The following is a 109,639-nucleotide window of genomic DNA, read 5'->3' as shown; positions in this document are numbered from 1 at the left end:
AGATGCTTGGAGTAAATGTGACTCGCCAGCTATATGGTCTTGCCTGAAGAGCTGGGATTGCAGAATTTTTTCAGTGGTCAATCTCCAGTTACTACTAAGGGATGGCATGAAAATGATGTACTGGAAACTGTGATCATCGGGGGGGGAGGGAAGGTAGACTTGGATCACGTTATGGTGACTCATGCTCCCTCTGGAACAGGCATGAAATCTACGTCCTGCACAGCTAAGACATAAAAGCCAGTACAGCACGAACAGATCACTTCTAAAACGATGTTAGAAGCAGTAAGATATCAACATTGTGTGATTTGCACTATAGCTGGTTTCTGGTTTTTGGCTTCGTGTTGTCACGTTTCCTCACCAGCAGTGAACAGAGAAGTTGAATTGGTCACCCTGTTTGCAAGGCAAAATGAATGAAGTTCACAATCCCTCAAAGGGCCTCAGGTTTGAAGCCTTCTTGGTCACAAAATCCTCTCATTCTAGGTAGTTGCATAGGAGTTATAACAGCGCCTGGTTCTCTGCAGCAGTAGTGGCATAAGAGCTGATGTCTGAAGACAACGCAGGAAATTGAAATCAGTGTTGTTATTGGTTATCTTTTCACGGAGAGCAAGAAGAAAGGAGTTGTTAAAGATGTACTGTTTTCCTATACATTTAACTTTTAACTAAGTAATTGGAGCCTAGGATGGCATGTGTTTGCATGCATGTATTTACTATGGATGGAATAGCTGCCAATGCTTGTCTCCCCTTGAAATCAATATTATGGCTCCCCTTGTCTTCAGGGGCAACAAAGGCCAAATCTGCAAATCCTATCTGATAATTATAAAAGAAACAAAGAATTGCAGTATGCAGTAAAACCTGATATGGCTGTGATTCAGGAAAGCACTCAGTGCTCTCTGTCAGGGAAGTAAATCATGTAGGAGCAAGGGACGTTCTCTGTTCCAGATGCCCCTCAGGAAAATCAAGCACAATTTTAATGGTGCAGGTTTATGTATGCCGTGCCTTCATGAAACTTTCCCATCTCTGAGCTGCTGTTTTTTAATCCCCCCAAATGTGCTTTTTCTTTCTTTTAATGTGTTGCAGTGTGCATTTATTTCCACAGCTGAGTACTGAAACCCCCAAGAAGGCAACAGCTGTTGTGAATGTCTAATCAGATTGCGCAGCTAATTAGCAGGTTAAAATGTGTGGTTTTGGGTGTTTTATTCCCTCTCCTTGTGATTTCAGTGACTGATGCTGTTAATGAACTCTTAATGAGGAAGGATGTTATATAAATGTTGGGTAAACAGAGTCATCTTTTATTTTCCAGGCAGAGCCCACAATTAATGTATACCACGCATAGAGTCATAGCTTCATTTAACTCATCTCAACTTGCCCACTCTACACTGAAATGAATATATCCTCCTTCTCATTTTGTGTCTTGTTGTGTGAAATGTACTATGCTGATCTAAAAGAGGCAAATTCTGTGGGTGTCCAGAGTTGTTGTCAGAGTCAGACAGTGCACGCTTGCAAGACATGCTTCCATGCAACGCCTTTGGTTTGAAGAAATGTGTAAAATGATCTCACTTATCCTTTCAAAAGTGGTTTCTAACCCATTTCCTTGCAAATAAGCCATTGAAAATGCAATCTTCCCATTAAAGCTGACAATCTATTACTCATTTATTTTTCCCATAGGGTCCCATTCTATTCATGGTGTGGTCACAAGTAATCAGGGAATAACTGTGCCATCTGTAAGAAATTTTTAAATTTGGTTGCAAAACATTACTTTTTAAAGTCATTACTCAGGATCACTTCTCAACATGAATTTTGAAAGCATAGTGATTTTTTTTTTCAAGAGCTTTCTCTTGAAAAAAAAAATGTGATTTTTAAATATAACAGTTATAAATATAATAATAATATAACCCATTGTTATAAATATAATGATGTTATATTTAAAAAGCAATAATCAGAGGTTGAAATCTTCTCAAAGCTTTTCTCTGATAACCTCTGCCAACCAGTGCTGGTGAGTAGGAAGAAGAATTTCAGAGGAAAAAAAAATATTGTATATTTTGAAAGCACAACCAAATGTTTAACAATTTGAAATGTAAATGAACCTAATGTCTTCAAGACTTTGCAGCCTTTAAGGAAATATATATTTATGGTAAATTCTCATCTTTTAGAAAATGGACATGTGTCATCAGCTATCTTACTTGTGGAAAATTCTTGTTGTATTGCGTGTAATGTCAACAGGCCTCCGAATACAAAGAATTATTTAGCTCCCATTTACTGGAGCCTTCTCAAAGGCTGCTTAAGCTTCTCTCTAAAGAAATAGCAGGGCCCTGCAAACCAGGAATCAGTCTCCCTATAGAAAATAATGACATTTGCTTAAAAACTCCCAGTGTTTCTGTAAATACTTAATATTCATTTCTCTTTTAGCTTTCTGTTTTCAGAGACTTTAGGGCTTTCATTTTCCATGCTTTGATGTGCAACTCTGAGGATATGAGTAATTTTCAAAAGGGAAGTGGAGTTTCTTCATTGACCACATGAATGCAAGAGCTGGACTTTTATGAAAGATAATCCAATAATATGAAACTAGTGATGGTGTGGCTAAGAAGACAGCTTTAGAGCATGAAAAGTACCAGAATGGACAGAGTGAAGGGAAGCTAAATAATTCCAAGCACTGGTATCACATCCCAACATTCATGTACTGCACCCAGAGTTCACCTTAATGGTTCCTCTTTCTTGCAGGCCCTAAGCAAATGTTTTCCTAAATGCGTCATTTTAAGCATGATTGGCTTGGCTCAGGTGCGTTGCTGGACAAAGATTTAGCTTATTTACATAAGGCAAGCCTATCTGTCAATTTCTATCCACTTATTCTCCTCAAAACTTTTCTTTTTATAGACTTTTAGATAAAAATTTAGTAGTTACGTATCCCGAACTCTATTGCTAAAGTTATAATTTCTTGAAGTATGCTCTTGGTCTGAAAATGCTGATTACATGTACTAACAAAGATACACATGCTTCTGACCAATGTGTAGGGGCCAGAGTTCTGGGTCAGAGAGGGAAAGAGCTTTTCTTTTCTTTTGGAAGCGATGTCCCCACTGTTGTCATTGCAAATGTTGGAACAGTTCCTCTGCGATGCAGTAGGTAAGCCTTGCCAGTCTGTTAGCTAAGTTGTTTAGCGTGGACTTTGGTTAACCTACATTTAAATTTAACTTTCTCTTGGAAAACCTAGCTGTTTGTTTTCTGTTGTTGCTACGTTTGTGGTTAATATCTTGACATCCACATTATAATAATGGATAAATACAGAATTGTATTAATATGGATTTTTGTTTGGCATCAGCAAGCTATATTACGACTCCGCCAACAGCTGAAGCAGCCAGATGTGTGTGTACGTGTGTGGTTTTTCAACCACATAGGCTTTTGCACAATAAATCCATTAGTGCTGATTGCTTCCCTTTCTCTAAAAGGCCCTGCTTTTTCACTTCATTTTGCTATCTCTAACTGTAATTCAGCAAATGGCCTTTAGTAAAAGCCTAAGAGAAGGACATGAGTGAATTATATAATTTAATGCATTAGTCACAAAATAGCAGATGGATTTGTTAAGGGTGAGTCACGGCTTTATTGCCTGCGTCTTCTAGATGTAAAATGGATCTTTGTGGCTTTTTTGCCTCTAACCTTATTTATTCTTTTTCTGTTCTGAATGCTAAATACCTGCTCTGTGTTATGGCTAGGACAACGCACTGTATGAAAGAGGCACCAGCTTTCTCTCTGGGTTCAGTATGCATTTTTAATTGCATCTGCTCATTTTACTACCTGTGAAACCTCACCGTTGGTTGCTTTTGTTTATTTTTCATCTTTTTTTTTTTTTCCCCAGCAAGTTGTACATACAGCTTCAACACCCATTATACTTAAAACACACAGGGTCTTGCTTGGCACTTTGCGCTGGGCGCGCAGGCCGCTGGCGGTGTGAGGGCAGGAAACGAGGGTGACACCTCCTGCCAGGGGCAGGCCACTCACACAGGGTGAGAGCTCTCTTGAAGGGATAATTTCAGTTTCCAAATTATTAATAGTTTTATGGTGGTGTCTCGCTTTGGGCTTGGCATGGAGCCCGCAGCTGAAAAGTCAAGCCTCTCTCACACCAGTTCTGCATGACCTCAGTGTACGGCAGCTGGAGGAAGAAGTGATTTCCCCGTGCCCCACACTGTGTTGTTTGTACGTTTACCCAAGTGTTTGTACATTTCTCAGCACCCAAAGTTGCACGTTGTGACTAAGCGGTTGCAACACCTGCCCACCACCAGAAGGAGAGGCCTTCCTTCCTCTCCGCATCTCTCCCTTGGCCCTGGTACCCCTTCTGCCTCTGGGACTTTCCCCAGGCCAGTGTGGCCCAGGGGCTTGGTGGCACAGGGCCAGGGGAGGAGGAAGGGAGAAAGAAGACTTTTGTGATAGGCTCCTTCTCAGGGAAGTTGTTGCAGTTTCATCTCAAGATCCCAGCCTGTTTACAGTCTCGCCAATTAAACCCTAAATCAAGAGACAAAGTAGCTTCTTTATAGGGTAGATCCAACAGATCCTTCAAGACCAGGTCTGTGAGTCAAGCTCTTACTCATTGCTGGGGACATGCCAAGGAGTCTGTTTTTAAGGCACTTACCTTCTGGGCAAGCAGTGCTATCAGAAATAATTGTAGTGATGCAGCTCCCTCTTCACAGCAAGCCAGCATTTGTTATGTTCCTGAACATAGCTGGCAGTGCCCTTTGATTAGAGGGCCAGGGCAAATTTCAGATTGTCTAAAGCTGCAGGAGCAGCCATGCAGCATGCTTTGCTTTTCCCAGATCCATCCCGCTGTTTTCTGTTCCTCTGTGTGCCTCTTCATAAGCATCCTTGCCTCCTATGCTTTGTCCTTTCAGAATTTTAACTTCTGAAATTACTCCTCAGCTAGTGGACCTTCTGTTGTCTTCACCATGGTGCTTTTACCTCAGGAAAACAGCCCATTCAGCTCCTGACAGGCCATTTCGCACCAGCCTGCCCCATGTACTGTTTGCCCACAGTTCATTTTCTACAGTAAAGGCTAGTGATTAACTACTTTCCTGCCTCTCCCTTGCCAGCAGCACATTGCAAGCTGGAGAAGCACAAACATAGTTCATAAAAACACCATGTAAAGCTCCTCATTCCTCACAGAATTTATGTCAGAGTACAAAAGAGCTGCCCAAGGCCTCTAGTAGTTTTGCATAAAGCAATGAGTTAAATATTTCTAGTTCATGTGTGCAAATGGAGAAGCATTTTCATAGTCTGCAGCTGATCACCCGCATCTTTGAACCGCAGAGCCTGTTTTACTGAAGGGAAGAATGTCGCCTCTTGTGCTCACATGCACTTCGAGGACTTTGTGAAGAGTGATCCTATTAATGGTTAACCAAGTTGGTGACAAGACTGGGAAAATTTTTAATGATATAATTAAAAGAGAGCACAATTAGAGCAATTTGTAAAGTGGAGTGTGATGCCACATGCGCGCACAGACAGATCCCAGGCAGGAGCAGGCAGGGTGCCACAAGCAGTGTGTGAGGCCTCCTGACCCACTGCACAAGTGACACAGGCAAGGCAGCATTGCTTGGAGTGACTCCTTCCAAAAATGGTGTTATGTGAGAACAAAATTCACTTTGGTTGTGGCAGGTTTGATTTCTTCCTTGCCTGCCCGCACTTGTGGTGGCAGTAACAGCATGTGCTAGAGAGCCCTGGACTCTGGGACACCTGGGTCTGCATGTGGCTGTGTTGACCAGACACTTTTGTTATGCAAACACTAAATCTATTGATGACAGACCAAGAAAAGAACTGGTTTGCACTAGGATGTGGCCCTATGGTGTGGTAATTATCTCCATTTCAGCCTCACCTCTGAAGAAGATGGCTGCTTTGGTTATGGTCACTGCGTAGGTGCTGGTGGCTGCATATTAACGCCCGCTTTGTCCTCTGCCTTTGCAGCAGTGAGGCGTTCAGCTTCTCAGAGCCAGCCACAGTGTGTGCTGTGTTTGTGCTAGCCTTGTGAGTGGCAGCAGTGTTTGTGCTAATATGGGTCCCATCTTGGCAGGCTTGAGGTCTGAGAGACCACTGAACCCCCGTGTGTGTCCTCTTCTGCAGGAGGGGAAGGGCAGCCGCTGGCTTCTGTCTCGGTGCTGGTCTGTGGGCTGCTGGCGGCCTGGTCCCCGGGAGCCTTCACATCTCCAGCCCAGGCAGCAGCTCGCCCCGGTGCTTTGGACTCCCAGGAGCCAGAGGCGCAAGCAGGTGAGCAATGGTCATCTCCTGCAGGGTCTTCTCCCTTTCCTGGAACAATTTGCTTGTTCTCCTCATATTGTAATCGTGGAGCATGACAGGCTAAAGGAAAGTAGTTCACACTTTCATTTTTTAAATACTTTCAGAGCCTTTTTTTTTTTTTTTTAAATTCTGAAGGAGGATCACTTGGCTTCCCAAGTACATTTTAAAAATAGCATGACTTCTGTGACGATCCTCCATCTACTGGATTTATATAAATAGCTTCAATAAAAAAATCATGAAAGGATTACTAATAACATGCAAATTGTCATCTTTAAGGGTATCCGTCTCTTCCTCTCTCTCGTATTATGAACTGCGGATTTGCTGGATAGCTTCCCTTTGCATTATGAAGACTCAATATTGTTGCTTGGCTTTCTGCCACTTTTCATTGCTTAACTCCTTTAGATAATTAGCAGCTCTTCTGTTTATTAAGTTTGTATCAGTTTAATAATGCACCTCCACTGGGTGCTGTTAAATCTATCTCCCTTGAGCTGTGCTCCTGCTTGGTGACTGGGTTCTCCTGTCTATGCAATTGCATTTAGGGGATGTGAAATCTCAAGCAACTCACCCTGAAGTGTAGCACACAGCCAGTGCTACAGCTTTCCACAGTGAAGGAGAAAGGAGTGTCCTAACCAGAGGCTGACCTGCCAGCCCACTTCTTCCATAGGTGAGCCCAGACCTGGTGGTGGCTCCTGTGCAGGTAGATGACTGTCCTGGCCACAGAACGTGCTGGAGGCTTTGCATGGCCCCAGAGACTTGCTGGCACCACAGCAAGTCCTGCTTAGAGAGCCCAAGCCCGAGAGACATGCACAGACATAAGCTCTTTGAGAAGAACTGACGTAAAAGTGCCAACCTTTTGGTAAGCTACTTGCATGTGAAGAGTATCAAAGTGACTAAAGGACATGATAGGAGTCCTGTGATGGCAGGACAGCACAGCATGGCGAATTATTTTTGCCTCATATTGTGCTCTGTTTGGTCTGTTAGTCTGATGATACTTAGTCTGTCATGAACACAGCTGCTATGGAAGTACGTATGTAAATATTCACTTAAATAAACACATCAGCTTTGATAAATGCACCTCTGCTCAATGAACCTGGCTGGCTAGCATAAATCAGTACAGATATTAAAAACAGGGACAATAAGTAGAACTTTTTCCTCTGTGTGTATAGTAGATGCCACTAAATTTATGACCTTTGCCCTGTTAGTAATCTCTATAGCATACACTAGCCATATAGGCTAACACATTGCCTGCACCATGGAGATGGAGAAAAGGAGGTTTTCATTAGGACATTTATTCTTGAAACTGAGAATTTAATCCTCAAACAAAACAGAGAAGGCCTTGGAATTAATCTGCAATGTTTCAGAGGCTGGAGCGCCGAGGACCTCTATTTATCTGCCACAGAAATGCCAAGGGCTGCATGGGTCATGGCCAGAGTTCACCATTACAAGTGATGGAGCAGCACTGAAATCTCTCAGCTTCCCTGGAAATTACCTGAAATGGAAAGTGCCAAATACTTTCCGAGAGTTACTTGACTCTCTGCAAGCTGAAGCTCTAACAGGTTGTCATTTATTTATCTTTCATTTGCATGCCAGCCACACTGCTGAATGGAGCCTGGTGCTTCTTTATACTAAAGCCTCTCTGAACCACTTCAGCATTAAGATCTGGTGACGACACCTCAGTCTGAATGAGGATGTGCCTGTGCAGTGTCTGTGAAGCTCAAGTTATTCTGAATCCCTCTGAAAGGCTGGGGCCAAACCAGCTGTAGTGGGTTTACGTGGCCACCTCTATGGCCCCCTGCTACCAAAACCTTGCCACGTAAACCCACTACACCAGCACATACTGCTCCTTTGCTGGGAGCTGTCAGGTAAAGGTACTGGCAGAAGTGACCAGCAAGAACTTACAAATAAAATCTGCTAAAGGGAGGAAAGAGGCAAAGGGAGCAAGCAGACCTTATTACCTACATACTGTAAATGGTCCCTGGCATTCTTCGGTTCCCTTTAGAACACTGAATCCTTCCACAAGAATGGATGTAAGGCTTATGATATCTGATACCACAAACTGGAAAGTTTGGAAACTGACTCTCAGGATCTGCGCTCACTGGAGCCTGGCTAATGCTTTGTGTCTTTGCTATGTTTACTTGATCTACAGTTCAAATTACAGCTCAGCAACTGACCACATAACATGATAAAAGAGAAGTTTGTCCCTACCTGACATGGCCTTTGTATCTGATGTGCCTCATATCTCTCCGGGTAAATTGGCTCAGCTTGACTTGAATGAAAACCAAAATAAATAATTTTCAAATCTTTTACCCATTCAAGATCTGTCTTCGCTTACACTGGATCTACTTCCGTTTTCCTTTCATTTTCTATGAACATTTGCCAAAAGTGTTTCTTTTTACTCAAATTTCAGGGAGTTTTTTTTCATACAGAGTTTTAGATAAACTCACTAGCAGGCAAGTGCGTAGCACAAAAAACGCATATGATTTAACCAATGAGTCACATGCAACAAGTAATGAATTATGGATGGTAGAACTCAAAAGAGAAGTCACAAGGCTTATGCAGCATTTAAATCCTGTTTACAACGCCAAATGAGGGCACTTTGATTCAGGTCCTTATATATTTGCTTACAAGCCGGATTCCCAGGAGCCAGACAGGGATGTCACCAGTTTCCCTCTGGCAGTTCCTGCTCTCTGTAACTCATTCTCCAGCCTACTAAAAAAAAGAAAAAGAAAAAAAAAAGAAAAAAAAGGAGACAAGGAGACACAAGAGACACAGAATCAATAAATGTCCTTTAGCTGAAGTGTGAAGAGCTGCCACTGGCCATCCAACATGCTGCATGTCACCAGAGCTGCCAGGTTTTGCTGCAGCTGCTGAAAGACAGCGCAGAGAACAAGATGGCTGCTGGTGACAGGGGAACTGAGTGCCTCCCCCAGGCCCTGCCATCCGTGGGGCTGAATGAGGCACACTGGAGGCTCCACTTAACGCTGTGTGTGTCTTGTGGTTAAGCAAGCAGCTTTACTTTCCAAAAGCTTCCGTTTGGTGTTTCTCATAATCATAACAAGTGTTAAAATCACACGTCTTAAATTTGTATGTGGGCACGAGCAGACGAAACACGCATCACACTTTGATTAGTTGCAGAAGGGTCGAGCCTGGAAAAAAATCTAGCAGTATGAGCTGTATCTCTGCATTGTCAGCTGAGCTGTATCCTTATGTGTATATAGCAGTCGGTCAAAATATGTCGTTGCTTGCACCTTCTGGCACAGTAATTTGTGTGATACTGATCTAATACAATCTTGCTCTTCAGGGTCATGCTGATCGACATCTGCTCTGCACCTAGCAGCCTCTGTGTCTCTGGCACCCGCAGCAGAGAGAGCTGCTGCAGGGATGGCATTTAAGCTAGAGCAGCTGGGGAAAGCCAGCTGACGCGCTTGCACGGGACCTGTGTCCCTGGTCACCTCCTCTACAGATCGACCAGCAAGACAAACTCTGCCATCCATTCATTCCTGTCCCTTCACTTCCAGCCACCTTCACTGCCTCTTCTTTCATTTGTTCTTCTCCTGTGGTTTGCCATCTTCAGCCTTTGTTTCCCACAGGCCTTCCTTTCCTGCCCCATGTAAAACTGTGATGTTCTCTTGCCTCCTCTCTCCCCCTCCTTTTTACCAGTGAATCTATGTGCAGTGCAAGGCCCTTGGAGCAAAGGCTGTTAGGAGTTTCTGCAATGCCACCACACAAAGGTCCCTTTCCAGTCTGAACCCTCTTTGTGTTGCTTAAACATCCCTGTATGTGGATGGCAGTGTCCTCCCTCCCATATGGAGGTAATAAATTTGTGATTTTGACTGTTGGAGACACTGTCTGAAGACCCAGCTGAAATCAGAGCTCACAGGTGTATGTATGAGAGCTGTTGGGTTATGAGCACCTTCTTCAAACAGCAGCCATTTCTGTGACAACTCCCTTGAGTCTTCATCCCCCTCCTTTTCCCACACCGCAGCTCTCCTGCAGCTCCACGCTCCTCCATGCTCTGCCTTCCTAGCCAGTGGAGCAAGAATCTCGTTGATTTCTTGCCCAAGATGGGTGATGGCCCCAGGCACGATCTCCTCATGCTTCTGGGTCTGGTGATGCAGCAGTGGCATGGGAGGAGCAGGGACGAGCCACCCTGTTTCTCGCCAGCGAGCAGAGCTGTCTCAGGCTGGTGGCCTCCTTCTGCTCGGGTTTATGAGGCTGTTGCCTCCCCTGCCCAGGGGCGAGGGAGCTGCCTGCCTCTTCCAGAAGCTCTGGCTGGCCCAGCCTGTTGGAGCACTGCTTTTGGGGCACTGTCTCCAGGCTTCTGGGGCAAGACTCAGGCTCAGGTGAGACTCCCCAGGCTTGCCTTGGGAGCCTGGTGTCAGCCAGTGCTGAAGCAATTTGGAGACTCTCCCAGGACTGAGCAGGTGCTGAGCAGCACAGTGAGGAGAAGAGAGGGGTCCTAATTTTCTTGATTATTATAGTCTTGCTAATGTGCTGGAGTTTGGGGGCCTTATGGCAAAGAATGTCTCCATGAGTGATTGTCCCAAAGGGCTAATGCTCATGTGGAAGAGGCAGAAGGACCCCTCGTTCCCTGAGACCATTCCCAGAGCATCCTCCAGTCCTTCTCAGGGGCAGTGCACAGGCTTGTTGTCCTTCCCCTGTAGGCAGATGCCTGGCTGTCAGCCACTTCCCCTCCCTCCATGCCAGATCAGTTTTTTCGAGGGGCCACTGGAACCTCCGCTCCTGACCAGCCAGCAACTGGAGGCAGCAGTCTTTTCCCCTTGTTGCCATGAGGGAAGCAGTGTGGGCCCTACGCCAGTCCTATACCCCTGCCATAGGGTTGATTTTTACGATTCCCACCCTCCTGGGGCAGTGTCTCCTCCCTGAGCGGCCCACGCAGCCTGCTGCAGGCCCTGCCTCGGGTGGCAGGCCGGACGGCTATCGAAGTGTGGGCTACCACAAACACCAGTGCAGAGTCAGGCCTGGCGCTGTTCAGAAAGGCAGGTGCTGCCGTATGTGAGCCGTGCTTTACTCGTGGCACTTGCTTTTATTCGCTTCACTATGTCACTCAGCCTCTGGCCTTCTTGGGTAGTTTAGGGAAACGAATGCTTCTGGTCAGTACCAGCCAGCTGAGCCCTTCTTATTTGGAGACAAATGTCATGCTGGAAAATGCATGGGTAGTTAGCTGACAGAAAGGAAACAAAGGCAAAGCATTTCTGTTATACAGGATGAGTTCTTGTTGTAAATAGTGCGATTATAATGAGCTTAAGCCTGATTCATTACCTCTGTTTAAAAAAATCACACACCTTCAGAGATAATGATCTTTAAATTTTAATTTGTTTCCTAAGTGACTTGGTTTGACCTGTTTTGCTAGAAATAGTAATCCCGCTCATGAATACCATCTGCCCATTCAAACCATTCATGTACCAAATAATATATTTGAGGCTGGAGCTTACAGCTTTAACTATCACATGATATACAGTCTCATGCCTCTTAATCAGAGCATCAAGTGATTTATTCAATGTGCTTTTTTATTTCCTGCCACAGCCTGCCTTCTCCGAAGTTTCCAACAGCTCGCGGCAGCCAGCACTCGCTCTCAGGGCTGGCTGCTTTCTGACGAACAGGGCTGTCACAGACTGAAGCCCTTTCTGCTTCAGCTTCTCGTGTTTGTTCCTGTAATATATTTGGGAACCATCTTTTTTGTATTTACATGACCATGACCTCAAAATGGCATCTAATAGGTGAGCCATGTGCCAATTGGTATGCCACTGGATGCTTATCCCAAGCAAGATAAGTTATTTACCTATATATATTATTTACTTGTATACATTATTTACTTATAACTAAGCGGTATTTATTTATATGTATAGAGTTTGCTCATTTAGTCAAATTTTCTGCTGGAAATGTAACTAGACCTAGATACCCCAGATTTGATCCAATCATGAGGTTTTAAATCTTTTTTTTTTTATATCACAGATGCTTCTGAGCTTTTGCAGGTCTGTTGAAAGAACAATTCAAAGACCTAGTCAAGGAACAATTAGACCAACAATTGAGGAATATTACAGGAAGTGTGAAAAGAAAATAATATTATAATTGAAATGTTTGTTTAGTATAGGAGAGTGTGCAGTGATCTATTCCCTATATTTCATATTGGTGATAGTTAAGCCTTATTCACAAGATTTGCCTTTTACGTGCAACTGCTGCTTGATGACAGGAGGGAATCCTGCATGGTAATGTATGGTTCAATATAGGTCTCTGAGCCAAACCTTGGAGGGCAATGGCTCTCAGGAAAACTGCAGCAAGGGCATAAAGGGAAGTTAGATCACTAACCTATATTCAGCCTTCTTCTAGGCATGAAGGATGGATAATGTCTAGGGAAGAGGACACAATGACACATTTCCATGGAGACATGTGTCCCCCTACACGTGGGAGGTCTTGGTTTGACTGATCAGATTAACAACAGGCAATGATAATTTACTGCGTTGTCTCCAAAGGGCTTTCTGGATAGATCCTGTGTACAAACAACATTTCCCCAGCGTTGATCACAACCTGGGCTGTCTTCATCATCCCTGACACTGATTTCTGTGGTAGAAGTGCACAGATGGTTCCACAGACCTGGAACATCTGGTCCACAGTGAAAGAATTACAGGCTTGCCCTTTCCCTCCAATCACTAACATACACATTTCTGCCTTTCATTTCTGCATTATAGGCCTTCCTTTTCAGACCAAAGTGGTTTGTTTGTGAAAACTTTGCTTGTAAAATCGAAGGCCTTGCCACATTAAAGATTTGTCTATGTGGGCAGAGATCTTGAAAGCTTTTTTTGCATCTTGAAAGTTCTTACAGTCCTGTAGGCTGAGGAAGAATGTCACCCTGTCTTTCCTAAGGTAAACAGAGACTAAAGCTACCAAGGAAAACTTTGAAAAACTGATCTCCTGAATTGCAGCCTACGACAACAATCATGACCATCCTTCCTCCTATCTTAGTAATAAAAGTAGAAAAAAAAGGAAAAAAGGAAAGAAATGAAGCAAAAATGTGCCTCTTTCACTGTAAATTGTTTAAATATTAAGTTTAAAGATGCAGGTTGTTTCTTGTGTTTCTTGTAGATCAGGGTGAAGATAAGGAATGGAATTTTCTTAGCATCTCCTTTCAGAATGGGTCTCTCCCTGAAGGTGCACACTTTGATTCTGGCCATTTTATAGAAATGACAGCCTGCATCTGTGACTGAGTTACACTGTGTTTCTATTACAGTCCTACAAGCAGAACTAAGAGCAGTTAAAGTATAAACAGGGTCAGGGGAGACTGCTGTGAGAGCAGTGGAGCACGCAGCAGAGGATACCTGTCCCGGCCTTTGTTGACTCTTCAGAGATGTTCTGCATTTATGTGTTTTAGGCAGAGTATTGCATTGGCACTGGAGAAGCAGAGCCCTCCGGGATGAGTCATTTGTGTATCCTGTGATTGTGGTTTTGTATATCAGCCTGCCAAGATAAAGATTAGTATTCTTGAAAGAAGGACCCAAAATTGTTGTATGTTGCAGCTGAATCAGCATCGGCTGTCTACGTTGGTATTATCTTCTATTTTTTGTAATCTTCCTCATCCATATCTTGGAGATTTTGTCTTAACATGAACAGACATCTAGCTTTCTCAAAGGGCCTAGTATTGCTGTGACTGGCCAGGACAATATTGGTGGTACAGAGGTGGCACTTTTTGTGACATCTGAAGCATGTGTTCCTAAATGTGTTCAGCATGAGGATGTGTTAAAGCAGCTGGTATGCAAAGTGCATGCCACAGGAGAGAGCCTCTGGTGTCCAATGCTGCCTTGTGAAAATCTGTATTCAAGAACTCACCTGTCAGGTCAGCACTACTGGGAGCAAAACTGACCTCACCTGTGCACAGCAAGCACTCAGATGCAAGCATCCTTCTTCTGTGTCCGCGGTGTTCATATCCATTCTGTTTATAGCTGTGGTGACTTGGACACCAGTTGCAGCTACTTGAAGCAGTAGCCTCGTTTTTTCAAACGGGAGCCAAGTTGTACAGCATGAGGTGACGGAGTACTGTTATACCTGCTGGGCTACTCCACTCAGTCCCCCAGTGCCAGCAACAGTTTTAAGTCATTTTCTCCACTGAAGGATGAAGGTGAATGATCAGCTTTCCTTCTCTGCTGGTCATGGACAGTTAAGAGACAGCTGAGGTGATGAGGTGTCTGTGACACCCCAGAACCATGTAGGGAGAGCCAGAGACTTGAAGATGGCTCCCCAAATTCATGATGTTGTTGTCAGATACCTTTGAATGGCAGTCTGGTGGGATGGATCCATGCTGTGCTTGAAGCAGGTCTTTGCAACCTCTTTTAGATACAGACTCTGATTATAAACTGTCGTTCCCTAGTCCCAAAATGAAGAATAGCAACTGCAGAAGTGCTGGATGAGGAGATGAGTGTATCTGTGCCCCTATGAGGAGCTTGGCACTGCTGCACCACAGCTCCACCAGTTTGACAAGAAGCACAGGAGTGAGGCCACCCTGAGACGTGTGCCAGGCACTTCTGTGACGTGTTGACACAGAGGTGAATGGTACACCAGAGTAGATGGATGAGCTCTTCAAGAAACCTCAATAGGAGCTTAAACTATCAGCTTAATCCCCCCCAGCAAACCCTAGAGAACCGTAACTGACACTGATCTGTGGTGATGCAGACATTACAGGGCTGTTGTGGAAAAGGCTAGGACATGAATATCGCATGACCGGACAAATTACATACCATAATGGTCTGTGTACTCTCTTTTCACTGAACTACACTGGAGTTATTGTTACTGTCTTAGCTGAGAGTCTTCCTGAACATATACAACAAAATTTGAGAAGTACTTATGACCACTTGTGTAATCATGCATAATTTTACTTGTGTTTTCAGCTAACTCTTACTAGGATGACTGGTTTTTGTGCTGAAGAAAATGGCCAAATTAATTTATATTTACTAATAATTGACATCTGATATCAAGTTTTCCTCAGAAGAGGAGCTGGAATGCATGAGCTAAGTAAAAGTTATTTAGAGCTATAATCATAGTAGCACCAAAAGTACAATGCCACAGTCAAGAAATCATTACAGAGAGGATCCAGCAGCTTGCCAGGTAGTGGTGACTGTATAATGTGATATTTGCAATGACTACATGTAAAGGCAAATATTAATGGACTCCTCTGATGAAAGATCAAGTTTATATTTCAGTCAAAGCATAGACTTACAAGCAGTGTAAACCAAAATCATCTGTAAGTGTAACGAATATACTTGTAGGAAACCCAAGCATTTTCAGTAATAAAGATAGCCAGTAAAATACCTAGTGCAATAACAACTGATGAGCTATGTGATATTTTATACCTCCTTAATGTTTTGGAAGATAGTCATAGCTTCATTCAAAATTAGCAATACGCACTTCTTCCCTTTTTTTCCCCTCCATTTGTTGTCAGCATAAAATAGTTTAAAAGCAACTCCTAAATACCATGGGCTATGAGGTATGCACAACCCTAAGCTGAGATAACAAGAACATCCTGCAACTAAAAAAGGAAAGAACAATCTTCTGTGCATCAGGAATAACAAAAGGCGTGGGAGTCATGATCATTATATTCAGCCATGCAGCCACTCACTAAGTACTAATCAATAGAGACAGATTTAGAAACCGATCTAAGTCATTTCCAGTAACAGAAGCAGAGGGCTCAGAAATGGCGTAGCAACAGGACTGTTCTGCCTGAAGGAAGCCATTTCCATCAATCCGACTCCATCGCCGTCAGCTGTGACACACACAGGCCATGTACATGGTGTCACTTCTGTGCTGAGTGTGTGCAGCATTTAGGCTTTTCTGTTCCCAAATTGCACGTACTTACAATCTGGTCCAAGCAGAAGTGTCTTGTTTAAAATTGTGATCATGTTAGGATTCATGTCTTATGTGGACGTGAGTCAGGAAGTGACAAACTGACTCTGTACAGAACGCAGGAAGACCTGAAAGCCTGATGCTCTTGTACTCTGCCAGAAGAGCATTTCCAGACCTTACGGTACTGCGGACCGCTGAACCTTCACCAGGTGGCTGTGCCAGTCTCCCAGGCTGTTGGGCACACACAGAGCGAGCAGGAGCTGAACACCACCCTGCCTTTGGCCTTCTGCACCCCTGCTCCTGTATCATCTCCCTCTGTGCATGACTTTCTCATGCCTTTTTATTGATTCTAAGCTTCCTCCTACTTAAACCTATCGAGGTCACTTTGCAGTTTTGGCCCTTAGGCTATAACAAAAGGGAAGGAGAGGTTTTTAAAGGGCTGGCTACTGCGACCGTAGGGACTCTGGTAGGGCACACAGATTAGGGGTTACAAAAGCCAAAGAAAAGTGGCACATGTAAACACATATCAACTTTGTGTTAATCATAAAAATCATTAAAATGCTCTACAAGACTATAGCTTGGAACCCATATGTCACACATAACCTGTAACAGGGAGTGTTTGTGTGCACAGCTTGTACTGTGATGGAGCACTGTCTGCGGCTAGAGCCTCCAGATGTTTAAAGCAGTATAAGCAATTGTCACTCAGCTCGAGCATGCACAACTTCACAGCACTGTTGCAGTTCACCAGAAAAAACAGGGAATCCTGAGGATGTTGTCATAGCATGGACTCTTTGCTGGTTATCACAAGACACTGTCTGAACATGCCTGCATGCTTTCAGGGCCTCTTTTGGGGAAGATGGAGGCATATACTCAAGTAGCTGGTTTGTAGTGTAAGTTTGCCCACAACATGTATACGTGTGTGGGTTCAAATTGAGCCTAGAAGAAACAAGGATGGGTTGCATCTAGCCTAACTTCAGTCACTTTAGGGCAGTTGCCTAGGCTCCTTCCATAGTTAGTAGAGGGAGAGGAGCGTTTTCAGGGGCCAGTTCATTCCATTAATGCTTCAAACCTCTTTTAGGATGGAATAATTTGTCTTTTGGTTCCTATCTGTCCCCACTGACCACACAGGAATGTTGTTTTAGATTGCGCATCTAATTTACAGGGGAATGAACTTAGATCAGACAAATCTCATGCCTAGGGATTACTGCAGATGTCGAATTTCTAAGAAAAACTCTAAAGAGCCATCAATTTTTTCATAAATGCTCAGGCATTATGACAGATTTGTCAGTCATTTTATGACAGGAAGATGCCACAGCACTAATGAAGGGATTATTTTAGGTTTCTATGTCAGACTCCAAATTCTGCTGTGGTATTTCATTGCCTCCTGTGCCAGGTTTTGTCTCCCTGAAACTGAGAAGAAGCTTTCTGTTGGTATAAGAACAAGAAGTACATTTATGCCTGGAGACTTTCCAAGAACTTTCCAAAATTGAGAAGTCAAATTAAATAGTGGTTACATTTCCAGCAACATTGCACTGATGATGAGTTTTATCCTCTTCCTTTATACAAACTGCTACAGACACAGAGAGTGCTTGAGTGCTTGAGTTCCCCCTCAGACAACCATATATTTGGAGTGACCTCTCTAAAACTAAGGTGATGTGGGCCTGCTGACTGTAGATGCAGAATCCAGCACCATACAACTGCACTTAGCCTGCACGGAGGTTATTCAGAGAATACTCGGTAAGGCTTGCTTTCATGGAGTGGCTTATGAGGCTGAAATCAAAAGGGATGGCGCTACCCTTTATCTTGCAGGTGTATGCCCCCCTCCTCCCTTGTGCTGGCACAATATTCGTGGCTATACCATCAAGCAAGTCAGCAAGCTGATCTGGTTGAAAACTTGCCCTAGAAAAGCAGCAGATTGTTTTTCAGCTGGGTCAGTGGGCTGATCCAGCCGGATGCAAGACCAGATGAGCACCAGCACTCCCTTCCCAGCACTCAGGTTCAGCACCCTGAGGTGTAGGTGTGACTGCAGGATGTAGAAAAATGAACTTAGCCAGCAAATATTAGTGGCAAATCCCAAGACCATATTGCACTGATGGAAGAACTCATAAGAGGTAATTCAGTGTATTGAGACCAATGGCTAAATTAGCCTGGTAATATGTGGCAGAGGAGCTCCAGGAAGCAGTTTAAAAGGCTGACTTTGTGACTTTGTGAGACAAACAAGCACTGCATGGGCACCTTTCAGCTGAGTGCTTGGGAAGGCACACAGGGAGTGAGGGATTGCTGCCCACCTCTGCGCTCCAGCGGCGCTTTTGGCACCTGGCAGCTGCCATCATGGTCACAGAGCAAGGTCAGAGCAATGTCTGTAAGAGGTCATGGCTCTGGGTCTCTTCCCCTTTAGCTGAAAATAGTACGCCAGTGTTAGCCACAAAAGAGTTGGTTGGTGCCTATGCAACTGTATGCACTCACACATAGATCAAGTAAATCTGGTGTTTTAGAACAAACATAATTTCTTTATTACGACTAGCAGAAGGGGATCCTGGCCTTGCTGTCCTTACAGATGTTACGGAAATGGAAATTCAAAAAGAGACATCTAAAATTACAGGCTCAGAGATGCAGCTGCAGATTTTGAGTTGCACGGTTTGATGACCCTTTTATTTTTTTAATGCTGTGATTAGAGAAATAGCATCAATTGGAAACCAGAAACTTTTATTTGAAAATCAGTTCAGATTTGCTCATTGAAAGCTTTTTGGCAAAACTAGACAGAGTTTTGAGTTCTTCAGACAGTCTTCTCAGTTCATGAATTTTGCCTTAAGGCTGAACTGTTCCCTTTTGATATGCCTGTATGCAATACTCAAGCGAACACAATAGAATGGCATATTGGAAAGCTTTTAGCCTCTTGCACCTCTTAGCACAATCTTTGTAGCTGTCTGCATTTTTTATTCATCCCCCCCATACCACTGATAGTAAAAGCCTGGATGTCTTTCTTTTCATCTTTCTTTGCTTTATTTATTATTATTATTATTATTATTTTGACCCAAACAAAAGCAAAACAAAGCAATCTCCAAATTCCAAATGTCTGCAGAAAAGGCTGCTTATGTGAAGCTGAAATGGAGCCAGAGCACAGCAGCAAGGAAGCTGTGATTTCATCCCGCAGAAACTCCAAGGCTTCACTGCAGCAGCTTGTGCAGATGCAGCATCACTCTGACTGGGTCCGTATCCAAAGCTAGCAGAGGAGTCCCCAGAAGGAGGATACCTGTGTAACTCTGTGCCACTGTCCCCTTGCTTTGTAGCTTCCAGCTTTCTGAGGAAACCAGGTATGCCCTGCAGGTTTTTAAATAGTTTTTATTCCCTGGAGTAATGCCTCATTTCCAAGGGAAGGGTGAACTGCATAGAGATGGGGAAGATCGATGACAGGAAGAGGTCACCAAGGAGGGCCATTCCCTTGTGCCTTGTGCCAGGGTGTCCTGTGGGACGAGGTACAGGAAAACCAGCCTGAGGGGAGGTGGATGGGGCGCTGCCATGGGTGGTTTCTGGAGAGGTTTGCAGCCTGGTAGTGGGGATCCTGAGAGGCTCCACATCTGGCATGAGGACCAAAGGGCCAGGAGTGAGTGAGTAGCAGCTGCTGCAAGTATTGTGGTGCTTGTCAGGGACTGGTCAGAAGTGGGAGTGATGTCTGTGCCTGGGGGGTTGTGTGCCAGCTCGTGTGTCAGGTCAGTGCTGAGGGGAGTGCTGGTGGGGAAGGTCTGGGGAGGTGTGTGTGGGGTGGGGAAACACTGAAGATCGTAGCAAACCCTTTTACACCAGCATGACTCCAGGGTGACTCTGCTGAAAGCAGTAAATGCTGACAAAACTGCAAACAGGATTTGGCCTTATCATCAGAGAATGAGAAGATTTGGCAGAGGGCCTGGAGGGGTGCTGGGAGCTAGTCTCTGGTTCCATAAATGCGTATGTTTCTAAAAAAGTCTGTGCCGGTTGCTGGATATGTGTCTGAAGCATTCCAATCGTGAATTACCTTTCATGTGGAAAAAAGAAACTGTTGCACTTCAGACAGCCACCCTGCTGAATTATTTAATGCAACTAAATACCTGCGGAGCTCCGCCGCGTTACAAAAACCTGCAAAACTGGCTCAATTCCTGGCCTCGAATCAATGTTATGTTCTCTTTCTGTAAGCTACTTTGTGGCATCAAATGAGTGACTTGGAGCAATTCTGGAGACATCTGGAGAAAGAACAGAAAACACAGGCAAGTGTGGAGGGGAATGGACACGTTCCTGTCAGGACAGCCCAGGCTGCTGCAGAGGCTGCTGCTGCCTGTGGGGAAGTGAGAGCATCTGAAGTTTAGCTTTGTGGCCTGCAGTGTCTGCAGGGCTAGTGTCTGTCCGAGAATGCTAATCTGGAGAAAGTGCCTCCTACAGAAAGGCAAAAAGGCACAAAGGCTGAGCGTTGTCGCAGGGGCTGCTTCAAGAGCCGTGTTTGTTCCAGGACAGACAAAGCGGGCCCTGTGTGCCGTTCACGCTGGCTCTAGTGCACCCCGTTGCTTTCCCTGCATCATCATTCTTCCTGCCAAATTCATCTCCTGTGCCAGAGCTGAAGGTGGTGTTAAGTACCAACAGAGAACCGTCTGTGTAAACAGTGAGCATCTACCTTTGCTGATTTTCCTCAGATTTCACCTCAGCTTTGCTGGCTCAGCTCAGGAGCTCATCCTTTGCCTGTTTATTTACTGTAGAATGGGGACTGGGCTGTAGACGTTGTTACTGACACATGACAATGTGTAACTGTATGAGGTGATGATCTGGTGTGGTTCATACATTTGGGAGCCAAGAGAAGGTGCAAATTAAAGCTCAAAGTGCTGTATATATGCATTCGTCCTATTATATTATTTGCATTTCTCATTTGGCTTCTCTCAGTCTTTGTAGTGTGAATTATTCTAACTTTAATCATTCCTACAGAAATTGATTTCAATCAGATTTTCTTATATCATTCAAACTCACCGCACTAAAGGCATTTTACTTCTAATTCAGCCTACAATGCGATTAGCAATTTCCCTCAAGTGTTTTAAAGTAAACTTTAAACTGGAGAAATTCCTTCCAAGTGGCAAAGCCAAGGCTGGTCAAACTAGACCCACTGATTCATAGAGCCTACACATAGGACAAATGTAGGGATCATGCAGTATGCTACAGCCAGGCTCTCTGGCTACCAGCTCATCTCTTCTGCAAACTGCAACTAGAACCACCAGTAAAGACACCATGATGTCAGCTTTGTGCTGGCCAGGAATTACTGCAGTGACGAGTCAGGCACCACTGGGAATCCAGCCCTGCTTGCAGCAGGCAAGCCTGAGCAACAAGAGAAGGCTTCCCAGAGCTTCTGTGCTTTCAGATCCTTTTGGAACCATTTAACCTCATTTATTTTTGTCTTTGTGCTCTACCCATTAAATAATATTTTTGTTTTCTCCCATTTCTATACCACTACAGTCAGCTATTAAAAAATGAAGAACTCAGGCATGAAGCACAACCAGCCTGGCTTTGTGTATCCTTGAATTTGCTCTACAGCTACCTCCTCCAACATTCATCTGGAAGTGCATCAACTCACAGACTGCTTCTCACAATATACACACTTTACAATATCAACAGTTAAACTCACGTGTTATTTTAATGAATCTCTCAGACCATTCATTGATTCCCCAAGTGCAAAACTACTTTACCATTTTTCTCACTCTTTCAGATTTTTTACAGTAGCATAGGAAAAAGTGGAGTATGGTGCTTCCTTGGGAAAACAGACCCATATTCATCCTCTGCACATCTGAGCTAAGATGTCCTTTCCAAAAACCTCTCTGATTTAAGATGGTGGTTTCAAGCCATCTCACATATTGTATGTATCAGTCCACAGTTTTTATTAGTGACTTTATTATACCATTAAAACACAGGTAAATTTTCCTAGACAAGTAAATAGGCATTAGAAAAGAAAGAGAGAGAGAATGTGACTGTGGAAATGGCCCACAAAATCTCAGCCTTACATTGCTTTTGTTTTCAGCTGAAACTTTGATGACAAGAGCAGACAGTGGCTTACAAAACATGTGGTGGGTACTTAGGATGTTCTGGAATAGGATAGCGGCCCATTGACCCCTAAAATTTTGGAACCACTGATTTAAATCCACTGCCTGTGAACATTAATACCGCATACTAAAGAATATGAGTACTAATGCTACCTGTGTGGGTATCAGCGGTGCAGGCTCATTCTGTTGTTCAAGGGAACAAGAGGAAAATGCCATTCATTGTCTTGTATCTTGCTTGTTTTCCATGTTAGTACCACCTGCATGTTTGCAGAGGAGGGAGAATTATAGCAGAATACTACAAGTTAGGAAGAATTCTGCTGAAAAACCTTACAGATTCAAGAGAGATTCAGATGATACTTGTAAAATAGAGGGAGTCAGCAGTGAATTAATGTTGATACAAAGAACTAGACTTGATTTAAAGTTATTGAGGCATGAACTGGGGTCATGTTACTCACTTTAATGGAGCTGCTGCAAATTTATATTGACGTACATGAATTCAGAATCAATTCCCTCGTGCATAGTATTTTATGGTAAAACTCCGATTTCAAACTGAACAGCAGGCATGCTGCCATATCAGCAGGAGCTTTAATTATTGTAATTAAAGATAATCCACATATCTGAAAGATAGGTCGCACTTTCAAGCATTCTAGAGAGAAGAACATTAATGTTCTGATAAAATCTTTAATTTCATTTACTTACCTTTCTCAATATATATTTTTTATTATTATTCCAAATAGTTTATAATCTTTTTATAGCATGTACATGAGAGCCGTTTCAGGGCATTTCCATATAGGCTATGACCATCTTCTTTTCCAAAGACTGCAATAGATGCCTGGCAAAAATCACTCAAGTATTCACATGTGGTGGCCACTTCTTATCTGAAAACTCACAGTTTCAGTAAAAGTTATCAGTCTGAAATGCTTCTATACTTGGAATACCAAAGTTGATATTCCAAGGGCGAGTTGATGTATTGTACTTCTGATCTGGCCATCTTCCTTTCCATTGCTGCTGCTTAAATTCTGCCATACATCACCACAATGACGAGTACAGGCCGCCTCGTTTCTCTGGTCTTGAGAAAACCAAAGACAACGCGCAACTCTGAGCATCCTGCTGGCTCTATACTGCACCTCCTGCCAGGGGAAGCTGGCCAGCAGCAGGGGGACCAGTGACAAGCCTTGAAGTAGTTACTGGTGGGCACGAGTTTCATGGCATGGCAGAAACCTCTGCCAGAGGAGAAACCGGCTGCTGCCAGCAGGGCGGAGGGACGCATAGGCATGGTCTTGCTTCAGCAGGATCTGAAAGACTGATAAAGCAGCGGTATCTCTGCTTTCTGGTAAACAGGAAGCTCTGGTTGAGAGGTAAAGAAGACTTCTCTTTCTTCCGGGCTGCAGGAAGCGCAGGGGCTTCACACAGACATTTGGGAGTTTGCGCCCAGAGAAGGGCACCCTCCTCCTCGTGCCCTGCACCGCTGGTGCCCTTCCCTGGGCGCAAACTCCCGGATGTCTGTGTGAAGCTGTCGCCTCGCGTACTACACTGTGGCAGGTGGGCCATGGGGCCTGGTGTCTGAAGCTTTCCCTGTGCATTGGGTAACCCCTTGTCAGCACCGTGACCTAAGCTTTACAGTACCAATTTGCTATTGTGGTAGCCAGCAGGCAACCAGAAAGCAAATGGAGCGCTAATATAAGTTGAAGCCGGGTAAAGTCCTCACCAGGAGCCGCGGCAGAGGTCGGGGAGCAGTGGGGCGATGCACCAGGGAGAGGCGTGAGGGGGGTGCGTTACAGTAAGGCCATCTGAGCACCCTGCGTGCCTTTGCCTGGTTTTGAGGCACAAGAAGGGCTTGTCAGACCCGGGCAGGCTTAGGGTAAGGGCACTTATGCACGGATATGTCGACATGTCAATATATAAAGCGTGCGCCTGTTAACACGGCCTGTGACGGATTGCTGCCCCTTGCAGACAGCTAATAAATGGCCCGGCCTTGCCAGTCGGCCTCCCGGGGAGGGTGCGCACAGCGCCGTGGTTACTTCACTGCACGCGGGGTTTATCTGCACAGGGTCTGAAAAGGAAAGGGGGGCTGGGGCCGGGCCAGGCCGAAAAGCACTCCGGGGGCGTGGCTTGTCGGGAGTGGGCGTGGCTTGTAGGGAGTGGGCGTGGCCCCGACCGCACGTCCCGCCCCGAGGGCTTCCCCCCCTCCCCTCCCCGCCGGTCACCCAGGCGGCGCCGCCGATTGGCTGCGGCTCGCGCGTGACACCGCCCCCCCGCCCCCCCAACCCTTCCCTCTTCCGCGCGCCGGTGGCGGCGGAGCGGGAGCGGCGGCGTCAGGTGGGGCGGGGCGGGGCGGGGCGGGCGTTGCCATGGCGACGGGGGCGGGCGGCGCGGTGGGGCCGGGCCGGGCCCTCCCGCCATGGGCTGCCGGGAGGCCGGCGGCGGGATAAGAGCGGCGCGGCCGGCCGGGCGTGCCGGCTCTGCCGGAGCAAGGAGCGGGTAAGGGCGGCGGCGGGCAGCGGGGCAGCGCCGCCTCGGCGTGCGGAGGGCTCGGCGGGCCCAGGCCCCGGCGCTCGGGACAGGCGGGTCCCTCCGGCGGCCGGTGCCTCGGCGCCGCTGGGCCCGGGAGGCGGAAGAGGCGGCGGCGGCGGCGCGGGCGGGGCCCTGCCCGCCGCGGGGCTCCCGGGAGGGGCCGGGCCGGGCCGCGCGAGAGGGGCGGGGCCAGCCCCGGGGCCCGGCGGCGGCGGTGGCTCCGCCCTCCCGGTGGCTCCGGGGGCGGCCGTTTAACGGCCCCCGCGCGCGCTGGATCTCCCCGGTCCTGCCCGGCGGGCCCCGGTAAGGGCAGCCGCGCCCCGCCGTGCCCCCTGCTCCCGGGCGCTGCGGTGTTGTTGTTGTGCCCGCTGTGGGCAGCGGCGGGGCTCCCGTGGTGCTCTGAGGTGGCGGATGGCGGGCCGGGATGGGATGGGATGGGATGCTCCTCTGGGGGAAAGTACCTCGGGATCGGGTAATGCCCGGTATCCCGGGATGAACCGAGAGCTGCCTCTTATCTGTACAGATAGCGGGGGCAGCAGGTGCTCCGCTGGAGCTGAGGGCAGAACCTCTTGTGTAAGAGGAGGCAGAGCGGCTGAAGGAGCTCAGGAGGAGCATCGTGTGGTGAGCTAGGAGCCGGGAGAGCATCTAGCGCGGTTATAAATGGAAACTGGCTAGAGGAGAAAATCTGGACGGGAGGCGTTTTTTCTGGTTGTGGTGCCACGTGAATCAGGAAGGCTTCTATGAAAGCATCTGGAGAAAGTCGGAGTCAGTGACGCAGCCTTGTGTTGCTAACAGAATCCTGCCGCTGCCTGCGGGCTGCTGGGGTAGCCTTTGGCATAAAAGCAGTGAGGAGGTCTGTTTTAGTCATGTGTATCGTGATCTTTTGATAGGCAGCAGGGGAGAGATGTCTGGAACATTTAACCCTTTCAGGAGGAAATATTGATAGTAGAGGTATGTCTGTTGACATATTCTGGTTGAGGTTGCTTGCTTGGACAGGAGACAATGTCTGCAAGGAGAGCTTATAATAGTGGGGCTGCAGGATGGTAAGGAGTCATCAAAGTCGTCATTTTTTTTTCTTTAACTGTAGGCTGACAGACCATCGCCAACAGTGCAAAGAATAAAGTATCCTCTTAGGTACCTTGGGAGACTTGCTGTTTGGTGCCTCTGAGAGTTTCTATTGGGCATTTAAAATACCAAGAGAAGGAAGAATGAGAAGGCTTTCATATATTGTTATAGCTGAGATCAACCTTTTCATATGGTGTTCTAATTCTGTTCTTTTTTTCTCATGTTTTAGACAGAGATTCTTGCAAGCTAGAAGTAAATAGCTTTCAATGCTGTACTTCCGAAACCAAGGTTAAAAGTAAATGAGACCTCAGGAAGTCAGTTGTCACTCAGTTCATAAGGCTGCATACGGATTTCTTCAGAGGAGCTTGTTTAATGTCACTCCTTCCTGTTCTCCCTCCACCATCAGTGTTACTTTACTCAGAGACCCCTTTTATCTTTAAAATGTTGAATTATTGTTGTAAGACTTTTCTGTTAGTTCAGCAACCATTTAATAAGGATTCTTAAATGCTTCCTTTTGCTTCTTTGTTTCTCTTAGACCTGTGTAGGCTTTTCCCGTGCCTCTGTATCAGTTTGTAGTGCTGTTCTAGACAGTAAGAAGAGACTTTAAGCACCTTGAACAGTAGCAGTGTTGGAAAGTAAAACACTTGATACCTAAACATTAGGAAAGGGAAACTGTACATTCTTAACACTCAGGAAAAGTATGTTGCTGCTTTTATTTAGCTTTCTTTGGAATTGAGCTCAAAGAGCACAAGCAAGCAGTATGAATTTTAACAGATGCTTCAGGCAGTTACCAGTTCTGATTTTTTTGTCAGTGATTTCTTTCATAGTCCATGATGCATCCTTATTAATGTACAACTGTACACCTTTGTAGCATGTGCAGAGACTTAGGACTCCTGTGTATTTGAAGAATTTTGCCATTGTCTCTTCAGTCTCTTCAAATAGGTAATATTGCACATAGAAGGAATTCTGAAGCAAAAAATGGTTCCTGTCTTCTGTGGGTAGAAGGGACCTGAGGGAAAACAGGGTGAAAAGATTATGTTGTAAGAGGATTTTGTTGCACCAGGAAGCACTTGCTGCTGAAAATGCTCTCACTTGCCTTCTGCAGACAAATTAAGGTTCATTGGAGTAAACAGCTGTCATCAGCCCTCACCAAGGTCTGTTTTATCCTTCTCCGACGAGGCATCAGGCTCCGTGGGCTTCCTCAGTGAAGAACTGCACCAGCTGCTGCCTGGGATGTCAGTACTGGATGTTGTTAATTTGGGTCATCTTTAAGGTGTTCCTTTTTAAAACAAAGCAAAAAAAGATTTGTGTTTTAAAAGGATTGTAATATGCAGGGAGAGAGGACTGTGTATATGCCTGTGGTTATGTTTTACCTCTTCCAGTTGGAGATGGTTGTGAGTGTCAGTCACTCTTGCACACAGTTATATGATGAAGAATAGATAGGATCAAGTAATTGAGTGGGTATCATCAGAGCTATCAGCTCCTGTGATACCACTGTTCTGAAGGAGATAAACCTGTTTTAAGTTGTGTCAAGATCAGGGAGAAGAATCTGTGGGCACTTTTCTGTTGTTGTGGTTCTGGTTCGCCTGAGCTGATCAAGCAGCTTGTTGCTGTGGGGGGATCTGCCTCCTGCCTTCTCCTTTTTTCTGGCGGCGGCTGACCTCTGCATGGCAATTTAACACAAAAATAAGCCAGCTGGAAGAAAACTTTTCTGCAAACCTGTGGAAATGGATTGCATCGAGAAACCGAGTGGGCCAGCAGCGTTGGTGGAAGAGGAAAGGAAGAATTGCTGGGAAGGAATAGCCATGCCTCACTAGCAGGGAGCTGCAGATGGGCTGAGCTGCTCCTCAGGAGGTGGGGACTCCCCCTTAGGCAGAGCAGGATATCTGCTTGAGTTTCTGAGGTTACTTGGGAGGAACCAATAAAGCACTGTGGTGTTTAGTAGACTGAGACTTTTTTTCCCTTCACTTCTCATTCAGATGCTGCATTTCAGCATGCCTTTCAGTGACATGTTGAAATTAGTTCATTAGTAATTGTCTTGCCTCCAGATAAAACAGTGTGCAGAAACAATGCTGGATGTGTGAAGGGGAAGGGGAAAGAGAAAAGCATGTCATGTATAGTCTTGGTGGAAGAGGTTTTTCTTGCTATAAACTGTCAGCTGTAATGGCTTATGCTTACAGCCTGGGGTCTGATTAAAATCCCATTTTTCTGGGAAGCTAGGCTTTTGGTACTAACTATTAGGGTAGAGTCATGGGTCTTGCTAGTGTGACTTGTAGAGTGCTGTGCTCTGCAGGTAGACAGCTTGAATCCAATGCTGAGGGTAAGTGCAAAGCAGAACAATTTAACACAATTAATCAGCTTACGTATGTTGAAGAAGGGGTAGGTATGTAATGCTGTAGTCCATGCAGTGGAGTCCTGGAATAGTACTATTTCTTGATACCTGCTGAAACAGCTATCACATTTTGGTTTCCTGCATATTGAAGTTACAGTAGGCCTTTCGAAGTCACCACTGCATATTTCATCTGTCATCTTCTGTGTCTGTGCTCTGCTTCTCAGACTTCTCAACCCTCTACCTCGCCATACATAGCTCACTACTGCCTGCTGCTACTGCGGGTGTGATTTTGCACGGGCCATGTGGTACGTAAGCACTGAAACTGTTGTCTTGTGCACTTCTGAACTTGTGTAGTTCTCTGCAGACTTCTGGGGCTTACCTCCTGCAGCTCTTGTTTGCACAGCACTTTGAGCCACATGGAATGGAGGGACTCCACGAATCGCTTCCTGATGCCCTGTGAAAGAACCGGCCTGCGCTTTGGTAGCCTGGAGTGTGGGGTAGTGGGGATGTGGGGGACAAAAGTAGGGAGCGGTGCTGGAAGACTGTTTTCTGCAAGGCTGTGTCTGTGTCAGGCAGTTGCTCAACCATTCTAACAATCTCAGTTAATCCCCACATTTATTTGTTCTTTTCCCTTTTTTCCTCCACCCCCAGGTAAGCTTCTTGACTGCAGTTACAAGCATCATTGTGCTGTGAGGGAAAGTACGCGTGCATGATGCACCAAGAGTGGGTGGGCGCCTGGTTCTTCGGACTTGTGGCTGTAGAGAGAAGCCTGTCTGCTTTCCTAAGAGAAAACTGGGAAGTGGGGAGATAAAATGTAAAAGGGAATTGCCAGGTAGTGGTAGCATTAAAACTTTGAATTTTGTACAATTCTATTTCAGCAAATGACTTTATCCATTCCTCTCTAGTATTGTGGAGACATTTCCGGAAGATTTATCTTCTTGAGGGGGATGAATGGCAAAAACATCTAACTTGATCTGTTAACCTTGGTAATCAACACTAAGGTTAAGCCTTACTCTACTAACCAGATTAGGAATGAATGATAGAAATGGCACTGTGAAGGGATGAATAGTTTGTCTTAATTTTGGAAAAGAGTGAATTAGCAAGGAAAATAAGATTTAAGGAAATATTTTTGAGCATTTGTAGCGTTTCAGGAATCAATAAAAGTACAACAAACTTATGCTATATTTCAGGAGTTTTTTTGTAGATTTTTTTGTAGCTTTGAGTCAGTAATTGACACTAAAATAGACTTAGATAATTTATTAAAAAGTATCAACTTCCTATTCTATTTCTAATAGAAGATGAAAGAGGCTAACAATCCTAATCTCAAATTAGGGGCAAACATTCTTATGGCTTGCTTTAGAGAAAACGAAACAAAATTGTCAGACTATAAAACCTAATGTGTAGCTACCTGATGTACATTATGTGCCTTTGCATTAGCTGCATCTCTCAAATCTAAGGAAGAAGAGTGTAGTTTCACTCTTGATTTATAGTTCAAATAATGAAAAATCAAAGGAAAACTTATGTATCTGGGTATCTAGGTGAAATTCTACATGGGTATCTTCACCTCCAAAAGGTGGTCCTAAATTTATTAGAAACTATTTTAAAAGCTTAAGTTACTTTAGTTACAAAGGCACTTTCATTATTGGAGTCCTGTGAAATCCCTGGCATTTGCAGAAAAAAAATTTGCATGTGACGTTTGGTTACCAGAAATACTACTTCACTTTATATCTAGTCTTCATCTGCCACACTTCATTCACTTTCTAAACTGTCATAACAGTTTCAAGTCTTGTTTGTGTGTACATGTGATGGGTTTCTGTAGTTTGGAGGACATCTTAAAGTTTGACTGGTTTTAGTATTTTGAATGGCTTTATGGTTTCCTAGAGAGTTTCAGAATTTTTAAATATTTGTCTATTTGCCAGTAGGTATGTTGGGAAACTTCACACTTAGTCGTTATTATATAAAGTAAAGTATGATCATTGATTATAGTTTCTGTGTTGCAGTACTTGACTAATTTTTGAGTGCTTTGAAGCTTCTTCTTGAAGTTTAATGTCAAGAATAAAACAAAAATCCGATTTGTTCCCAACTTGCATTTCCACTGGAGAAAAGTTACCTGAAGTGAGATGTTGTGTGACTCCTTCTGGCTGTAGTTCTCTTGCTGGTTAGGCAAGGGTTTTCACAGGCCAGTTTGTTTCCCTTTGCTCTAAAGCCTGGGAGAGGTACAGGGTCAGGCCCCCAGAAGCAACTGATGCTGCTTGTGCTTTGCAAAGAAGCTGGCACACTGAGCTTAACTGGAACAACAGTGTGAGACTCTGTTCTGCGAAATGCTATTTTCTCATAATAGCTTCAGATTGCTACCTGCTGTCTTGTCCCCATGTGATTACTACTAGAAAATACGGATTTCACAGACTGGTTTTAAAATCCCAGAAGCAGAGTGTCTTCTGCATGTTAATGACCTCTTTAACTCTGATCATTGACCATCTTCTCTTATTTAACTGCTTTTGGTGAGTACTTTAGACGCAATGGCCAAGTTTATCTTCAGCGCTTTGCTTTCTAGTTCTAATCCTCTAACTACCAAGCTTTCAGTTTCAGGAATAGCCTTTACTCGTTGCTTCAGCAAGAGTGCCTCAAGATGCTGCTCAACTCTTTTTGCTTCTTCCATCTCTGAGTATTTTGGTGCAGTCAAAATGTATAATCTCACAGGTTACAGAGAAGCGTGCATGGTCTTCCACATCACACTTCAATTTGTGTTAAGATGACATTTGTTGTTTAAAATCGTCTCCAGATAGATGCAGTGTGTTCTGTGTACTTGCGGTGTGGTCACAACTGCAGCACTTTTCCCTGGTTGCACTGGAGACCACAGTATCTGCTGTACAGCCAAATAATGCAGGAGGATGTTCTCAAAGTCACGTTAGCTTTGCAGGGGCTCATCGCTGTGGGCTTTCTGCTGGAGAGGTCCTGAACTTCCGACTTGACCTCTGTAGTAGACTGTTTCTTTCCTGTTGCTGTTTAGAGTAGAATGTAGTCTTCATCTTCAGAGTTAGTCACCACTGCGCAACCACGGCTGTCAAGACTTGCTCTCTTGTCTCTTGAGGGGTGTTTATCAAATACAAAGCTTGGAAGAACACATTTTGGAGTATTACTTGGTTATCTTTTAATTTGGTGAAGAACTTGTTAGTACTAAGTGTTCCAAACATGGATTACTTGGTAGCCTCGCAACTTCAGCCTTTTCACTGCTGAATGTTTTATGAAGTTCTTCATCCTCTGGTTTTCTTTTGAAATAACTTAGTGGTCTTTCATAGTTTATTTTTCTACATAAGTTCTGTCTTGTGTTGGCGTATGTATCAGTTCCTTTCTCTAGTACCATGTGTTCCTTACAGACATTGTCTTCTGGCACTTGAGATAACATCTTGAACAGGTTCTTGTCTTCTCTGACCGTGGTAGCCAAGCTTGTCTTAAGCATTTTCATGGTATTGGTAACAGCATGGTGGTATTCTTCTTTGGAGCACTTTAGCCAGTCTCCGTGACAGCAAGCATACTTGTTTTTAACACAGTTGATGTAGCAGTGATTATCTCCGCAAACCTACAGCGTTCACTGTGCCTACTCTAAGGAATGTTTGTCCTCAGTGCCTGCATGTGCTGGTCTGAAATATGTAAAATTAAATGAACTGGAATGCATATAATGTGGCTGACAATGTGGCTATAGTTACTGCTTTGAATAGTATAAAACCACAAGCTAAGCATAACTTATGCCTAGCATATACTATGTACAGTGTTAATGCGTGACTTGCGTGTAGGTGGTTGTTCGGGAGCCTGTCTTTTCATCAGTGCTGTACTTTTATCTTCTCGATGACTCATCTTCTCTAACCTGATTGCAGGCTTAGCAAGATTGCGTGCCCAGGTGTTTCACATTGGTTGATGACTAAACAAAATTCCATGTTGAGTTGAGAAGCTGTCTCAAAGCACTTGTGATATGCAGATGAATTGAGGGACTCTTTGCTGTTTACTGTATCAGTGCTATTTCATTCAGACTCAAAAGGGGGAAACAGTTGCTGATCTTTTAACTTGTAAAAGGATGCAGGTCTTTGTAGCTCAAGGCAGAACCTGATCACAACCTGCTGAATTTCAGCAAGAAAAATTTTCCTTGCACTGATCACTTAATCTCTTGTGCCTTCTTTTCAGCACAGTTAGCATTGCACTGCTCCATTTCATTACGGCAGCTTGCATAGCTCCTCGTTACAAGGGACGCTTTTTAAAATCCTACACTAAGGGCTCTTACTCTTATCTAGTACTTTTTCCAAGTGAGGGTCATGTAAGTCAGGTAGGTATTTGTGTGGAAAACCTGTGACAAGACAAAACTGAAATACTAAAGCATTCCACTTTTCTACGAACAGATTTTACCATCATGTAATAAAGGGGAAGGGAAATATAATCAGTTTTGGATGTGTTCTACAAATGGAGAGTTGACACTTAATTCTAGTCTCTAAGATTATAGTACTTTCCAAAGAGTAAATATGAAGTGAGTAGGATTTGCAGAAGTGAGAGTAGGATTTGCAGGTGCCATATGTCTGAAGTTTAACATTCACTTTTTAAGTATCTTGAAATTACAGCAACATAATAAACTCTACTTGTAAAAGTTCTGTCATGAGTTAAACAGGTAATGCATTTCTTTGGAAGTAGACTTGAAAATGAACAACAAATCATGACATGAATGCTTCATGGTCAAGTTGGGTAAGACGCTGTAGCTTGAGTTAAATGTTTAAAAGAGGTCTGTGTTTCACTGCTGTGAACGCTTCAGTAGCCTGTGATGCATCAAAATTCACTGGATTGGCCTTAATGAGATCATTTATAAAAATGACTCCCCTAACAAAGAACAATTAACTAAATGTACTATATGGAATTATGCAAGGAATTTCATGGAAGACATGGGGAAGCTGTTTCCTGTGCTCCAGGAGGTGTTAGCTTGCAGATGTGGTGGCAGAGAAGACAACTAATACACAGGAGGAACTAAGATGAGTGGGGTGTGTTAGCATGCTTTAGAAAACGTGAGGGCTGGGTTTGAATAACACGCTTGGCCTCTGCCGTACCCTGGTACAGGAGGCACTAGCAGACTAGGACAATTGCTGAAATCCTAAGTTTTACCAGTAGTTTCATCATGGTGGATTTCAGAATTTTTAAAACTAACTCCAAAGGTTAAAAAACAATCATTAAATTATTTGTATGATGTTTTAGAGGTCTGAGCATACCGTTTGTATATTTCTGGTGCGTTGCTTGTATGTGGACAAGTCTGTGTTTAGGTTGCATGTGAGCTGGTTTCCTTTCTGGGTACTCAGATCCCTTATCACCTGCTATTTCCTTGCCAAGTTCTCTTTTGGTTTTGGTTCTCCCTGGTTGTGCAACCTCCTTAGAGCAATTTATTATACCTCACTGTTGTTCTTGGCTTGATTTCCAGTCCCCTATGTGCAGCTTGTAGTTACAATCCTTTTATAGTCACTGGCAGCTAATTAATTAGAAACCGGTTGTTTGGAGCTGATAGAACAAGCTGATGCATTTCATGGCCATTAGTAGGTTTTCTGCTCAGGGGACTGATACGTAACAAAATGTATGTAGCAGAAATGCTAAGGATGTAAATTGGAGTTTGTAGAATGGAAGTAGTGTCATAAAGTTATACTTTGGAAATTCATGAAGAAAATCTTTTTTGTATGTAAACAAGAACATTGTGTATGTATTAATCTGTTATACCATTTTGTTGTGAGCTTCTGTCATTCATTCAGAGGTGCTGTTAAAAATAATTGTGCTGGAGTTTTTTGAGATTGTAGAAGTAGTCTTGCTGGGCAGAGTACAAGTCAGAAGGTATCCCAGAAACTGGATTATACTTTACTTGGCCAGCATATTTTTTAGAAGTAACTTAAACTGCATCTGCTGGAGTTTAATCTGAAACAAATTCTGTGCCCAGTTACCTGTGAGTTCAATTTTTCCAAATGTTGAAACAACTCCCCCCCTCCCCAAAAAAAAAAAAAACACACCCACCACTAAACCACTGAACAACCACACCCACCACTAAACCACTGAGGCATGAAAATACATGGCAAATGATGATTTGGGAATAAGGAAAGGCTTTTTGTTTGTCTTTACTTCCTCACATTCTGTGGCATTTCATAGATCTGTATCCCAATCAGAAGAATGACACTTCTGAAACTGAGATGTCGACTTGTCTGGACATCTAATGTCATTTCATATATCTCTAGGTACATGTATCCTTAGGTATATTGCTGATTATAGGTTTTCTGACTTGTTTATACACATGTGGTAGGTATTTTGGAAAGTGCCTATTTCCTTAGTTTGGCTGAATTTAGCATAGCATTTGTCTGATCTTGATTGTCTTCTTCCTTGGTATACCTGTTCAACAACAGAAATGACTCATTTAGGAAGCACTGTGACATGGATTGCTGGCTGTACACCATATTAAAAGGAACATTTTTATTTATGGACTGTCTTTTTCAGAAAGCACAGATATTTTAATTCCCTAAAATTCTGAGCTTTTTTCAGTATAAGATGAAATGCTTTCACATCCACTTAGTAGGAGAAATCTAATTCCCAAATTCCCAGGTTGTATAAACATTGAGCTTCACTGCTTAAATTTGATTTTAATATCTAGACAGCAGAACATAAGTAGACTACGTTTATAGGAGGCTTAAGATGTGTGTAGAAGCAGGGCTTTGTCTTGTGGTGGTGTTTCAAGGCGAGCGTCCCACGTAAGTGAGAAGGGAGCTGCATACACTTCTGACTTTGCGTGAAAGCGGCAGTAGTAAGATTATACATGCACAAACACTTGTGTATGCAGCAGTGCTATTGCTCTGAAGATCTCAGCGTACCTTACAGTGTTTATTGCAGTAATACTTGTTTATCATATTATGAACTCGATGTACTTTTCCCTGGTCAGTTAAGAAGACAGTGTGTATATTATTGTTCCAAATATACTAAGCATTTTTTCACTTTATGTTGGGGGGAGAGTCTGAATAATGTCTTTGGCAATATTAGTGGTCTAGTGGATTTTGCAGAAGACTAAAAGCCAGTTTCTGAAGTCCTTAATGAAATAAAAGACTGCCAGGCATCAAACCATGCCAAGGAAATTGACGTCTACCTGCAGTTGCCTTATGATAGCTTCTGTATATTACAAAACTGCTTTTCCTGTGCAGGTTAATGGCTGGAACAATGTTGCCTTAATGTATTTTCATAGTTTGTCTGCTTTTGTGACCCCCCAGATATCTAATAAGTGAGAGCAAAGGTTAGAGCAGGAAGTGGCTGGAAATAAGGAGTAAGCAGGAGGTCTTTTGCAGAGCTAGAGCCTTGTCTGGTATGTCTGTTTTGAGAATGAGCTGTGCTTGAGCTGTCTTGTTTTCACTTGTTTGCTCTTGTTTTTGAATATCTGTGTTGTTGGATGGTTAGCAAATGTTCACTGCCTGCTTTAAAGCTACACTTCTGGCTGATTGCCTTGCATTTGTAAAAACAAGGCATGAAAATGAAAGCCTCTCAAGTTTTCTGTTGATGCTCTGCTTGAATTACAGGTGCTGTTTTCTTAAGGGACTGCATATGGCTCCTGTTTCATAGCCCATTTTGACAGTGCCAGTCGGGTATTCATTTCTAGCCTGTTTAAAGTTTGGAATAATATCAAAAGAACAAAAGGAAGAATGCTAATTTCTGCAATACATTAGCTTCAAGCTTTACTTGCATTTCACCACCAAGAAGTCAATTTTGGTGTCTGCTGCTACAAAGATAAACAGTTTCTGTAACAAACCTGGCAATGTGTGTGTTACAATTGCGCAAGCCTGTTAGTGTCTCTGTCAGTGATGTGCTGGTGCTCTACACCATACCTGTTGTCCTTTGCTAACAAAAACAGAGCTTAAATTGAAAGTTTAACTCCAAAGTAAACCTGAAAATCACTGCTAATATAATCATGTTAATGTTAAAATCATGGAAGAGGTCACAAGCATATTCTATGAAGCAAAAAGGTTAAGTACAGGCAAGAAGACTGGGACGAGTATTTATTGAATGGAGTGAGTGCAATGTAAACATAGCTTTTATTGGCCAGTAGTGACTCATTCCCATATGTTTTATTCCAGAGAATGAGTAAAACAGTTCCAATTTTAGAATTTGAGGCCAGAAATAACTATTGTACAATGGCTTATATAAATAGCATTTTTCCAAGTGTTAATTTTCATACCTACTGACAATGCAACTTCATTGTACTCTGTACTCAAAAGGACTCGCAGCCATGCTGTTGTGTAAAGCTTAGTCAATGTTTGTCTCTTATCTGGAACAGAAAACTAGGGAAGGTAAACAAATTAACAGCTGCATGTGCCAAACATTCTACTCGTGTTTGAATAGCCCATAAAGTAACTTCTCATAAGTTTATATTTTTCTTACAAACAAGGCTATTGCTCCTTTAATGCAATGTATAACAGAGCTAAAAGCATATAACGCTGTATACAAGACTGGTTGCTTTTATTGAAGATAACAGTGGGCTACAGGAAATGAAGGCTTACAAGTGGCTCATGCATGTCATGCACACCTCAGGTAGACGTAACTTTGCTTTACTCAGGCACTCTAGCTGGGCCATGCAGTTGTATGGATAGCACTCAGTAGCATGGTCATTTTAGACTGGCAGTTACTAACAAGCAATTTGCAGAAGTTTTGATATCTACTTCATAAGAAACAGGAGACTGAAATAGTTTTCTGTTGTTGTTCTTTGCTAGTACTGTAAAATTAATATAAAAATTAAAAGGCCTGAGAGGAGGTGGGTTTTTCAGAGCAGTAATTTAGGCTCTTGTGTGAACTGGAGACCACCACCCAACTTTCCACCTTGTCTCTTACCCTTGCGGTAGTTGTTGGACAGCAGTTACAGAAAGTAATTGTGAATTAATGTTAGAGCGTTTAGATTTCATTTGACTTACTATAGTATTTCATTGCAGTGTTGCTATAGTAATTTGCTAATTGGTACTTTTTATTGTGTTACTGGACTTTTCAGATATTTCTGGGCAATGTATTACTGAAAGCACAGCCAACTCAAAGGCAGAGTTCACTCTCATGCAGAATACTAGTCCTGGGCATGAGCTTCTTTGCATTTTCATCATTCCCTCACATTGTAGTGATGTTGGAGATAATACCTAATCATTAGCGCTGTATAAAGTTAGTATATTCATGATTTGGTATTCAATGCTCAACAACTGGTATTATTTTTAAGTTCCATTGTGGTTTAAATTATTTAAAGAAAGCTTTTGATATTTTCTTTTGAAGATACAAAGCCCACTGAAGTATAAGGCATTCCTATACTTTAAGATGCTCAACTGATGAGCAACTTCGTAAAAATGAAATAAAGTCCAGAGAAACTACAAGTTTCAATTGCAGGTAAAGTGCAATACTATATTTATATCTATACCACAACAGTAAATAGAAAGTGCATCCCCTGAGAGCTGGCACAGGAAGGGGCTAAAGGGCAGAACTGGTAGGAATTGAATTGAGGATGATATAAAGATGGATGTGAAGAGATTATATTTGCATATCAGGTCATTCACAGCTTAAGTGATTTATTCTCTTTAATGCTTGAGGATTTTTTTCCTTTCAGACATGGTTACTATTCATAAAGAACACCTCAAATAAAATGAGATCATATTCTAGAGGGTGGTATGGAATTTAAGGGTGTGCATTTTTTTCAGGGCTAGCAGTGCGAAGTCCTGACACACTGTATATTCCGTAACTGTCCCGTTAGGATTGTACACAGCACTGATGAACCAAGATTTTGGTAGGCTTCTTGCTGTTCTCTTATGGTCTTGTTCATCTGTGATTTTTATTTCACCTACACAATCTCTCTGAAATCCAAAGACAAGCTAAGACACTCTACCACGCTAGTGGTACTTAGTACAGTGTCTGCTTCCATACTGCCAGGCATCACAGCAATTAAAGATGTCATCTTAAAACAAAAATACTGCAGTAGAGTAGTTCCTCCTTAGAGCAAGTTAGTTGGCATACTTTCTCAGAGTAGGAGGAAATGCCATGCTGTGTGGGATGAAGTGTCAGTATACCACTATCTGCAACAGAAAGAGAAAGTGATAAGCAGGCTGAAACGTTAGGATGTGGGTGGATTTGTTGTTTGTTTTTGGGGAAGGAAAAAAAACCCTCTGTGGAGCATTTGCTTTGTTACAACATCAGTGAGGCAAGTTGTTCAGTGAGTTTGTTTTAAAAGCGCTGTGCTTTAAGGGCTTAGGTGACTGGTCAGGAAACAACACAAAAGGGAAGAAGGCTTGCTCTGCATATGCAACTTTTCTGGAAAGTTCTTAATTATTTCTTATTTGATTTTGCTTTATTCTTTGCCTTCCATACAGGCTGAACATTGAGGTGATCTGAAACTGCATTTCCATAGACATGTGGTGTCAGTCTGTTTCAGGACTGAATTGCAGGGAAAGAAATGGGTATAAATAAGCAGCTAGCACTTGTTGAAATGATTCCTTCTAAACAGAACTGCTTTGTCCTGCATGATAGCGCTAATTTTTTTTCTGTGCTTTAGATTGACAGCATCTCACGTTCTTAGCAATTGTGTATGAAATTCTCTGTTAAGATGGCATGCTTGATGTCTTTTTGCATGTGTTAACAAAACAGAGTTTTATCTTACAAGCGATGTTGAAAATTCACCCTTTTGTTAGAGTTTTGCAACTTAAATCCGTGGAACGGTGCAAGCAATGCAGAAAACTTGGAGAGTAAAGTTTCTGAAAGAAGGACACTGAAATATGGAGAACAGTGTCTTTTATGTCTTCTAATAAAGTCTAGTGCACAAAAACCGTGAGTTGCCTAAGCTATTATTGCTTTAGTTGCAATGAGTTGTGAACACTGTATGGAAAAGATGGCTTTCTGTGAGGCTTGAGTTGAAATGTGCTGCTCCAAGCACTCAAAGGTGGGCCAATTACTACAAGCTTGCCTGGGGAGGCTGGAGGTCTGTTCAGTGCACATACTCCATCACAATCGTAAAGATAAAGCTGAAGTTTTCATTTAATTGCCACCTGATTACTACAGTCATAATCTTTTTCTTTTTTTTTGTTTTTCTATCCCTGAATTAAGGGGAATGGAGGGGGGGGGGGAATATGGACTACAAGTGGTTTTGGAGCATTCACCTAGAGACCTTTATAGTTGAATGTTTTTTCAGTCTTTTCTTGGTGTTGAGCTTTCATGTTCCCACTGATGGCAAATGCATTTCTGGCTCTTAATCACTTCTAGGGAATGAGGTTTTAATGTTTAGATTGGCTTTCAGCATTGGCACCCCAATTTGTCGATGTTTCAGTAAATGTGTGATTGGACAGCTCGTCTGTCTGATTTGCTAATAGATGCGGCTTGTGAAAATGTCAAGACTGATAGAAATTGGGTTCAGTTTAAACATTAATTTGGGACCTGGACAAGTTGGATCGATGGGCAGAGGCCAATGGGATCAGATTCAACAAGGCCAAGTGCCGAGTCCTGCACTTTGGCCACAAGAACCCCATGCAATTGTACAGGCTTAAGGCAGAGTGGCTGGAAAGCTGTGCAGAGGAAAAGGATCTGCGGGTGTTGGCTGACACTCGCCTGAACATGAGCTGGCAGTGTGTCCAGGTGGCCAAGAAGGCCAACGGCGTCCTGGCTTGTATCAGGAATAGTGTAGCCAGCAGGGCCAGGGAGTTGATCATCCCCCTGTACTCTGCTCTGGTGAGGCTGCACCTCAGGTACTGTGTTCAGGGTACTGTGTTCAGTTTTGGGCCCCTCACTACAAGAAGGACGTGGAGGCCCTGGAGCTTGTCCAGAGAAGGGCTGCGAAGCTGGTGAAGGGCCTGGGACACAAGTCCTGTGAGGAGCGGCTGAGGGAACTGGGGGTGTTTGGTCTGGAGAAGAGGAGGCTCAGGGGAGACCTTATTGTTCTCTAGTGATAGGACTAGAGGGAATGGCCTCAAGTTGCACCACGGGAGGTTTAGGTTGGAAATGAGGAGACATTTCTTCTCAAAGCAGTCAGGCATGGGGAGGGAGGATGGAACTCTTACATTACTTCACTGGGCTCTACAGATACAAAGAGTAAAGCATATACAATACTGTTCTCTTCCAATTTTATTAATTACCTCTTTTCCAGTGATTAGGGTAATAATGATTTGGATATCTGTCAGGGCAAAAGAAAAGAACTGGTTTAAAGTGCAGTCAGGTGCTGATGTAAATGCATAATTCAGATTCTCCATCACTTGTATATAGAGCTGCAAGTGCTTAAAGTATTATGCATGTGGAGAGTCATCACTTTAAAAAAAAAAAAAGATACTGCTTCTAGTGGAAGATGTTTAAACTTGAATACCTAGCACACTTTATATTTTCAAAACTAATGAACTTTGTTATGTTAACTTACCCTGCATGCACCAGTTTGTTTCTCTGTAACAGAATTTCTGTTATACAGAGTCATAAGCTAAAAGTAGAAATAAGAGCTTTAAAGCTCAAAACTCAAGGAATTTTCATGAACTACAAATAGCTATCATAAAATGCATTTTAGAAACAAAGAAATTGCTTATTAAATATCATGCATTTTTGCTTTTCAAACAGGTGAACCAAGGGTGGCATTTCTGGAATATATCTACTTTTCCTTCCAAATAGATGATAAATGTGTTAAGCTAGTGAAGTAACTCTGGTAAGAATCTTTTCTGTTACAGAGAATGTCATATAAATATTCAGTCTTGCCACTGAAAGAAGCTTTTTGTTCTATTATTACTCACAAACTTGTTCTTTCCTACCCTATTTTTTACTTGTTTGTAAATGTTTCCTGATCATGCAGCATTAATCTTTCTGCTGCATTTCAATGATCTTAAGTTATTTGGCCCCCTTCATGGAAGTTCTGTGCTTGGATGTTATGAAAATATTTGAGTTTTGAAGATTTTACTTCAAGTGTTTACATAAAAATAAAGAATTAAATATGCTGTAGTATTCATTAAATGGGTTTTATATGGATTAAATATTCTTGTTTCTGTAGTTGCTATCACAGATTTTTTTGTCTTGCCTTCATCAATGACCTGATCAGTTTTCTACAACTTACTTGCATTTCCTTTGGCTTTTGTTTGTTTTAAACTTCTCAGCATATACTAGTGCTGACCAATTGAAAAACTGTAGTGTAAGATAAAACTTTACTTAAGAGTGGATATGCAAAGCATATGAGTGCCTTGTGTGCATTATGTAAAGTAAAATAAGTTTAGGAATCAGTATCAATGCTTTTAGTATTTTCTCCTGAACATGCACAGCAGGATCAGTATCTTGAATTGTGTACATAATAGTAGTGATTGCCACCCACTCAGTTGATTTTGTTTGAGGGGAAACACTGTTGGGGGTAAGTCTAAAGCATTATATTTATAATGCTCCCACATTCATCTTAATTCACTATTTTTTCTTTTTTTCCCCTTGAAGCAAGGTGTATATTGCTTGAATATATAACAGGGTAGAAGATAATGTCTTTTAATAAAATGTTTAAGAATGGATTTCCTATAAATTCTGTTTAATAGCTACCTGTTGTCCCTTTTAGTTTAAATGCATTTTAGAAGCAGATGAAGATTGAAGCTCACATCTTGCTTTTTTTAAAAAAGTGAAATTAAGTAATTAACTTTCATATATGCAATGTGAAGGAATGCTGTGCATCATGGACTTCACCTGTTAGATTTATAAAATGAGTGTTTGGAATAATCAGCTGTTAGCTAAAGTCTCACTGAAATTCTCAAAGCTTATCTTTCCTGTTCGTTTCTACCTTATATTGGTATATTGATTCCTCAGTCCTTCAAATCTTTCATGTTTGGGAAGTGGACAGATAGTGAAGAACTGCCCTTCTCTCCCCACTGTCTTTGCCATAAGGAATGCATTTTCTGTAGTATTTAATTTCTGTACTTCCCTCTAATTACAGCTCAGACATGAGCAGTGCCAGTAACTCACTGGCACGGGAATTTTTGACGGATGTCAACAGACTGTGCAATGCAGTGGTCCAGAGGGCAGAGGCCAAGGAAGATGAAGAGGAAGAAACTCATATGGCAGCACTGGGACAATACTTAGTTCAAGGCCGTGGGTTTATTTTGCTTACCACACTGAACTCCAGTATTGATCAGGTAATAGTTTTTCTTACCTCATTATAAACCTTTTTGTGTTGAGTTTTGAAGGGGTTTGTCTGGCTTGTATTCGTGGTGCTGGTTTTCTTGCCCTTCTTGTGTGTGTGCAAGTTAATTAGACTAGAAGTTTAGAAGGATAAGTTGCAATTACATTCTGTCCTTCACCAAGAACAAAAAATAGCTAATATAACTTTGCCAGATGATAGTGGTGGCTATTAAACTTTTGATAGTTAAGCCATGTGTAAAACTTGAGTGCAGCAGCTGGGTGGAAAGAAGCAATAGGTTAGAATTTTTGAAAGGAATGAGTCTTTTTAGGGAATCTGCAGTTGACATGCAGTTCTTACTTTGAGAAGGTTCTTCTAGTTCAAAGCAATAAAATAAGATTAGATAACATACATCTTTCATTTTTGGGGGGCAATGGGGAGAGGAATGTCATGCATCTTTAAACAAAAATTCTGAGGATAGTTTCTTGTTGACTGTCATGTGAATGGATGATTGATATTTGAGTTGTCCTGTTTAGAGTCTATCCCAGAATCCCATATATGCCATAACTGTAGTGTTTTTAAAAAAAAAAACTGTCAATCCTTCTTTCCTAACTGCCACCATCCTTCACTGATGGTGTAATTTCAAGAAAAGGGTCCAAAATCTTACTAAGCTTTGCCTATTCAGAAAACTTGATTGAAATGTATTTGCTTTGTTCTTCCCCATCTTATTTGTTGTATTGTTTAGTAGTTCTCTACTTTCCATCCAAGAATGAAAAGAGGTGGGGAACAAGAAAGCAAATACAAGTCACTTTGTAAAAGTGGATCTAATAAAATGGAACTTTAATTATCAATCTAATTTGTAGTGGGGTTATTGACGGACATGTTTCTGATTCAATCTTTGGAATGTTCAAGCTTGAACTATTTCAGTTGGTTTCATTCAAAGGAACACTTTTTTTTTGTGAAATACCAAGTGATTTATCAGTGAGGTGTTTGTGGAACCAAACCAAGTGAATAAGCTAGCATGAAGAAATTTAGATATACGTATGCAGAAGTAGCTGATGCTGTTTTGCAAGCTGTAATTCATTTTACTTATTGACTTCAGTAGCTTAGCTGTGAAATTGCTTAAAACTTTAGCAAGAAGTACTCTGAATACTTAATCTATTAAAATATTTAAGTAGATAGCATGTTAACAGGTGTTTTACTTTTGTCCTGTCTCCTAACATTTGCAAATGTGTTTCTAAGGACACTGAATCCAAAATCTGTGTAAATAAAGGTGTGTACAAACATTTCAAGTCACTTTTAAATTCTAGGCTTCAACTAAAAGCAGATTGGTAAGAAGTCACAACACTTTGTTAACAAGCTTACTCAAAGTTGTTTATCTTCACACATCTTAATTTCATTGCTACCTCGAATATTTGGGTAAAGATGTTCCTTTCGCTGCATATCCCTGAATGGTGGTACTACCAAAATGGTCAAGTCAGACATTTTTGAAGAGGAAAAAGATGGGATTTCTTGATCTTTAGGACTGAAACCACACTGGTAGTGATGCATAGCAATGAGTAAATTAATTGTTAGAGTTCTGTACCTTTTACTGTTTCTGTCTGCATTAAAATTCTTAGAGTTGAAGTCTTAAAATCCAAGTAGGATTTTGAGGTATTTTAGTAAGTAATCTGTTTTCTGAATTAAGAATCATCTTTCTTCTTTCTTATATTTTTACCTTTTCATTGTGAGTCAAAAACATCACTTGATAAGTGTAAGTTTTTCATTGGTTTAAATGCGTTGGTCTGGATAAAGTAGAAAGCATCACATAAAGTTCTCTTAACTTATAGTTCTTTTAACTTATATTTCTGTAACTACAGAAACTTTAAACTTTTCCCGAGCTTCATGTTGACTTTGGCTAAATCAACTAGTTACTTGCTTTTGACTTTTCTTTCCTGGTTTTTCTGTTTTGATTTTTTTTTGCAGAAGCATAATAAATATCTTAGATGCTTTCTTATTGGCTCCAGGTGATGATTGTAGCATTCTTGGTGGTTAGGTAATTTTTCCACTGCATAAAACAGAAGAAGGACTTAGGGAACTGAACGTTTATAGCTTTTAAAAATAAACCTGAAGATTATTCAGGAAAAAAGTACAAAAGCTTATTTCTGCTTTGTTTCTAACATAGGAGCTGACATGTCGGGAAGAACTTCTGACTCTTCTTCTGTCACTTTTGCCACTGGTGTGGAAAATCCCTGTCCGAGAAGAAAAAGCAATAGGTAAATTTTGAGTTAGGGTATTAAGGACCTAGAAAAACGTGATGCATTGTATTTGTATATTACTACAGAGGAAAGGAATTTGAAAGAGTATATTTTCATGGAGGTGGAAATGTTTCATGGTGAGGTAGGAGGAAAAACTTACTGGTTCTGAAGTGATACATACTGGCACTGTAGAGTGATCAAAGGTAGGGTAAGAAAGACTTTACTGAAACTGAAAAAGAGAATAGGCTTAAAGACTAATTAATATCAGACAGAGTATAAGTGCAATGAAATGGTAAGGAGGTAGGCTCTGAAAATAGAAAAATACTGTAATGATGAACAGACCCAGGTTGCATTTCTTAGTTGGATGTTCTGTGTCAGAAAAACTGATGTGCTAACAGAGGAGTTAAATCACGGGAGTTCAACTGCTGAAGAATCAGTTTAAAGCAAATTAAAGAAATAAAAGTTACGATAAAAAATAAAGAAGTAAAAGGGATGATACAAGATAAGCCTTCACAAGAAGTGAACCAGGAAATGGCAGTTAACTTCATTTTCTGGGGGGGCTTTTGCATTTGTTTGCTTTCTTAGAGGATAAAACAGATGATGAAAAAAATGAAAAAATGGTCTGTTTGAAAGGATTCCTGAGGATTCCCACCTGAAGCTCTCCCAGTGCTCTCTGCAATTTGCAACTTCTGTGAATCTAAGCTTTTGTTAATGTTTGGAGACTTAAGGTATTTAAAATGCAAGCTTCATATTACTTTCATGTAATTAACTACCCTGCTTGCATCTTTCTTCCATGGTCTTGGAAGCATGATTGAATTAAAGAAACATTTTGGTCTCATGATAGCTTACTGACTCTTCCAGTTTAGTTTAAAATGCTGGTGTTTTAATAGGATAAGATGTATTGGTTTTGCACTTTGCATAATGCACGATTTTTCCTACTACAAGCTTCTGTCTTACATTACTGATGCAGTAAAGATGGTGTATTCAGTTGTACACCAAGAGCTGGGTTTCCTTGGTCTGAAATAAAATATATCTTGACCCATCTGTATTAGGTAACTTTTCTTTCTGTGAAAGAAAATACTCTTTATTTTGTTAGGTACTTTTAATTAACTTCCTGCCTCCAAAACAGATGATCCTTAAGCAACTATGACTGTGAAGCAGCAAGGAACAGTCATTCTTGCACATGGAAGCACTTTTCTTTCAGTTTAATGGTTGTATCTGTAGCGTGAGCTTTTGGGGCTTTGTTTTTTTTGAGGTGGTGAGGTGTTACCGTTAACTATCACATTTTTTAAATACTGAATTTACTGGATGATGAACGTTTGCAGTTGTTTTATGCTAGGTATTCTATTGCCCAAGGTATCCAGATACCATTGTGCCATTAATCAGAAATGATAATGGACTTTATCCAAGAGCACAACCAATCTTTTCGACCTGCTTTTTCAAATTATGGTCTGAATCTACCAGTACAAGAGAACTGGAAAAACTCATATTTTATTCTTCAGTCATCTTGCCAATTGAATCAGACTTAAATTTTATATTTGCCATTTTATACTGAGTAGCTGAAAGGTGTTCAGTCTTGACTTGGCTTTTGTGGGAACATTCCACACCTTAATCAGTACTCCTTTCCATCTTCTTGTCCCTGATTATTGCAGTAAATCTACAACTTTTGCTGGTTGCTTTTGTTTGGAACAAATAAAGCTGAAGTGATTGAGGCCTTTATACTTAAAGATAAGCAATATTTCTAAGTAGGTATTTTTTCCCTATTACCACCAATACTCTCAATTGTTTTTCATATGCTCTTATAAGAGGGCTATGAGTGAAGGCACTCAGCTCTTATAGCAGCTGAGATGCATAAAGCAACAGTGAGTCATCAAATTGAAGACCTTTTTTCTCCCCTTTAGAGAAGCTTTTTTTCATTGTTGTGGGATGGGGTTGTTTCAGAATGATTATTGTGAGACTTAGAACATATAAAATGGTATGCACACAGTAAATATTACTTGTGTTACTGCCTAAAACTGCTTCCACAGCTAAGTAATAGAAGAGATCTCAGAGTTGGTATCTTGCTGATTAATATTTTATTACTGCTGTATTAGTGTAAGTTAACTGAACTTGAGCTGAGTGTAACTAATGGATTATGGTTTTGTTTCTCTATATCTTATCTGTAACAGCAAAAAAGATTTTTTTTTCAAACTACATTTTCTTCCCCTTGCTCCTCAAACAGTCCTTTCATGTACTTGATATAACCTTATATTTTAAGGGAAAGGAATAGCAGTGCCTACAAATAAGTTCTTGGAAACTCTAGCACGTTTTTGTCTATCCCTAATTGAAAAAATAACTGTCTAGGCTTTAAAAGTAAGCCAGTATTGTTCCTAAATGTCAGTTGTTTACTGACTTAGTCCATGCCTGTAGATGTCAGACATAGGCAAAAAAAAAAAAATGGTATATTAAAATACACATTTCTTTCATATTTTTGAAGCAAAAGTATTCAAGTATTTTCTATTTTTGTTTTTAACATAATTTTCCTGAATGTTTCTTTAATGTTCCTTTGTTTTTCTGTTGCAATAGGTTTTAATATACCCTCTACAGTAGATATATGCCTGACCAAAGAGAACAATTCAAGTTCCGTGAAATCTACTCAGGAAAAACCAGGATTAGATGGAAGCACTCGTTCATCTCTTCAGGCTTCTGTAAAACTAAATCCTCGATCTCGAAAAAGTGGACATGTGCGCAAAACCACCCATCGTTACTCTGTGCGAGATGCGAGAAGATCTCAGCTGTCCACTTCAGATTCAGAGGGCAATTCTGATGACAAGACTACTGTAATGATGAAACACAGACGCTCCCAGTTCCTGCAGCCTTTTTTAACGTATCCAGTTAGGGAAAGCTACCTTGTAGGTAGAAGTGACTACTTACCTGCTGAAACGGTACCAAATTCTAATCTCGATGCCCCTAATCTAGAAAACTCCAGCCAAATTACTCCAGCACATGAGCTCAACCCAGAGATTTTGAATGAGCCAGCTGCAGGAATTGCTGAGAGCAACACGGATAACTCTCCATTTGACCTATGCCATGTATTATTGTCACTGTTGGAGAAGGTGTGCAAATTTGATACTAGTTTGAATCACAGTTCTGCTCTTTCAGCTAGTGTGGTGCCCACGTTAACTGAATTCTTGTCAGGATTTGGAGACTGTTGCAATGTAAGTAACACAGAAAATGAAGTAGTTTCTGCAGGGTGGACAGAAGAACCTGTGGCTTTGATCCAAAGGATGCTCTTTCGAACTGTACTGCATCTTATGTCTTTAGATATTAGCAATACAGAAACAATGCCTGACAATTTACGAAGAAATTTAACAGACTTACTTAAAGCAGCATTAAAAATCAGAATTTGCTTAGAAAAGCAACCTGATCCTTTTGTTCCAGGGTACAAGAAAACACTACAGCAGCCAGTTCAGGATGACTTTGTATTTTCTAGATATCATCACAGAGCTTTGCTTCTGCCTGAGGTTATAGAAGGAGTCTTGCAGATTTTGATCTGCTGCTTACAGAGTGCAGCCTCTAATCCATTCTACTTCAGCCAAGCTATAGATCTGGTTCATGAGTTCATACAGCATCAGGGATTTAAGCTGTTTGAAATAACAGTACTACAAATGGAATGGCTGTGTATGAAGAATGAAGGAGTAACTGGGGAGGCCTCAGAGCATCTGAAAGCCCTTATCAACAGCATCTTGAAAATAATCAGCACTGTCAAAAAAGTGAAATCAGAGCAGCTCCATCAATCAATGTGTACAAGAAAGAGGCACAGACGATGTGAGTACTCTCACTTCATGCATCACCACAGGGATCTCTCCGGGCTCTCTGTGTCTGCTTTTAAAAACCAAGCTTCCAAAAATCCCTTCGAGGCAGCTGATGGAGAAGTTCATTATCCTGACAGATGCTGTTGCATTGCTGTTTGTGCACACCAGTGTTTGCACTTGTTGCAGCAAGTTTCTTTGAGCAGTACTTGTGTTCAAATTCTCTCGGGTGTACATAATGTAGGAATATGCTGTTGTATGGACCCAAAATCTGTGATTGTCCCATTGCTTCATGCTTCCAAGTTACCAATATTAAAAAACTTTCAACAGCACATACTGAGCATCCTTAACAAGTTTATATTGGATCAGCTGGGTGGAGCAGAAGTTTCTCCAAAAATTTTACAGGCATCATGCAATATATGTACTGTTGATTGTGATCAGCTTTCTCAGTTGGAAGATGCCTTGCAAGGCAACTCTAATGATGCCGGTCTTGCATCTAGTTCCTCTTGCAGAGTTCAGGGAATTCTGCCTAGCAGTGGATCTGAAGATATGTTACTGAGATGGGCTGCATTAGAGGCTTATCGGGACATTGTTTTTGAAGAAGACAAACTACGTGGCATGCAGATTGCAAGCCATATCTGCCACTTAATCCAAAAGGGAAATGCAGTGGTCCAATGGAAACTATATAACTCTATTTATAACCCAGTGCTTCAGAAAGGGGTTGAGCTAGCTTACCATGCTCAACAACTGGGAATAACTACAGCTGATAAACACACATGCAGTTACCATAGCCAGTGCTTGCCTTATGAAGTACTTCAGATTTACTTGCAGACACTCCCTGCGTTGTTGAAATCCAGGTTGGTTGATTTTCTGCTTATTAATGGGAAAACATGTTATTTATGTAGTACAAAGCTTTTATATATTTGTCACCGAGTAGAACACAACTTTTTTGGACAGTAGTCTGCTTTGGATATCGGGGGGGGAGGTGGGACACAAGATCAAAACAAGATTTACTCCTAGATTCATAAGCCATACCAAATGAGGGTTCTGCAGTGATGGGCCATGGCCTCTAACAAGTCAAAACAAAGCATGAAAGCATGTAGAAACACAATTTTTGATGTGACATACTCTTTGCCTCTTAATTCCTCATGCTGAAGTGAGTCAGGAATGCTGAACGTGTCAATTTTCTGTGGTAACTAAACCAGTAAATTTTCTGATCTGTTTCCGTTTTTCTACTGTTTACAGAACACTAATCATTTAAAATGGTTTAAAAGGAGAATAATATTCTTCTAAGAAATGAAATAAACTATTTATTGTGGAGTCAATCAAGTAGCTGTTGAATAAATTTCCATTTATGTTTATTAATAGGAATGTGTCCTTTTTCCATTAAAGTTTCTGATCATTTCTGTTGGGGTCTTGATAAACTGAAATGAATTTAATAGGGTTACCTGAGATGGTTAGGAAGAATAGACTAGCATTCCAATGTTCATGAAGGCTTGCCTAATACATTTCTAATATTTATCCTTATCTAAACTGTCTAACTATCAATTTCTGAAGAAGCATGTAGTGAAAAGCCCTTTGTGGCAAAGAGATAAGAGAATTAGTTTAGATTTATAAAACAAACAAAAAACCTTTAAGGGATCTTATCTACCACTGGCCTAAAACTTGTATATATACAAGTCAGTACATGACTTATTTCATTCTAGAGCACTTATCTCAGTTACAGTGAAAGCTGATGCTTCAGAAAGGAAGATGGAGAGTAGGGAAGGTGGATGTCTGCAAGCCAACATAGTACATTAAAGTACATTAAGAAACTTATAGATCCTTACTTCAAACGGTTTGAATTCTATGTAATATGTGGGGAGTAGAAAGAATGGAAAAATATACTTGGAAATACCCCCCTAATTTTTTAATATTGAACTTTCTGGCACAACAGTCCTACAAAGCTGTGCTTCAAATGCATTTCAGATACAATTCAAGAGTGTTTTTACGACTGCTAACAAATTTTACTATCTTACTACCTATGTCTATTTAAGATCTCAAGTTTGAGAGATTCGCTACTTTCTAGTGAAGTCAGACATGAAAGACATGGAGATATTGACTAGCTACAGTTGCTAATAAAAAGTTAGGTGGAAGTACCACCAAAATGCATGTTATAGAGTTAAACACCTTTTTTAATGCTTTGAATATCATGTATCTGTGGTCTGTGTTTTAGTGGTTAACCAATGTTATCCAATTGTATCTTACCAAAAAGAGATGGAACTTTCCCGTCACATTTCTGAGATGGGATACTTACAGCAATTACTGTAAATGTCATCTGTCCTTGGTGTTACTTAGGTGTGGACCAGAGGATTATTTTTGGGTATCTCATCTTATGAATAGCTCATGAGGTCTTACAAGCTATGTGAATTTTTGTTCCTTTTATGAGGTAACTCTTATGCTTTCTCTTACAGGATAATTAGGAACTTGTTTCTGAGTTGTAATGGGGTGAATCAAATGACTGAGTTAAACTACTTAGATACTTTAAGAAGCCATTCTTTGAAAGTGTTAGAGACTTTGATACTCTGTCTTGGTGATCAGCAGAAAGAACAAGCAATGCCAGAACTAGAAGACCTCAACAGTGAATATCAGATGTCTATGCCTGACTTGCCTGCATCTCTTTGTAGCCAGCACATTGTTTCAGAAGTGCCCCAAAGCCTGAGCAAGTTTTATGCTGGCCTGAAAGAGGCTTACCCCAAAAAGAAAAAGTTTGAGAGTCAAGACATTCATGTCAACACAATAAACCTATTCCTCTGTGTTGCTTTTTTATGTGTAAGTAAAGAAGCAGATGGTGATCTGGATTCAGCTAATGACTCTGAAGATACATCAGGATATGATAGTACAGCCAGTGAGCCGTTGGGCCACAAATTACCATTTCTGTCACTGGAAAGCCTTACTTTGCCCTCCCTGGAACACATTCACCGGGCCGCAGATATCTGGTCCGTGTGTCGTTGCATCTATTTCTATAGCTCGGTTTTCCAGAGACAGTTCCATAGACTTAGAGGCTTTGAAGCATGCCATAGACTACTCATCCTCATAATTCAGAAACTTGCAAAAAATGAGAAGGAACAAGAAAAAAAGGAGAAAGTACTGAGTGAAAGCAAAAGTTCACATGGGAGTCCTCGTGCTGACCGTCTCAACAAGGAAGACGCTGTTCAGTTCCCTAAGAGCAGGGAGATGACACGATCAGAGCTCAATAGTGCTGACCGTCTTGCTGGTGCAGAACAGCTGGTGCCTGAGTGTGTCTCTTGTGACATCTCTGTGAGTAGGGAACATGCTTCAGTTACATCAGTTGCAAATCTTGAAGAGAGTAAGACCTCTGTAAGAGAAGAGACTGAATGGGCACTTCAGGGTATCAGACTTCTGGAAGCTCTGCTGACAATTTGTCTACACAGTGCAAGCACCATCCAGCAGAAGATGGAAGGGGAGGTTTTTCACCAGGTACTGTGTAACTCCCCTTAGTTTACCTTACTCATATTTGTTATGTATGGTATTACTTCAACAATAATTCAGTCAGGAGTTCTTTTGGAGATTAAAGAAGGTTTGTTCTTACTCTGGTACCATAATATGGGTCATGCATCAAGTGTGCTGTTTAACTGTAGGCGTTGTAGTTGGTGGTAGCGGTCAGCAGGCATGAAGGAATGGAGTAAGCAGATGGACAAACTGGCAGTTGCTGTTTCTGGGAAGGCATCTCCCCTCGTGTCAACTTGTTTCCCTTTTTCTGTACCCAGTAAAATACTGATTCGTACCCTGCGTCTCTTTGTCCTCCAACATGATCTTTGTCTTCTGCTCTTTTGGGTTGGATCCATGTTCGTGCCAGTTTCTACTTTCTCAGAGGCTGAGGGAGAATGTTCTAGAATGGCAGAATAATCCAGCCTGGATGATATTTTTACCTTTGTGGCTTCTTGAATTGTATTTCCAGTTTATTTTTTCATTCGTCTATTACAGTTTGAGCCAACGCAGTCAGTGTGGCTAAGGGCTGAACTGAACATCGTATGCTCTGTTCTGGGTCAATGCATCTTGAGTCCAAGGGAAGACTGATCTTAGCAGATGAATTTTTTTCTTCTGTAGCTTAAGATGGTCCTGACTAGAGGAAAGGGATGGTTTCCTTGGCCAATAAATGCAATAGTAGATGTTGACTACTGTAAATTGCTGGCGATTATTTTTTTCTGGTTGGGTATGGCCTGCTCTTTCTACTTTTTTTTCCTGTGTGGTTCTTTTGTCTAGTCCATGCTCTGTGGAGGCTGTCCGAGCTGATGGGTGAGAATGGTGAGAGAGACTTCTTTTCTGAAAGGGTCTTCACTGGATAATGTGTGACATAGGTGAGATTGAAGGATTGTTGTGTAGGGAAGACATGAAATGTATGCAATACCTTGCGTGTAATGGTTTTGATGAAAATGCTGAGCAGAGCATGGTGCTTGAGGAAAGGAGTATTAGAGGGCACAGATACTTAAGACACGCGAAGAAACAGTTACTTAAGCTTTAGAGGTGAATTAATTCAGCATACCACCAAAAGCTGTTGATTCATGGAAGACACCTTTGCTGTGCTTTATTAGTTTAATGGTCACCTTGAATTGTACTTAGCGGTTCACTGTAAAAGCAGGAGAAAGTAGGTACAGGTAAGAACTAGAAATGGGTGTTTTTTCTGGGCCACTTGTTGTTTTCCTTAAGTTGGTGTTGTCACCCTTGATCTTGTTGACCTGTCTAGTAATAGTAACGTGGTGTGGTCTAAATGCACTCTGCACTTAAAACTGTTTCAGAGGCATTTATTTTTGAACCATAGTGCTTTCACTTTTTTAGGAAACAGCAAGTTGCCTGGATTTTTCCATGTGCAGATTGCTTAAACTACTAAATCTTTGTCGTGGCAAACATGACAAGTCTTTGTTACCGCAGGAGACCTCAGTGAAGACTGGTAGTTCTAGCTGGGAAATCTAATCAGTGTAGGTGGAAGGAAGTTCTTAAATGGGAATAGCGGACTATTTTAGTTAGCCAAAACAGAATAACATGAATCAATGTTTGTCTCTTCCAAACTGTAGAATGCTTCTGTGGATGATATCTTGCTCCAAATAAGAGAACAGCTTGCTCAGTCAAAAGTACTAGAAACTGCCTTGGCAAAGCCTCTGTTTGATTCACTGCTCCGTGTTGCATTGGGCACTTTTTCTGCTGATCTGGATCGTTCTGAAGAAAAAATAGAAAAGGTATGAAACACCCATTAAATACATAGTCTAATTCTAAATACTGCAAGGTTTGCCAGATCCAGTTTATGTTGTTTAGGTCTGTGTTTTTAAATGATAGGATGTTTAAGTGTTTGGTTGTTGTGGTTGTTGAAAATGAATTCTCTGATTCTAATGTGTTTAAGCTGAATGATGGTTATTCATATGCTCCTTACATTTGCTGCTCTGAAATGAGTCATGCACCCAAAAAAGGAGCAAGCTATATTATACTTTATAGAAATACATGAAGTTCTGCTCACTCTTCCATTCTGTAGTAGGGAATGGAAAAACTCAGAGGAGAGCATCAGAAGGTGGATATTCACTCACATTAGGGGCTGCAGACATACCTTCACTGAAGAGTGGATATCAAAATCTTAACTTATGGTGATTTTTGCAGCGACATTTTTTCTTAATGCATTGGCCACCCATTTCTCAAAACTTTGGGTAGCTAGCAAGAAAAATTCATTTTTGCAGAATCCATTTTCTAAGAATGAAGTATCCTTAGAAAGAATCTCAGGTTTCTTGAAAGTATGTCATCTGTTTTTTTCTTTCCCCAATGGGCATGGAGAAAGTAGCTTAGAACCTTCCAGAACCTTTCTTTTCTGAACTAAGGTGGTAAATTTGTTTGGTGTGTTAAACAGACACATTACACTGAAAAGGAGCCTGTGTCACAACCTGGAGATATTTCTGAAGAAGCTGAAGAATCACAGTGCTGTAGCCTTAAACTTTTTGCTGAAGAGGAAGGATATGAAGCCGATAGTGAAAGTAACCCTGATGACAGTGAAACCAAGGATGAAGGTAAATTTGAACTTTCTGAGTATGCAAAGCAGTCTTTACAACATGGACAGGCTTGTTTGTCTTTTTGAGATGTACAAAAATAGGGTGTGCATCGGAGGCCTTTTACAGATACAGGTAGCTAAGGTGTAGTTCTGGTAGGATCCAGTTACGTTTGGAGAGATGTCTGTCTTTACACTGAGTGTTAAAAGAACTGTCTCTGTCCTGGTTTATATGATTCTTGCTCTGAAGTCATGTTGGGTTGTCTTTGCTGAAATGTATTTCTGTGATCTAGAAGCAGTTTTCTCCAGAGATGCTTGTCAGTAGGCAGTTTATAAATCAAGGTTCAAAATTTTATGTAGTTTTATAGTTGCTAAGAAGTGCATAGTCTAGTGTTACCTGTTTTCATTCAACAATTGATATGCACATATTTTACTTTTGTGTGTGACTTTGAACACATTTTTTTTGTGCTGAACACGTAGATACCCATATTTTGGTATAATATGGGGTCAGCATGAACTGTAATGGCAGCTAATAGAACTGCATTTCACTATTACTGTTTACCTGTATGACTAGGCTTTATCAGTAGTGACCTAGAGAAGTGTATACAGCATTTTAAAAGCATTTCTAAATTAAAAATTCAAACTGAAATATTTCTGTGAAACACTTTCAGGTAGCATATGTCTGTAAAACGTCACAAAACTAGTATGATTTGGTAAAGTCTCACCAAGTTGTAAGAGGGGGGCTTAAATGTTTGGTTCTTGATTGTCATAGAGATATTCTGCCATGCATACTTCCTGAGTTACATCACTAAACAACTGTTTCCCCCAATCTTTTAACATAAAAAATGATCATTTAAATTTATGCCCTTTCTTGGCAGGCTCATAGCTTCTTTATAGAAGCTCAGGTTCTGATGCACTGAGTTTTACTGTCATATTTTGAGTTACGTATTTCATCATTGCTGTGTGCATGTGTAGTTCCCAGGAAATGAAGGCATGTAGTTCAAGAACATGTAATGGGTGAAACTGCATCTTTGCCCTTATGTATTGGCAGGAAAATATGAAAATGTGAAGCAGAATAGAAGGCTCTACTAACTTCTGAAAAACTGCTGATATGCTAGTGACTGTTTTTTGTTTTGTACCTTTGAGAAGATTAGAGAAAGTATGTCCTTGGATGTTCTACTTAAGTCTTGCAAACTGTATTTAACTGAGTAATTTTCAATAAGACTGTCTTTCAGGAGCAGATGTGAAGGCAGAACCAGGGTGTACTGATCCTTCAAGTTATTTTAATGACCTAACTGAACACATCAGTCAAGGAGAATTAATATATCCTGAAATCTGCATGTTAGAATTGAACTTGCTCTCAGCTGGTAATGCAAATTTAGATGTGCTTGCTCATGTATTCCAAAGCTGCCTGGAAATTGTCAGCCAGAAGGAGAGAAATGCCACTGTGCTTATAGAACAGGTAAAAATGTTGTTAAACAAATGCAATGCTTCAGAAATGTAATATTTTCTTTTATTCAGTTCTATAGTAATGGTATAGCTAATAAGGTGAACTCAGAAATATTATTACTTGTTGTTATGGCATTTGATAAGACCTGAAACAATGTAAAGGACTGATTGCCAATAAAGCTGCATTGCATTAAAAAGTTACGAGAAACTATACTTAACTAATGTATTTAAAGACAGTTGGCCTACAGAGCTTTTGAGTTACACAGTTGTTTTCATCAAAACCGTTGAATAATGAAAGCTCTGCGTGTGGTTTTAGAAACCACCAAGCTACTGAATATAGAAAACAAAAAAAGCAAATAAAGTATATATGTATATACATGTTTGATATATGTATATTTTGTACTGTACTTTTAGAAACTTTCAATGCGATGCCTGAAAAATATTTCACTCTTGCTCCTTGTAAGTTTATATTATAAATCAGTTAAGCACATGTTGATGTCTGTGGTAATTCTGAATTTCTGAAGGCTAGCTTTGTTGTTTTGCTTTTAAATAACTAAGCTTTAGTAAACTTATTTTTCAGAAATAAAAGATATAAGTAATCTAAGCTTAGCGTTTGTTTGTATAACAATTTGGTGAAGAAGTGAAGTTACTGCTTGACAGGTTAATCTGAAAGCAGGAGGAGAGGCTAAAGCGGGAAGAAAATGTTCTATTTTGGTACTTCAAGTCATAGTGTGAATTACTAGCTTTAAATCACTCATACATATTTTTCTGAACTTCAGCATGTGGAACAACTTAATAGACTAATATTTTTTACTTTCAGTTTGTTTTTAAAAAAGCAGGTATATATCTACTGAACTAACCAGTTTAGAAACTTTGAATATACTTAAGAGACTTTGGGGTGACATTATTTAAGATTGCATTTCTGAAGGATGTTGCTCTTAAGTAAATGACTGACTTTCTAATTACTCTTTAAAATAGCCTTGCACAAAAAGGTTGGGGAAAGGTTAAATTTGCTTTCAGTATTGCATCTCTATATACCAACATGTTGTGTTTTGTCACAACCTGTCATATTTTTTAATTCTGTTCTGGGTGAGAACATAAGGGAGTAGTTCTCAGTTGCTGAATGGATAGTGGTAAAGGATTCTTTCTCGAATCATCTGGATTTCAGTGTCTTTCTGATATGATGCAATTGAACTGTAATCATGAAAGCGTGCTCATTAGCAAATAAAAAAAAATGCGAATCAACTAGAATTATTTTTTACTTAAATCAACAGTGCATAAGAACTGTTTGAAAAAAAATACTTGTTACTACTTTGAGCTGGTGCGTATTCTTGAGATGTGACATTTTCCCCTGTATTTTTTTGAACAGGGTGCTGTTAAACATATCTTGGGAGGATTTATGAACATACTGACACAAACAGAATCTAGTTTTCATGGTGAGTACAGAGTCTAGGTTACTTAAGCACTTCTTATAACTTAATGTATATAGCCCCAATTTTTTAGCTGTCAACGGAATGGCAAAACATTGTGAATTCATGTTCAAAAAAACATTATAAACTGAATTCATTGGCACGTGTGAATGCAGCTGTCTCTAACTTGTGATGGATATCTAATTTGTGTAAATACAGGGCTATTTCTGAGCTAGTAGAAGCTGTTATTTATGCACGTTCTGCCAGATCTGAACAGAATAATTGAAACCAGAAACCTAGGATGATAATGTTAACAAACACTACTTGGGGAAAAATAGCACTTAGCTCACTGATTAAATCTGACTCCATCACAACATAAGCTTTTATTTCAAATTTCTTTATAACCCAAAATTTAGTACTATCTTGATTGTGTTTTTCTAGTCAGAAAATACCCTAGCTAATCCAAGAAAGTGGAAGCAAAGTAAAAGCTTGTCCTAAGGTAGCTCACAGAATGAGGTTGTTCCACAGCAGGAAATTCTGTAAACCATCCTAGGACTTAATCCCTGGCTCAATGGGGAGAACCTTTGCAATATAGATGATGCGTTTCTTAGATTTTTCAGACGGTTTTGCAAACCTGGATGCCCAACTTGCTGTAGTGATCTAGATTTGTTCAATGGAACTTTAAATGCTAATAGTGTCAGGAAGTAGGTAGATCACTGTAGAATTCATCTTGTAATCATTGCTGCTTCCTGAGTTTGAAATCTTTTCACAAAACACTGAATTCCAAGTTAATTTTTCCTCATAGTTGTATCAAATATAAATTTATGAAGTTTTTCAAAATTACTCTTCAAGAATATTTTCTCTTTATTTTTAGCATGTCAGGTGGTGCTGGTAGACCTGCTAGTTTCTTTGATGAGCTCACAAATAAGTTCAGAAGAGCTCACTCTTCTCCTAAGGATATTTTTGGAGAAGACACCTTGTACGGTATGTATTCAGTAGCACATTACAAAATTGAGAAGGAAAAAAGGATCCTTTTGTGCCCAAGTATTTTGGGAAATAAGGACTTTTAAAGAGCAATGTTGGTTGTTGAAATAACTTATTTTCAAAACGTGATAGGGAAATTAGACAGAACTGAGAGGATTTTGAAGTCTGTTGTTGAATATACTAGAAACTCCTTTCTTTAGCACAAGAAAACAGGACTTGTCTTAAGCAGATGGACATCACGGTTATAGATGACAGAGTATTGTAATACTGCAAAATGTGAAGTCTTTCCCTTAGTTATAAAGCATCTCTATTTCAGGAATGGGTGCTGCTTTAACAGCAGGAATTACTTTCAATACTGACTTAAGTTGGTTTGTCTAACACTGGAATCTACTCCTTGTGTGGGATATACTGCTAAAATAACTAGCAGTTGGTGTGTGGGAGTCTGTACAGAAAAACACATGGAAGGAAATTAAGCATTATTGTGGAACATAAAATAGCACCAAACTGGGAAACAAGTCAATCTTTCAAAGGTAGCTTGCAATAATTAGCTATGTACCTAAGGAAACATTGGCCTAACGGCTCAGGTAGTTTTGCTGCTTGATTATGTAATAACAAAGGGATGGCCTGTGTGTGCACTCACACTCCCTCAAACAGGGAGTAAAGGGTGTGGTCTTTTTTTGAGGTGTAAATTAATCTTCTATTCTAGCATGTCAGAAATGTGAGGTAAGACCGCACAATGGCCACCTACAGTGGTTCAGCTAATTCCTAGGCATTGTAACTTGAAGATTGATCTGCTGTAACTAAATCCCCACAACTGTTGGGCCGCAGTCTGATCTAGCTACTTACTGTTGTAATTGTGTCTGTTTGGATATCTAATCCACCTCTGGGAAAACCATGAATCCAAATTTAAATGAAGAGTGGGGTTCTGTGTAGTGAAGAGATGATGCTTGAGTACATGGTATTAAACAGTTTGATTCTTACTTACTTGTTTGGTTTATTTCTTCTAGGAGATACTGCTTAAGGGTGTATTGAAGATTATAGAAACTAATATTTATATGAACCCATTGCAATACCTTGCTTTCCCTTTACTGTATGGCACAAATTTGAGTAGCAGTTCTTCACAAAAATCTGCTGGCACTTTCAACAGCAAAACTGTTGGACTAGTAAAAAGAGCAAAATTTTCACAGAATAAGAAAGAGGCAGATGGTGAAAATTTGAGTCACCAGCTGCTTTCTTCTTGGCATGTAGCCCCAATTCACTTGCCTTTAGTTGGACAGAACTGTTGGCCACACATGTCTGAAGGCTTCAGTGTCTCATTGTGGTTTCATCTGGAGTGTGTTCATGAAACAGAAAACTCTACAGAGAAGGGGAAGAAAATCAAGAAAAGAAGCAGACTCTTCTCTGTAAGAGAGAACAGCTTTGATAGCACAGGTGAGGATATAGTAGTACGTGTTTCTATGTAGGTAGCACCGAGGGATTCTAGTTTATTTTTTATTACTAATTGATGTCATATACAAAGGGTTGCACTTTTTTCTTATGATGAATATTAAACAGAAGTGATAATAGCCTGATTGTTCTTTGTGTACTGCAAGATATACTTAAGAACTAAGCTAGAAATTTTTACTTAACTATAAGCCAGAAGTGTTTTATCTTTGTTAGATTCATGTCTACTTCCTTCAAAATGTAGTGTTTTCATTGAATTTTTAAATTCAGTAAAATGTCTTTATTCTGTTTCATGTTATGTTGAAGGAAATATTCAATGCTGCAGCTGAAAGATCATGGGAGAAGACTGTCATATTTAATTGGTCTCGTGTTGATGAAGCAAGTGGCTTTTGTGTTGTGGCTTTTGTGTTCTTTCTCTTCAATAGAGAGCTACTAAATCTTTTTGATTTAGGATTTAAATACTGGAACTCTTACTTAAAAGATGTTTCAAATCCATCAAGAGCCTGAGGCTGACTCAGTGTAAATCCTCTAAATTTCCCTGTGTGCCATTATAAATACCAGTAGCTGTAAAAACACTTCTCTATAATTTTTTTTGAAGACTTGCTAGCTCCCAAACTGTTTTGAGCTGGATCTCTTGGATTGTAGTTTATAAGAGGAAAAATTACTTGAGGTATTTAAAATGCCTCCCAGTCACAACACTTGGGATGCTGTCTACTGTGCTTTTATTCAATGCAGTTGAAAAAAACTGTGTTGGGGGGCTGAATCTTGGAACTTACTAGAACTGCTTTTGTTAAAAGGCCTGTACTTTGGCTTCATAAAGCCAAACAAAAATACCAGATGCAAGATCATGTTTAAAGGGTAGTATGATTTGTAAAGAACCAAGTCTAAAGAGTCTAAAGACTTGGTGCACTGAGACTGCTAGGTCAACAAAGGAAATGGTGTGTTAAAACTATTGTTGAATTAGAATGTATACATGTTTAGTGGGTTTATCTGATTCCAAACAAAAACATACCAAGTGGTTAATGTTAACCTCTGTTTCAATACACAAAAGACGTAAGTCTTTGAAGAAAAATGCACATTTTAGCTTGCTAAAAAATGAATTGTATTTTAATTGTTTATAAACATGCTTATATTTCTAGAAGAAACCAAGTCTATAGGAGTGGAATACCTAAGCATGGGAGACAAACTTGTTGAAGATGGCTGCATTCATATAATTTCATTGGGTTCCAAAGCATTGATGATACAAATCTGGGCAGACTTGAACACTGGAGCTTTCATATTTCGGTATGGTGTATTAGTCCAAAAGTCATGTTTTAAACATGTTGTCCTATCTAACTTGTAGTAGCAGCTTGCAAAGAATGCTGCTGTAGAATAGAAAACTAATTTTTATAGTAGAGCAATTGTACATGCTGGAAATATCAAGTGAAGTTTATTGTATACAAATCTACAGGACTATTACATCTCAGGTCTTGCATGTTTCGTATGGATATATATAAATACTTGCCCTAAGTTAGTTGCAAGATTAGCCATAAAGAGTGTAATGCAAGGTGACAAGGTATTAATAAAGTGACACAGTAAATGTATGAATGTAGGCAAAAGCTTTTGTAGCTGTAGATTTTCATACCTCAGGTGTGAAAATTCTTAATAGCTATGACAATCCCAATCCTCATCTTAATCTTCTGAACACATCTTAGCATTATTTCACTTCCTGGATCCTTAAAACATATCTAAAGTCGGAATTTTAGTGTACTTTATTTCATAGGGTTCAAAGAATTTGCATTTTTTAGTGAACTGAACTTCTTTGTAAAATAGAGATTATCCTAATCTAAAATGCAAGTAGATTCATGCAAGCAAGTTAAATAACTAAGGTGAAACAATATATTTGCGTAGATTATGCTGAGCATTCTAAATAAATAATTCTGTGATCTAAAAAGTTATACGTGAAAGATGAGAAATGAAACCTCAAAGTGACTGATAAAAATGCATAGTTGGGGCTGAAAATGCAAACTTGAAAACACTTGTTTTCCATTTTCTGTTTTCATAGTATGTGCATGGATCCAAATGATGAGATGAAAGCAGGTCTTCTGGCACAGGCTGAATCTCCAGAGAATGTTTTCCTTGTGGGCAGGTGGCAGCATTTGGCAATAACATATTTACAGCTGCCAGAAGGCAAGAAAAATATCCATGGAAAGCTGTTGTTGTGGGTTTCTGGTCAGAGGTAAAATGTACACTAGTTACATCTACGTCTTTTTCTTAAAAACATATCAATTATTTGATAAGAAAGCATCTATGCTACTTCAGTGCAGGCTGAAGTTATGGTTGAGAAGTAGTGTGTTTTTTTTTGTGGGGGGGGAGGGGGAGAAGGGGAGCGTAGGAGTGGGTTGTCTTTCAGTTCCAGGAATTCACTATTCCAGGAATAGATTTTTAAATAGCATTTTTTTCTAGGAATAGTAGAAATTCTTGAAGAACTGCTATTTTGAAAGTTGGCTATAACCATTCAGGTGTGTGTGTATAGCTTGTGTATGGTTGCTTCTTCACTGAGGTCAGAGAGGAGGAGGAACTTTATGGCAAAACTAGCTGTTAACTCCATCCCTTTTCTTCTGTCCTGTGCCGTATTTGAATATATATGCCATTATATAACTGAGTTTCAAGGTGCCTAGAAGTTGAAGATGACTTCAGTAATTTAATGTCAATAACTACGTGGCTTCTCATCTACTAAATATTAAAATTTATTTTAAGTCTAAGCTGACTACCTGAGGTAGCAATTTTGATCACTTACACTTTATTTTTAGGAAATGTGAGATCAACTTAGATTATGCACTACCAAGGAAATCAAGCTTGTCATCCGACAGTAATAAAACATTTTGTATGATTGGCCACTGTACATCATCTCAGGAAGAATTGCTTCGATTGTCAGGCAGATGGGATCTTGGAAATCTGCTTCTCTTTAATGGTACTTTTGTATTCTTTTTTCTTGCATAAGTCTTTATTTCCTCCTTCCTGATCAAAGACCTAACCTTGTTTCTTAACAATGCCACTTATTACAGTAAAAGCAACAATACATTATTTACAAGTGCAATGTATTAGGGAGGAAGTAAGCAAACATTTCAGTATTGAGTACTTCCTAATGTGTCCTTCTGCTTCTCCCACTATTGTCTGTCTGTCTTTTTTTGATCTGTAGCTGGCAATTCCAGTTACTTCAGTGATCTTAAAAAATTCTTTAAATAATACACTGGGAGGGGGGGAGAGAGGGGGAAGAGATGGCAATGTTTGCTCTGCTTTTTCTTAAAGCACTCAGTCTCTGCCAACTGGAAAACAGATTTCATATACCTGCTTCTAAATTACTAATTTCAAATTACTTGAAGCATATTTAAGAAAAATACATCCAAACCACTAAATGCCTTATGTTAAACATGCTTATTTCTGAAACTGCTGAAGTTACTCTAGGGTTTTCTTGGAAATATAATTCTCTTCCCCTTCAGAAGGTTTTGTTCAGGACTTCTGTGTGTTTGGTTAGCCCCAAAGACTTGAATTCTGCTGATTATAATTCTGGCATTTCTTCATGTGTAGTGGTCTAGCGAGAACCACAGTACATTTGAAATCAGTCTGCTGGGGTGCGTGGTGTGTCTTATGTGCTTTGTGTATAGAGACGGCATGTTTGGGCAGGCAGTGAGATGCTTGTTGTAAATGTAAGCTCCACCTGGTGAATCACTATGGTCTGAGTTGGCTACAGCCAGTATAATTGGTGTATCCAGAGAGCAATGGATATACAGCAATCCAGCTGTCATGTACCCAAACATCATAGACTTCAGTCCTTCTGCAGTCTTAAGCAACTGATAAGAGATGCTTCATTTGAAGATGCATTCTCACAAACAGGTGACTTGAGGGATAACCTTCCTTCACTTTCTAGACAATGTCATTTGACCTTTTATTTTCTATACTTTTTTCTACCTGTTGGTTGTAGTGAACTGTTATTATTGGATCCTTGAGTCACTCTAATCAACTCTCCATGGTGTTGTAGCATGTTATTACTATCTGCAATCGTGCTATTCTTTGAGAACTGAGTAGGCTTGAATAGATGACTCTTCAGTTTAAAAAAAAAGCCGTGTCATTGATTAATTAAGTGCCAAAGGCAACTGAAAACAAATCAGGAAAACTGTCTGCATTAAATTAAGACAACAGAACTGAATAATCAGGCCTATGATGTGGCAGAAGTCACTGGTTTACAGTAGTTAGCGCTGGACTTCACTGGTTGTTTCTGATCAGCATGTCCTGCAAAGAGAGCCTTTCTTCTTAAGCCTACTAGTCAAGGTATAAACTATGCTTTAATATATACTTAGAAGTTAATGTCCTTTTTGTGTTTTAGGTGCAAAGATTGGACCAGAGGAAGCATTTTACTTATACACGTGTGGACCAGACTTCACGTCTGTAATGCCTTGTAAATATGGCAAAACGTTGACTGAATGCTCTAAGTACATAAGTAAAGATATTCTACAATGTGATCAAATTAAGGAGCTCTTCATGGCAAAAAAGGAAGTGGATGTTGGACCTTTAATTGTAAGGTTCTACTTAAAAATGGTTCCTAATCTCCTAGAACTGATTAAAAACCTGGGAAACTTTCTGCTGCCTCCTAAAATGCTTTACTTCCTAAAAGCTGGCAGGAGCAGATCCAGTTCTCATTAACATTACTGCAGGGGTCTTTCCACTTATTTCAGTGGGAGTTGCACTGTATACCCTGTGTAGAGTTCATCTTGATATATATTTTGTCTGTCTGAGAAGCAGGCACCTCTAGAGGTGTTTTAAGTACCTGTCCTATGATTAATGGATAGCTGTTCACCTCATTAGCATAGAGGTAGCGAAGAACAGCTTAGCTTAGTTAACTTTTTAGCATTAAAACAGGGAAGATAGGATGTATGGCTTCAACAGGAAGCAAAAAACTTCATCCCAATTCTTCTGTGGTGCTGAGAGCTGAAAGCCTGACTGGTCATCTTGCAGCTTAGCAGATCTTAGTTTTTTTCGTCTTCCCTGACGTCTTCCCTCATGCATGCAGTTGTAAATATTAGTTATGTTAGAAAAAGAATAAAAATTTTACTCATATTACATTTGGAGAATTCTATTATATTTGGAAAATTGTCTTCATGCAGGTAACTCCTGTTGTATGAATTGTTCCCACTAGAGGGAATTTTCTGATATAGTTCTACAGCAACTCTGTAGCTTTAGGCAAAGGATCTTTCTGGATGTAGTCCATGTAAACATTAGTGCCAATTGGTAAACTAACTGGTACTACACTGAGTAACCAGAGTAAAGCTATATATTCAAGTAAAAAATTCATCCCTGTACTTTTGTGTAGAACAAATGCCTTAAATGTAATTACTCTATTTTAGCCTCTATTTGAAATAAATAGACACAGTCAATTTTCATTTTCTGTGAAAATGAGTTGGTTACTTCTGATAGGAGCTTTGATTTTTTTTGGTATAGTCTTTTCATCAGTAAAAACAACTTCTGTAGCCTTATGTATAAATTATGTATAAATCTTCTATTGACACCCTTTTACTAATGGTAAAGCTGATTGAAGAACTGACTTAAAACTAAATGTTTTGGAGATATTTTGAAAAATAGGAGTTACTTTCTATTTTGGACTTGGTCATTCTTCCACTTTTAGGCAAATTTGTTGCCCTTCCTAATATTTCGGTATGTTTGTTTTCATTCAAATTTGTTACCTTTTTTGCAAAATAGTTGTGGTTATTTTTCAGGTGATAACAGGAAGCTGATCCTTGGTGTATGTTCTTTAGTTACAGCCAAGGAAGTTAAGAAAACACTATCACAAAGATCTCCTAAAATTTAGGAGTTCTGTTGCATTTTAGTACATGAGTGTTTGTACAAAACTTAGTGCATGCTAATGGTAAAGCAGGAGTGAATTGCTTAAGTTGCTGCTACTTGCTGTTAGGTGTCTATACGTTCTTTTAATTAAATTGGTTCAACTATCTTACATTTTTGGCTAATAAACCTCTCATTTTAGGAAAGTCTTGCTGTTGTTTATACCACGTGCTGTCCTGGTCACTATACCATATATGAACCTGTTATTAGACTGAAAGGTCAAGTGAAGACCGTTCCTTCTCAGAGACCCTTCAGTTTAAAAGAAGTTCAGAGCAATGTATTGGATTCTCATCACCTGAAAACACTTCAGCCTGTCGAATATAAAACTCTCCAGGGTATACTACATGAAATTGGAGGAACTGGTGCATTTGTTTTCCTCTTTGCTAGGGTAAGGGAGCTGGAGGAGGGGAAATGCATGCATATGTTTTCCTGTATAAAGTTTCCTTTGATCTTGGGTAGCAAGTAACATATTCCAGCCACCTAATTCATGTTAATTACAAGTCTGCATGTGATAATTTTTTCGTTTTAAAGGAAATTTGTGGAAGGAATCTGTTCTAAGAGTGCATCATAAGGTTGTTTTAAACAGGAAGCTTAATTGAATTATGTAATGCTTTTTATAATACAGCTGGTACATACAAGATGCATTCTGATTTACAGATGGGGCTTCTAAATGTCAAAATAACTTATTTTTAGGAGTATTGTAGAGCTGGCCGTATTTTTTTGGTTTCTAATTTTAGAGTCTGAGTATTGATTAATATTTTTAAAGGTCCTTAAATGTATTGCATCTCTAACACATGAAACATGGGATATTCATAATGCAAGTGTGAAGATGTGTATAACTACATAGTGTGCAGACCTTTTATCTAATAAATTGAGAGCTTTTTTTTGAAAGGAAGTATTTTAGCCATTAGCCATGTTCAAGGCTTAACCTGTCCAAGAAATCTTAATTTCCAAAATACTAAGGCTATGAAGCTTAACTTAATTGCTGCTTTACTAGGGCCTGTATCTGGAAAGCCAAATATCCATGCTAGGAGTCTCTGAAGTGTTAGTTCCCTCAGGATACTAATGCAGACCTAAAATGTGTTTTGTATGCGTCTGTGGAAACAGTTTTCTAAAAAGTACACATGGAGATTAACCAGTGCATGTTAAACTAGAGACAGGTGTTGAGACTTAGTTATGGAGATATTGCCTGCTAAATTTTAACATAGTACCACAAATAAGGATTTTCTCCTCAGATTTCACTATGTAATACATCTTTGTGCCCAGTACATGCTGCAGATCCTGCTATAGACCCTTATTTGCATTAGTAAAGCAAACAATAGATGGGAAATGCTATTTCCAATCTAGAAATGATTGGAAATACTAGCATACATTTGTATAACTAAGTGCAGCAGCATAAACTGCTACACAGCAAGAACACCTGTAGGAATTGAAATTACGTTCATGTGAGATTTCCTTCTACGTTTTCAGTTTTAAAAAAAAAAATTTTTCTTGGGCTGCAAGAATTCTTAGAGGTGAACAGTGGAGGATGGTCTGTCTTCATCTATCAAATTGTCTCTTTATGGACTAAATAAAACTTGTATCTAGACACTTCCAATCACATGCTGGAGTAGTCTGTGCCACCAGGAACATTAAATTAAAAGCTTAAGCAAATTCAAAAATAAAAGGCAGAACGATGAGAGCATCCAGAGGAGGGCTATGAAGATGGTGAAAGGTCTAGAGGGCAGGATGTATGAGGAGCAGCTGAGGTCCCAGAGCAGAGGAGGCTGAGGGGAGGCCTCATGGCAGGGCCTGCAGCTTCCTCACTGAATATGCATACATATTCAAAAATGGTTATGTATGTCATCTGACAGTCTTTAATCCAGAAGTTATGGTTTAAGACTACCACAAATCATTTCTAAGGCTTTTTTTCTAAATGTTTCTAATGTAAAGTGTTCTGTTAAACTTCCTTTTTCAGGTTGTAGAGATCAGCAGCTGTGAAGACACTCAAGCTTTAGCACTGCAACTTATACTGTCTTTAACAAAATACAATCAACAGAGAATACAGGAGATGAAAAATTGTAATGGTTATTCCATGATTCATCGAGTGTTGATCAAACCAAAATGCATTGTTGGATTTTGCATGCTGAAGGTAGAGCATTCTTTAAACCTGATGCTGTTAATGCTAGCACAAATTTAAAACTTCTCCGTGACTTTAATTCTACATCTGAAGCTGTCTTTGCGAAAGTAGAACAGTGATTTGGAGCCAGTTCAGTCCAGGATTGTTTTGTCTTGAACTAGAAACTACTGATGGGTGAGCAGAGAAAAAGGAAGCGTTGAAAGATCCTGATTTCAAAGGGGATGGGAAAAATGCTCTGAGGGCAAAGACTTTCAAGTAAGGTTTAACTCCTAAGCAATTAACAGCAAGTTGGATTCTATTTTTGTTTTTAGATATAGTTGCCAGGTAGAGAAAGTTCTGTGCAGTGAATGAACCTTGTTCTATTTGTACCATCATGCTGTAAGATGGATAAGTGGCAAGAAGTGTGCTAGTGCATCTTTAAATAAATGAACTGCTGGTTATCTGAAGCATCTTGGCAATAACTCTTTGAGAAGTTTGCTTTTAATGAGAAATCTAGTTGTACAGTGATCATGAGAACACCTGGTAGAAGTATTTTGATGTATATATGGGGAGAAGAACAGTCAGTCTCAGACTGGTGTCTCTTGGAGGACAAAATTCTTTGAATAAAATACAGGCTGAGCTTACTGCAATTTAAGAGCTTAGGTGTGACTGTAATTTTCAAGTCATGAAGCTTCGCTTGAAAAGTCCTGATCAAGGCGATCAAAAGTGTCCTTCAAAAATGTCTATTTTGTACTCAAAACACCTGATTTTTTTCAAAAATTGTGTACTAGTGTTATGAGAATCTAAAATGCATCCAGTGAGGTTACTAAACTCAAATTTTGCAAGTTGGCCAGGTAGATTTGTGCCTTCCCTGCCACAAGGTTGATACGTCCTTAAAGGTTTTTGATAAATCTGATAGGACAACTGTTCTGTTTTGTGGTTATTCTAAATTCCCTTCTCTGCTTCTTTAAGACTCTCCTTGAAGGATGCTGCAGTGGTGAGATTCTGTATATAAATGAGAATGGGCAATTCATGCTTGACACAGGTTCTACAGCAGTTATCCAAGATGTTCAATTGTTAGAAAAGCTACTGCTTGACTGGAAGATATGGTCTAAAGCAAAGGTAACTACTTTCTTTTTGGAAAGATTAAGTCTGAAAGCCAAATTTAACAAGTGTTATGACCTCTGAAATGAATCTCTCCGGTTAGGAAACTTTAGTAATTACTGACATCTAAAAATTAATGGTCCTTATTTTTCTTTAAATAGCTGGTAGTAACTTCTAGCTCCCAGTATCAACCCAGTATCAATGTTGCAGGCTGCCTTAGTGTATTAAAATCTACAGACATAGTGTATGTAAATTACTTGTTAGTTGAATGGATTGTTTTTCATCCATTCCAACAAGTTTCCAAGAGAAACTTGGTATGACTGAGGAAAACCTTCTGCTTCCCCCTGGAATTAAAAAAACAAACGAACTTGAAAATAACCATCTGATGTTACCTAAAACACATTTTGTGTATCCTTTATTTTAAGACGTATGTTTTTTTGTAGCTTTAATCACTAGAATGTGATTAATTGCAAACTCTTAATTTGTAATGAGCATAACTTTTCTGATGGTTTCTGCTTCTGACCTGACTGTTTGCAATCATTTAATCTTTTTCACAGCTGCAAAACTAAGTTAATTTGACTATGTTCCTTATCTGTTAGTTGTTTTTATTCTCAGGATAGATTCAGCAATAGATTTTAAGCTATGTTCCTGTTCTGTTTGTTTTTCAGCAAGGTGTTTGGGAAACTCTGTTAGCAGCTCTAGAAATCCTTATCAGAGCTAACCACCACCAACAGATGTTTAACATTAAACAGCTGTTGAAAGCTCAAGTGGTACATCACTTCCTGTTAACTTGCCAGGTTCTGCAGGTAATTCCAGTTTGAAATCCTATTTTGTGCTTGGCAAGTACTCAGTTTTACTTAATGAAAAAATATGGAACTTCATGTTATAGGAAAAAATTAACGCAGTAGACTGTCCTCGGTGCTTCCAGACCGCTTTCATCCTCTACAACAGGCACTGTTGCTGTAAACTGATACGGTTCCCTAATGAGAGCATGATGCTGTTTTTACTGATGGACAGAAGGAACAAGTGGTTTTAGCCATATGCTACTAGTCAAAAGCCTAGACATTAGCTTACTTGTAAAATCCATGCATGAGGAGGAGCTGAAACGAATTGTGAACCTTTTGTGCAGACCTAAGATGCATCTCACTAGTTTTATCATTATAATCAAGTCCTCATTACTGATAAATATATCTGGGTCATACGAGAATGTTACCACCTGCCTCTCTGTCCTTAGAAACTAGTACCTTTATGCTTTAGTAATAACCTTCTTGGAAATCACACAAAGTAAACGTGACACGAACTGTCTTACTGTATTTTCAGAAGCATGTCCCTAGTTAGTGATGACCAAAATCTTACTGAAATCTCTGCAGACTTTTTAATGAGTTAAGATTTTTTTTCCTCAATCTGAAGGCAATTAGATCTGAAATAAAAGTGTGTCTCTAACTGCCTTCATACCTGTTTGTTCTCTTGGTATAGCATGATAGTTAAACTCTCAAATTAAGAATGCAAATAACTTAGTTGTACTGCTCTTTCTTTCTAGGAGCATAAAGAAGGGCACCTTGCATCCCTGCCTCGGGAGGTTTGTAGGTCATTTGTGAAAATAATTGAAGAAGTGCTTGGATCTCCCCCAGACCTGGAATTGCTGACACTGGTCTTCAATTTCCTCTTAGCCGTTCACCCTCCGACTAATACATATGTTTGTCACAATCCTACCAACTTCTACTTTTCACTGCACATAGGTAGATATTGCGTTTAACTAGAAATGGAAATTAAGATAAAATTCTACTGAGGTGTGTGTGTGTATAAATATATGTATCACTGTTATAGACTACTGCCCTCTAAATATCTTTTTTTGGTTGCTATATTGTAACTTTATTTACAAAATTACTGACTTAAAGTATTTCACTGTATTGAAAGACATTCTAGTTAGACTTTGCTTGGTTTGCTAGGAGAGCTTTCTTTTGTCTAGAGCTACAGATAATGGCCCTGGTGTTTGTCTTTAACTTTCTTGAAAGTTTGATGCTGCTAGATGTAATACATAACAGTTGCCTGTAGAGACATGATACCTATGAATGCATGCAAATTTGATAAGTCCTAGATATATATGCTTTTGCAGCATCAGAAGCTTGGGCTCAGAGGACTATAACACACCAGTGATGCATTCATGTTGAGCATCTCTTTCCAAGAAAGACAACATCATTATTTAGGTAATTGGGGTTCTAGTGAAAAAGTTTAGCTGGAGTGTTTCATAGTGTGTATTTGCTTTTATATTACAGATACCAAGTTAAGTAAAAGTAATTCTGCACTACAGGTTTAAAAAATAATGAAGGTTGCCCAATTCCATTTATTAGTGTACCTCACAGGATTTCAATTATTGCTGCTGCATGTAAACACTTAAAACTAGAACTCAGATGAAGCTGATCTGAAGCAGCTGTCAGTAGGCCTACAATGCAAATTTGTTATGAAAGGCTATCTCATTAAAAAAAAAAAACAACTAACTGGTTGTTTCTGAGAATCTATCAGGAATTCCAATGTAAATAAAACTTTTTACAGAAGGTTCATCTAGGGAGATGAACAGAACATAGCATCATACCACAAGAGTCCTATAATGTTTGTAGAATTTTCCATGTAAATTATAAACTTAAGTCAATGAAAACTGCAACCAAACTGTTTCCAGATGTAAATTACAACTAAGAAGTGTTTTCCTGCCACTTCTATGTAATCATTGCTGCTTGTTAAATGTTTTGGCATTTAGCAACATAATAACAAGATTAACATTAGCATTGTATGACTTCAGCTGTAAACTATGCAAAGATTGAAAATTTGACCAGTTACAAAATTTTTCTTCTGATGCAGGTGCCTGTGTACATCCAGTTTTAGTAACTAGTGTCTGTCCAAAGACAGTATGGTTGTATTTCTTATCTATCCTGTAAAATAAATAGATGTAAATTGAGTAAAAGTAGAATCTGTTTTTTTAATACTTAGAGCTTTATTAGATGAACCTGAGCAGTCATCTGTCTTGACATGGCAAAAAGTCCATGTTTTTTATTACTAGCTGTATGCATGTAAGGACCATCTTTAAAGATAATTACTCTAGAACAGCTTAATATTTTCAGTGTTCCGAAGTAAAATTTGAAGATACATTACTAAAATAAACAACAAAAGTTGTTCTCAAATTTTTTCCTCAGATGCTAGTGAGTCAAGCATTTGTCACTAGCCTGTAGTGATCAACTTAAATGTAACCTGAATATGAATTTTAGTATATCTAGAATGTGAACTTACTAAGCTTTTATGTAACTACTCCCCTTTTCATTCTAGATGGCCAAATTTTTCAGGAGAAAGTTGAATCCCTTATGTACCTGAGAAATTCCAGCAGTGGTGGGAAGTCGGTAGACAGTTCAGCGTTTGTGGTTACAACTCCAACTGGTTTTGCAGCTTTACCACTGGAAGGTAAATCAGTGCTGGAATAACACATAAGGACGTTGACAGTTGTTTGTAGAGTGTTTTAAAGTGTTACTTTCCCGCATTTTTCTTACTAAGACCCTACTGCCACCATCACCCCTCAGAGGCTGGTGTCTGAACAGCATAGTAAGAATTGAATTGAATGCAACAGGCTGCCTCAACTGCTCTTTTTTCTCAGGTAGAGAAAAATTGCTATGCTGATAGCTCAGGCAGTGAAGTGGGACAGCTAAACAAATTCTTTTGTTATACAGGCTTGCTAGATAAATATGAGAATGCCTTAACTAGGCAATAGTTAAAATAGTAAGCTATAGGCATCTATCTTGACTGTGTGGAAAGTATTAGGCTGGTGCTTTAATTGTGCATAATTTTTAATCTCATCTAAATTTAGTATTAAAATATTGGCATTTAGTTATACTGCAGGTATATATACTGTCCCTATGTGAGAGAAGATGAGAACCAAGGTATAACTTGTTCTTTACATGCTTTATATAAATTAAGAGTGAATAGCTTTATTGAAACAGTCTCATTATATAGCATGCTAAGCCAGTCAAGGGCTGTGAAAATTGCTGCTTTAATCAGTTTTGATTTCCTTTACTACAGATGTTGAAGTAGTGGAAATCTACTGTAGAAAATCTACTATAGATGTTGAAGTAGTGTAAGTTTACTAGTTTACACTGGTAACTTGTCAGTTAGGTTGTTGTCCCAGTGTGGTATTTTCAGCCTTAGTGGATAATTTCTTAATCACACTTCACACAGATTTGCATGTACAATTGACAAACCACCTGTGAAATGAAAGATAAAACATGTAACTTACGCTTAAGCCTTTAAACTCTTCAACAATAAGAAATATCTTCCAAATAAAAATGCATGGTCTAAGCAAGTTTGTCAGTATATACAAAACAGGAATGGAAGATGACTCTGATCTTGGATTTAACTGCAGTATATTTCAGATTGTGTATGAGTTAGCTATACTCAGTATAAACCAACTTAATACTTGTACAATTGGCATCTTGTTGGTGCTTTGCTTAGGAAATCAAATAGTATTTCAACTCAGTGTTCAAAAACTTAGTTTAAATCTTTTACTGAAGGCAGTGATATGAAGAGCAGACCACAGAGTTGTGTATAGAGTTGGTCATTCTCCCATATTTAGATGATATACGAAATCTTATTCTTCTAAACAGTACTTTTTCATATCAATAGTACCAAACTGTCATACTTGAATGAAGACTATTCATGTGTGCCAGAGGAATGCTCATCATAAATTTTTGTGAAAGTAGGTGTTTGTTGTGATTATGAATTTATTTTAAGTTTAGATAAAATATTTCAAATGGCATTCTTGTTAGACAATTTTATACTTACTTGTGCGTTTGCAGTTGTATACAGTATCTGCAAATGTGTGTAAGCTTGGCTATAAGACTGCAGCTATGTGGATCCTTTCTGTTATGTACAGGGCAGCTCAGTCTAGCTGAGTGTATTTGTGTATGCATGTGTATATGTACTCATATGTTCTGTTATATATGATTCACAAAAATGTTCTGATGCATTGTCATTGCATCAGTACTAGTCTAAACTATTGCCCTAGTACTAACTAGTGCATAGTTTTCAAAATATTTTCTACTCAGTCTCCTTTTCCTAAACTACCAGCAGCCATCCTCTACCAGGCTGGCATACTTACTGCTTTCCCTCTTGAAAATGTTATGGGTGACATCTGTAATGTGCTAGGGAAGTAGGACTGCTTCAGGCTAAAATGTGCCCTTAGAAGCAGACTACTATGCTAAATAAAACATTCAGTAATTCATTACAGATCAGAAGTACACGTAATGCCTTAGTGCAAAAAGGTTAAAACTAGTAGGTGAGCAGTTTGCTAGTATCCACTGAAACATGTTGGTAGATTGGGCCTCTTACAAAAGAGAGAAGAGCAACCTATGCTTTGAATTTGCTTCGAACAGAAGAGGTTGGACTAGCAGTTTCCAGAGGTGCTTTCCACCCTCAGTGGTTCTGTGATTCCGAATAAATTCCTACTGAGGGTTGGTTGAGAGGATCAGAATGTAAATCTGGGGAACTTTCGCTTACATGCAAAAACTATTTTGCAGTTCATGCATCTTTCAGATGTATCCATGACTTGCCAAGTTTTTGGGTGCATAATAGCTTAGTATCTCTACTTGATCACTTGGCCAAATCTGAGCTATGCCGGTTTTTAAATCAATTTTGCTGCATAAGACTAGTTTGGACATTGCTGTATTTGCACGTGAAATGTAACAGTGAGGGAAAAGCCTGTTTTAAGTGCAATAAACAAAGCTAAAGATACCCTTATTTCTCTAGGAAACATTTCCAAAGCTACTGTACAGGAGGAGATAAGTTATCAAGTACCTAAAAGGCTATGCAAAAGCTTACCAGCATCTCCTACTTCGTCACCTCAAGTACATCAAAAAAGACTAATTGAAAGATTGGGAAGGAGCATTGATGACCTGCAGAATATTGGCAAGCATGACTACATTGATCTTCAGGGTAAAACTGGTTTTGTAAGACATTCTGAAAACATAAAAAGAGTACAAGAAGACTTCCTTAGCAGTTGTGAGTCTGCAAAAACAGTTTGTGACTCAGAGTTAACATCTGCTGAAACATTTGAAGACATTCCAAAAGAAGAGGAGTTATCTGAAAATGTATTTGAGAGTAAAGAAGCAGATGTGGACCTGAAATGTAATGAAGGTGGTGCTGCAGCTGAGCCATTGCTGCGTCGTCCAGATCATCTGAGAGGACTGACTTCACTTCAGAAGAGTCAGAGTAATTTTGCAGGGTTGGGCTTAGCATTTTCTGTTCATGGAGGGTCATCAGCCATTGCTCGCTGGCCAAGCTTTGCTGACAAGAATGTACTTCCTGAAGAATGGGAGAGTCTTGCTTTTTCCTCATCTAATGAGAATACCCGAAAAACATATGAAAGCTCTGATGAGAGGTAAGAAGATGAAAATAAATCAACAGTAGCTCAGTATATCAGGGAAGTCTTTAATTTCACAATGTTCTTGATTACTATCCTACATAAATAAGTCTGAAAAATTAAGGGAATGTTTTTAGTGGCTGTAATAAACCAATTCATTAAGCTCTTAGTAGTCTACAGAATTATACTGTTTCAAATTTGACATTTACATAGAAAACTCTTAACATTGGGGATTTTTATACTACCTACAGTAGAAGTGTGAACTCATTATGGTAGCTCCCCAAAAACCTATGTAGCCATTCTGGTCACATTACACTCTTGTTATTTGTCAAAAGTAGATATTAGTAAAGAGTGGCAATAGAACTATTGGTTAAACATTTGCCAAATCCCCCCACTCTGTCCACCCGAATAGTAACCAACAGTTATGCGTTTCTTAAGGTTTCCTGTTGTAGACAAACTGAGGTAAAATGCATTTCTTTGTGTTCAGATGTACAGAAGACTGTATTGTTCTTGTCTGTTGTGGATTATATGACCTCTTGCGTGGAGTTCTCCTAATATTACCAGATGTCATGCTGGAAGATGTGATGGACAAACTTATCCAACCTGATTATCTCGTAGTTCTTGTGAACCACCCATCTCCTCTCATACAGCAAGGCGTCATTAAAGTAGGCCAATATAAAATGTGTTCTACTAAGAAGTCAGCTAGTTGCTAGCTTATTTTGTCAGAAACACGAAAGCAAAATAAAAAATACTAACAATTTCTTCATTTTTGTGGACTTCTGAATTTTAAGATCTGTTTCCACCCCCATGGTTTAAAACAAAACACCACCAAGCCAAAAGAATCTTTCAACAGATAAATATAGTTTGTGATCTAAGCCAGAGAGCTTACACACTAGGATGGAAGGCTTAATACACAAAGTTTGAATGTATCTGTAGATTTAGACTAGATATAGAGGAATAAATCTTTTTATGATAAGGGTGGTGAGAGACTAGAACAGGTAGCCCGGAGAAACTGTGGAAATGTTCAAAGTCAGGCTGGAAGAAGCTTTGAGCAACCTGGTGTAGTGGGAGGTGTCCCTGCCTATGGTAGGGGCAGTGCGTGGGGGGGTTGAACTAGATCTTTAATGTTGCTTCAACCTAAACCATTCTGTGGTTCTGTGCCTGTTATACGTGTGACTTTATCTCCCTTGAACTTGACTAGGAACCTAGAATAGTCTTTGGAGTTTAAAAAATAAATAAATTCAGCTGTGATAAGTGTAGCAAGGCAGTTTAGACCAGAGTTGCAATGTAAAAACAATTAGTTTTTAATCTGGAATTTTAAAAATAATTGATTTCAAACTGTTTAAATTGTAGGCAAGAACTAACTTTAGGCAAGTTGTTAAATATTTACATCTTATATTGTAATTATGTATTTATTTTTAGTTGTTGGATGCATATTTCAACAGAGCAAGGAGGGAGCAGAAGGAGAAATTCCTAAAGAATCGTGGCTTCTCCTTGCTTGCTAACCAGCTCTACCTTCACCAGGGGACTCAGGAAGTTGTAGAGTGCTTTTTGGAAATGCTCTTTGGCCGCTCCGTTGGCTTGGATGAAGAGTAAGTAATGCTTTGCTTTTGTATCCTGTAACTTAACGTTTGAACTAAAAGTAGTGCAGTTTCTTGCTGAAGGCAAAGATGTAATAGCTTCCTAAGTACTATTTTCTTCCTTCCATAAAGCTAAGTTCTTGAAATATTTTACATGTTTTGCTGCTGCTTTAACATTTTTCAAGTGCATTAAACCACTTAAAGCTGTTGATAAACAACTTCATCTCATGGGTGCTGTCAACTGGGATGTTCTAAACCTTCAGCACTTCAGAGGACCTCGAAGGCCTTTGCACTTTGAATTTACTGTAGTCAGTTTAACTCATCCTATTCTTCTCTGATCCTATGTGAAACTCTGATTTCTATCCTTGGGAATTTTAAACAGTGATCACTAGGCTGCTGCTACTGGACTTTAGTAAGTGATTAAGGAAAAAGCTTGATGCTGGTTGTTTCCTTGGATTGGTGCTGGTTGTAAATCCCTGTTTTTCTTTAGGGCTAATGTGATAGTAGTGCTATTTACTTGAACTGATGAGCTACCCCATATTGGCAGGAACAGAGTACCTTCAAGCAGACTTTCTAAGCAATTTATATATTTTAGAATTAGTTTGACTACTTAATGATTGTACAGGGAGGACATGCATCCAAGTACAGTCAGCAAGCAGTGCATAAATCTTCAAAAAAGCTCCTTTCCAGTTGCCTTCTTTGCGGGATTTGTAACCAAATGGCTTCTGCCTGTTGGCATGGTCTTCACTCCAAAAATGTTCCTGTTAAATTTCATCATAAAAGATCATTTGTAGTAAGGTGAAGTACTACATATGCTTTTAGATACTGTTTCCTTACGAAGTGTTTTATTTTGCTCTTGTTTTCCATGGTACTGCAATGAAATGTAAGAAATTGATATTTACATCTTTGCCAAAGTGCTAGTGTAGACTGGTATTCCAGCATTAATAATATATTATTAATTATAATAGCTGCATATACTAGGTTGCTATGTAAAGATGTTAGACTGACTTGTATTTATTTCAACAGATTTGATCTGGAAGACGTCAAGAATGTTGGACTTTTTCAAAAATGGTGTGTCATTCCTGTCCTGGGTCTAATAGAGAACTCTTTGTACGATAATGTTCTGCTGCATAACTGCTTCTGTCTCCTGCTGCAAATTATAAATTCCTGCTCAAAAGTTGCAGACCTGCTGCTTGATAATGGTTTGCTGTATGTGTTGTGTAATACACTGGCTGCTCTTAATGGACTGGAAACAAAGTGAGTACTTTATCTGTTGCTATGAAATAACCCAGACACAACCTTTAGAGCAGCAAAAACTGAAGTATATAGTATCCTTATTTAATTTTTTAAAATGCGTAGTGAACATGTACAAAATAAACTGCTTTTGAAGTCTTCAGCTTTTAACTATACCTCCAAATGAAAGTTAGTGTTTAGATACTTAGTTTAAACAATAGAATACACTGGTTGTAAAGTATCCTTTGATTACTGTAAATTTTCAGGTGAAAAGACATTTCAAAATGCAAGTTTGTCATACTGTGTGCACTTCAGATGTTTGTCCTAATACAACTCTCCCAAAAGTAAGATAAAGGCCCAGGAGATGGTAGCATTCTACCGTATCTATTGACAATGTCAGAACTGCAGAAGCGTCCCTCCTGTGCTGCCTGTTTTCAATATTTGAGATTCTGAGTAGCTCAAATGATTTAATTATAAATATTCTGTACTTACTGAAGAAATTTTATACAGTAAAGGAAGGAGAGGTGGGGTTTTTGCGCCTTTATTTCATTAGTTCATATGCTGAAGAAGTAACCAGATTTCCTGTATCATCCAATAGTTTTAATTCAGCATGGTTACAGAAGGAGATTGAACTGAATTTCTTGAGACACCCTTTTGAGAAATTTAGGATTCAGAACTGTTCTTTAACTTACAAATCTCATTTAAAAAAAAAATTACTTTTCCAGTAAAACTTCTCTACAATCCTAATGTTACACTATCTCAAAGATTTTCCAGGCATTCAATTTGCAAAAGTTAAGGCTGAAAAAAGTCTTAGACTACAATTTTATGGCCTATAGCAGTAATACCTTCAGAAGTAATAATTTCATATGAAATACAATATAGCAGGTATGGCTGGCAGAAGAAGCAAGAGCAATAGTAATGGGTCGTCTTACAGGTTATATCTACTAGAATTGTCATGTTTCTGATTACAACTTTGCAGCATTCCCCTGAATGACTACAAGTTGCTTGCATGCGACATACAACAGTTGCTGGTAGCAGTTGCAATTCATGCCTGCAGCTCCTCGGGTTCGCAATATTTTCGTGTTATTGAAGACCTCATTGTGCTGCTGGGTCATCTTCAAAACAGTAAAAATAGAAGAATGCAAAGTAAGTTATTTGCTTATTTTTGGGGGTCACAGGACTGGAGAAGTACATCCATTCCCCACTGATCTTTTACTATTCCAGTTGAGGGTGAAGGGACATTTTTTGGTGATGAATCTTTCTTCTTTTAAGTGGTTCTCAAAGTACTACTCTTCCTCGGAAGCCTGCCTTGTGGTAAAGAATTGTGTACTGCTGATATGAATGAACAATGACCATAAAATTCAGTCGGGATGTTTAAATAGAAACCTTCTGTAAAGTTTCATTGAGCTTATTTTTTAGTAATTAAATTCTATGGCTTCTCTGTGAGAACTCACTTCAGTATCATGCAGTTGTATAACGATAAGATGACTTTCAACGTGACTTCTTGGAATCAAGAATTTTACCTCTGACACTTTATTGTTTTCTTTTACTTCTAACAAACATCTGGAAAAAATTCTTGAAGACTTGTAAGCAAATCATGTCATTTGGTCTTTATATGCCTCTTTCTGTAGATATGGCAGTTGCTCTGCAGTTAAGAGTTCTTCAAGCAGCTATTGAATTAATAAAAACTACAGCAAACCAAGATGCTCAGGAGCAAGCTGGATCAGTCCTATCCCTATCTGCACCACATCGTGCAATGTTTCAAAAGCGTAAAGGCATTGCTGGTGAGGAGCAAAAGTGTAATATACTTGTACTCTTGTCTCTGTGTTACTAATGAAATATCTACTTTTGATCTCTAATTTTAGTGATACTACAAATGAGACCTGTTGTTTTGCTTTTTCTATGAAAACACAAGTTCAAAATGGGTATAGATTACACTGCTCTAAAATACATAATGATTTATTGGCTTTATATATTAATACATACTTTAGAACAGTGTAACATACCCATTTTAAACTTGGTTTTGTATTACAAGGGGAGAATGGGAGTATGAAGTTGAAACTTCAGTTCACTTTCTCATTAGTCTCTAAAGGCAGGTACTGCCGCCTTTGGAAGAGAATATCAATTGAAAAGTTGCGTAGTAAAAACATTTTTAAGGTAATTCATAGTACCTAACTTCACAGTAGTAATGAAATACCAAAAAAAAGTGCTTCTAACTTGAATGCAGCTACAATGTGGGGATTGCACTGTTGCACAGCTTTTAATTAGTGATTATCCTGAAGTAACATCTGGCAGTGCAAATTCAGTTGGGAATGTGAGGGAGCTGGATTCTACCATGGAAATTTTCGTAAAATATTTGTACAGTTCTATGTTTAACAATAATACTGTCTCTGTATTGGATGGTTTGTGAATCATTTTTTAAAGCTTTTGGAGTCTTCTGGCTGGAACTTTAATTTGTATGTTGCATTTAAATGAAGCTGTGTTTAAGACTTGTAGAAGATACAATTTAAAAAACTGATGTATTTCAGTTGTTTAAAAAAAAATCTTTTATTCCATATTTTCTATGGAAACCTTTTTCGTAATATGGTCAGCCTATGAGACTCCTCTCCATCAGTCCAGTAAATACAGTGAAAATATTTGTGAGTGAATCTAGTAAGGCACCAAGGGTATGTGTGTGGTTGTAGTTATTTCTAAAAGAATCAAGTACCATCAATGCTCAGCAGTTCATTTCAAGAATTGTTTTTCCAAGTAGTATTCTGGTAAGATAGAAATAGTTCTTGTGTGGTACAAAATGCATTTGTTTATATGCTGTTAATATAGTGACTCCTCAGTTGTGTTGGTAGTTAGCTTCTGATATTAAAAGTGAGTAATACCATATTAAAAACTATTGCAATCCTTAATCATAATTGCACAGTGAAAATGGAATGAGTGACTTTTTACTTTGCACAAGAATACATAAGTTGCACAATAAACCTGATCTTGAGACTAACTCATTTTATGGTGCCGTTTCTTGAATTTTGTATGGTTTTAAATATAAAACGTATTAAAAGAAAGTGGCAAACACTCAAATGACACTTTTTCCCTTTAATATTAGCATATTTCAAATGCTTGATTTACTGAAATAATGCAAAATCTTTGGATAAAAGCAGTAATTGAATGATGAATCCTGTGTTTTAGTAGGATGCTATTAATGTTTCTCTGCTTCAAGGTTCCAGAAAATTTTCACTCGCTCAGTCTGATGCTCTGCTGATGAAAATGCGTTCAGTAGCAAGTGAGGAGTTCAACATGATGATGCAACGAAGAATGAGTCAAGAGCATCCTATCCAAGCCACCGAGACTGAATTTGTACAAAGATTACAGAGGCTAACTGTCCTAGCTGTTAACAGACTCATTTATTTAGGTACGATTTTTTGTGCATTTCTGTTTTGCCAGTGCAGTGCCGTGTGAAAAATCAATACTTGCTTTTGGAGAGTTTGTGTTAAAGAATGTAATGCTGTTGATATTGGCTTAATGGAGTTAACTATAAAAACATCAAACTCTCAGTAATTTCTGTCAGTATTACATAACTGACAATCAAATCTGAGTATCTGAATGAACTGAACTAGCTATTGTAGTTCTACATCAGTTCATCTAAGCTGCCTGAATTACGACCTGAAGACCTAAGTCTGACAAAGGGAGCTCTTGGTTTCTCTTTTAAAATTCATCAGTTTGCATGTTTCTATGAAACGGCTAAATTTGTTAGCAAGACATGATGACTTCGAGGGTTAGTTAAAATTCCACAGAAGCAAGAGTTTAGCAAGTGGGACAAAGAGTTGAACTGCTCCATGATTAACTGTAAATACCGAATGAACTGGTACCTAAGGGAATTGAAATAAAGAGTACAGGTTGATACTTAAAACAATGGGGTAAAGACAATATTTGATTTAATGCCACTTGAAGGAACATGGGATTAGCTTGGTTGAGATGGTACTGACCTATTTGTGCCTTTTAAAATTTAAGCGTCTACTGAAGAGTGCCTTGATGTACTGGGTGTAACAGAAACCACAAGTCAAAGCAGACTTTCAGCATCTCAGCTGGAAGTTCCTGAGGAAGAAAACCAGCAAGAACTGCCTAACAGAACAAATCCTTTTCTGAAAGACATGTTCAAAATGTTGGTGGAAGGAATCAAACTATCCCTTGTAAGTTACTAATTAGATGTTTTCCCCATTAGAGCATATTTCATAAGGTTCATTTAGTAGGAACTTTTATGGACAGAAAGCTTTAGGCATAAAAGCTTGCTGCCTCTCTCAGTTCAGTTGACGCATTGTTAAAAACTGTTCAGCTTCCCAGTTACTCTGAAGTTGTGAAATAATAAATGCATCTGTCCTGATTTAACCATAACACTAGGCAAAATTCTGATTCTTGAATGAGTATGCAAAGGTTGAATAGATTTCTGTGTAGCCAACAACTTTGTTTTTCCCCTTAAATCTTGAGGTACGTTTCTGGACGCTATAAAAGGAGGTCTGCTATGTATCCACAGATGATGCATAAAAAGGAGAATTTGAGTGATTTATATATAATATAAATGTAAATAATACTGGTGATGTAACTAGGGTGGCAAACCTTTTTAATTATTGCCAAAGGTCAGAGTTTCTTTTCTATCATACAGTTGTTAGCCTGTCAGTGTTTCCAAGATGACTAGTTTTCACTTGAGTAATTTGAAATGACTATATTGGAAAAACTAACTTGTTGCTTCTTGCATCTTTGTTTCTCTGAAGTCATCTTTATAAAAAGTAGCTCAAGCTAATTTTCTCCCTAATTCTGGAAAATCAAGTTTGTGGGGTCTTCCCATCATGTCTTACTTGTAGAATTTTTCAAAGACTACTGATTGCTTTGAGCTCCAGCTCCTCAATCAAATGCCCAGTTTCTAACCTTGTATGAAGTAATCCATTATTCTGAAACTAGTGATTAACATGAGAGCTGTGTATTAAACAAAACCCCTTTGATTTTTAAACCTTCTGTTATGATGTTAATCTTCTAGATTGTTGTATAGTCTTTCTAACTGAGCATCCAGTTTAGCTAGGAGCTGCATTGCTGATATTGGCAGATCAAGGGAAAATAATTACCTTACTAGAAAAGGAAATCCTTTTATTTTTAGTAGAGTGCTTGTTAATAAATAAGAATTCAGTAAAATAAGTTTAAACACCGTTTTTGGTGGAGAAGTCATTTATTGCTTTTACATTGCTTTTAACAGTAAGTTTGTTTTGCAATGTAAAGAAATCTGGTAAAAGGAAGCCCTATTGAGAAGACTTAAAAAAAATAAATAAATAAAATAATAATGTCCGTTTACTTAGGGTACCAGCAGAATGAACGCACCCAAGCAGCAGTGGAAGAGAATCCTCTTGTCATGTAAGGACACTTTCCGTACACAACTTGGGAGGCTTCTTGTGCACATCTTGTCTCCAGCAAGACCACTACAAGAAAGAAAGCAGGCTTTGGAGTTGCTCCATGAAGTGAACCATCAAGAGATTATGCGTGACTGTCTTAGCCCAACTTTGCAAGTAAGCTCAAGAGTGTTTGAGAAAAGCCTGTGGAGCTTGGGTTCGCATTTCTGGTTTAAATTGTACAGTTATCTAGAACCGTGTGGCTGAAGTTGTTCACTGCTATTTTAGTGACACATGGCATAATGACAGTCACATCATATAAAATGCTTGCATGCATCTCTGCAATTACTATATTGTCCTGAGGGTAGATAGCTTCGTAAGAGGCAAAGGGGGGTTATTTCTGATTATGGGCTATGTTAACTGTGTAGCGCATCAAACATCACATCTGTGCAATGCCAAAACAAAAGATGATACTAGTTTTAACATGAAGGATTTGACTGAAGATGCTTGAAGTTGATGTGCCTTGAAAAAGTAGGATCATGAGGGATTATCCTTGCCTTGGAACTCTAACTGTAGACTTTCTGAAACTTGTAAGAACTGATTGCCACTATAGTTTAAGAGGTCGTCAGTCATCAATCAAAGCACTGCTGTTCTTTAAGCAAAGCACTATTTTTCTTTAGCCTTTACTCTTAAAGTGGAATTATGTACTCTGTGTTATTGTAACAGCTTCTCCCTGCATTTCTGGGTTTATCAGGAAAAAACATTTTTGATTATGCCCCCTAACAGGTTGTGTGTGTACTGCAAGTTTGAGAGAAAGCATTTTTTAGGAGTTGTAATTGGATGGGAGTGTTTGTTTGAGATCTTTAGGAGCTGCAAGCATGGGATAAATGAAATAAAGATGTGCCACAGTTTGAGTCTCTATATGCTAAGGAGAGAAAGTACTTATTGAATGAACCTATGATGCTTGCTTATTATCATATGAACATTATTGAATTAAATAAACACTTTGACCAGTAGTAGTTCATATGCTAACAGTGGCTTCTGGTTTGTCTTGTGGAGTATGTTTATTGCCTCAGTCTGCTTAACTTCATTATTTGTCTGTTCTAATTTGGCTAATCAAACAAGGTAAAATTAGGAGCCACTGGCACATATTTCCTGAAGCATAGATGAGATTGCAAGAGTATTTGAAAAAGCAACTTACCTCTCATGTAAGCCATTTAAAAAGTCACAAGATGCTGGGGGGAAACTAACGTGGAGGATTAAATTCAGCATGTTCTTTCCAGTTCTATAACAGTTTGTCTTTGGACATCAAAGCTTTAAATTACAGGAAAACGTAGCAGAAACCTGTCCAGGCTTACCAGAAGAGGGAATATAGTTGGAGGCAGAAAAAGGTTCAGTGTTGTATTTTACAATTAAGAATGACCATACCTCTGCTCTCGCCCTCCCTTCTTTCTTTTTGTCTTTTAGCATGGACCTAAATTAGTGCTATATTTATGTGAGTTAATGCACAATCACAATGATGAAATGACCAAAGAACAACAACTAGCAGCAGGAGACTTTGTGAATACTTTAAAATGTTGTGGCTATAAATGCATTCCTCTGAGCACACGACCCAAACCAGATCTACTAAAAGCTTTGAAAGAGGTTTGTGAATAAAAAACTTTACTTCAAAAACTAGTTATACTTAAGACAACTATCTATTTAATATATGAGGATGGAGTTTTAATGAAGACAGTGGTTTTGTTTGCTTTGAGCATGGCTTATGTTTGTTGACATTGTCTGAGTTATGAATATTTCTGTAACATGCTCACACTTCACAGCAAGCTCATTTTAATGATACTTGGTTAAGCATATTACTTAAAGCAAAAGTGAGAGCTCACAATAAGTTACTAGTACTTCCTTGCCTGGAGAAAAATGAATTTTTCTGGTTTTCTGCAAAAAATAAATTTAGATGTAGTTTTATATTAAAATGACAGCTCAAGTGAAGACTTGGTTTTAAATGGTGGGAAGATATCAGGACAGTGATTTTTCTACCAGTCTTCCCTTTTTTTGGGGCATATACTTTAGCATCTGCTTCCTTTTCTGAGCTTGGAGAAATAACATAAAACTTCTGTTCAGGATCAGAAGAAGTATGAGATGGAAGAAGGTGTGAACAAAGCTGCCTGGGAGAAAACAATGGCTAATAATCGACAGAAGTAAGTGGTTTCTTGAAGGGGCTGCAAGAGCTTCCTTAGAATGCTGTCTGCTCGGCAACACCATTGCCGTTACCTCTGTAATTATTAAATGTGTGGGATTTTTGAAATTAACGTGGATAGGAGCTTTCAGCTATATTACTATTATATAAACAGCTTGATTGTGGGTATATGCATTTGGGTAGGTTGTATAATTTTGAGAGTACGTACTTTTTTGCATAATTGGAATTTCACCCCCCAGTTCTACAGCCATTGTGTGTGTCCAATCAGCTTGCCTCTTGCTGTGATATTTTAAACATAACTTCCTTGCAACTAACCCTCATCTTCAGTGAATACAATATAATATTCAGCAAGTATCTGTGAATTACTTTTATGAGCTCTGCAGGCTGGTGCTTGATGTAACACAAATTGAAATAGCTTGTAGTAGACTAAGAGGTTCTTTCCAGGTACATTCCAGGCCATACCATAAAGTCAGCTGAGATGCACACACAGTGTGCTTTAAATGAAGGCAACTGTAGCTGTCTGTAAAGGTCAACTTAGTCAAGTCTGTCCAGATAAGCAACAAGACTTCACTATGTTAAATAGCTTAAGAAATATGAGCAGTAGTAAATTACTGTTCTAAAGAGTTTTACTGTAATGAAAGCACACAATATTAATGCGTATAAATTGATCTTCTGATTGTTTTTTCTTGTCTTTGGTTGCAATCATCTTCTTTTTGTTAAGGCTAAGAAGCGGAAGGTATTAATGTCTCATTAAAATATGAATATAGGCGGTGTTGCTCTGTAGCTGCTGTAACAAGAACTACAGATATCCAGTGCCAAACAGATTGCATTTTATATGGATTTCTTGCTGTTTTGCCTTCCCTTCTCAGTTTGATTTGACATTTTAAAACATGATTCCTTTTCCCTCAGTCTCTTTCAACGTCTGGATACAAAATCTAAAGACATTTCCAAAATAGCTGGAGACATCACACAAGCTGTCTCTCTGTCACAAGGAATGGAAAGGAAGAAAGTTATCCAGCACATCAGGGGGATGTATAAGGCAGAGCTCAGTGCCAGTAGACATTGGCAGGAACTTGTTCAGCAGCTTACACATGATCGGTAAGTTGTTTTCTCATCTGAGAGAGGGGGAAACGCTTACTGCCTGATGTGCACTTCATACTACTTAGAAGTGCTTGGTATGTAGATGACATTAGCAAAAGTAAATCATTGTAATTTATTCATCTCGTTAAAGGTCTGTAAAATACTCTTGATTTTTCTTCGTTTTTTTTTTAGGGTGGGTAGCCAAGTAGTATTTTTGTTACTGAGACAGTTTTGTTTTCTTGTCAGTCACATTTTCGTTGTGTTTAATAGAATGAAGAATATTATGAAGTTTTTAATATTTTACATTACACTGAGAAAGAAACGAAATATTTTTCATATCATTCCCTCTAGTATCTAGCTACTGTGTTTTCGAATCTTCATAGAGCAAGATGTTAACTCTTGACAAGAAATTAAACAACGGTGCTTTTACCACTGATGAACTGAAGCTTCTAATAGCTGAGTTTTCAGAATAATATTGCATTGGACGCATCATATTGCTATTTTCATGAGAATCAGTAACTGTAAGTGTAGTCTTACAGTAGTAGTTCATAATGAGCAAGTCAGTGTCATAGCCCATGAAAATAAACTACATGAAAATAAATATTCCATCTTAATTTTGTTGCCGAAAAACTATCCAGTGCTACTACCATGGAACTTCTGTCTCTGCCATTTAAACAAAAACTGAATGAATAACAATATATACTGCCTCTACTGCTAGGCTCTACATATATCTTGATTTTTTATATCTTGATTTTTCAGAGCACTCTGGTATGACCCAGTCTATTACCCAACTTCTTGGCAACTGGATCCAACAGAGGGCCCAAACAGAGAGAGGCGCCGCTTGCAGAGGTGCTACTTAACTATTCCAAATAAATACCTTCTTCCAGACAGACAGAAGCAGGAAGGTAATTATAACCTCTTATAAGAGAGTAGATCTGAATAATAATGAATACCAGTGTCTTATTAGTTGTTTTTTTAATAGGCATGATAAAACCTCCCTTATCTTACCTATTTGAAGACAAAACATATTCTTCTCATTCTTCAACTGTTAAGGACAAAGCTGCAAGTGAACATATAAGGTAATTTTTGATAAGGTTTACCTCCCTTTTTCACTTTTTCCTACCCAAAATAAGTCCTTGCTTTGTCTCACGTTACTCAATTCTCTTAATGTTCGTTGAGAGACTATTGTCGAATTGAAGGTGTTTTCTTGCTACATGCACAAGGGATCAGAGCTACCAATATGTAGGTTTTCTGACACTTAAAACAGTCTCCATGATGTCAAAAATCACTAAAAGCATATAGTATCTGGTGTTATAAAGGGATAAGGGTATTCTGTGGGACAGTCTGATGGGATTTCTTTACTTATTTGTTGCTTATATATCCAGGACAGGCAGTGCAACTAGATCTCATAGTTCTTTCCCTCAGTGTTCAAAAGCAAATCGTTCTTTTATCTTCCTTGTTTTTATGATTGTTATACAACTCTATAGTTGTGTTAATTTACTGCCCATTACAGGGTCTAATCCTACCTAAAATGACTGTGGAGAACATACAATGCAATAAATTAAATACAGATACAGTTGTGTGCAAGTCTAGAGTTGAGGTTCCGTTTTCGTTACCTCCTTGGGATTTAAACCTTTTGGGTCATAGTCCTTCAGTTGCAGCCTTTGAGGCTGTTAGTTTTAGGTACGCGCCAAAAGTAAGCAATACTACTCTTGGAATTCTTTCAGAGTTAATCGAAGATGCATCAGTGTAGCACCTTCTAGAGAGACTGCTGGTGAACTGTTGCTAGGTAAGTAGAACTCCCGGTTCTCATAAATATCCTTGTCTACGATTTCTGCTGTGTGTGTATACTTGGCTGAATTTTTAAAGAACATTTTTGTTCTTGAATATGTTATTAGGAATGTTACTGCTAAGTAACCAAACTGTTGATTGACATGTCATGTATAATATATTTTATATATCAGTTTTGGCATTTGCATGAGCAGTGTTTGGATTGTAGTTAGTTTTGAAGTTGCATGGTACTTGCCAAAATTGTCAAATAAGTTCTGTGTCAGCCAAGTACTGTCTTGTCTAGGTACTGTTCTTAGTTTTCTTAACACCTAGATGCTAAATGTTTGTATGAATTAAGGTGCGGTATACAAATGGTAATATTGTGGTACCTTTTCGCAACTATTTCTTCCTGCAGGGAAATGTGGCATGTATTTTGTTGAGGACAATGCTTCAGACACGATTGAACATACAGTAAGTATTAGAGCACGCTGTCCATACTTAACTTTTCCAAACTGTGACAGTGACTAGCTTTTGTCTACTGTCACTGAGATTGCTGAGTGCTAGAGTTAGATGTCTATGGACAAGACCAGCAAAACTGATTAGTTTGGGTTCAGTGTTCCTGTTGTGCCTGGCTGTGGTGTCAGTGATAGTAGCAGAAAACAGGGAAGAAGAAATCCAGCAACTTGGGGCTGGGGAGGGAATTGTGGATTGGGAGTCTTTTGCAACTTCTGTCCATTACTCTAAATGTACAGAACTTGCTCTAGCCTGCACCTGAAATAACTTAATGGAAGCTGGATCACTGTGATGTATAGAGACTACCAAATGTATGAATTGTGCTGTATTCTTACAGCATCTGTTACCTGAATACAGTATCTGTTACCTAAATTTTTCATTACATAGGATGTTCTAATCTCGACCCCCCTCCCCCTTATCCTATATAAGAAAATGTTTTATGCAGGAAATAGAAGCTGACTTTATCTTTCTGATATACATAGGCTCTGATGTATTACCTAATTCAACTTTGTATGTCCAACAGGCATTTAAGAATTATTGAGCTAGGGGCTATGCTACTGAAAGTCCTACAGTATTTTCAGGGAGCTCCTCCTTGCATTCACTAAACACAACTCCGGTTTAAGATGCTACCAGCTGTTTTGCTGTTTCACTGCTTTGTTCTTTGTAGAACTGCCAGAACTGGGATTCATGGCAAAGCTTTGCTCACTCTGGCTGTCCGATATTTTAGTTTAGGTGCTAGTGAAAGTATGTTTGGTCTGGAGTGCTGGATAGGGTACTGAAGTGGCTGTGAGAAGTATAAGTGATTGCCTTGAGGAGAGGGGAGGATGGGAAAAATCTATGAAAAAAGTCACCAGAATGTCTTAAAGCATCACAGCGAAATTATCCAAGTTTGCTTTATGATATGCTCTATGGTTATAAACTGATCTCACTGAAGAAAAGTTGCTTGTTTGGAAAACCTACTTTTTAGGTTAACTTTTCAATTGCATCTTCCTCAGAGTTTTCATGGAGAAACTGAACCAGCATCATTTTCTTGGACCTATGAGGAAATTAAGGAAGTTCATAAGCGCTGGTGGCAGCTAAGAGACAACGCTGTGGAAATATTTCTAACAAATGGCAGAACTTTACTCTTGGCTTTTGATAATACAAAGGTAACGTGGCACCAATGCATAATAAGATATCAAAGAATTTTGCTGTCTTCATAACATGTTCATGTATTAGTTTTTAAGGAGATCCATTGCATGAACTAATAATAAATTCTGCTTAATATCTTTGGAAAAAACTCTGCTTAGCTATGCTTCTAGACAGACAGACAAAATCATGGTGTAAAACACATCTTTGTATTAAGATGTTAAAGAAATCTTAGTAATGCTAAACATTACTCTGTTACAATAGATCTCTGGGAATTTGTGAGAAACTTACTAAGCTTTGGTTTTTTGAAGCTTTTGAAACTATATGATTAAATCTCTGGTATTTTCTTTTAGGTCCGTGATGATGTGTACCACAACATCTTAACTAACAATTTGCCTAATCTTTTGGAGTATGGAAACATTACTGCTTTGACCCACCTGTGGTGCACAGGACAGATTACGAACTTTGAGTACCTGACTCATTTAAACAAACATGCGGGCCGTTCCTTCAATGATCTCATGCAATATCCAGTATTTCCCTTTATACTTTCCGACTACACCAATGAAACACTGGACCTAAATGATCCGTCAGTATACAGGTAATATGAAATGTTTGGAACTGGTTATTTCCAAATACTCAAACTGACTATTCAGTGTGGCTATTTAACTTCATTGTATTAAGTCTTGCATATACATGAATGCAACTGTTCAAGGCTAAGACTCATCCATAATAACTTGAGCTTTTTACAGTATGTGGCTGCTTCACCTAGGATGTTTAAATAAAATACCTAGTGGTGTGAGTATATATTCACAGGATGTCATAGATTGGACTTACCTACTGTTGTGAAGTGATAATGATAGTTCATTGATTTTAAATAAAAGACACATGTTTAAATTTATGACTAAAGACTACCAGGCCAAATAGCAAAAAATCAAACAGAAGAAAATAATACCATAAAAAAAATTGGCCAATTACAAAATAATATTGCCTTAACTGTAAATAGATCCACATAAATTGTCCCACCATAATAAATTCCTGTTAAGCTGCTTTTGACATTAATGCACAAAGTCTTTGCTTTTAAATGATGCTTCTGATTTGACAGAGGTACTTTGAGTGCACTTGCTAGCCTGTTAGTGTGCTATGGGCAGCCTGTGAAGTTTGCCTTCATAGCACTAACTGGAAGTGTCCGTTTTATTTTCTGAACTCTTATAAAATGCTGTTTTGCTTGTCCTTTGTGTGATTTTTTCCATATTCCTAATGATGCATTAAATGGTGTGAATCAAAGATCATTTATAAAATGACAAGATATGGATGCTACTTCTGTTACAGAAATCTGGTCAAACCAATAGCTGTGCAGTCCAAAGAAAAAGAGGATCGTTACGTAGATACTTACAAGGTAACTAAGATACCTGCTTTTTGTCTTTCCTATGTATAAATACGGAGGCTTTTAAAAATATGTAATGATAAGAGGACACACAGTATTTTGTTTATGGAATTGTCATCTCCAGTGTGTTATATTTCCTCAGATTTTTTTTTGTTTGGAACCTGTGATTGTTCCTGTACCTGATGTCATAAATCAATTTATTCTTTCCATGTGGTACTGCTTAGGAGGTTAAATTAGTACGGTCTTACACCTGAACATATACATTTAAAGATCTCTAAAGATCAGGAAAATGTATTGTGGCTTTTTCACTGACATGGTTTCAATTAAACTTGTGGCTAATGTTTTTGTTAGATAACTGAAAAACTGTTTTCCCTCAAGTACTCCACTATTTTAACTTGGACTGTTATGATTATTGTGCTCTTCAGGGTTTTTTGCTGTGCTGCCTTTTAAGGGTGTAGGAAATAAACTACTGGGGCTCTAAAGCATTTGTATCTGGACCTTAAAACTTATGTCTGTTGAAATGGTCTAGGATACTATTTACATGGAAAAAAAACAGTATTTGCAATATTGAAAAGACGCTACAATTTCTCTGCAGTGTTACAAAAGGGAAAAAAAAGTGCAAAAGTAATAAATAACAGACAGCAAGTCAGTTAAACTAGCTCAAGACTTTGATCCCTAGCTGTATTGTAAAAGTGGTCACATGTCTCTGGACACAGTCTATTTGATTCTAAAGCACTTCTAAATGTATTGTTCCTTTAAAAGTTCGTGTTATTCCTAAACAATGTAGGCAAGATTTTACTTTAGTTACTAGAATGCAGGGAATAGGATTGTCCGTTATTTTTCTAGTGTTAGCACAGCATTTTCATGGCTTTTGTAAAGTGCCAAATTGCCTGTTTTTTCTATAAGTTAAGAGTCCTGTTAAATACCTGTAAAATGGAGTTGAACCGCAAATAAAATTTAGGTTTTTTTTAGAAGACAGTGACTGACTTTGAATGGGCATTCAGAACAATTGCTGGAATACCTATTTGAATGGTAGGTGGTAAAACTGAATGGTTACTTCAGAAAGTTGTATACTGTAGTAGGTGTTGACGGTGGAAGTTTTCGTTTTAAAAAAAAGTGATGGTGTTGGGCATATCTCAGGTTTTTGAGGAGCTGAAGTGTTGAAATACTAACTAACTGATCTCAGCAATTAGACTTGATAAAAGCAAGCTGTCTGTGTTGAAGTTTAAGTAGGAGGTTTGTGATATTTTTCCCCACTACTTTTCTAGTATTTAGAAGAAGAGTACCGTAAAGGAGCACGGGAGGATGATCCAATGCCCCCTGTCCAACCATATCACTATGGATCTCATTATTCCAACAGTGGAACTGTGCTTCATTTCTTAGTGAGGCTGCCGCCTTTTACTAAGATGTTTTTAGCTTATCAAGGTAAGATTACTTTTTGCTTTCACTTGCCTTTCGCAGCTGAATCTTGTCTCAGCAACCCAGGAAAGCTTTATGTACCTCTTGTTTAGCATAGTATCAATTCCAAATAGCTGAGATCACTAAAATTAAATCTGATGTGCTTACACAATAGACCTATTCTGAAATTATCAAGCTAGAGAATAGAGCTGTATATCGTATTTGTTTATACTTCAGCTCAGCTTTTTATTCTAAACATATACCATATTTGACTTCCAGTCCTTGTTTTACACTTAGTAATCAAGGTAGACAAATTCTAAATGTTCTCAGCTAATTCCAGAGCAGTAAACTTCTTGAAGTTGTGGATGTGCAGGTGTTTTTATGTCCATCGTTGATGTTACAAATTTGGTTTGGATTTCCTTACAGATCAAAGTTTTGACATCCCAGACAGAACTTTTCACTCTACCAACACAACGTGGCGCCTCTCTTCGTATGAATCGATGACTGATGTAAAGGAACTTATTCCAGAATTTTTCTACCTTCCAGACTTTCTAGTTAACAGAGAAGGTATACTATGAGGATACCAAAAATATATACCCAAAACAGCCAGAGGGTTGAGTCTGGGTTGAAACTGAGAACACTTATATCCCATGATTGAATATGCTAAGTAGTAGATATGTGGGAGAAATCTGGCATGAATTTATGGGTTATGCTACAAAAGCTGTTATGTAGGACATAAGGGAAATTTCTTAAACTCTTTCCAAGCTGCAAAGGAGTGTTTCCTATTTATCTGATTGAATGTGTGTGAGGGGATTTGTTAAGGGTACTGCTTTGCTGATTAGCAATAACTGTGCTTAATAGTTAGCCTTCATAAAAACCCTCCTTTGAACTCCCTATAAACTAAAATGTTGGAACATTTACTCCCATGCTTCTAGGTTTTGATTTTGGAGTACGTCAAAATGGTGACAGAGTTAACCATGTTAATCTTCCACCTTGGGCTCGTAATGACCCTCGTCTGTTCATCTTGATCCATCGTCAGGCTCTGGAGTCTGATCATGTTTCCCAGACAATCTGCCACTGGATTGACTTGGTGTTTGGTTATAAACAAAAAGGCAAAGCCTCTGTTCAGGCCATTAATGTCTTTCATCCTGCAGTAAGTATTTATTATCAAGCTGCATGTTTGTTCATTGTACTTAGTAACTTAATGGGGGAAAAGTTCAGTCTAACTTGCTTGGAGAACGTCCAGCATGGAGCAAGTTCACTTGCTCACAAAATGTTAAAGAATAAGAAAAGGCTTTAAGCAGAACTGAGAAGATCCAGGGACTAGTGTGAATTTATCTTTCTTGCCTAGAGATGGGTATAAGGAATGATCAGGTACGGGGTTTACACTTCGCACCTTCTCAAAAGTTAGTTGTTTGCAGTGGTATACAGGCTTGGTGTTTGTAGCTGTTTGTACGGTCTAATGCATTCTCATTGAAAAGAAGCCTTAAATTTAGGCAGACTCTGCTGCAGGTTCTGGTAAGATTAAAATAGTTCATTTTCTCTTGTGCTCAGTATTTGTATTCTTCCCTTTTATTTATTTATATATATATATATATGTATATATAAATCTTGTTTTTATATATATATATATATATATAAAATAGACTATATATATAAAAAAAAAATCTTGTTTTGCCTCTCTAATAAGCATTTCTCTTCCAGTAAGTTTAATTTCAGAAGAGTCAAATAAGTCTTCATTAACATAAAGTCTTCCAGAGTGTCATCACTGACTTACTATAACACTGACATCTCAGATTTGAAATATATGTTTTTTAAGCTTCAATCATTAGCTTCAGTCATTACTATCACAAGGCTTGGTCAGTCCAGCAGTCCTGGTTTCAAGTGGATATGTGCTTTCTATGTGTTCCATAGTTGTTGGAGGAGCTAATAGCAGTCATGTTTGGTAGTGGTGGCTTTTACTTTCTAAGTACCCATCCAAATACTTTGCTTCCCTTTCCTTTCTTGTGCTTAAGTACTGATTTAGTTATCTTCTGCAACTTAAAACATTAAATTTGTGTGAATGCATTCACTTTTTTCAAGTGAGCAGTGAAGGCATTTGTCAGTGCAACTGATGAAAAGGATGTGGTACTCAATTAGAGACATGGTTAATTATGAAGAAAGAAAAGCAGAGAAGAATTCCCACTTCTCTAGAATATTGAGATTCTTCCTCTCTCCCATTTCAAACCAGAGCTTTAATAAATTAATTGTAAAGACATACACAAAGCTTTTTTGTTTATCAGCAACTCTTCAGCTTTCACACAGATTAGTAAAAGTCTGCTAAGAAAACCTTTGACTGAAATTGTGGAATACATGTAGGAAAAGCTCAGAGGATGTCTCAAGGTGGGTAGTTATCTGCAGTAAAGAAGAGCTGAAAAGGTTGCTGTTCTCAGGGGCTCCTTATTCAGGATAGCCATTGTGGGATGGATTCCAGTCCAGCTGAAGAACTGATGGGTCCAACTCTTAAATTTGCATGTGTTTATAAATTTTTCCCAAAGAAATATTGGACAAGCTCATTCTCACCCCTCCTTTCATTTCTCCTCTCTAGACCTATTTTGGGATGGATGTTTCTGCTGTTGAGGATCCTGTTCAGAGAAGAGCTCTTGAAACGATGATAAAAACGTATGGGCAAACACCTCGCCAGCTATTCCATACAGCACATGTTAGCAGACCTGGGTCCAGGCTCATCATGGAAGGAGAGCTCCCTGCTGCCATGGGGTTACTAGTGCAGTTTGCTTTCAGAGAGACCAGAGAGCACACCAAAGAAATAATATATCCAGTATGTCATTTTGTTTGCAAAATGGTTCGATTAACATTCATATACTGTAATTGTTGTACCCTTAATATTTAAAGTTGAGTAATGGAGAATTAGATACACTTTCACCTTCAGAATAATATTACTGGAATTGCATCCATTTCATTCTCCAGACCCTTCCCTCATTCCTTCCTACTACCACTGGCAAGGCTTGCACTTCATAGAGGCGCTACTCAGCATACCATACATCCTCACCAGAGAGGGGCTAGACTGGTGTATATGAGTTTTGTCCCTCCTTCTGTAGTATACCAAAATAAATGTGGTTCTTGCTTTCTTCCTTCTATACCTCCTTTATCCCAGCATCCAGTTATCTCACGTAATAACTGTCACTGCACGCTTAAGTTCTTCTCTAGGAATTATGCAGGGTGTATTACCACAGACAAGGCGTTCCAGAGGTACCTCTGCTTCTAACAACTGTCAACAGAATAATACTTTATCTGAAGTATCTATAATTTGCCTAGTCTAAGGTTTTTCAAGGCCTTATTTTTTTTAACTTATCAGTGCTTTTTATCATATCCTCAACCTTTTTTGTCCTTCATTTTCTATGATTTTTTTACGTTTAATTTAGACTTGCATGTACATTTGCACTTAGATGGAGCAATCCTCTTGTTCTGTTGATCAAGATACCTGATGGCCTTTGGTACCAAAAAGATCAGGTGCCCACCAGATTGTTCTCATTACTAAACACTTCAGTGACTGTTCCTTAAACTGCAAGTTATTGCCCATGTTTGCATTGTAAAGATAATATAGAAAATGAATGAAATGATATTACAAATCCATGAAAATATTTTTCACTGTTTTATGTCATAAAGTAAGATAGACCTGAATTTAAGTTGGTTATAGAAAATGGGTATTAGTTTTATGCCTTCAACAAATTCTGGGTTCTATATGCAAACCTAGGGTAGGTAAATGCTTACTGTGCTTCTTTGTCCTCTACTTTTTCATGTTGTGTAGGACAGGCATGTGGTTGTTTATGGGAGTGTGATATGAATGATTCTTCTCCCTTCCTAATGAAATATTTTTCTGAATAGTTTTTATGACATTTTTAATTTGAACCTTATTTGTGCTTGTTTTAGAGTCCATTGCCGTGGATAAAAGGCTTGAAGTGGGGAGAATATGTTGGTTCCCCAAGTGCTCCAGATCCTGTTGTCTGTTTTAGCCAGCCACATGGAGAAAGGTTTGGCTCTCTGCAGGCTTTACCAACTAAAGCTATATGCGGTCTGTCCCGCAAGTTTTGCCTTTTGATGATATATAGCAAGGAGCAAGGTATGGATTTGTGATTATTCTCTACATGCACAACACATGCAAAACAGAACCATAATATCTGTAAATCTAATGCTACTATTACCCAGTAAATTTCCCACATTTAGTCTTTTGCTGAAGATCAATTTAAATCGATTTATTACATCCAAGAACAGCTTCCACATGTATGATATCTTTCCTGGCAGATGGATTTCCCTTGTAATTTTCAAAACTACCTATAGGCATCCAGTAATTAAGTTATTTTTCATTAAGGTGACTGAAGCATGAAGCTTTAACTTTAGAACTTACCAGCAGATTCAGTCCAAAATGAACTGAAAAACAGGAAAAGAACATGTGGCAATGGAAGAGATAATTAAAAACAGGTTTTAAAGGTAATGAATGAGGAAAGTTAGCAGTAAAAAGCAGAGGTGAAGGATCTTCTGCTCTCAGGTAAACTTCTTGAAGGGATTCTAATTGATAATGTGTAAACAGGTTCTCATGACTTTTTTCCTTTGTAACGTGCTAGTGAAAGATTTATAAATTATCTGTTGAAGGCTTCAGGTGAAAAAATAAGTAGTCTTCTCTTCAAAGAAGTGTAATAAGTAGTAATTATTTCTCTGTCTGGGAAGTACTGTCAACATCCCTTTTTCTCCATTCCTACTAGATGCAATGCTGCTTCAAAAGCTTTGTTCAGCTTTCTAGCTGTTTTTGGAGAATGCTGAATGTTTACGTAGTCTCTGAAAAAAACACTATTCATTTGTAGGCTGTCTTCATTTGTAATGTACTAGCAGAAAGCATCTTATTTTGAAATCATTTTCTATATTCTAGCTGGTAATAAAACACAGACCTTACTTTTTGTTATTGACTAACAAAGTGATAAACCCTTTGGTTGCATATATGACACAGAATTTTATATGCCTTCCTTCAGGTGTGAGAAGTATGCATAGCACTGATATTCAGTGGTCAGCTATCCTGAGCTGGGGATATGCTGATAACATTTTACGACTGAAAAGCAAGCAGAGTGAACCTCCAGTAAATTTTATCCAGAGTTCACAGTTCCATCAGGTAAAAATCAGTCTCTCGGTCTTCAATTGAATATTACTAGTTTAACTATGCAGTGGCTTGATGTGGCAGTAGTTACTCTTGCTTGCAGTTTTTGCAAAGGCTATAGCAAGCAAGAATTCTTATTTTGGGGGGATAGCATCCAAGCACAACTTTATGCAGTTGTCCAATGTTTTCATTCTAGTCTGTTGGATTCTCTTTCATTGGCATGGGTCCCTCATTGCTCCAGTGGATATTGTTCCTGGATGTGTTCATGTATTAGGCAAAGATTCCTTCCGAATGCATTTGATTTTTGTAGCTTTTCTCTTCTGTGGATTGTTGGTATGAATTTATGAAAGCTAAATTCTGTACCAAAAAAATTGAAAACAAGGAAAAATTATAGATGCGCCTCACTGGAAGTAGAATTCCACTATAGTTTGATTCCTCTGGGGGGAAAAAAAAAGATTGCCTAGAAGATTGTTGAAGAACTCTGTATAACTTCTGTTTCACTTCAATGTTGTTTGAGACTTTACTGAAAATACTCTGGTTGATGTGGTTGTAGATCTAGAAATCTGCAAAAATTCACTGTGCTCTTTGGCTGTGAACTCAGGGCAATGCAGCATTTTCTGCTTTGTTTCTGGAGTAATACTAAATATGACGTAAAGCAGATATATCTTTAACTCCTGGATTTCTTCTTTAGCTTAAGTATTTACATGGCTTTTCTTAGGATAACCAATAGAAATCATTTGGACCAAGTGCTATGGCATAATGACAATAGCAGTTCCTGTTTTAATTTTTTTCTGGCTTTTTGTCTTTCCAAGGTAACCAGTTGTGCTTGGGTCCCAGACAGCTGTCAGCTTTTCACAGGTAGTAAGTCCGGTGTCATCACAGCATATATGAACAGATTCACGAGCAATACGGTAAGTTCTGTTGGGCAGAGCTGATATTTAGGGTTTAGCTATTTGCTCTTATAGCCTTTTTTAAACAGGGAAAGTGAGAGAAGGGGAATGTTATATTCAGGACTCTTACTAAAAAGATCAGGTGCTTGGTTAGTATTTATTTTTGAAGGTTCCTCTTTGACATAGTAAAATATTCTTCATATTTACTTGTGTGGTTTATGTTCCTGTTTTCATGTGTTGCTAGCCTCTAGTTGGCCCTCACCATCTGGATGTGTAACTGATTTACACAGAGCTTTCAGTTCAGGCTAGGGCTTGGAATTGAAGCGTTCTGGTGCAAGGAAAGCTCTCTAAATTTGGGGGTATTTTTTCCTGTGAAAGACTCAGCCTTTCAAAACCTTAAATGAAGCTAGAATGTGCATCACCCCAAAGTAAACAACATTTCAAATGCAGGAGGTGTTTGCACCAGAGAGTCTCACCACAATGTATATACTAACTGCTAAGCCTCATCACTTTGTTGTATTCCTGAGGGGGAAAGCGGTGTGGAGGGAAGTAATACAAGTTACATTCCTCAACGTGCTAGTGGAAGGTGCTGAGATACTAGTAGAAATCTCCCAGATACTATGTGGTTATAAGCATGGTATGAAAATACAAACAGAACTTAAAATTCATCTTTTGATTCAGACTGAGTTTTGGAGCTTGTCTGATTTTCTCTAGCAGTAATTTCTACTCGTTTTCATAGTTTTAACGAAGTTTGTAACATTCTTGACAGACATTTTCAGGCATGCCTGTGTGATTATCCATAGCAACAACCCAACTGATTTATCAAATTTAGCTTGATACAGGTATTGGCAAACACGTTTGTATTATTGTACTATAGATGCTCTTGAATTACTACATTAGGCTGGGCTAGGGGGACACAGACACAGATTTCTAGGTTGGAAGAGACCTCAAGATCATCGAGTCCAACCTCCGACCTAACACTAAGTACTCCACTAAACCATATCACTAAGCTGTACATCTAAACGTCTTTTAAAGACCTCCAGGGATGGCGACTCCACCACCTCCCTGGGCAGCCCGTTCCAATGCTTAATAACCCTTTCGGTAAAGAAGTACTTCCTAACATCCAACCTAAAACTCCCCTGTCGCAACTTTCGCCCATTCCCCCTCGTCCTGTCACCAGGCACGTGGGAGAACAGACCAACCCCCACCTCACTACAGCTTCCTTTAAGGTAACTGTAGAGAGCGATAAGGTCGCCCCTGAGCCTCCTCTTTTCCAGGCTGAACAAGCCCAGCTCCCTCAGCCGCTCCTCGTAAGACTTGTTCTCCAGACCCCTCACCAGCTTGGTCGCCCTTCTCTGGACTCGCTCGAGCACGTCCATGTCCTTCCTGTAGCGAGGGGCCCAAAACTGAACACAGTACTCGAGGTGTGGCCTCACCAGAGCCGAGTACAGGGGGACAATCACCTCCCTAGACCTGCTGGCCACACTGCTTCTTATACAGGCCAGGATGCTGTTGGCCTTCTTGGCCACCTGAGCACACTGCTGGCTCATATTCAGCCGACTATCAACCAATACTCCCAGGTCCTTCTCGGCCAGGCAGCTTTCCAGCCACTCATCTCCCAGCCTGTAGCTCTGCTTGGGGTTGTTGCGCCCCAGGTGCAGGACCCGGCACTTGGCCTTGTTGAACTTCATACAGTTGACCTCAGCCCATCGCTCCAGCCTATCCAGATCCTCCTGCAGAGCCTTCCTGCCCTCGAGCAGATCGACACACGCACTTAGCTTGGTGTCATCTGCAAACTTACTGAGGGTGCACTGGACGCCCTCATCCAGATCATCGATAAAGATATTAAAGAGGACCGGCCCCAGTACCGAGCCCTGGGGGACACCACTTGTGACCAGCCTCCAACCAGATTTGACTCCATTCACCACAACTCTCTGGGCCCGGCTATCCAGCCAGTTTCTAACCCAGCGAAGCGTACGCCAGTCCAAGCCCCGAGCAGCCAGTTTCTTGAGGAGAATGTTGTGGGGAACGGTGTCAAAAGCCTTACTGAGGTCAAGGTAAACCACATCCACAGCCCTTCCCTCATCCACCAAGCGCGTCACTTTGTCATAGAAGGAGATCAGGTTCGTCAAGCAGGACCTGCCTTTCATAAACCCATGCTGACTGGGCCTGATCGCCTGCTCGCCCTGCAAGTGCCGCGTGATGACCCTCAAGATAATCTGCTCCATGAGCTTTCCTGGCACTGAGGTCAAACTGACAGGCCTATAGTTACCCGGGTCTGCCCTCCGGCCCTTCTTATAGATGGGCGTCACATTGGCTAGCCGCCAGTCAACTGGGACCTCCCCCGATAGCCAGGACTGCCGATAAATGATGGAAAGCGGCTCGGCCAGCTCCTCCGCCAGTTCTTTCAGTACCCTCGGGTGCATCCCATCCGGCCCCATCGACTTGCGCACATCCAAGCTCCTTAGCAGGTCGCCAACCATTTCCTCATGAATAGCAAAGGCCACATCCTGCTCCCCATCCCCTTCCGCCAGCTCAGGGCACTGGGTACCCAGAGAACAACTGGTATTGCCGCTAAAGACTGAGGCAAAGGCGGCATTAAGCACCTCAGCCTTTTCTTCATCCTTAGTAACTAGGTTTCCCCTCGCATCCAGTAAAGGATGAAGATTCTCCTTAGTCCTCCGTTTCGCATTGATATATTTGTAAAAGGATTTTTTGTTGTCTTTAACGGCAGTAGCCAGGTTGAGCTCCAGATGAGCTTTGGCCTTTCTAATTTTCTCCCTGCACAGCCTCGCTACATCCTTGTAGTCCTCCTCAGCGGCCCGCCCTTTTTTCCAAAGATTATAAACCCTCTTTTTTCTGCTAAGCACAAGCCGCAACTCTCTGTTGAGCCAGGCCGGTCTTCTTCCACGCCGGCTCGTCTTTGGGCACGTGGGGACAGACCGCTCCTGTGCCGTTAAGATTTCCTTCTTGAGGAGCGCCCAGCCTTCCTGGACTCCTCTGCCCTTCAGAACCCGCCTCCCAAGGGACTCGGCCAACCAGCGTCCTGAGCAGCTCAAAGTCAGCCCTCCGGAAGTCCAATACAGCAGTTTTACTGGTCCGAGGTTTGGTATGATCTGCTGTGCCTACCCAGTCTGCTGCCACTTGCAACAGTGGCAAACAGCAGATGCTTAGACTGGGAAGAACGTGAACATACTGCAATTGCTTCCTTGGCTTTCTTTCAATTTCTGGCGATCTGCAACTCAAGCTTCCTGAGCCCAACGGCTTTGACTTTAAAAGTTTAAGTAGAACTTGAAGCCTACCAGCTTAAGTCAGTTGGATCTTAAGTCAAGCACCTTAACTGCTCACCACAATAGAAAGCTTGTAAATAACTTATATTGGGACTTGTATTCCAGTTCTAAGGAAATTAAAAAAAAAAAAAAAGTACTAAAATAGAAATTCATTGCCATCTGACGTGCGGAAAAGAAACTCCCGTAGTAGGCTTATGATCAAGTTCTCTGCATTTCCTAGAAACAAGTGATTTTTTTGTTTAGCTGCGCAGATGTTGTTTGAGACTCTTTGCTGAATTCCTCAGCATTGTCAGTTTTACATGCCTCAGGCAGATTGACCTTGATGCCAACTTTGTAGCTCCTGTTGTGGAGTCAGTTACCCAAGTCAGGGCTGCAGGGAATGCAAATGTGCTTCCTAGCATCTGTTCTGTATGCATCTTGTCAGCTGTTCAGTGATAAAGTGAACAGTCTGTTATAACACAGTGCTTGAAACATGACTCTTTTGCCCCGATTCATGCATAGGCATAATGTGGGTATCATGTCATTGTCATTGCTGTTGTCAGCATAGGAATCTGAAGAGCCATGTTGTCAGAATCCAAAACATAGCTCCACGTTGTCAGATGTTTTTTTCCTAGTCTTTAAGATGGTTTAAAAAAAAAGGGAATACTACTTCGAATGTTATAAAAATGCCTCAAACTGTATTGACTCTTGCAGCATTACAGCTTAAATTGTCCCCTTTTAGCACAGAAAAACAAATAGTTAAGTGTATTTTTCTTCTGTCTATCGCTACTTTACAGTTTTTTGTCTGTTTTTGTATGAGGGTACAGGATAAGTATAGCAGGCCTACAACATGCTCTGATGTGCAAGGAAACATAGCAGAGAAATGTTCATTTTTACAAAGATTAGAGTAATCTCTGTACAGCGGGCTTTCTTACAGCATTAGTATTCTGATTAAGCAGCTCCTTCAGCTAACACCGTTTTCAAGACGTCTGAATTGTTTCATATTATGTAATTTGAATAAGTTGTCCTATTTGGTGGTCAACTTGCTGCTTTTATTTGTTGTTCAGTAGTATTAACTGCTGAGCTAGATTTTCTGTCTTTATTTCAAAGTACTGCCTCAATACTGAAATACTGAGGTTGTCATTTCTCTACCATGGAAAAACAGCAGTCGTGCACAAAGCAGACCAGCTGATTTCAAGGTGTTTAGTTGACAGCAGAAGAGTTTCTCTTGAAGTTACTGAATTATGTCAAAATGTTTGCTCAGAGTAGAGCACTGGAAGAAAAAGTTGAATGTTATTGATGCATATGGCATATCATTGTAAAAACATTGGGGTAATAAATCAATAACAATATTCTAAAGTGATCATGGTAAAAGGGAATCATCTTTGGAAATCCAAGAATTAAACTTGTCCCTAGGGTTTATCCTTTTCAGAAAATAGACATTAAAATCTTAGTTTGATTTTGTTTCATCTTGCTCTTTTTCAGCCTTCAGAAATAGAAATGGAGTCACAAGTCCATCTGTATGGTCACACAGCAGAGATAACAAGCTTGTTTGTGTGCAAACCGTACAGTATAATGATAAGCGTCAGCAAAGATGGAACCTGCATTATATGGGATTTGAACAGGTATGAGTATATATGTAACCGGCAACATTTTAAGTACTTGTTTTCCAGTGTTTTGATATCTTTATGCTTCAATGTTAACTGAGTTTATTTCATGCATATCTTTCATGTGAAGGCCAACTTAGTGGTTTTTTACATGAAATATGCAGGAATTCTAGAATGAAAATGAAAAATAACATTATGCAGAGTGTTTGTTGAAATGAATGTCTTAAATGTAGGAAAAGGTTCTTCAAAAATGATTTAATCTGAACTTCAGGTTTTTTGCTCTCTTTTTTTTTAGGCTGTGCTATGTCCAGAGTCTGTCTGGACACAAGAGTCCTGTGACGGCAGTTTCAGCTAGTGAGACAACTGGTGATATTGCAACAGTTTGTGATTCAGGTATATCTGGCAGGCAAGGCTTCTAACTTGCAGACCAGATAAATCATGAGACTTGCTTTTATATTGGTTGAGTATGTATTAATCATCTGAGGATGCTTTTGGTCAAATAGGAGTGCTTTTCTGGTTTTTACATACTAGTGTATGAATTTCTCCAGGAATTATTAGGCAGGTGTTAGAGTGAAATGGAGAGTTAGGGAAGCAAACAGCTTGGTCCCTTGATAAGGGCTTGAAATCTGAACAGATTTCTGGGAGACCTAAATTCTGTGAAGTTGCTTTTCATTTTTACAGGGATTTGTTGTTACAGGTACAGATCTTAAGGGGAGTACAGTGTATTGCTGAGTAACAGGATTTTTGTTCATCACTTAATTTAAATGTTTCCATATTGCTAGAAGCAACCAGATTGGCTTTGCTTTAAACCAGAGTATAACAAAGAGGAACAACAGCTATAATAAAAGTGGAGTAGGTATTTGTATTAGGGCTCCTACAGAAGGAAATAATTCTGCCCCTGTGTTACTGCCTAATTTTATTTTAGAGCAGGTTTTTTATATTGTATTTCCTATATAGTGCTGTTCCTGGACTAGGGCATTAAGATCTTTTTGAGTATAATTCAGGGTGCTCAGTGACTCAAAGACTGCCTGTGTGCTACAACACAAGCAGGGCCAAGTCAGAGACCTCACACTATGTTGTGATGTCTATAAGAATACCTGTGTGTACTTTATCTGTTAACTTGACATGGGGGTTGGGTAATAGGTTCCATCGAAATGCCAATCTTCTTCTGTTGATCCAAGAAGTACAGAATATGAAGGAAGAGAGCTTAACTTTGTTTATCCTTATTGTTGGAAGATGATCGTTGACTGAATTCGTATTTTGCTTTAGCCAGTTTCCTTTGTTATGCTTGGAGTAAGATAGGTCTTACATAATGACATATCTTTTAGCCAGCTTTCCTTACTGGAGGTCTCCATAAACTGAATTAAAACTAATGCCGTTCCAAATCTGAAGGGGGAAAAAAAGGCAAGATAGCACAGTTTATAGTATTAAAAAATGAGGGGAAATTATTCTGGGGGTTTCAGAAACATTGTGTTTAGGTTTCAGACTGACACGGAGACTTACAACTCATCCATTTCTGTAGCTCTTAAGCCAACTTCTGCTGGAAAATATTGTATTCTTTAATTGGTAAAGGACATGTGTTTCAATCCCTTTCAAGACAAAGCAGTAGCTGGGTTATCATTACTTATATATATACACTATATATATATTATATATATTACCTATATATATATATATACACACATACTACATATATATATACATACATATATGTCATGCCAGATAACCAGGTAGGCTACTTGCACTTAGTATTTCAAGTATTTTGCTTAAATGCAAGCCAGGGAATGAGAAAGCAGTTTAAAGAAGATAGTATGATTTCCTTTTTAATACATGAACATTGGTCATACAAAATACTACATGAATTCATTTTTAAAGTACAGCATTCCGTAGATATGAAGTGATGTCTTCTGAATCGTTTTTGCAGTGGCTATAAATATGGCTAAATATTCTGTTGCATAGGCCTAACTCTGGTACAGATTTATCTCTTAATACTGATGTGCTGTGTTCTCTTACAGTTGGAGGGGGTAGTGATTTGAGACTTTGGACAGTTAACGGTGATCTCGTGGGACACGTACACTGCAGGGAAAGTATTTGCTCTGTTGCTTTCTCTAACCAGCCTGAAGGAGTATCTGTCAATGTGATTGCAGGGGGGCTTGAAAATGGAGTTGTAAGGTAAGCATTTGAAACTTGTTTTAGTTAGTAAAATGCTTTATAACTTAAGTTCGTGGTTCGATAGCATGTAGCCAAACAATCAGTATGATATTTAAAGAAGGTGGACAAGCTGTTGTCCAGTTTATAATATTAGGTAGTTACTAAACTCATTGTGTTTATCACTGAAATAATTACAGAGATAAATGTGAAGGAAAATTGATTTTTCTTTCAGACTGTGGAGTACATGGGACTTGAAGCCAGTACGGGAAATAACATTTTCCAAGTCAGCCAAACCTATTGTAAGGTAAACAGATTTTACGTATACAGTAAATGGATTTTTTCTTGGAAAACAAAACAAAGAAAAACAGCCTGTAGTATTGAAAATGGATTTGACATGAAGACAAGAGGTGAACACCCATGTTTAAAAAGAGCCATGCAATCCTACTAATTATTCATGAAAGCAAAATGAGCACAAGTGTACTGTATTTGTAATGACAGTAATAACTAGGTTCTGCTGCTAGCAGATAGAAATTAGTAGGATTCCCTTGAGAGCTGAACAATACTACCCTTCTTATTAAGTTTAATATTTTTCCACAGAATCTGTTCAAAAATCAGGAGATAATATCTTAACGTCAGCAAACTCAAATAGAAGAGTATTTTCTTCCCTCAGAAATAAATGAAAGGACTGCATTTTCCCCTGACCATTTTCTGATACTGGAGGAAAACAGAGAAAGGAGTGAAGGAGACTCAGAAGCGTGGCAGCTGCCATTTTAGAGTGCTTATGTAATTTTGCCTACTAGCGTTCCCTGGAGGGTTTATATAAGCAGAATTATTCTCATGCCAACATGCTTTCAGAACACAGTCAAAGGATGGAATCTTTATCCCTAGAGGTACAGTACCCTGCACAGAGGTCTTGCAGGGTTCTGCCGAAACTTTATCAAGTTCATGTTAGTGTGGTACAAATCACTCTGAAGAATTTTGTTGTGACCATTACTGAAACATTTAAAATCCAAACTACTAATCACTATTTTCTAGAAATGAAAACCATCTGATAAATAGCAGCATGGCAATAACTGCTATTTCAGAAAGCTTTTTGGTAGTAAAATTTAAGAGCTATTAACTAACTTAGTTTTCTGCTTAAACATGACAGAAAATGAATGCTGACCCTCATGCTCTCTAACGTTACCAACGGCATGACTGAAGGGCGTCAGTACCATTAGAGCTCAAGAAATGCCCAACTGAACCAAGTCCTGTGCTGTGATTTAGTTTTTGCTTTTGTCAGCCAGTAAGTTCAGAGGGTATTGTTCTGTGCTTTCTTTCAGAGATAGAAGGGGCAGCCTACTTCTTCTGATGCTGCAAATAAATGAGTACTAAATTATATGGCACGTTGAAGTGCTGGATGAAGCTGTGGTTCAGCCTGTTTTGTTACAATGCTGAGCAGCCAGCTATGTGCAAACATTACTGTGTTAATGCGTGCACTGGGTCTTTCGTAACTAATTTTTGCCTTCTAGCATTTTGTATAGCCAAATCTGATATAAAAATAGATTTTCCTCTTGTTTTCCAGCCTTACATTTTCCTGTGATGGACATCACTTGTTCACGGCTAACAGTGATGGAAATGTTATAGCTTGGTGTCGCAAGGACCAGCAGCGCCTGAAGTTACCCATGTTCTACTCATTCCTTAGCAGCTATGCAGCTGGGTGATGACTTCTTGCTGCTAACTCGTGTCTCTGATGCACTTTAAATCCAAAATAGATTAAAGAATCTTATTTAACTAGATTTTGAAATAGTTTGAATGTCTCCAGAATGTCTCTAGATTTTAAAAAAGAACAGTCTGAGGCGGTTGTAAAATTCTGTGCATGCGCAAACTTGAAGCCTATCAAGGTCACCAGGAGGCTCTGGTTATATACTCCAATACCAGCAGTGGTGTATAAATAAATCTACACGTCAAAATGCTGCAATATAAAATGTAATATTTTTTTAAATCACTTCTTGGAAACAAGTATTTCAAAAATTGAATCAGTAATGTTTATTTCCCTCCAATGCTGTAAAATATCAGCAGTGTGAAGTTCTGTAAATATTTATTAAAATGTCAGCATATGTATATCTGATTAGTTAAGGGCGGTGTAGTTAGCTCCGGGATAAGTGACTGAAAACTCAAAAATCCAAGATGATTCAAAATTGCTTTTTTGAGAAGCAAAGAACTTAGTAGGTGCTTTTAGCACCATCTTATGGTATTGTAATGTTGGAAATTTTTGATTTATCTTTCTTTGTAACTTTTGCTGTCTTTTCTGTTCAGATGGCATAATAGTCTTTACGACAGACAAAATATTTGTCTTAATGATGGGCAGACACCTCATAGCATCATGAAGCAATAGTTACATTGTGTTTTGTTTTTTTTCCATGTGGGATTAACTCCCTAAATTTGTAGCACCAAGCTATGTGATTTTGTGGCAGACTGCATATGCACTATACACACGCAGCTTGTTTTCTGGAGCTCTAAAAAAGGCATTAGAGAAGGCACAGATGTGTTCCTATTCCCGGTGTCATTGAACTTCAATACACTGTGAAATGTATGAATCCAAATGTTTAAATCCATGTCCATGGGCATCAGGTAGTTCAGAACAGTTTATACAGATACACTCTGCAAATATGCTATTTATTCCTAGGTGCTATTTTTGAGAGGAAAAAAGCCTCAATTGTTAAAGGCTTAACAAATTTGAATTCTTAGGCCAGATCAAAACCTAATGTTTCAGTTGATGTTTAGGACCTTTCAGTTGATGTTTAGGACCTCTAAACCTGACTGACACCATGAATGATGCCTGCTAGTCATGTGAATGGGAAAACATGAGAATGCTACACAAATCTAATGTAGTTCCATTTTTCTTCTGAATAGCTTTGCTTTCTCATCGACATACTCCCCTATTGCCATACAAACTGCTGTCTTATGTTAAAGGTTCACCTGCCTTCCAAATGCTGTATATGAAATTGTCACACTATGGAAAGCATGCACACAAGAAATCTGTACACTTCTTTCTAAAATTCCAAATGGTCTATACAGAAATTCTTGCGACTTCCTGATTTGAACTTTTCAAACCAGAAAATCTTCAAGTCTTGTTGGTCCATGACAACAAAGGCTGATGTTTAGTTCGATTAAGCAAGGGGCTGTATGAACTGAGTTTAAAACTGCATATATTGTCGTGGCATTGTATGGGATGGCTTTAGTCATGTTTTTTACTGTCTAAATGTTAATGTAAGGTCCAAATGCAGACTGAAAAGCTTCTTGGCTCATGTTGAAGTGATGTGCTTTATTTAAGAGACAAAATACAAATGTCGTGGTTTGGGGGTGCTTTCATGCTCCTTGATTTGGGGTGTTGCTCACAAAGGCTTATTTTTCTAAGGTAGAATTCCACTTGTTACAAATCAATATGCAAAATTGCTGGCCTTGTAAAGAGTGCAATATTATATATTTTTATGTAAAAATCAAAGATTTTTTGGAAGCAAGGAATATTTATTCAGCTTAACATTCTGGAACTATTAAAGTAACATTGCAATAGTATGTGTGCATGATGTACTGAAACTTCTGTAAATGTCACATTCCACACTGTCTTTGTATACAATGTCACATTGTTGGGTAATAAACAGATCTTTGTATCAAACTGAGATGGGTAGAACCATGGTTTTGGCTTAGTTTCACCTCTCTTCTTTCAGGCATCTCTTGATCGCTTTGCTCCGATTTCATTTCTGCTGGTTCTCAGGTCTTTCATCTTTTAAAATACTCAAAGTGGGGAAGTTCTGTTTGTGTGGGCTACATTATGTGGCTGCTAAACTGAAGGAGAGGGGCTATGAGAGTGGAAGTGGGAAACCTAAGGTATGTTACTTTGTACAGGTGTGCACGTGTCCCTCCTTCTCCGG

The 109,639-nt window shown here is 39.4% G+C and overlaps 1 protein-coding gene across 1 annotated transcript; it reads left to right on the top strand.

Moving 5' to 3' along the window:
- The first annotated feature begins 24,547 nt into the window (after positions 1–24,547).
- LYST (lysosomal trafficking regulator) lies at positions 24,548–109,387 on the top strand. The gene is made up of 52 exons (XM_050709708.1): positions 24,548–24,653; positions 42,020–42,218; positions 44,367–44,457; positions 47,005–49,087; positions 50,684–51,710; positions 53,306–53,467; positions 54,124–54,280; positions 55,494–55,720; positions 57,077–57,143; positions 57,991–58,100; positions 59,108–59,531; positions 60,683–60,827; positions 61,588–61,761; positions 62,336–62,496; positions 63,910–64,100; positions 65,563–65,808; positions 67,378–67,551; positions 68,491–68,640; positions 69,291–69,428; positions 70,163–70,361; positions 71,941–72,072; positions 74,407–75,037; positions 75,507–75,684; positions 76,442–76,611; positions 77,626–77,856; positions 78,812–78,978; positions 79,464–79,616; positions 81,041–81,232; positions 81,832–82,010; positions 83,166–83,372; positions 84,663–84,839; positions 85,314–85,390; positions 86,299–86,487; positions 87,229–87,374; positions 87,452–87,548; positions 88,197–88,258; positions 88,655–88,710; positions 89,748–89,900; positions 90,234–90,478; positions 91,210–91,276; positions 92,533–92,689; positions 93,089–93,229; positions 93,598–93,815; positions 95,250–95,480; positions 96,593–96,782; positions 97,687–97,823; positions 98,621–98,719; positions 103,453–103,592; positions 103,870–103,967; positions 105,590–105,746; positions 105,958–106,029; positions 107,290–109,387. Exons 1-52 carry the CDS (start codon positions 24,574–24,576, stop codon positions 107,426–107,428), a joined length of 11,493 nt encoding a protein of 3,830 aa, XP_050565665.1. The 5' UTR covers positions 24,548–24,573; the 3' UTR covers positions 107,429–109,387.
- Positions 109,388–109,639: the final 252 nt, after the last annotated feature.

This window comes from Cygnus atratus, chromosome 3, assembly GCF_013377495.2.
Source record: "Cygnus atratus isolate AKBS03 ecotype Queensland, Australia chromosome 3, CAtr_DNAZoo_HiC_assembly, whole genome shotgun sequence".
NCBI lineage: Eukaryota > Metazoa > Chordata > Aves > Anseriformes > Anatidae > Cygnus > Cygnus atratus.
Note: the sequence above shows the minus strand (reverse complement) of the source record. Positions and strands in the feature narration are given on the sequence as shown.

What these genes read in the sequence shown, in the direction of transcription:
- LYST (XM_050709708.1), top strand. Translation starts at nt 24,574, where the DNA reads ATGGGCTGCCGGGAGGCCGGCGGCGGGATAAGAGCGGCGCGGCCGGCC. An exon ending in CTTAATGGACTGGAAACAAA is followed by an intron (nt 77,857 to 78,811) that starts GTGAGTACTTTA and finishes ACAACTTTGCAG; the next exon opens with CATTCCCCTGAATGACTACA. An exon ending in AGACAGACAGAAGCAGGAAG is followed by an intron (nt 87,375 to 87,451) that starts GTAATTATAACC and finishes TTTTTTTAATAG; the next exon opens with GCATGATAAAACCTCCCTTA.